Source organism: Nicotiana tabacum, chromosome 5, assembly GCF_000715075.1.
Source record: "Nicotiana tabacum cultivar K326 chromosome 5, ASM71507v2, whole genome shotgun sequence".
Lineage (NCBI taxonomy): Eukaryota > Viridiplantae > Streptophyta > Magnoliopsida > Solanales > Solanaceae > Nicotiana > Nicotiana tabacum.
Window position 1 is genome coordinate 78,459,890 of NC_134084.1, and position 144,179 is coordinate 78,604,068.

General features: G+C 38.0%; 4 protein-coding genes across 6 annotated transcripts; 2 read left to right on the plus strand and 2 right to left on the minus strand.

Moving 5' to 3' along the window:
* Nucleotides 1–37,580: 37,580 nt before the first annotated feature.
* On the plus strand, nucleotides 37,581–44,522 carry LOC107809487 (uncharacterized). Of its 3 annotated transcripts, none has more exons than XM_016634135.2 (4): nucleotides 37,581–37,708; nucleotides 37,920–38,049; nucleotides 38,159–38,274; nucleotides 43,740–44,522. In XM_016634135.2, the coding sequence occupies exons 2-4, from the start codon at nucleotides 37,930–37,932 to the stop codon at nucleotides 44,110–44,112; spliced, it is 609 nt and encodes a 202-aa protein (XP_016489621.1). In that variant the 5' UTR covers nucleotides 37,581–37,708; nucleotides 37,920–37,929; the 3' UTR covers nucleotides 44,113–44,522. The 3 variants fall into 3 exon arrangements, with proteins under 3 accessions (XP_016489621.1, XP_016489620.1, XP_016489619.1); XM_016634134.2 differs by having other exon boundaries at nucleotides 37,628–37,811; XM_016634133.2 differs by having other exon boundaries at nucleotides 37,628–37,807.
* Nucleotides 44,523–48,515: 3,993 nt separating this feature from the next.
* On the minus strand, nucleotides 48,516–79,268 carry LOC107809486 (lon protease homolog 1, mitochondrial). The gene is made up of 21 exons (XM_075253708.1): nucleotides 78,768–79,268; nucleotides 75,239–75,304; nucleotides 74,661–74,852; nucleotides 74,506–74,571; nucleotides 73,136–73,177; nucleotides 72,902–73,024; nucleotides 64,437–64,535; nucleotides 63,724–63,789; nucleotides 63,551–63,637; nucleotides 63,331–63,370; nucleotides 62,142–62,313; nucleotides 61,494–61,618; nucleotides 60,563–60,693; nucleotides 60,367–60,471; nucleotides 60,020–60,133; nucleotides 53,513–53,680; nucleotides 51,396–51,497; nucleotides 50,983–51,225; nucleotides 49,720–50,238; nucleotides 49,057–49,457; nucleotides 48,516–48,934 (listed from the first exon to the last, which is right to left on the minus strand). The coding sequence occupies exons 1-20, from the start codon at nucleotides 79,080–79,082 to the stop codon at nucleotides 49,296–49,298; spliced, it is 2,937 nt and encodes a 978-aa protein (XP_075109809.1). The 5' UTR covers nucleotides 79,083–79,268; the 3' UTR covers nucleotides 48,516–48,934; nucleotides 49,057–49,295.
* Nucleotides 79,269–91,913: 12,645 nt separating this feature from the next.
* Nucleotides 91,914–93,007, plus strand: LOC142180614 (bZIP transcription factor 53-like). Its single transcript, XM_075252674.1, has one exon. The coding sequence runs from the start codon at nucleotides 92,446–92,448 to the stop codon at nucleotides 92,872–92,874; it is 429 nt and encodes a 142-aa protein (XP_075108775.1). The 5' UTR covers nucleotides 91,914–92,445; the 3' UTR covers nucleotides 92,875–93,007.
* A 38,320-nt stretch (nucleotides 93,008–131,327) lies between these two features.
* On the minus strand, nucleotides 131,328–136,027 carry LOC107800601 (meiotic recombination protein SPO11-1-like). The gene is made up of 7 exons (XM_075252911.1): nucleotides 135,408–136,027; nucleotides 135,020–135,093; nucleotides 134,404–134,424; nucleotides 134,172–134,208; nucleotides 133,914–134,081; nucleotides 133,663–133,798; nucleotides 131,328–133,564 (listed from the first exon to the last, which is right to left on the minus strand). Exons 1-7 carry the CDS (start codon nucleotides 135,769–135,771, stop codon nucleotides 133,423–133,425), a joined length of 942 nt encoding a protein of 313 aa, XP_075109012.1. The 5' UTR covers nucleotides 135,772–136,027; the 3' UTR covers nucleotides 131,328–133,422.
* Between the last annotated feature and the right edge of the window lie 8,152 nt (nucleotides 136,028–144,179).

The following is a 144,179-nucleotide window of genomic DNA, read 5'->3' on the forward strand; positions in this document are numbered from 1 at the left end:
TATCTCCGTGTCATGCTATTCTAGACTGTCATGCTAAGATAGTTACTTTGGCTATTCCGGGTGTTCCGAGGATTGAGTGGCATGGTATGACTGATTATGTTCCTAGCAGAGTAATTTCCCTCTTGAAAGCCCAGCGTATGGTTGAGAAGGGTTGCCTATCATATCTAGCTTTTGTGCGAGATATTGGAGCTGAGACTCCTAGTATTGATTCTATCCTAGTTGTGAGGGATTTTCCTGATGTATTTCCTGCAGACCTACCGGGCATGCCACCGGATAGGGATATCGATTTTGGCATTGACTTGGTGCCGAACACCCAGCCCATTTCTATTCTGCCATATCGTATGGCACCAGCAGAGTTGAAAGAATTGAAGGAGCAGCTTCAGGAGCTCCTAGACAAGGGGTTCATTCGGCCTAGTGTGTCACCGTGGTGTGCGCCAGTTCTGTTTGTGAAGAAGAAAGATGGCACAATGAGAATGTGCATTGACTACAGGCAGTTAAATAAGGTAACAGTGAAGAACAAGTATCCTTTACCTCGCATTGATGACTTATTTGATCAACTTCAGGGAGCGAGGGTGTTTTCAAAAATTGATCTCCGTTCGGGCTATCACCAGTTAAAAATCAGGGACTCGGATATTCTTAAGACAACTTTCAGGACTAGATATAGTCACTATGAGTTTCTAGTCATGTCTGTCGGGCTGACCAATGCCCCAGCAGCGTTCATGCATTTGATGAACAGTGTATTTTGGCCTTATCTGGATTATTTTGTTATTGTATTTAGTGATGACATTCTGGTGTACTCGTGTAGCCAGGAGGAGCACGCAAAACATATGCGTGTAGTGTTGCAGAGATTGAGGGAGGAGAAGCTTTATGCTAAATTCTCCAAGTGTGAATTTTGACTAAGTTCTGTGGCATTCTTGGGACACATAATGTCCAGTGAGGGTATTCAGGTTGATCCAAAGAAGATAGAAGCAGTGCAGAGTTGGTCTAGACCGTCCTCAGCCACAGAGATCCGTAGTTTTCTCGGATTAGCAGGTTATTATCGTCGGTTTGTTCAGGGGTTTTCATCCATTGCCTCGCCCTTGACCAAGTTGACTCAGAAAGGTGCTCCATTTGTATGGTCAGACGAGTGTGAGAAGAGCTTTAAGAAGCTCAAGACAGTTTTGACCACAGCTCCAGTATTGGTTTTACCATCAGCTACAGGTTCATATACTGTATATTGTGATGCTTCGAGAGTTGGGATTGGCTGTGTGTTGATGCAGGAGGGTAGAGTTATTGCTTATGCTTCTCGTCAGCTAAAGCCCTATGAGAAGAACTACCTTGTTCATGACTTAGAGTTGGCTGCTATAGTTCATGCCTTAAAAATTTGGAGGCACTATTTATATGGCGTATCTTGCGAGGTATTCACTGATCATCGCAGTCTTCAGCATTTGTTTAAGCAGAAAGACCTTAATTTGAGGCAACGGAGGTGGCTTGAGTTGCTAAAAGATTATGACATCACTATTTTGTATCATCTTGGAAAGGCCAATGTAGTGGCAGATGCCTTGAGCCGAAAGGCAGTCAGTATGGGGAGTTTGGCGTACATTCCAGTTGGGGAGAGGCCCTTTGAGTTGATGTTCAAACCTTGGCTAATCGGTTTGTGAGACTGGACATTTCTGAGCCTAGTCGGGTGTTGGCTTGTGTGGTTTCTTGGTCTTCCTTATATGATCGCATCAGAGAACGCCAGTATGATGATCCGCATTTGCTTGTCCTTAAGGACAGAGTTCAGCATGATGATGCCAGGGATGTGACTATAGATGATGATGGCGTATTGAGGATGCAGGGTCGTATCTGTGTGCCCAATGTAGATGGGCTTAGAGAGTTAATTCTGGAGGAGGCCCACAGCTCGTGGTATTCTATTCATCCGGGTGTCGTGAAGATGTATCAGGACTTGAGACAACACTATTGGTGGATAAGAATGAAGAAATATATTGTAGGTTATGTAGTTCGGTGTCTCAACTGTCAGCAGGTGAAATATGAGCATCAGAGACCGGGTGGTTTGCTTCAGCGGATGATTATCCCAGAATGGAAGTGGGAGAGAGTTACCATGTATTTTGTGAGTGGACTTCCTCGGACTTTGAAGAAATTTTATTCTATTTGGGTGATTGTGGATCGGCTGACCAAGACCGCGCACTTTATTCCGGTGTGTACTACTTATTCTTCGGAGCAGTTGGCAGGGATATTTATCCGAGAGATTGTGCGATTGCATGGTGTTCCGGTTTCTATTATCTCAGATAGAGGTACTCAGTTTACTTCCCAGTTTTGGAGGACTTTTCAGCGAGAGTTGGATACCGAGGTGGAGTTGAGCACAACATTTCATCCTCAGATGGATGGACAGTCTGAGCGTACTATTCAGATATTGGAAGATATGTTGCGTGCCTGTGTGATTGATTTCGGAGGTTCTTGGGATGAGTTTCTGCCGCTTGCAGAGTTTGCCTACAATAACAGCTATCAGTCCAGCATTCAGATGACACCGTATGAGGCTTTGTATGGGAGGTGGTGTAGATCTCCAGTTGGTTGGTTTGAGCCCGGCGAGGCTAGGCTATTAGGGATAGATTTGGTTCACGATGCCTTAGAGAAGGTGAAGGTGATTAAGGAAAGGCTTCGTATAGCGCAGTCGCGTCAGAAGAGTTATGCGGACCGGAAAGTTTGAGATGTGTCCTACATGGTTGGTGAGAAGGTCTTGCTGAAGGTTTCACCCATGAAGGGTGTTATGAGATTTGGAAAGAAAGGAAAGTTGAGTCCACGATTCATTGGACCTTTTGAGGTACTTAGGAGGATTGGGGAGGTGGCCTATATGCTTGCTTTGCCACCCAGCTTGTCGAGTGTGCATCCGGTATTTCATATTTCTATGCTCCGGAAGTATGTTGGGGACCCGTCCCATATTTTGGATTTCAGCACGGTTCAGTTGGATGGTGATTTGACCTTTGATGTGGAGCCAGTGGCTATTTTAGGTCGTCAGGTTCGGAAATTGAGGTCAAATGATATATCTTCTGTAAAAGTGCAGTGGAGAGGTCGTCCCGTGGAGGAAGATACCTGGGAGACCGAGCGGGAGATGCAGAGCAGATATCCTCACTTGTTCGAGGCTCCAGGTATGTTTCTTGACCCGCTCGAGGACGAGCGTTTGTTTTAGTTGGGGAGGATGTGACGACCCGGCCTGTCGTCACGTGAGTTACCGCCCCGTTTCTCCCATTTTATACTTCTTCATGTTTCGTTATCGGTATTCGGTGTGTTAGAGTTAAATCGGATTGGTTTTGATAGGAAATGAGACACTTAGTCTCTTTTAAGGAAGTTTAAGTTGAAAAAGTCAACCGAACATTGACTTATATGTTAGAGGGCTCGGATTTGAATTCCGATGATTCGGTTAGCTTCGGGAGATGATTTGTGACTTAGGAGTGTGATCGGAAGTAATTTTGGAGGTCCGATATTGAATTAGGCTTGAATTGGCGAAGTTAGTATTTTGGCGAATTCCGGTTGATAGGTGAGATTTTGATCTGGGTGTCGGAATGAAATTCCGAGAGTTGTTGTAGCTTCATTGTGTCATTTGGGATATGTGTACAAAATTTCAGGTCATTCGGACATCGTTTGGTCGGGTTTTTGATCGAATGTATGTTTTAGAAGTTTTAAAAGAACTTAGGCTTGAATTCGATATAATTTGATGATTTTGGCGTAAGTTGAGGTGTTTTGACGATTGGAGCAAGTTTGGATAATGTTTTAAGACATGTTGGTGCTTTTAGTTGAGGTCCCGAGGGCCTCATGTGGATTTCGGAAGGTTAACGGAATGGAATTCAGACCCAAAAAGAAAAGAAAAAATTGCTGCAATTTCTGCTGCTAAGCTGTCTTTGGACAGCAAATGTGCAGTCGTGGAGCGTACTTCGGAGGCCTATATCTTTTGATCTACAAGGACTTTTGAGATGATTCAAAAACGAAAGTTGTATCCCTTCGCGTCTAGTTTCAAGAAAGCTAAGTAAATTGTAATTTGGACATCTGTAGAGAAAGTTATGATCGATTGAAGATGACTGGTGGAGCAGTTTCTCCAGAATTTTCTGATTTCATGGAACCGACTTTAGAAGCTCATATCTCGGGATATATAAAGAGTTATATGGTGTACAACCTATCAAATTAAAGATCTTCGAGTCTAGTTTCTATATCTTCAAACAGTTTGTAATTTGGATATTTATACAAGACGTTATGGGTGTTTAAATAGAAGGTGTCCGACAAGGGAAAATTTTAATAGGATGTACAACTTGTATAGCACAAGTGCAAGGTACAACTTGACGAAGCACGGACGGATTCTTTAAACACGGATTTGGCTTATTTCTTTCATTTCTTTCATTTGGCTTGGATGATTTTGGAGAGAATTTCAAGGGGGATTTTATCAAGCATCAAAGGTGAGTTGTTTCTACTTATTTCCAAGTTAAATACAAGATTATATGTGAATTAGAACATGAAAATCAGTAGAAAAGTGGGGTTTTAGGGCTTGTGCTTTTGAGATTTTCTAGGATCAATTTGAAGGCTCAAACGAGCTCCGATTTTTGTGTTCTTTATATGTACGGACTCGTGAGAGGACGAAGAACATTTTGGTATAAAAATTTCTGAGTTTTGAGACGTGGGCCCGGGGCTCGGGTTTCGCCAAATTCGTTAATTTTGATATTTTTTGAGTGTTTTTGATTGGGTATTGTCCCTTTAGCATAATGCGACATATTCGTTGTGATTTTGAGCAGATTCGTCGCACGAGGAGGCTAATTTGAGAGGCAAGGGTATAGCGAGCTAGAGCTTTGGCCGGTTTGAGGTGAGTAATTGATGTAAATGATGTCCTGAGGGTTTGAAATCCCGGAATTTCACATCGTAACGCTATATTGAGGTGACTTGCACGCCGGATAACGGGCGTGGGGTAGAGCACCATTGGGGATTGTGACTTAGTCCGTCCCGAGAGATGTTTTTACCGTGTTTTCTACTTGAACTAAATTGAAAATCATCCTTACTTGGATTTAATTGTTACATTTGGGCTTCTTGCCAATTATTTGAATCCTTCAGGAATTGACATCATTGTTTTCGCATACATGCATATCATTTGATCTCAGTCCAAGGTTTTAAATATTGTTTTGCAAACTCAGCCATCTTTCTAAGATTTGAAAACTTAAATGATATTTCTAAATGATATTTCGGGCTGAGAACTACTGTTTTACAAATGCCCAAGGGGCTTATTATGATTTCTGGACTGAGCATGGATCGGGCTGCGCGCCGCAGCAGTGATTTGAAACAGTGGTAACAATGACACTGTATGATGTGACTTGAAACAGTGGTAACAATGGCACTGTGTGATATAAATTGGTCAGGTAACAATGACTGACCAGGACTTGATTGATGCCACGAGATGGCTTGTTATTGCGCTTGGGCTGTAGGAGCCCCTCCGGAGTCTGTACAAACCCCCAGTGAGCGCCATCGACGATAAATAAATATGGATGGCTCGGGCTGCACGTCGCAGTGGGCACTAGAGAGTACCATCATATGCATTGCATTGCACTCATGCATAGAGTGTACCATCATATGCATTGCATTGCACTCATGCATTTGTTTTTATCTGTTATACATGTCTCAGTATTTGGTACTCTGATTTAATTGACTTGTTGCTTCACTATTTGTTGTTCTAAACTGACAGTTATAGTTTACTTTGTATTTTTCCACGATTTCTTATTCTCAGCCTTTATTTATGTTTATTACTCACTGGGTCGGAGTACTCACATTACTCCCTGCACCTTGCGTGCAGATCCAGGTACACCACAGGCTGAGTGAGGATTTGTTTAGCTGAGCAGCAGTATCCGGGAGTATTGAGGTAGCTACATGGCATTCGCAGCCTTGATCTCTCCCTTCTATCTCTATCTTTTATTCCGTATTTTTCCTAGACAGACTGTAATAGGTGGATATTCTGTATTAGAGGCTCATATTCGTGACACCGGATTCTATTGGGCTATGGTATGGTATTTTAGTTGAATTTCCCCGGGTTTTATTATTAATTATACACTTGAGAGTGATGACTTAGTAAATTCTCTGTGATATTTATCTATAATCTGAATAAGAATTTAGGATAATGTTGTTGAATGGTCGAGCTTGCCTAGCAGTGTGTTGGGCGCCATCATGACCGGGGTTGGGGTCGTGACAGCTTCCCAATTTCTTAACAATTATGATGGATTAACCTGTAAATTCCTAGGAGAAACTGGTTAAGTAAAACCCGAAAACAATTAAGAAGGGTATAAGTGTTTAACCATGGCCGGGGTGAGGTTAAAGAAATAAGAGTTAAGAGAAGTGTTAAAATCTTTAAAAGATTGGGAAGAAGAGATGAATAGAGTGGATTAAAAAAAAGAGTAGTAAAGGGGTAATTTCAGTTCATAATTTACATAATATGGTACCTATACAAGTCTATAGAATAAAAGAGAGAGAGAGTACCGAGTAGGATTTTCACAACATAAGAGTTCAATCGCAAAAAATAATTTTATTGTTAATGTCTAAGAATCGTAATAACTATACAAATCCAGAAAGCTTTGCTAGGAGCCTTACTCAAAGTTAGGAAGAATTTATAATAGACGTAGAAACCGGATTTTATTCAATAGTAGATTTGGCCGTACATTTTGTATATCTACAAGACAATAGTAGTATCTGTTCAGATATATATAGAAAACAATTACATCTGATATTGTTAATATTATCATATCATCAGTCATATCATCTATATCATCTAAGAAGATAATTTTAATATCGACTTAAGACGATTTTAATTTCGAATTTATACTAAGACGATTTTAATTTCGACTTTATAGGAGTGTTTAGGAACTATTTTTTGTCGAAAAACATGAGTTGAACAAGTTAGAACTGACTTAAATACAAGCTGGACTTTTCCACCGCCTAAGTGGGTCCTATAGGGAGCTGCTTGTGCAATCTCGCAAATATACGAATATCTCTATATTCCGATGCCATATTGACGAACGGTTTAATTCATGGAAACTAGACTCATAGATATTTAATTTGACGGGTGGATCACCCCATAAATCCAAGTACATTGGGAGAAAAACTCAGTGACATTAAACCCAAATTTCAGTAGAATTTATGAATGTAACTTGTGATGACTTTTTCTGACTTTTGTTCCACAACTCGCTTGACTTCAAAACGTAACACACGACTATCATACGACTAAAATATCTCATAGCACAACGTCCTTATCATATTGAGCACCCTAGTCTCACCTCTAAAGTACATATTATAACATTCCCAACTTGTTGACTTTCGACGAGATTTATTTTCTTCGATTCGTTTAGCTTCTAAGCCTTCCAACCCTCTCGGTACTTGTTATTCATGATCTTAAATATTTTTAAGCCCCAAGGTAACATGATTAACTTACTTTATGTACTTTTAAATATAATCTCATTTTTGAGTCTACAATTGAAGTACAACATACTCTTACGTACGAAAATATAGGGTGTAGCATCATCCCCCCTTTGGTACATTCGTCCTCGAATGCTGACTGATGCACTTATCCATCTCTTAAGGTATATCTCTTATGAATACTTTAATATTTTCCTTTCCATCTAGGAAATTATTCTATGAATAAATCCAAAGTCCAGGGCATTCCCTCCTTTGGGCCTCTTTCTCACACCACGACTAAGGTCGAAATTCTTCCAATATCGTAATTGTTGCTACCTTCTGTCATGTAGAATATACGTTTCTGACCTTGTATGTGTGCCTATGCGACTCTTCTCTCCTTTTTCCTCCAGCTTTTAGCCATTCTCTAGGCCTCACTTTGTGAACATATATAGAACTATAACAAACTATCCTTTTGGGCATCTATAGGTGTACTGAAATTCTTCGCTTGGTACTATGTCGAACTTACGCCAATTTTTATATCTTGTCTCATAGCCTCGGTTATCTATCCTTATGGCTTTACTGCATTTAGGTAGTTCATACTATACTATAACCCTTACTTCGGTTTATTATTAATGAAGTCTACTACCCAACTCCAGGGTTCTCTCGCTGCTATCCTCATTAATGTTCATTTTAAGGACGACATCTTAATCTCACATCATACTTTGTAACTTTTATCCCTACATTTTTTATTCACCTTAATGTTGATCTGTAATTTACCATTGATAACTTGAAACTTCTTACGTAATACATTGTCATTAAGGCTCACATCTTATTGGGAACATCTGAAGTTATTTGCATGATCCACCTAGGGATGATACTGTACTTCAATTACCGTATTTCATAGCATCCCAACATAATTCATCTTATGGGGGAGGAGGGTATTCTAATCCCATGTGATTCGTGAAATCTCTTCTGTTTGAATCATTACTCAATCAAAGGCCTAAACATCATCCTCTTATCATTTATAACAATTACACCCTTACATTACTACTAGGGCAATATTCCATCTCTTCTAAATGCTCCTAGTTTTAAACTCCTTTGAGTTCATTCAGGTTATACTGAGCTTTCTATAATTTACGAAAACCATCAGCTTTCATGTTTTGATGGGCTTAATTCCGAGGCCTTACCTATTTTTGTCACCTTCTCACTCACGTTTTCTTATCCTTACTCCTATCTACCTAAGAACTTGTCGCTCTACTATATTTTAGCTTGCGACCTATGCATATATATTTATACTACTCGCAATCTTCCTTTAAATTGCTAGCACCATTAATTTTCTTTCGTGCCTTCTCAGTTGTCTTTAAATATAAGCAATTATTTTTCCTGGTCGTTCTGCCACTTTTTGCATGAATACTTGGTTTATCTTAGTGCCCACACAATATTGGAATTCTATGCAACCCATATGATCATGGATATTACTTTTGATTTTACTTCCCGTGCATTAGTCACGATAGGTGCCACTTTCTTATGGAGTCCATACAATGTTGTAGTGAGACTATTGTTACGAGACCATTTCTTCTTTAGGTCACCATGCTTAGGCCGAAGCCTTCTTCCTTATTTCCTCAGCTAGTCTTTCGTTGTAGTACTTAGGGGGGACCATCTGACTCCTATAAAGCTGCATGCTTATTACATTGAATACCCAAATGAATTTTTGATGTTCTTACTGGTCTATAATTATCCTAAGTTACTTTTAAATGTTCTTCTTCTAATGTCCATTCTATTATTGTCGTAATGTGATCTCTGAAATTCACATGATGCCGACTATTATCAAATCCTTCGGTCCCTAATTCATGTTTAGTTTATCTTGTTCACTAGCCAATTTCACAAAATGAGAGTATGACTTCTGGCTTATACTCTTTTATTGTCTCAAGGCCAATCACCTCTTGTCTTTTCCTTCACATGACTATAGATTCTGTCATATTTTGATTTATCGCTATCACTTATTTATCACATCTTACTCATAATGCTTCCTTTACTCTCTTCTTATTCTCCTTCTAGTATTTTCGTCTATCATCGTATTCTGAAAACTTCAACAAAATATTCTTTCGCTTTTAGCTCCCCTTGCACCATCTCAAGAGCTCTTCGGGTCGCCTAACATTCTCTCTTTACTAGGGATGGAAGCCATACAAAGGTAAATATTTATCCCTTCTAGTATTCATATATAACTGTACTATTCTAGAGTGCACCATCTAGGTGTCTCACAAGGAGAGTTATCACCATGTTTGTAATATTCTCCGGAAATGTCAGCTAATGCTAACAATCCATCAACCATTTTGGGTTACTCTAACCTCAGCTGGATCCCAACATCACATCCTTCCCTTAAACTATATTTGTTAGCTCTCATAGGGCATAACTAAGGTGGGTGTGGTCAATTGTACATACCTCTGTTACTGTTGAAGGTAACTCAGAATGCTTATATTTCTCTGCCTGAATTGTAAATACTAATAATCTTCACTAACTGGGTACCTACCCTTCTTCAACTTACTTTTTTTACTTGTTAAAACTTGTATCTACCTTCTGATTCTCTCGTTGATTTTTATCATATGGGTGGATAGATATTCATGCATTAGGGCTCTCTATCAAAAAGCTTACATATCTTAGCAGACACATAAACTGCTGAAGACCTCATATTTACTCATCATAAACATGATGCAAAATCGAGTTCCTCTGACTCAACTCTTCCACATCCACGTTCAATATCTTAGCAAGTGTCTTCCTAGATGTAGGAATCGTTGTATTACGATTAAAATAGAATTTAGGAGTTTGAATTCTTACAACTAAGCTCTAGCACATGATCTAGAGTAAGAAGAAAGAGTGACAGTCCTAAATGCTCTGTAGCCTCCTGCTTATAAGTGTGGTGCACAACATACCCATAAACAAGACTCTACTAGACATGACTTGTAGACTTCCCAGGATAGAGCATCTCTAATACCAAGTTTGTCGCGACCAGAACCGAATGGCTACGATGGGCACCCGGTGCCTTACTCAATCGAGTACTAACATAACGTATCTTTATTATCATATTGTCATTGATAAATAAGCCGGAAAGGACATTATGAGATAACCAGAGTAAAATATAAGGGAATACTCGACATAGGATGACCCAATATGATATAAAAACATATACATGTGACATACATGCCTATAAGGCCGACATAATCATTTGTACACTCAAAACATAGACCGACAAGGCCATACAAGTATCCATATACATGACATCTTTCTATAAGCCTCTAAGATCACATAAACATCATAAAGGTCGGGACAGGGCCCCGCCATACCAATCAATATATGTTCAAAGAATACCGACCAAATAGGCAACTCCGGAGCAAGTGGAGTGCACCAACACTTTCCAATGAGCTGATAGCCTACTAGGAAGACTGTCAACCTATCTATCAAGACCCATGGGCATAAAATGCAGCATCCCCGGTCAAAAAAAACGTTAGTATGAATAAAGTACTGAATGTATAAGGGAGGAAAGTATAAATAAGAACAGTAATGTAAAGAGAGATAGAGAAGATACAATCAGTAATATTTGAATATCTCTGTTAAAAATATATGCTTTTGTGGACATCATCATCATATCGTACCCGACCGTAATAGGCTCGGTAAAAACATACCCGACCATTATAAGGCTTGGTAGAATCGTACTCGTCCATGTGGAGCTCGGTAAAACCCAACTAATCAATGGGATGCACAATAGGTGTCGTACCCAGCGACTATAGAGCGGCTCGGTAGAATAAAATAGATATATATATATATATATATATATATATATATATATATATATATATATATATATATATAGTGTGTGTGTGTAGACTCATGGAATCACGTTCTAAACCTTTAGGAGTGACGTAAGGTCGTTTCACCTTCAAATAATATTACAGACATTCACACCATCAATATGAACCTCAATAGGATTCAAGTATCATATATAGAACAACTTTAAAAGGAATGAACAACATGGATAACCTTAGTTGCTAGGAATATATCTATTATGAAATATTGTATCGTTTACATTCATTTCACATTAGATCGTGCCAAAAGAAAGAAGGAAATGTCTTAACATACCATTGCAATATTTTCTCCAATCGTCAACCAAGCCCAATATAATCTTCTTACATCTCCAATAAGTAAACCGACTTCGTCGTCATCACATACGCGTTGTAACTCTCATATGAACCAATATTCTACAAGAAAATTAACAACACCTCCCTTGTTTGTACTATATCCCATAAGTGACTGAAAGTCACCAAACAGACCAAACAACACCCAGTAGCTATATGGAACACAACCACCACAATAACACGTCAAGCGGAAAGCTCAGTTCATGTCTAATAATACTATATTTGAACCTTTTCCCTCTTATTTATATTCAAAAAAATATTGATAATAACAACACAATATAAGCAGGTTATTTCATAAATTTTCCATCTATAAAATGCTGCAAAAACACCTCCCAAACAGTCCAACAATCAACAACATTAGTAATAAGCCTTTCGATCAATATCTAATAAGTTTTAGCTTCAACGACTTAGTCGTAACTTGGATAAGATTAAATAGATGTGGAGTAAGAGGTTCCTTAGCTTTAAACAGATAGAAAAACTCCAGTTTGTGCTTACTTCACCATGAAATATCTTTCTAACGCCGCCACAAGAACAAGGAAGCGAAACTACCAATCAATTCGGGTTCCTTGGAACTAGAATCACTTTGGAAGACTTGAAATCACCCGGATCAAATAAGATTGATGCATCTCTATGATAAATCGAAATAATACATGTGATGACTAAGTCAGATTCAACTGCCTCCGTCCTAGTAGGAAGATCTTAACATCTGACCTGGCCTCCCTATCTAGGGCGACCTCTACCTACTTGACCTCCATATCTAGCTGGCTGTGCAGGTGGAGTGGCAACTGGTGCGGTAACCACGACCTGAGAAGCCTGAGGACCCTGTGGAATACGTGTAGCCTGAGTAGTCTATGAAGGTGCACCCCTCCTGAGTCTGGGTCAGTCCCTCACCATATGACAAGTGTCACCACACTCAAAATAAGCTCTCGGAGGATGTGGCTGTTGGAACTGACTCGGGCTTGGTCGGCTGGACTGACAGCTAAAAGCGCCCCGTGCAGAAGGTGCACTAGACAGTGGCAGTGCATAATGGGCAAATTGAGACCTGGGAGTGGCCGAAACACCACTGGAAGTTGTGAGTGTTGAATGAACAGGATAGCTCACATAGCCTCTAGGACCTCTACCATGATGGGCAACAACTGGGGCACAAGCACCACTATATGTGCCAGAATCCCGAGGCATCTTGCTTCCCCCCTCCTCTCTCTCCTGATTCAACATGCCCTACAATCTCCTAGAGATCTCCACTACCTGCTGGTATGGGATATCAGTCTCTAACTCTCGAGCCATATTGAATCTAATACCAGGGTTGAGCCCCTCGATAAATTGACAAACTTGCTCTTTGACAGTGGAAACTAATGCAGGTGCATGACTGTACAACTTGTTGAATCGGATTGCATACTCCGATACAGTCATAGCACCCAAGCGCAACTACTTAAACTCTATGCGCCATGCATCCCTAAGACTTTAGGGAACAAACTCCCTCATGAACATCTCTGAAAACTAAGCTTAGGTGATTGAAGCTACCTCGGTCGGGCTACCCAACTCATATACTCGCCACCACAGATAAGCCTCTCCCTTAAGCTGGAACGTAGTGAAAACAACCCCACACGACTCCACAATACCCACAATATGAAGGATACGGTAGCACTCCTCAAGGAAACTATGTGCATCCTCTGAAACTAATCCACTGAAAGTATGAGGGTGGTACTTCTTGTGTCTCTCAAGCTTGAGTTTCTCCCCGTCAGAAGCTGCTGCCCTAACCTCGAGCTGAACTGGGATAATCGGTTGCACTGGTATGACCTCTGGGACCTGGTCAACCTGGACCCGCTGCTCTAGGGTATGGAAGGTAGGAGTCTATGCTCTTCCCCCAACCTCAAATGTGGTAGGAGCAAGTAGAATCAACCTTTCCCGAGCTAGAGTACCAAACATTCTCAAAAACTAAGGCGAGGGTTTCCTGAAGTGCAGGGGCAGTAACAGGCATTTCGGGTGCCTTCCCTCTAACTGGAGCTACTGGTGGCTCCTATGTAGCAGCTCGGGTAGGTGCTCTAGCTGCACCACGTGCCTGTCCTCGGCCTCTTCCACGACCCCGGCCTCTCGCGGCTCTAGCAGGGGGCGCAGGTGTTTGATCATCTGATCCAGCTGTGCATGTCCTCACCATCATGAGAGAATAGAAAGGCAGAGATTTAGAATTTTGAAGTCAACAATTCGCACGATATGGAATCAAAGAAGTGAAGATTTTCCTAACAATTTCATATCCTCCCAAAGTTAAGTACAGACATCTTCGTACCAATCCGCGAGACTCTACTAAACCTGTTTGTGACTCATAACACCTATGAACCTAGAGCTCTGATACCAACTTGTCACGATCCAAATTTCTCTCTATAAGATGTCGTGATGCGCCTAGTCTCTAAGACTAAGTAACCCTAACAAACATGCGAAATATAACTGAAATAATAAATGAACTCTCAAATACTCAACAATTTCAATAAAGAAAACTCCACAACGCAGCATTTACAATTTTCCTAAAACCTGGTGATATCGAGTCACCAGCTCTACAAGAGTGTCATAATCATCCCTATACAACTGTATCGAATAAAATAAGGAAGATATAGAAGTATATAGAGGGTGACTCCAAGGCTTGTGTACGTCAGCAGGTGTACCTTGAAGTCTCTAAGTATGAACTCAACTCACTGGTGCCTGGGCTAATAGGAGGTACCTGAGTCTGCATAAAAGATGTGCAAAATCATAGCATGAGTATACCACAATAGTACCTAGTAAGTGTCAAGCCTAACCTTGGTAGAGTAGTGACGAGGTCAGGTCAAGGCGCTACTGGAATAAATAAGAAACTGAACGAGTAATTAATAGTGTAATAATAATAATAATAATGAAATTGAAAAAAGGAAGAAGTATACTAAGATTGGATACACTAAACAATACAAATAATGTATCACGGAAGAAAACAAGGAATCTTATGGCACAGAACAAGGCAACAAAACACAAGTGAAGTACTAGAAAAGCATCAACAAGAGTCACTAACGAGGTACCGCCTCATAGTGTCAAATCACAAATTATTTCACAAACTTTCCTTATATCACCGTGGAAGCCTTGAATTTAGTTTTGAAAATTATTTTTCCAAAATAGCTTATCGCGTTTTAGCCCACCTTATCACACCATATGGCTTAAAATAGTTTCCCTACTAGCAAAACGCGTATCAAGCCCACCTTATCTCACCGCATGCGTTTCAATCCCAAAACCTTATACCACCGCATGCATATCAATATCACAACGTATCACAATTCGCACCTCAACTGTACTATATCACAACTTGCCAAGAAACCAACAACAGTAATCCTTTCACAACAAGTCGCCCATGGCTCAACCACAATATGCACAAGAGTATCAACAATAACAATCGGAAATGAGTAACTCAACAAGAATAGTATTTCACACTTTATAACCTTGTCTCAGTATGAATCACGACCTTTATAACCCAATACCAATCTCAACAATAAGATATTCCAAAAATGACAACTCCAAATAAAGAATTCACGGTTAAATATTGAATAAGGATTGGAGGAAACAACAACCTCAACTAAACATGTAGAGCAATTAACAAGTAAGAAATAAGACAATTAGCACATGTGAAGATAGACTAATGATGATGAATATAACATGTTAAGGTAACTCAATTAAGTTATGAAAGGAATCTACATAGTTAAAATCGATCAATTTCCACATTTAGCTCGTGTACACACTCGTCACCTTGCGTACACAGCTTTCACGTAGCATAATTAGCACAACCCAACACCAATCCTAAGGGGTAATTTCCCCACACAAAGTTAGGTAAGACACTTACCTCAAAACACGCTAACTCAATCCACTAGTAGGTCTTTCCCTCGATTATCCAACTCTGAACAGTTCAAATCTAGCCAAAATAACTTCATACCATAAATATAAATTATAGGAAACTATTTCGAACAGTAAAATTATGAGCTTTGCGAAGAAATAAAAAGCCAACCCTGGTCCGCGTCTCAAAATCCGACCAAAATTATAAAATGTGAATACCCGTTCGATAACGAGTTCAACCATATAAGAATTTCTTAAATCCGAACTCAAATCACCTTTCAAATCTCCAAAATTTAGCGTAAGGAGTTTCACAAATTTCCAACTCAAAACACTAATTACATGATAAAAACAATAATAGATTCGTGTAATATAGCCAAAACCGAGTTAGAATTTCTTACCCCACTGAATTCCTTGAAAATATCTCGAAAAATCACCACAAACCGAGCTTTCTATGTCCAAAAATAAAAATGAGATCAAACAGTCGAAATTAGGCCTTTTATCTGCAGTCACTCAGTAGCTTCTGCGATGCCGCACCTGCAGAAAAACCATTGCAAGTGCGGTTCCCACTTAAGCCCGGGCTTTCCGCTTCTTCAGTTCAAAACACACTTCTGCACACTCGCTCATGCGGGAAAGGCTCGCTTCTGCGATAATAAGCCAAGCTAGCTCAGTTCGCATATGCGACCCGTCCTCCGCACATACGGACTCGCAGATGCGGATATCTCCTCGTACCTACGGTCCAAAGCCTGGGTTGCCTACTTCACTTCTGCGGATCGAGAGCAGCTCCTGCGGCACCGCACCAATGACCCAAAATGTGCAGGTGCGATTGCACCAGAAGTAGTAGTGCTTCAGCAATGCACCAAGTCCAAATTTGATCCGGATGCAATATGAATCACACCTGGGGTCTCCTAGACCCCGTCTGAATATACCAACAAGTCTTAAAACACATAACGGACCTACTCGAGACCAAAAATCACATCAAACAACATCGATTCTATGAATCGCAACCCAATTTAAGCCTATGAAATTATGAACTTCCGAATTCCAAAATTAATGTTGATTCATGCTAAAACGACTCAGATTGACTTCAAACTTTGTACACAAGTCATAAATGACATGACGGACCTATTTTAACTTCTGAAATCTGAATCTAACCCTGATATCAATAAAGTCAACTCCCAGTCAAACTTTCCAACCTTCCAAACCTTCAACTTCCTAACTTTTGCCAATTTAAGCTAAACCGACTTACGGACCTCCAAATCAACATCCGGTCACGCTCCTAGGTCCAAAATTACCATACAGAGCTATTGAAACCATCAAAACTCTATTCCGAAGTCATCTACATAAAAGTTAAATCACGGTAAACTCTTTCAACTTAAAGTTCCGACTTAGGGACTATATGTTCCATTTCACTGCAAAACTTGCCCGAAACAGAAACCAAACACCCCCGACAAGTCATGTAACCATAAAATATCATAAAGGAGGCAATAATAGGGGAAGTCGGGGTTAAAATACTTAAAACAACTGGTCGGATCGTTACAGTTTAGGTATGCCAGTATCTAGGTGACTCCAAAAGGATCCATGGATGACTAATATTTCCTAAAACAAATTAAAAAAGAGATTAACTAACACAAATTCACATACTAAAGCCGAGCATAAGTCGTCGAGAGAGCTCTTCTTTCTAAGGGATAATGATAATATTATCAGGTTAAAGAATTGTAAATATGATACCAAACTGCAAGGTCATACTTGAGATTCAATAGCATAAAGAATAAAACATTATAATTTAGAAATGCCTTCTTGGTGCCGAGATAGATTAGTTACACGTAAGAGATCCTGGGTATTGTTAATTAAAATATTTAACCCAAGAAAAATATGCCTATTTCATTTGTTGCATGATTAAAGTTACATTTGCCTATCGAAGAGTAAAGAAGAAAGTCAAACGAATGACTATAATATTCGACCAAATGTAAGAAAAGTGAGAGCAAATCAATGTGATAGGAAACAATCGTTATTTTTCTCTTCATATCACTAAAAGCTCTCAAATAGTTACCCGACCTTAAGATCCAAAATAATGTATTCATGCACATAACACATTCTCAGAGGTAAGTAATCCCACATGTTTCATGATCACAAGCTCAATCTATACTAGTACAAGCTTCAACCTAGACGAAAATACCTAATGAGCAAGTGTTTGCACTCTCAATAAGTGATTTAAGAGGTCTACTTATACTTGCACTTGAGCACTTGGACATCTTCAATTCATTGAGTACTTTTATCAGCACAAGCGATATTAATGCTGAAAGTTTTTTAAGATAAATTACTGTACATTCAAACAAGGACAACATAAACCACACCAATTGATCATAGAGACTTACCATTAACAAAATCAATAAGAATTTAGAGTTGTAATCAATAGTAGAAATTAAGTTTTCATCATTCAATGTACATTGCTATGTCAAGAGCTGATTAATTAAGAGAAGAGGTTAACAGACTTGCTAGAACTATCTGAGCTATCTTCATTTAACTAGAGAATTTCATCAAACACATTGATTGCATCAAAACTCTTCCCTTGTTATCATTATTTTATTTTAATGGTTGTGGCCAGTACCAAGCAGAAAATTTTCGAAAAGGCATTTTACTAGGTAGCCACATATATGACAGGATTACAAAGAATGAAGAAAGAGAGAAATAAATTATTAAAAGCAAACACACTTTGCTAAAGAAAAATAAGCATAAACACAAATACAATTTCAGAGGTAAAATGAAGATTGTAAATCACATAATCTAGATTCTAAATCAATAATTTCAAAAAAAAAATAGAATCAAACGTTCACATACACATCAAGAGAGAAGCATAGAAAAACTAAGCACATAGAAAAAATGGCACATACAATAGAGAAGGACACGTAGAGCACACATGTTTATATTTAAGATTGTCGGGTCCCAATAGAGTTGTTCAAAACAAAGCACATTTTTTGTCAATTCAAAAGTGAAAACATAGACAAGGCAGAATGTACAATTTGAAACAGTCGTGTTCGTCCTTCTCTTCCCATTTATATATAGTAGTAATATATTTACTAAGTGGAGTTCAAAATCAATTTAACTATTTATTGGAAAAGATTGGAGGTGAAATTTGTTGAGACCTTCATTATTAGTTTTTCGAGAATTCGAATTAGTTAAAGGTGAATTGAGTCAGATAATTAAGATAAAAATATTAGTTGAGGCTCTTTTTTGTTTTTGAAATTTTTTAGTTTTGATATTTGGGTTTATATATAAAGAAATATTAATGGAATTAGAGGATAAAAATTAGGAGTTTCTAGGAGAAGAGAGAGGCAGTTGAAGAGGGAGAATGAAGAGATAGAATAATAGGAGGAGGGGGAAAACACTTTCTTTTTCTTTTTCTTTATATGTTTGCCTTAAATTTTGACTCTCATTCGCCTCTTTTTATTTTTGCCAGCATCAGCTTTTAAGGTGTTATTAGTTCCACAAAAATAAGGATAAGAGAGTATTAGGTCGTCTTAAAGGTTAAGTATATAATTGACCTTTTTAGACAACTACATGAGACAACTTATGCATTTTCCCAAAATTTGATTTTTAAAACGTTTTATATATATAGTTAAATAATTTTCCTAAATTTAATCTTCTTTTTCTCAACTATAACATTAATTTTTAGCTGGAAAAGTCACCAACCACTTTTTTTATATGAATTAACCTAAATAGTTGTTCACTCAACCGCTTAAACTAAAACTAGCCGATAAATATATAATATATATGTATAATTGTATATAACTATAGTATAATCAATGTATATCAACTAAAAATAAAGGAAAAATAACCTAAATGACACATATACTTATGCCACTTTGTCATGCCGGTCTCCAAACTTAATAACTTTCCAATGGAACACTTGCACTCCTTCAAACCGTGTATAATAAATGCTTATGACAGGAGGTTGTCAATGCGTGTAATACAATCTCCTCCACGTTGGCTGCCACGTCAAAAATTAATAATGTGTAGATGCCATGTCACATGGTAGATTAAAAATAATTAAAATAAAATTCAAACATAAAATCATCTATTCTGACCGATGCTTTTCCCGTTTCCTCTTATCATTACCTCATTGTCTTCCTATTTTATGTTTCTACTCAGATCCGAAACTTTGGCCGGAATTTTCGTAGACAGTGAATCTTATATTGTATTGTACCTCGTCGATTGGGAGGTCGGTCACTTCACAACAGGTGGTGGAGAGGCCGACATCGGCGAGAGTTAGGGTTTTGGAACTGGAGGCGGCGAAGGAAGCCTAGAGGTTTTTTAGGGTTTGGAGGACGACAGAATCGGGTTTTGGCTTGGTTTTGAAAAGGAATCGAAGTCGGAGTCGTGAGCTGCTCGCTGGTGTTTCTTCTTGTCCACCATTGATGATAGAGATTACGGCGGCGTTAGTGGATAAGTCGAGTTGAAAGAAGTGGGAATGATATAGGTCTTTTCTGGCTCATAGACAGGTCTTACTCGATGCAAACAATGATTTACATTTACATTTTTAGGCGGTAATTAAGTTAAAAAATAATAAGAATCTTTTATTTTTTTTCTTGGGGAAGAAGTTTAAGTGTATAAGAAAAACAAGAAAACAAAAAGGGGAGGGGTGGGGGAAGAGGCTAACAGGAAAAAGAAAAATGGGGTGGGGTGCGGGGAATTTTGCTTTTTTACATATTTATTTTATTTTTCATTTTTATTTTAAAATTATTTCTTATTCAAAATTGTATACGGCGAAATCAGAGGAACCAATTTCTCGTTGATAAGGCATCTCGGAAGATCACCTCGAACGCTCGAGACCACGAACCAACCCTCCCTCGAGGTCCATCGACACCCGACCTAGGGATAACGCTGGTTGTGACCCCAACAGATATGGGGAGTTCCCGAAGGGTGCAGCCAGGGCCGACAAAATCTGTCAGGCTAGTCTGAAGCTAGTCTGAGCCTGCATCATAAAGTTGGCCAGTTGTCCCATCCCGATTTCTTTATCATTAATTTATTTTGTACTATGTTGGGATTTCCCCTCCTATATAAAGGGGATCCTTGACACTTTGTAATACTCTGTTGCTCCAGCTGCTCCACAAGAAATATAGAATAACACTCTCTTTGCTCTCTCATATACTCTCTCTTGATATTATTGCTTTCATTTATTATCTCCATATTTGTTCATCATTTGTTGCCTATCATTGGCCATAAAGAGCTTTTATTGATCTTAGTGTAACTGTTAGCCCTACACCGATTATCCTCAATAGCTCGTGGCCGAGCCCCGGAATTGACAAGCCCGAGGTCCCAAGTAACTGGCCTATCGGTTTGGTTATAACTCTCTCCCTAACTTTATTTTGCCTCTAAATCTCATATACATGGCATCAACTGTTTAACAAACTAGCATAAAAATAGATCACGTATTTTTAGAGTCCCATCAATAAATTTAATTGTTATTACCATTTTTACGATAAATAGTTTGGCGCCCACCGTGGGGCTAAAAATAATAGTGATTATTTTTTTGCTAGTTTCGTCACTCAACGCAAGTTATCTTTCATATTTTTTCTTGTCCAAGATCTTCGATTTCAGGTCAATATGTCTAACTCAGTGAATGAAGACGAAAACAACAATCTCGAGGACCATGGGAAAAATGGTGTGGCTGTTCCAGGCATTGTTGTGCCACCACAAAACTTTGGGAATGCACCAGAGCCAGTCCCCGTGGATGCGGTCTCATGCGACGCCCAACAAATAGACATAAGCTCCCACACTGATAGGAGTGTGCGCCAAGGGGATCAACAAGAAGCACAGAAAACCCCAACTAGGGAAGAACGTGAGGTTAGCCTTCATGTTATTTTTGAAATGTTGCAGGCACAAGAGCTGGCTATTGCTCAGCTGCAAAGTCACCAGAAAACTCCTAGCACGGTAGCTCCGGGGACAGCTCCCCCAACCGAACAGGTACCGGAGAGATCGAGCAATAACGGGTCGATGACCGACCCTATTATCGTAAAAATGCTCGAGGACCTCACCAAAAGGATCGAATTAGCCGAGAAAACGATAGAAGCCAATGATAAGAAAGTCGAGACCTACAATTCCAAGGTCAACCAGATTCCGAGCGCACCTCCGGTCCTGAAAGGCGTGGACTCAAAGAAGTTCATACAAAGGCCATTCCCCGAGGCCCCGAAACCCATTCCAAAGAAATTCAGAATGCCGGAACTCCTAAAGTACAACGGGACCTCAGACCCCAATGAACACGTTATTGCCTACACTTGCGCGATAAAGGGCAACGATATAAAGAATGACGAGATCAAGTCTGTATTACTGAAAAAGTTCAGGGAAACACTCTCGAAGGGGGCCATGAAGTGGTATCACAACTTAGCTCTTAATTCCATAGATTCATTCGCCATGCTAGCAGACTCCTTTATAAAGGCACATGCAGGTGCCATCAAAGTAGCAATGAGGAAACTCGACGTTTTCAAAATTAAGTAAAGAGAGAACGAGATGTTGAATTCGTATCTCGCTTTCAAATGAAACAGATGGAGCTACCGTCAGTCTCCGATGACTGGGCAGTGCAGGCTGTCACTCAAGGTCTAAATGAACGAAGCTCAGTGGCTTCAAAACAGTTGAAACAGAATTTGATCGAGTATCCAGCTGTGACCTGGTCGGATGTCCACAACCGGTACTAGTCGAAAATCAGGGCCGAAGATAACCAGTTGGGAGCCCCCTCGGGCTCAATATACCCAAGTAGGCTCCTAGCAAAGGAGCCAAAACCAAATAAAGAAAGATATCAGCCGTACGTCGAAGACAGGAGGAATGCTCCAAGGCGTAACCCACCTCGCAACAATCGACGGATAGACCAAGGACAGGATCCTCGGGGACTCATCAACAGAGCTAGATTCGATAGGAACGCAGGACCAATGGGGGCACCTTACTTGTCAGAATACAACTTCAACGTCGATGTATTGGACATCGTGTTCGCTATCAGTAAAATCAGAGACGCCAAGTGGCCCAGGCCTATACAATTGGATCCTTCATAGAGGAATCATAACTTAGTGTGTGAGTTTCACAACATGCACAGCCACAAGACCGAGGATTGCAACCAACTTCGAGAGGAGGTAGCTCAACTACTTAACAAAGGCCACCTCCGGGAATTCCTTAGCGGCCGAGCCAAAAATCAGTTCCGGGAAAGAGAGGCGGCCAAGAAGAATGAAGCAAATGAGCCACAACATGTCATCCACATGATCTTGGGAGGCGTCGATGCCCCGCAGAAACCCGTAATGAGAAGGACAAAAATATCCATCACTAGAGAAAAGTGAACCCGGGGATATGTTCCCGATGATGCCCTCACATTCAATGAAGAGGGCACCGATACCTTTTCTCAACCTCACAATGACGCACTGGTAATCTCTTTCCTTGTAAATTCTTTTCAAATAAAATGTGTGCTCATGGACCCAGGTAGCTCGGCCAACATTATCAGGTCGAGGGTGATAAAGCAGCTCGGACTGCTTGACCAAATCGTGCCCGTCACTTGAGTCCTCAACGGATTCAATATGGCAAGTGAAACAACAAAAGGAGAAATCACCCTCCCAGTCATCGTGGCCGGCACGACCCAAAACACCAAATTCTATGTCATCTAAGGAGACATGAGGTACAACGCCTTATTCGGACGGCCGTGGATACATTGCATGAGAGCAGTACCATCCACCTTACACCAAATGATGAAATTCCCAACAAAGGATGGGATTAAAACCGTCTATAGGGAACAACATGCGACAAGGGAGATGTTCCCAGTGCACGACGTGGCACCGACATCAGTACCTCCCCTTGCAAAAGAGCTAAAGGGTAATCAAGCCACACCTTCAAATAAATCCGATCAAACAAAGTAAAGGACCGTACCGCATCCTCGTCTCTAGTAACTAGGACGTATCGGTCGTCGAAACGTCGCTGGCACATCCTACACTAAGGTATAACCATCTCCCTTTTCATTTTGTATTTTGTACTAACCCTTATGCAGGCGCCCGATCAAATAAGTCAGAGCATTAACCCAGCTCGAAGACCTTAAGGTTTTAAAACATCCGTTCCACTCTTTTCCTTCGACCGAGTTTTTATCCCGAAAAGCATTTTACCAGCAAGGTTCTTAACGAGGCAACATCTGCATGCTACCTAAGGGAGACTAAACAAGTGTTCGAGGCTTCTTTTGCGATCGACCCCGAGCACTAGGGGGCATTCCTCCGGAGGGTCATGCACTCGGAAAATCTAAGAAGCGCCAAAATGGGGTCCTAGTTGGAAAATGACGTACCAGGCCAAACGGTCAAACGAACTATGTCCGTATAGCCGGAGCCCCCGATGGCTAATACATGTGCACTTTGTACCAAATAATTGAAGAATGTCTTCTATAAAGGCATCTCACACTCCAAAGGAACCTCAACACCTTCATAAAAACGACTCCTCTGCCAAAAACGTCCCGAACACTCGGGGACTGGCGTCAACAATTCAACACCTTAATGACCTCCAGATCGGGATTCCAAGCTCGTAAGCCCTCGATGAGGCAACATGAAAATCACGAAATATCTCCAAGTCCAAAAGCGCCCCGAACACTCGGGGACTGGCGTTGATATCTCCAAAATTGCACAACCCCAGGGTCGGGATCTCCAAACCATAAGCCTTTGATGAGGCAATACAGAGTTTGCAAATAATGGCTCCATAGTCGAGAAACCCTCGATGACTCGGCGACTGCCGTCAAGTGTCATCTCCATTGACTTATCAAAACCCGAGGCTGTAAGACCCCGAGCGGGCAGACTTGGTCCCGTAAGACCTACATAAGGCAACAACTATATCTGTAAGACCTCAACGGCGTGTAAAAACTATAAGACCTCAACGGTATGTAAAACTTATAAGACCTCAACGGCATGTAAAAGCTATAAGACCTCAACGGCATGTAAAACCTGTAAGACCTCAACGACATGTAAAAACTATAAGACCTCAGCGGCATGTAAAACCTGTAAGACCTCAATGACATGTAAAACTGTAAGACCTCAACGGCATGTAAAACCAGTAAGACCTCAATGGCATGTAAAAATGTAAGACCTCAACGGCATGTAAAACTTGTAAGACCTCACTAAAGGCATAGACCCGATCCCAAAGTTTCGGCTATATATCGAACTTGTAAGACCCCTAAATAGGCATACCCTTGATATAGATGCCGAAATTACTTCACTTGGGACTCAAAGGCTCTGGCCAAACACAAGTGACTCTAGTTACACGACTGTACCAGCCGAACTAACGCGACTCGAGGACACCCAACTGTCGCTACAAGGCGTAAGAGCCATTGTCACCAACCCACACATGCCTTCAAATTACTCTGAATCTACTTCAGAAAAAACTAGTTAAACAAGCTACCCTCGTCATAGGCAAAAGAGCTTCGACCATGTCAGCTCCAAATCATAGGCTTCAAGCTACTCAGCCTCTGAGCCAAACCTCCCGAGGTTCTCGAACATCGCCGCAAGTTACTCGAAATCGAGGTTCTTCCTGAACCGATGATGACTCAGGCAAAAATTACTTCAAAAGTCCTTAATGAGAGGAAAATAAAGCCTACATAAATGGTCGCATGGACCAAGCGCGTAAGATCCATTGTCGCCAGCCTAATGAGCCTCAGGGCAATACACACAAAAGGTTGCATTGACCTAAAGCATAAGAGCTATTGTTGCCAGCTTGAAATCTGAAAACTTGAGGGTCAAAATGAGCTCGAGTCGTAACCCTATTCGGAGACCGGACCCAAAACAGTTAACTAAATATGCTTCAGAGCAAGGCGTAAGAGCAATTATCGCCAGCCTACGTACACTAGAAGGTCGCATCGGCCCACGGCGTAAGAGCCATTGTCGCCAGCCCTCATTAAAAGGTCGCATCGACCAAAAGCATAAGAGCCACTGTCACCAGTCTAAAGTTCGGCCATTCGAAGGCCAAATAAGCTCAAGTCGATGCCCGACTCAAGGACTGCGCCCAAAGTAGATGGCCTAATTATGCCTAAGAGTGAAAGTGCGTAAGAGCCTACGGGCCAGTCCAACGAGCCCTAGGGCCATATCATGACTTTAAGGAGTCCTACCAACTCGAAGACCAGTCCGATGTCCAAATTCAAGACAGTAAGAGATACAAAGGAAATAAAGCTACAAGGTTTTCTTTCATACACATGTGCGAAAAAGCGCAATCTCCGTCTACAAACATGCTTCGAAAATGCTACATACATATGGAAAAAGCTATGCCCCCCGGGGGCTACGGCCTGCCGGCCTCATCTTCGCTTTCTTCGGCATCGAGCAAAAGCAACCGAGCATCATGCTCGCCCGCCCTTGCTAGCGCCAATTCCCCCGAGAGGGCAAAGCCCCTAGCGCAGATCTCTTCGAGGGTCTTTCTTTGAGATTTGCAGCGAGCATATTCTTCAACCCTCCCTTCACAGTCGCGAATCCTTCTCTGCTCAACTTGAGCATCGGCAACGTCCTTTGAATAGATCGCCATCTCCCGGTCAACCCTAGTCCGGCTCATTGCAGCTTCTGCCCGAGCATTGACGATCTTAGACTTGACCTTCGAAAGCTCGGACTCAAGCTTCACAATCATGTCTGTCTGAACCAAAGCATTATCACGGGCTAAGCGGAGTTGAGCTTCAAAAGTAGGAACTTTAGCTAGAGTGTCCTTCCCCTCCAAAGCCTAAGCCTCCGCCCGAGCTCTCAGCTTATCATATTCACGTCTGGCCGACCAACTTCATCTCGAAGCCGCTCCAGGGCCTCCGTCTTTTTCTACAACTGAAATAAACTAAGTATTAGCCTTAGGAACCAAGAGGCAGGGTGCACGCTCACCCAGGACAGAAAATTACCTGCTCCTTCAGATGGTTCTCGTAGTTCAAACTTTGACCCACCTCATACTGCAAGTGTCCCAGCTCGACTTCCTTTTCCTCACAAAGGAGCCTAAGGGATATCTCCTCATCTAGAGCTTTCCGTAGCCTGGCTTCACAACGAAGCAGCCCAGACTTAAGCTTGTCGAACGCCTGCAAAATAAAGCCCAATAAGAAAGGAAAGGCGCGAAGCTCAAAAGACCTATACAGAAACTCACCATAAAGTGAAGTTGTTGCACTTCCTCGAAGGCCGAGCGCACACCTGCCAATCTAGTTCCTTCATCCCTAAAAAAGTCGACTCCGGTCGAAGCACGATCGCTCGGTGTACGCGACCCCGAGTTTCTAGTATCTCCCGAAGTATTATCGACGGAAAATAAAGGCGGCAGCGACAGAGAAACCCTCCTTCCAGAACCAGGAACCACGTACAAAACAGGCTCAAACGATGCTTCCACTCTGAAGCCCCGGTCCCATTCTACCTTATTTTGAGCACCATCACCCCGTAAAGGCATCTCTCCCTTATTGTCGTCGTTCTTCAGCCCGGAAGTTGGAAACCTTTCCCCCTCTTCGGAGGAGTGCAGCCTCGCCTCGGACGGCTCTTCAATGCCTACAACAGCAAGCTTAATACACATGGAGGGAAAGCACCTCTCCAAATAAAGGAAGGGAGGGGGAAGTATAGCACATCACTCACCATGATGTTTCGCTCAATCTACCCTTTGATGCAGCTCACCACTTGCGCATGTCAAAAGTCGAGTACGTCGCCAACTTTCGGACCCAATCAGGGACATCGCCCGGCGCCCATGAAATCGCTGCAGGAAAAGAAAAGAAGGCACGATTACGAAACCGGGCTTTCTTCATAGATAGAACCAAGAAAGCACGAGATGTACCACTTACGAGTATAATTCCATTCCTTAGGGAATGACATGAGCTCTATGGGGATAATGTCAGCGGTTCGCACTCGGACGAAGTGACTCATCCACCCCAGATCTCTGTCTTCCTTGTCGTCAACAACAAAGGGCATGGTCGATCAGCATCGCAAGGTCAGCAGACCTCGATGATGGAAGGGCCAGTACAGCCTGATAAGATGACTAAGAGTAAAGTCAAGCCCCGCCTTCTCCGCGAAAAATCTCATCATCAGTACTATTCGCCAAAATGACGGATGGATCTGCGCCAAGGTAACCCGATACTCTAGGCAGAAGTTGAGTACAACCCTATCAAGGGGGCCCAATGTGAAAGGGTACGTGTACACATTCAAAAATCTACCGGCACGATCCATGATGCCCTCACCCAGGGGAAGTATCTGTGGTACTACCTTTTCCCCCTATCCGCAGTCTTTTCTCACTAACCCAAGATGTTCTTCTCCTATCGAAGAAACAACCTTCAAGGCATACTCTCGTTAGTCCTGAATGCCGGAAGCGCAGCTCTCCCCTCCTTGTCGGGCAGACTCCAACATAACAGCCATGGCTATGACAAAATTAGAAAACTAAAGCGGGGATATGTGCAAGTGCTTAGTGCTGGAGCAATGAAAGGCTAGCGCAGAAAAAGAAGGGCAACTGCTTAAAGTGGTGGGATCCCCTAAAAAGCAAAAAAGGTCCATGTATATATATGGAAAAAACGGCGACGATTCGCTTGCCTCAAAACCAGCTAAAAGCACCATCGCTAGTCCCCAGGTGGTACCCGACCTCAAGGACCTCCATCAGGACAAGGCTAGGCTCCAGGAAGCCGATGAAGCCTTTTCCAGCACCAGGGTGGTACCCGACCTCGAGGATCTCCATTAAAAAAAGTTAGGCTCTGAAAGTCCAACAACATCATCGCTAGTCCCGAGGTGGTACCTGACCTCGAGGATCCCCATTAAATAGAAGTTAGGCTTTAAGGAGCCAACGGCATCATCGCCAGTCCCGAGGTGGTACCCGACCTCAAGGACCCCCATCAAATAGAAGTTAGGCTTTAAGGAGCCAACAACATCATCGCCAGTCCCGAGGTAGTACCCAACCTCGAGGACCCCCATCAAATAAAAGTAGGCTTTAAGGAGACAATGATATCATTGCTAGTCCCGAGGTGGTACCCGACCTCGAGGATCTCCATCAAAAGAAAGTGAAGCTCTAGGGAGCCGACAACATCGCTAGTCCCAAGGTGGTACCTAACCTCGAGGACCTCCATCAGGACAAGGCTAGGCTCCAGGAAGCCGAAGACGCATTCGCCAGTCCCGAGGTGGTCCCCGACCTCGAGGATCTCCATCAAAGGAAAGTTAAGTTCCACGGAGCGACAATATCGCCAGTCCCGAGGTGGTACCCAACCTCGAGGACCTCCATCAGGATAAGGCTAGGCTCCAGGAAGCCGATGACGCCTTCGCCAGCACAGAGGTGGTACTCGACCTCGAGGATCTCCATCAAAGGGAAGGTTAGGCTCCAGGAAGCCAATGACATCATTACAAGACTCGAGGTGGTACTCGACCTCGGGGGCTTTTTGTCAAAAGGGAATTAGGCTCCAAGGAAATAAGCATTTAAACTCCACCCGTATGGTCTTGTCCCCGGGGTAACATCCAATATCGAACAAACCCTCTTTCAAGATCTATCTACAGTGCCTTAAGGATATTTACTCTAAGCCCAAAGCAAGTTCCCAAATGGTCCGAATTTGAACAAACCTCCGCTCGGGGACTGTCCTCGAGAGATCAAAGGTAGTTACTATTCACAGGCCTCCGAGCAATTTTCTTCTCAAAGGTTACCACGGAGTTTAAGTAATAAATCATGGTTTCAAGTCCCCAAAACATTACTTTCTACTCGAAGTCAAGGTCCTAGTGACCCGAGTTCATCGGCCGATCCTGGTTCGATCCAAGGGATCACAAAAGGTTCCGCGCAAGGCTATATTAATCGACCAAGGGCCAGAAAGAATACTCATCCCCCGGGTTTGATATTGGCAATAACAAACAGAGTCATGTATTCAGAGTCCGCACAAACGTAAAAGAATATAGTAAGCATCGAAGACAAATTGGGGAAATATCTTTGTTTTCATGAACATTCAATTACAAAAGCCCACGATGGGACCTTACATATGATTATAAAAGCCCACGAGGGGTCCTTATACAAAAACAAAGAAGCGAGAGAGTACATATGTAGTGGAAGCCTAGAACCTAATCTACTCTCGAAGGTTCATCTCCGGTATCAGCATCTCCGAGCACTACCCCCTTGAGTATCATCCTCGACGGTGATACCTTCATCCGCCACCTCCTCTAGGTTCCCAGCTCAATCCTACAGAGTAATATCTCCAAGGGTGAATATGAAGAAGAGGAAAGCGGGAAGGCAAAGAAGAGAAGGTGATATAAAAGAGGCAGAAAAAAGAGACATAGTCCGCCGAAGCCAAAGGTTGAAGAATCGGTGGGCCTCAACCCTACTCGCACGGCCGCTCCGAGTCCACCTTCCACGACATCATGTCGTGCGAGCTTAATGGTTGGTGCACCATTTTATCCCTTGGGAAAAGACCCGAGGGATGAAATGCAGCACCAGGCCAGGGTAGGAGCGTGAGCAGCGGTGTATAATCCAAATATTTCCTCGGGTCGGAGGAAATCGACCCTCTGCTTCGTCGTCCCGAGCCAACGACCACAGCAACAACAACAACAACAACAACAACAACAAAAAAACAGCATAATCTCGCTCGACCAGAAAAGGTCCAGGAGATAGGCCATGGCATGCCTGATAGAAGTACCTTCATACAATCTTGAGGTCATGGGCCTTAAACATGGTAAACGACAAAGAATAAAGATAGCAAGAAAGGAGGAATGGATAGGTACTTGGATAAAAGGCTGATCCCAGTAGGCCCCCATTTATAGAAAGGGGGCAACGTAATCGACGGCGCCATTATCGCCCTCAAAAAACGTAACCACGGGCACATTTAATGTGTCCCTGGGAGTTGAACCGATGGCGATATTATGGCTTGGAGAATGAGAAACCGCAATACGTTGAATGATCTTGGAAAAGCGAAACGATGGACCATTTCGGTAATCATGGAGGCTTGCGTCATCAGTATGACATCATCATGGGAAGTCCGAAGAGTCAGATGTCAAAATCGCTTCTTGTCGCTCCTCTCTAACAAACGCGGGGACTATCTTTATACGGTGAAATCAAAGAAACCAATTTCTCGTTGATAAGGCATATCGGAAGATCACCTCGAAGGCTCGAGACCACGGACCATGTACCCTCCCTTGAGGTCCATCGACACCCTACCCAAGGATAACGCTGGCTGTGACCCTAACAGATATGGGGAGTTCCTGAAGGGTGCAGCCAGGGCCAACAAAATTTGTCAGGCTAGTCTGAAGCTAGTCTGAGCCTGCATCATGAAGTTAGCCAGCTGTCTCATCCCGATTTCTTTATCATTAATTTATTTTGTACTATGTTGGGATTTCCCCTCCTATATAAAGGGGATCCTTGACACTTTGTAATACTCTGTTGCTCCAGCTGCTCCACAAGAAATATAGAATAACACTCTCTTTGCTCTCTCATATACTCTCTCTTGATATTATTGCTTTCATTTATTATCTCCATATTTGTTCATCATTTGTTGCCTATCATTGGCCATAAAGAGCTTTTATTGATCTTAGTGTAATTGTTAGCCCTACACCGATTATCCTCAATAGCTCGTGGCCGAGCCCCAGAATCGACCTCGAGGCCCAGAATCGACAAGCCTGAGGTCCCAAGTAACTGGCCTATCGGTTTGGTTATAGCTCCCTCCCTAACTTTATTTTGTCTCTAAATCTCATATTCATAGCATCAACTGCTTAACAAACTAGCACAAAAATAGATCACATATTTTTAGAGTCCCATCAACAAATTTAATTGTTATTACCATTTTCACGGTAAATAAAAATGTCATATTCACGCTCGTTGTCCGCGTGAACTACACTCGTATTATTCAGCTCAACCATTTTGTTGTCACATGTGCTTAGTCAATGATTAGAGGGGTTTAAAATATAGGTATTGATCAAGTTAAAGTGTTTGGATGAAAATTTGTAGATTATAGGGATTGAGATGACAAACCGAAACAAGTACAAGTGTCTAAGAGACTGTTCTGCCAAAAATAAATAATGAATATAATCAACTATTTATATAAAATATCTCCTTTTAAGGGAAATCTCGTATCTTTTACGGGAAAATATTTGCTTGGATATAATTTACAAATATTTTTGATAAGTTTATTTAAGTTGAAGAATAAATTTGTACAACATATTTGCAAAATAATATTTAAATAATTGATGATTCGACGTAATTCTTTAAAAACAAGAAAAATGAATTTATACACCAAAATTTGATAAGTAATAAATATCTCTTATAAATATATTATATTATGGATGTTCATTTAGTACTCTGTTGTAAATAAGCTTCCTGAAGAAGCTTATCTATATGGGACTCCACCGTAAATATGTTTATCTATTTAAGTACTCTATTGGAAATAAGCTTCATGAAGAAGATTATCACTTCGATACCCGGTTATGGATAAACATTACCCCCGGTAGAAGATTATCCATACCGGGTATAATAAGCTTATCCTTTCAGTACCCAGTTATGGATAAATATTACCCCCGGTAGAAGATTATCCATACTGGGTATAATAAGCTTATCCTTTCAGTACCCAGTTATGGATAAATATTATCCCCGGTAGAAGATTATCCATACCGGGTATAATAAACTTATCCTTTCAGTACCCAGTTATGGATAAACATTATCCCCGATAGAAGATTATCCATATCGGGTATAATAAGCTTATCCTTTCAGTACTCCGTTATGGATAAACATTGCTCTCAGTAGAAGATTATCCATATCTAGTATAGTAGCAGCTTACACAGCAGCTTCTTTTCTTCTATAAATAGAAGAGATTTCAGTTCATTATGTACATCAGTTTGAATTCAAATAATATATCAGTTTCTCTCTATACTTGTCTTTACTTTACAGTCTTTATTTTATAACACGTTATCAGCACGAGACTCTGCCATCTCGAGCAAATATTTTGAGAGTATCTGAGGTAAGAACTTTCTTTTCCTAGATAATGTCAAATCTTTCTAAACTTGAATTTGTAGCCCTGGATATATCGGGCAAAAGCTACATGTCTTGAGTGCTTGATGCTGAAATTCATCTTGATGCGATGGGTCTAGCAGACACCATCAAAGACAAAAATCAGGCATCAAACCAAGACCGTGCCAAAGCAATGATATTCCTACGCCATCACCTTGATGAGGGCCTGAAAATGGAATATCTTACTGTTAAAGATCCAGTCATACTGTGGAATAATTTGAAAGATAGATATGACCACCTGAAGATTGTCGTTCTTCCACAGGCACGATATGATTGGACTCATCTAAGGCTACAAGATTTTAAATCTATCAGTGAGTATAATTCTGCTATCTTCAGAATTATTTTCCAATTGAAATTATGTGGTGATAATATTACTGATCATGATATGTTGGAGAAAACTTTCACCATTTTTCATGCCTCGAATATGCTCCTGCAGCAGCAATATCGAGAGATGGGATTTAAAAAGTATTCTGAACTTATCTCACATCTTCTTATAGCCGAGCAACATAATGGGCTATTAATGAAAAATCATGAAAACCGACCTAATGGTTCTTGTCCATTCCCTGAAGCGAATGAGACGAACTTCCACCAGGCTAAACATGGAAAAGGTCGTGGCCCCAGTCATGGTCATGGTTGTGGTCGGGAAAGAAACTCTAATCATGGTAATAATAATGCACCAAAGAACACTCCTCACCACCAGCAGTGGAAAAGGAAGGAACAAAAGCATGAAGCGGTGCAAGCATCAAATGCAGAAAATGCATGCTATAGATGTGGAGAAAAAGGGCACTGGTCACGTACCTGTCGTACGCCAAAGCACCTGGTTGAGCTTTATCAAGCCTCCCTAAAGAAGACAGAGAAAAATGCTGAAGCAAATTTTATTTCTGAAGATAATTTAGACTTCATGCATTTGGATGTAACTGATTACCTTGCACTCCCAGAAGGAGAAACAAGTCATGTAATCGGTGGTGAATCTGTAGAAATGTAAATATTTTAATTTTTGTTATTTGTAATAGATAATATGGTTATGTAATTGTTGTACATAAAGAAATATTATGATTTGATAATGATGTTTACTATAATATATCTTGTTTATGTCATTTTGAAGAATATGGATAACATTATTAGATCAACTTAAACTCTAGCAGAGTTTGCAAGAAATATACAACCACAAGAAGTGGTTATATTTCATATATATCATTGTAATTATATTTTGTTAACTACCAGAAGTGGTATATGCCTATGATCACCAGAAGTGATAATTTAGGCTTTCTATGGTTACAATTGAAGATAAGCTACATAAATATTCTCTATATTAAATGCACGCCTCGATTTGCTCCTAAAGTAGTAAATATTTTAAAAGAAGTTGAGGCATCACAATTTGATGTGATTAATGCGCATTCAGATAATTATGTTCGATTTCATGAAGGATGAGAACTTTTGATAATATTAATCCATTCCCTGAAGTGAATGTGACAATACTAATAAGTCGAGTAAATATGAACGCGCTTTTGATGTGAATACATTACAATTCACCTCCAGAAGAGTTAATATAATTGAGAGAATATATACTCAATATTTCGTATTTTAAATTTGCTCCTGAAGAAGTAACACAATTGAAATTGCCTCCTGAAGTGGAAAAATATTATGAAGAGGAGTTTTCGTGTGCTTAAATAATTGTTTTACATTGTTTATTTGATTGTGATTTTCTCTCATGACACCAGCAGTGTCTGAGCAATATTTGATAGTACAAAATGTATCAACAACTCCTGAAGAGCTAAATGTTTGCCTAAAGAATACATGACACCAGTAGTGCCAGATAAATATTAGATTGTGGATAATAAATGAAGGCTCTCAAAGAGCTTATATACAAATATATCATTCATATTATATGATTATGGTAAAAACATATGTTGTAGTAAACCTGAAGTTTATTAATACAAATGGCTATCATATTGAGACTACAAATGATTGGAAGATTGATAATCTTCATGTTTCCACAATCATAGGGGGTAAAATAATATGTATGTGAGAAGTTACCCGCCTTATTCTTTAATTTGTACTATATCATGTATCACAGTAAACCAGAATTTTACTAAAGCAAAACTTTATGCCATAGTAAACCAGAAGTTTACTAAGAGATAGCACATGACATGATAAACTTGAAGTTTTCATTTGCCATTTTAAAATGAGCTATTTGAGAATTCAGATAAGCATATACTAAAGAACTAGAAGATTATTCAGGAATTCTCATGTGTTGCTTGTTCTCATAATGAATTGATTATACCAGCTAAAGTTGGGACTAAGACCCCTGATTCTGAAATATATAAAAGGTGAATATGGGCCCGTTCACCTATCATGTGAACCACTTATAGGTGCATATATGAGATGGTTACATGTGTAATTATTGTCAACCTGCAGTTTGGCATTTGGAATTGTTTTTCTCGATTAAGAGCATAATTTTCAGATTATGAAATCAAGACAGTTCATCTTGATAATGTTGGTTTATATCCAAGCTGGTTTAGCATTGAATACCTCCTATTAATTGCTAAACCATTGCTTATGAGAACAAAACTTCATGTGTTGGTCTAAGATTTTCTAAACTGTATATAGCAGCACTTGTATGCATCAGATCAACAATATATGATAAGTACTCCCTTCACAATTGGTTTAGGATCAGAAACCAAATATTTTTACTATCTTTTGTTGCGTGGTATATGATTAATTTCTCTACCTTAATACACAAAGATATGTTTTCCAAAGATGATTGGGGATATATGATAGTTTTTCTAACATTTGGGGGATGGAATAAACAGTTGAAAAATATGCTATATGAATCGAATTATCATGATCCTCACTTAGAAGATAATTCAAGTCAAATGCCAGAAGCATTTGCTGATCCAAAATTAAATATCATATTTCAGCTGCAAATGCTCCTATTAAAATTAAAGTCCCTGAAGGATAGAGTTTACCGTACGCATGAAGCATGGTAGACCAATCGGTTCCAAAGGTAACAATCCTTGAAAAATAGTAGGAGCTAATGATCAAAATGATCATAATGAGGAGGAAATAAGCTCTAGAAGAGCCCACGACATAACATTTCATGAAACTCCCGAAAAAGTTCAGGTACCTGAAAATAAAGAAACTGATGAGATCTCCACAAGTTATGTCGCTTCGGAACTGACACAAAATGATCGTCGACGATATATTTAATACAATATAGTGCACAATATTGTAAAAGATTGTGAGGATCGGACTAGCAGTCCAGACACTTGAAGATGTCATACCATTTAGATACAAGTCTTAACCTATATGACTTATTTGGCTAAATCTATATGAAGATCCTTGAAGGATTGAAAATGCCCGAAGCATATAATTCAAAGTCTTGAGAAATGTACTCGATCAAATTATAAAGATCTTTGTACGGTTTAAAGCAAACTGTGTGCGTGTGGTATAATCGCCTCAGTAAATATTTGCTGAAAGAAAGTTACATAAATTATGTTATTTGTCCATGTATTTTTATAAAGAAAATGTCATCAAAATTTGTTACACTTGCTGTTTATGTTGGTGACATAAATCTTATTGGAACTCCGGAAGAGCTCCAAGAGGATCTTAAAAATACTTTTACATGGACAAAGTGTACCCATTAAGTACACGAATGAATATTCAATCACTTGAAGTGAATAAGGATCCGTTCCAACTTCTAAAAGAGGATGAGGAGCTCCTTGGTCCTGAAATACTCTATCTCGGTGTAGATTGTGCACTTATTTATCTTGCTAATGCTAACAAAAGTGGTGCAGATCGTATTGGTAATGCAGATGCAGGTTATTTATCCGATACTCATAAAGCTCGATTTCAAACCGGCAAGCAGGGAGTGCATATGATTGAGATCAGTGATTCATTCGAGAAACATGTGGGTTGGAATGTGATAAAAGACCCACAATATTATACGGAGATAATTTTTCATGCATAGCACTATTAAAGGGAGGATTTATAAAAGGAGATAGAACGAAGAACATTTCACCAGAATTATTCTACATACATGATCTTCGGGAAAATTGTGATATTGATGTGCATCAAATTAGTTCAAGTGACAATCCAACAGATTGTCTTTACCAACATTAATTTTTGAGAATATGGTATACAAGATTGGAATGTGGAGACTCAAATATTTGAAATAAGGTTTTCTTCAGGGGGAGTAAAATGCGCGCTGTACTCTTTTTCCCTTACTAAGGTTTTCCCACAGGGTTTTCCTTATAAGGTTTTTAATGAGGCAGTCAGCTATGCGTATTACTAAATATGTGTACTCTTTTTCTTTCACTAGGATTTTTTCCCACGTGGTTTTTCCTAGTAAGGTTTTAATGAGACACATTATCTTTTAATGAACATCCAAGGGGGAGTGTTATAAATATATTATATTATGGATGTTCATTTAGTACTCCGTTGTAAATAAGCTTCCTGAAGAAGCTTATCCATATGGGACTCCACCGTAAATATGTTTATCTATTTAAGTACTCTATTGAAAATAAGCTTCCTGAAGAAGCTTATCACTTCGATACCCGGTTATGGATAAATATTACCCCCGGTAGAAGATTATTCATACCGGGTATAATAAGCTTATTCTTTCAGTACCCAGTTATGGATAAACATTACCCCTGGTAGAAGATTATCCATACCGGGTATAATAAGCTTATCCTTTCAGTACCCAGTTATGGATAAATATTATCTCCGGTAGAAGATTATCCATACCGGGTATAATAAGCTTATCCTTTCAGTACCCAGTTATGGATAAACATTACCCCCGGTAGAAGATTATCCATATCAGGTATAATAAGCTTATCATTTCAGTACTCCGTTATGAATAAACATTGCTCTCAGTAAAAGATTATCCATATCTGGTATAGTAGCAGCTTACACAGCAGCTTCCTTTCTTCTATAAATCGAGATTTCAGTTCATTATGTACATCAGTTTGAATTCGAATAATATATCACTTTCTCTCTATACTTGTCTTTACTTTATAGTCTTTATTTTATAACAATATCAAAACTTTTCAAACTTTATATGATTCGTATCGAAAAACTAAACATCTTTATAATTTGTTGCTTAAATTTGGTGTTTCAAAGAATTGTGGTTAAAATTTTCATATACACTATTTGAAATTGAAGTAGAATATTCCTTCAAAATAGTTTCAACTAAACATTTATTTACAATTTTTTTTCAATATTTAAAAATATCATCTATGTCTAAACGGCTTGATAAAGCCAGAAAGTAAGAGGAAGAGAACTTTACCGGAATCGGAGTTCTAGGGCTCAACTGCTAGGTGACAAAAAACAAAGTAAAAACCAGCAACCTTTTGAGACATTTGACGGAGGATAATAATTCTGAAGCTGGCATCAAAAAACCACTTCTTATCTCTCTGTTCATCGATCTTATTGTTCGTAATATATCATTTTTTTCTAATTTGGTTTAATCTATTGGAGTATATATTTTCTGTTAGTGGTATTGGATTATGTATATAGTTAGCTGATTCTGGATAAATTGAACAGGTGATTGAGGATGGAATCATCACCTTCGTCATCGTCAGTGATAACGCCAGAAGATGTAATGGGGACTTTGATGAACGACGGCACAATCGATTCCATGAGGTTGAAAATCATTACTCACCTCAAAGCTAATGTATGTATGTGAGTGAGGATATATCCATTGCGCGTAAACATGTATCATCCCCTTATTTGTTGTCATTACATTCATATTCCTACGTTTTTTTGTGTGTGTGATATTATAGGAAGAGCTCAAAAATACCACCATAAAGATGGTTGAGCAAAGCAGGGTTCTCAACACTCCTGGTGCTGAAAAGCAGACCAAAAGAGAGCTATTTGATGCACTCCGGCAAGAACTTGAGTAAGTTTTTTTTTTTGAGAAGTTTGTTTGTTGTTTTTTCTGTTTTGGCTTCTGCATTATCTCAAGAAGTTCAATTTGACAACACGAACTGAAACTGAAAGAATCATTTTATTAGGACTTTTGGGAATTTGGACTTGTTAAATCTCAATATATTTGTTACGACCCGGCACCTAGGGAGTAAGCCCCAAGCAAGTCTTCTAGGGCTATCCATTCAACACGTAAAATGAATAGTCTCCCCTATTTATAGGGCTATCCGGTATATCAGCTAAGGATATGATTTTCCGACACAACAATCAGAAATATCCTTCTAAAAAAGCACAACATAATTATAGTGTCAAAACCAAAATATCAAACAACATTACTAATGTTATAATGCCTCAAAGGGTCAAAACCATTAAACGGACTACAACCCCAAACTAGGACTTTAGAGTACATGGGGCATAACTCTAGAATCAATCTTTACATAACGCAAATAAACAAAATAATCAAAGAGCCTCCACGAAGCAACATGAGCTCACATAAGGACATCTTCTAAGTGTGCCTGCTAATTCTCAATTGCCTCGTCTATGTCTGTGTCTAAACAAATGAAAAGAAAAAGTAAACGAGAGGGGTGAGTCCACCTGCTTAATTTGTAGTTACCCAATCATTGGATCAGGGATATGCTATTTCAAAAATACAAGTGCACATAATTATGTACAATAGCTATTACAAGTACATTAATGATACTCTCATTAGTGTTCACTCGTAAAACAAAAATATGATTTATTATGGGTCTTTTAATCAAGTAATAACTCCCTTAACCCCTGAGCAGATAGGGTTCCTAGTATGCTGCCAACCCCAACGTTCAGACTGGCTGAATACAAATAAGCTCCACCATACGGATGAGCAAGTCAATCTGTTTATGTTTTAGTTTAGATACGTACTCTTATTTTGTACCACAAGTACGAGCTCAAGCCTTCGCCAAGTACAGAATCTGATACTTTTCAATACATATGGGAAAGTATTGGATTCTGTATCTAGCTAAGACTTGAGCCTGTACTTGTGATACGATGAGTATGTATTTGAATTGTATTGCTCACCCGTGTGGTGGAGCTTATTTGTATCCAACTTCCTAATATGGAAGCTTACCAGGGTCTGCAACTTCTTGGGGATTAGGGAAGCAGTTACTTGGTTAAAAGACACATAACGAGCTATCGTTCTATGCTACCAGTGAGCGTTGAGAGCTTTTTTTTTTCCTTTTCTTTTTGCATAACCTAGAAATGCACGAGGGCTCGTGGTGCATTGTTCAAAACTCGATAGATAATGGGTCATTCCCTCTACTGTTAAATACTAGGTTTTTATTGAGTTGTGGTTCGACCCCGTGACATGTGCATAACCCACCACATCACTTGTTGCACTCTTATCACTAGACTAAAGACCTGGGGACGTGAGCAACAATAAGAGTATTATAAATGTATATGTAATAGCTATAGTACGCAATTATGTGCTTGTATTTTTGAAATAGCATGACCCCAGTCCGGCTTTTGATTGGGTAACTACTCACTTAGTCAGTGGACCCACCCCTCTTTTTTATTTCTTTTATTTTCTCAGCATCTTTCTTACTCTAATGCACAAAACCATCAGTTATCTTTTGGGTACCAACAAAAGGGAAATAAAAGTTTAGATATAATGTTTGTTGATAGCCTGTAGGACTCAATTGGTTTCACTAAAAAGAGCTTCTGCCCCCAGCCCCTTCTGTTTGGGACTTGTGCATTGCTTATAAGCTACTGAAGATGCATTGCTTATAGCTACTGAAGGTGGCTAGCATATAGTTACTCACTGGCTCTCTGCAGCCTTTATCAGCCGAGGAGTCAATGGAAAATTGTCAGATGATCCTTAGTAACTTAACATTTGATTCTGGTTAATAAAAAACTTATCCGATGACTTTAGAACTTCTGACATATGCATGCTTAATTTTCAAAAGAGAAATGGGGGGAGAAAATTCTTATATTGCATTACATGAACAACATATAGGAGTTTAGACTTTAGACTACTTAGAAAGAAAAAAAAAAGAGTTTAGACTATGTGAAATGAGGAGTTACCAAATAAGAAAAATTACCTGAATAGTGAGTTTGTTAATTGTGATACAATTAGAAAAAGAAATCTATCTATTAACTTAACACTTACAAAGAATCTAGAACATTCTATTATATAACTGCATTAATTCTCTTGACTTTTAGTATGCCTCCTAAAATTCAGGCAAGTGAAACAATGTGAGCTTGTAAATTAAAATTAGAAGTCAGTCGAGCATGCGGAAAAAAGTTACTGTTTGATGACCTACTATCGGTGATTGGATAATGATGGAATAGCTGACTGGAAATGGTGTGGTTGTTGATTGCATAGCGAGATGGTGCTTGGTGGATATTGAGGTGCCGCTTGACGGCGATGTGACACTGATTATCAGATATATGTTGTTGGACCGCGAACATCATTGATTGGACAAGTATGGATTGTTGACTTGATATGTCAATAAACTTATACTGGCATACCAATAACTTGATAGGCTAGCAGTAAAATACTGACATGAGATGTTATCTGTTGCACATTGATGTGTCAGTCGGGGACAACATGACGCATCCTATCGAAACAATGACCATAATTGTGAACGGTGATGCCAGAATGAACATTTGGAAAAAGAGTTGTGTCATTTGAATGGTCATCCAAAGACACAAGAGTAGTAAAATTAAGAATGAGAAACTTTGGTCGGACAAGTCATAAAGCCACCTGTTTGCATGCAGAAACTACTTAAGTCTATACCTAGATCACAGAGGTTTTGAGGCCACGCAAAAAGAGAAGTGAGAGAAAATTCTCATATTGATAGCCTGGTTAACCAAGTTTTTGGAAAATTTGAAATGCTTTTATTTAAAATACCTTTGTTTATAACTAAGAAATCCCCTGTGGGTTATTTGGCCGCTCCCTAGTTGGCGCACAGGTTCTGTCCAGGGAGCAGGGGCAGCCCACCCGTTTTGCCCTACTCTCACTTAAACATCAGGCTTTAGTCATCAAGAAGGTTCAAACTCGGGAAGCATACACAAGACATCTCGCTCTGTAACTTCCTTACTGTTGAACCAAAGCCTTGACAGTTGTTTGGCCTTGGAAAAGATAAGTGATAATGAGTAATAGTCGAATATTTTCTACTGCAAGAAGGAAGGAAAAGTATGTAGCTTCTCCTTCAAAGTAGAAAAGTATTTTATTTAGAATAAGAAACCCTTATTAGAAATTTATATTGTTCAAACTATCACTCCTTGAGTTGATTCATCTGTGATAAAATTAAAACAACCTCAACTAAAGTCTCTCCTAATGAATATATAAAGTTGTTACTCCCTCCATTTCAATTTATGTGAACCTGTTTAACTGGGCACAAAATTTAAGAAAAAATGAAGACTTTTGGAATTTGTGGTCCTAAACAAGTCAAAAAGGGGCCCAGAGTATTTGTGTGGTTATAAAAGTTTCTCATTAAGGGTAGAATTGTAAGTTTAAACTAAATTGTTTCCAAATTTAGAAAGGAGTCATTCTTTTTGGAATGGACCAAAAAGGAAATAGGTTCACATAAACTGGAACGGAGAGAGTATTTATTATAATAACAATAATGGTAAAGTGAATCTTTACATGTTCTTTTGTTTGTAAAAAAATTGACATTCAAAAAACTTTTCTGAAAGATTGGCCAAACACAAATTGTTTCTATAATATTGACAAAAGCACTTCTCAGATGATTTGGCTAAATACCAACTGCTATTCTCCTGTAGTATTTCTTCGAAAACTATTTGAAAAGAAGTCATTTAAAAATAAGTAGATTTTGAAAGTTTGACCAAACTGGTCCTAAATTATGAGAGACTCATTATGTAGGAGTTCAGATTGATAATAGGAAAGGTTAGACTACATGAAACAAGGAGAGTTATTATTATATGAAACAAATTATCTAAATAGGAGATTCCTGATTGTGCAAGAAAGTAAGAATGTTCTATACGATTAGTCTTAATAAATAGAAAGATCTCAAAACATTCTGACATTGAATTGCATTGATTCTCGACTTTCAACACGGCCCTGAAATTGAGTTTGTAAACCTAAATTGGAAAGTCAAGTCAGGCATGCTGAAAGAACTTTACCATTAGATGATTTAACAGTTAAACTGATGTTTTTTTTTTTGACTTTCACTACGTTTGTTCACATAAAAACTTGGGGTTTTGACTGACTTGCATAATCTTCTTAGAAGATTGAATTGAAAGATATTCGGGGAAAAATGTTTCTTATTATACTTATAATATGTGGTCCATATAGTAAGTTATGTGTCTGATCAAGTTTCTCCCCTTGTGTCTGGCCGCTTAGTTCCGGATGTGTCCGATTAGGTTTAGAATGAAACCTAGAAATCAATGAGTATTTGTTTTACTTATACTATTTTGGTTGAGACAATCCTTAAGTATGGAGTGTTGAAATATTATGGACCCAAATAGAGCGTTTATGATATTGAGGATTCATAAATCCGAGCCCAACTAGCTTGGAATTGAGGCATACTTTTTTGTTGTACACTATTTTGGCTGAGGGGCAGAAATACCTACATTGGTACATGTAATTGTGGGTTTATTGTGCATTAACTTATAGGAAGAGTAAAAAATGATCAAAACTAAATCTATAGGAAGAGTAAAAAGGCATTTCAAGGAAGTCCCTTGACCTTGTGTTACATCTCAGTTAAGTGTTTGGTCGGTTGTATTTGCGCTGTAGTATTGAAGTTCTTAAATAAAGGGTCTATTGGAAACAACCTCTCTATCCTCACAAGGTAGGGTTAAGGTCTGTGTACACACTATCCTCCCCAAACCCCACGGTGTGGGATAATACTGGGTATGTTGTTGTTGTTGTTGTTGTTGTTGTATTGAAGTTCTTAAATAAATGGATTTGGGATCTTGATATTAGACGTCTGCTGTGGGCTGTTGGAGATTCTGCCGCTTTATAATTAGAGCTTGAAAATTCTATGATCTTAATCAACGTTGTCCATTTTTGCCAGAATATTTGGTACTGGTAGGAAACTGAATCTTGTCCAATATGCAAGTTTGTCAGATTTATTCTGCTTCTATAGTTTTTACCAGGACCTGGAGATGCTCATGCATCCTTCTTAGGATGTGATGATGCTTAAAATTCCTACTTGCTTGCGCTGTTCTGCTTAATTTATTCTAGAATTATGCCCACAACATCTTCCTATGTCATCTCATTTGAGAATTGACCAATTTTCAGCTGCAGAAAATCAGAGCGTCAATGCCTTTTTCCTATGTTAAATGCTTTAGACCTTGCTGAACAAAAGATGGTCACTGTTCTCGTTTGAGTCAATGTTAAGATTAGGATGCAAAGAATAAGTGCTTGTCTTATGAAATTGTCTTTCTTTTTGGTTGCCCTTATTTGGTTTTTTTATCTCTGCTTGCCCTATTTTCCTGTAGGACTTCAGTGCTTGAGAAAGCTTCTAAATCAGTTTGGGAGCTTATTTTGGATAACAATGGGATAGGAAAGGAAATAAGTGAAACGGTTGAACAAGTATTCTGTCGGTTGAGTGGAAGAGAACCACCATTATTTGTATCGGATTTTGGACCTCAACCAGAGAAAGGGAAAGAGAAAAATAGTGTGCAAGACAGGCAGAAAGAGGAAAGCCGAGAAACTGGAAAAGATAATTCTGAATCTGCAGCAAAGAAGAGAAAGATGAATACAGAAGAGGGGATTGATGAAACCGTTAGCAAACCTAGTGACAAATCAACCTCATCAGATGATTCTAGTAAAATGCTGCCACCAAATGCAAAAAGGCAACACACTTCCTGAATCAACTCCATTGTCTTATCCATCTTTTTTCATCTTTTAGTGAGGGATTTCTTTTCTTCATGCCCTCTTTTTTCCTTCATCTGTTTTTGGTTCAGATACCAGGAGAATCTTTGACATCAGTACTTCTACATATTTAACTTGTAACATGGTCTGTTAATACTAAAATTAGAACTGTTCACTAGGCGTTAGGTTCTTTGAAATCTATGTAGCTTATCAGTTCAAAAATTAATTCCTGGGCTTCCAGAATGAGCATTGCTTTACGTTTCAGTTGTGTAGAATATCCAAAACGCTCTTCTTTTGGGTTGGAGTAGAAGGATGTTTGAGTTATGTTCCCCACTAGCTCGACACTCTTCTTTTGTGTTGGAGATTTTTGCACATTATATGTACAAGTTGTCAAAAGCTTTAACTTAGCTCCATGTCTTATTTCAATATTTATTCTTCTTAGATCATAAAGATTCGTCCAATCTCAGGTTAACTGCTCTTTTTGGCACATATAGAGTTGCTTGAATTTCTCAATTTTCACCATTTCAAAAAAACAAAATCTGATATACCTTGACTAGACAAACTCTAGATTATCATTCAACGTCTTTTTTTTTTCTAACATATGTTGCTTCTTGTAACCTCCAAAATTATGCCTTTTGTACATCTCCTGACTTAAGTGCCCGTTTGGACATAAAATTTGATGGAAGATTTTTCCAAAAAAATATTTTACTTTTTTCGAAATCAGCGTTTGTTCATAAAATTTTCAATTTTCACTTGAAGATGCATTTTAGAAATTTTTGAAAATTTGAAAAACTGCAAAAGCTGTTTTTCAAAATTTTCCCTCAAATCACTCACAAAACTTAAAAAACAACCCAAACTGAAATTTATGTCCAAACACAACTCTAATTTCAAATACCATTTTCACTTTGAAATTTTTTTTCACCATTTGTTTGAATTTTACAATTCTTATGTCCAAATGCCTACTTAGTATTTTCCCACTTACCCATTTAAGTTCACATACTTTATCCTTGCATACCTTGGTATGCATCATTAGAAATTGACTTTTATTTGTACCACATTCATCATCTGGGAGGAATTTAAAGTTTCCATGGCCATCTTTTACATATGGCATGCTTCGGCTATCGTCAACTCGTACCCATATATTTCTTGTGTGTCACTTATATCATATAACCAAGTTTTTCTTTTAGCTCTTCACCGCTCTGCTGATACAAATTGAATTTGCTTTTAGCCACACTGTTGACACATTAAAACATGCATGTACTAATTATAGAAAGTCAAATGTCGTTGGCTCTAAGAGAGGTTCTTCACATGTAGTGAAAATTTCTCCGTTGTGCTTCCTCACTAAAGAATGAGAACATAACTGGACAACATTTAAAGAAAATATGCATAATCGTAGCAGCAATAGTTAATTGTCATTCGTTATATTTTATTATGTTTGCAATGACATGGAGAAGTTCAAAAAATATTTCATGTCAAATACACATAAAATATATTTGGATACATCTAAAACACAAATGATACATTAAATATGTATAATACACACATCAAATATGTACATTTATTTATAGGTCATATATTCAATCTCTTAAGTGACTTCTGAACACTAGCTAGCTCTGGACCTATCTATATTAGCCAGAGCGATCACCAAGCGGAGTTGAAGAAAAGAGACTTGACATGCCAAAACTTCGCATGCGAGCTCGTAACGAACGGAGCAAAAGGGATCAAAAGTTCGAAAGTCCTTGTCTTTCTCTGTATCGGTAGTAGCATCAGCCTCATTGCCCGATATGACTTGATAGTGGTATAAGGATTTTCCTATAGGTGGTTCGCTTACTGTGATATTTCAATGCTTCGGGGTAGAAGATGTCGAAGGAACAAAGAGGTGTATATAATATATAAATTTATAAATATAGTTGCATTATATACAAAGAAGAAGTAGACTGAAGACAAAAAAAAATGGGAATAGCAAAAGTAAAGGGACAAAGTATTATGTAGGATTTGAAAAGATTTATGTAGATTAAAAAATTAGCCATCTAAAAATCTCAAGGGGGAATTATTGTCACGATCAAGCACTTTGCCGAGAGTCTATCAGAAATAACCCTCGACTTACTCTCCCAAACTCCACTTTTGTGGAATTTTACTGGGTAGTTGTTGTTGTTGTTTTTGATCAAGCCCATGCCATGTATTGTCCATTTTGGCCCAACAAACCTCACGAATTTGTCGTTTGGGTTACGCTATCATCAAGCCCAAAAGCGCGCGTACCATGTGAACTTTGGTGGTACCTTATAAAGTTTTTCATTTTCTCTCGATGTTAAATTCGCATAAAATGATATTTGCATCCCTTCTTTATAAGCTTGCTAATTTAGAAGTCTGACAATCTTGCTTGACCTGCCCTCTGCCATGCGCATCACAATTATCATGAAATTGTAACTGATACGTTATTTGCAAGCGAGACTACAGCCTACTGCTGACCAAAAACGCGATATAGCATGATACCCGCCTTTGAGTTAATGCTGCTATTTACTTCACTTTGGTATGCATTTAGCTGGTAAAGATGCTATCTTTCTAAAAATTGAGGCCCTTCTGCTGCAAATGGTACTAAAAACCATTACTTTTGTTTATTTTTATTTGGTAAAATACGTTAAATCACCCCTAAACTTGGTTCAGATTATTAGTATCCCCCGAACTATGCCCGATCTTAATTACCCCCCTCAACTTGGTTTTTTGAGGGTCATTACCCCCCAGACGCTGATGTGACAAAAAGTGTGGGTGCACTCGCCTGCCACGTGGATTTTTCTATCTATATGGCATTTTTTTGAAAAATAAAATATATTTTTACCTGTTTAAGAATATTACCTTTTTAGATAAAAAATTTCGAATAAAATTTATAATAAAACTTGGATATAACTACATTATTTAGACTAAATATTTTTATTTGGCCAAAAATAATAAAGTTTTAGTTAATCTTTTCTTGAATTTGATTTGAAAATAAAGATTTATACAATTGAAATAAATAGTCAAGGCATCTAAAAAGTTATAAAAAATATATAATTGAAATAAATAGTCATTGCATCAAAAGAAGAAATAAAAAGAGTGTACAATTGCACTTGTAATTTCTTGCAATTATACACTCTTTTTATTTCTTCTTTTGATGCAATGACTATTTATTTCAACTGTGTATTTTTATCTTTTTAGGTAAAATCTGTAAAAATAAAAAATAAAAAATAAAAAATAGAGCACCATAATTTAGAGCTATACAAAAAATTATAGCCAAAATAATTAATTTCAAACTACATATTTTTTATAACTTTTTAGATGCCTTGATTATCTATTTTAATTGTATAAATCTTTATTTTCAGGTCAAATTCAAAAAAAGATTAACTAAAACTTTATTAGTTTTGGCCAAATAAAAATATTTAGCCTAAATAATGTAGTTCTATCCAAGTTTTATTATAAATTGTATTCGAAAAAAACTATCTAAAAAGTAATATTCTTAAAAAGATAAAGAAATATTTTATTTTTCAAAAAAATGCCAGATAGACAGAAAAATACATGTGGCAGGTGAGTACACCGCACTTTTTGCCACATCAGCATCTAGGGGGGTAATTAAGACCAGGCATAGTTCGAAGAGGATACTAATAATCTGAGCCAAGTTTAGGAGTGGTTTAAGGTATTTTGCCTTTTTATTTTGTTCAACATTTTTTCAGTATTTGCTTCAGTTGAAGTTAGCTAAAGAGAATGAAAGATTTTGAGTCCCGTCTGTACCGAACATCGGCATCGACAAGAGTTGATTCTTTTTCCTTTATTTCATGTTTAAAATGCTTGGATGGAACAAAATATCTTCGATGTTCTTCAATGACCATTACATAACGATCCTCAGCTTCTAAATTATCACCCCGCCATTGCTGTGGGAAATTTTGCAGGATCACGGAACATAGTTTGGACTACATGATGACGGATTTCGTAAGTTGCATTCCGTAAGACAACAGGCTTCGAAGATCTAATGCAAACAAATACTCCCTCCGTTTCAATTTAGATGAGATAGTTTGATTCGGTACGTAATTTAAGAAGAAGAAAAAAAAACTTTTAAAACTTGTGATCTTAAAAGCTTTGTGGGGCCATGATATTTGTGTGATTATAAAAGCTTTTCATTAAAGGTAAAATGAATAAAATAAAGGGTTTAAAGTTGAATTATTTCCAAATTTAGAAATGTGTCATTTATTTTGGAACAGACTAAAAAGGAAAATACCTCATCAAATTGAAACGGAGGGAGTAGTACATTTTAAAGAAAAGGGACCCCCATTAATCAAGAGTTACAAAGTTGTTATCTCTCTTGACAAAGACTAACAAAAAAGGGCAAGTTAGAGCATCTTAACCAAAAGCTGGTTCTCTCTTCACCTATATTGAAAGGAAAGACATTTTTGAATTAGTACCTAGCCAAATCAAGAATTCAGACATTTTTGGGGGTTTGGCTACTCTTAACAGTTCCATTGATACCTGCTTTAAAGATTTTTTTTATTAAGAGGAGTGCAACAGTTGTTTATTTTGTTAATGGAGGCACCAACATGTCCACCTTTCTTTTGTAGGGGAATTTGATTCTCGACACTGCACTCAGCAAGCTAGTATTTTGAAAATATAGGCTAAGACGAAAACTGCCCGTGACTAAGAAAGAGTCCACACACACCAATACTAGCTATGCTTGCACCCTGCTTGCTGATTAGACAGTAAACATTTCCTGGTCATACATTGATGGAAACTGAAATAAGGTCTCTTTGTCTTCTCTGTTTCTTCCTTCCTTTTCCCTTCTTTCGTCTTTCTTTGCCTGTAAGAAAATAAAGATGCCAAGAAGTCATCAATCCATATCCAAGAAACAGTGACGGCCGAGGAGTCTACTATATAGAAGCTAAAGCAAATTTAAGAGACTTCCCTTCCGTCAAATCTTACCTTCCATTCTTGGCAAAAGGGAAAATCCATATGTCCTTGAGATTTATGAATTATATGATACAATGGTGAAAAAATCAAGGCTGCTTGTTCGACATTGATGTGCACATGCAAATATGAAATAAGGAGCAAAACAAAACTACATCTCCGGGCATAAGGTCCAGAATGAATGAGATGGCGAACTCGGCCTACAGGTGGACAATTTGTCACCAAAACAACTTAAATATTCTGTACTCTGGCTATCAAAATGCCAAATCAAATATTTGCTTGTAGTCATCCACAAAGTGTACATCAAGGCCTTCCTTGACATTAGGAGCAAGCTCGTCAAAATCTCTGCGATTGGCTGAAGGGAATATTATAGTTTTCACATCACTTCTTCTCGCTGCTATGGCTTTCTCCTTGACCTATTATTGAACCAAAAGGTAAAGCTTTTGTAAAATCAAGGCACTTCAGAAAAGGAACCCAACACTGGTGGGGTCAAAAAGAAAAGACCACTCTTATTATGCTTACATGCACATGCATGTAAACACATACACACAGAGGAAATAATTAAAGCATAAAGAACATTAAAGGCAAAATCAACAAAAAATAAAAAGAAAACATGATAGACGATCAGACATAAAAGCTGCATGAGATTATAAGGAGGTGTAAGAATTGTTAACATACCCCACCAATAGGAAGAATTTTTCCAGTTAGTGTGACTTCCCCTGTCATTGCCAGGTCCTTTTTAACAGGCTTTTTCATGGCAAGAGACAACAAGGACGTTATCATAGTACAACCAGCACTAGGGCCATCCTTGGGGGTAGCACCTGCAGGAACATGAAGATGAAGCTTACTATTTGCAAAGAATTGGTTATCAGGCTCCTTTTCCAGCAAAATGGTCCTGGCAACCGTATGGGCAATTTGGGCACTTTCTTTCATAACGTCGCCTAGTTGTCCTGTTACATTGAGAGCCCCTTTCCCTTCTCCTTGCTCCACCAGAGATGTTTCTATATAGAGTGTTGAGCCACCCATTGAAGTCCAAGCAAGACCCATCACAACTCCAACTGGTGTCTGATCGTATATGCGCTCCGCATGGAAAACAGGTTTGCCAACATAATCAGCTAGGTTTGGCGAGTCAACAACCACTTTATTTACTGTTTTACTCGCTTCACTTTCTGTTGCTTTCTCAGTTTCCTGAGTATCCTGTTAAGACCACAACCACTCAGAACCAAAATTCAGTTGCAAAGACACAATAGTCATTATATTAAATGCAGATAAATATGTAAACATAAAATCATGCAACGCCAAGGAAATACAAGGACATTATTCATTAGCAATTTAAATTGGTAGAATTCTATATATTTTTCTTTCAGTACAGACCAATATGAGGGTAGAAATAACATCAAACATATCAAAATGTATGTGCGCGCGCTAGATTATAACAAGTGAGTTAACATTTGGCACAACTTCTTAAAACGAATTTGACTATCAAGTCTAATTAGCCAGACTAAAGAAACCCCTCCATCCCAAAGAATTTGATTAACTGATTACAGTGTATGATATAAATGCAAATCATGCATAGATACTTTTTAAGATACAAGGGGGACATAGCATAGAAAATGAATACCAGGCGCTTCCCTTGCTTGTTCTTAGTTAACATTTCAAAAGAAAGTGCTTCCCCTGCTTGTTTGGTGTGATATTGCCAGATAAGTGATTTCTTACGTTTTGTTAACCATATTTAATCCAACATGAGACAGTAAGACAAGTTGTAAAAAGACACTTCTGTGCCTACAAAACTACCTATTACACTGCATCTTGTATTTTTATTTTACGCGTAGATAAAACTTAGAAGCACTAAAATACATTGTAGCATACATAATTACAAATAGCAAGAATTACCTGAAGTACTAAACACTATATTTTTGCTTTTTAATGTTTTTCATTTACCTGTAAACAAGTATCTTCATTAGCAGACTTCTGCGTTTGATTCTCTGCTCCCTGTGCTTCAGCTTCAGCATTATTTTCAGAGGCCTCATCATCATTGCTACCGTTTGCTGACTCAGCTCCAGCTTGAATTTCTTCCTTAGACTTGATTTCGTCTGATAGATGGATAGATTCTGCTTTTACCTCATCTACCTCCGCATTCTGAGGCTCAATCTCTCCATCTTCTCTGACAAGCTTTAGAGCTATCTGAAAAGCAAGAACAGGATGTGCAAAGTATCAGAGCATGAAAACGATTCAAAGTGTTCGTGTTGGATTTCATGAAATAACCATCAGTTTTCATCAAAAGTTGACTAGGCACGAGACTCGGACAATTTCATCATTAGATGTGTTATACAAAAGAGGACAGGTCACAGAACCTTGCGATAAATTTTTTCAATCTGCTTCTGCAGATTGCGTACACCGGCTTCTCTGCAGTAATTTTCTATTAAAGCAAGAAGAGCTGAATCGGTCACTTCAACCTGAAATAAAGAATTCATGAAGCCAAATAAAATTAGCTTATTGCAAGAAACACTTCAAGTGTAACTTGTGAAATATTTTGAAAAACAACATCAAGGCATCAATTGAAAATCTTTCTACAACCACATATACTAACTGCTAGGATAGTTACACGTGTTAAAATATTTAAACCAAACATCAACCATTCAAGGCTTTGAATTGCAATCAATTGCTAATATAAATCATGCACACTTAATTTTCCAGCTTGATATCACATCTTTTTTTTGATAAGGTGAAGATTTTATTAAAAACAGTATCAAGCTGATACTGTAAAAATACAAGGACACTGCTGGCTTAAAAACATTAAAATCCTAAGCGGTCTAGCATGTCCAGCTTGATATCACATCTCTGCATCTGAGAAACAGCCTCAGCATGTTAAAAGCCTGAGAGACAAAGAGATGACATATACATGGACTCAAATGTTGCATCTTTTCAACTAGATTACATATCAACTCGAGTAATTTTACAGGAGCATTAGGGAGCTAGCATTTCCCGAGAAATGGTACCCAAAGCTCTACCCTAGTCCTGTCATATGTTTGCCATTAGATAAGCATAAAGCCACTACTATGTCATCAAAAGTACCAACAGCCTCAAGATACTGAAAAAATTAGAACTGCTCCTATCCGCTCTGGAGGGCCAAAACAAACCAAAGTAGCCATCAGCCCTCCCACATATCAACTTATTAACTTCTGACGCCCATATTTAGGGTGGATTTTTTTTTTTTTTTTGTGGGGGGGGGGGGGTAGGCACAGTAAATGACACCGCAGATATAGATGAGGTCAAATGTGTCATTTTGATGCCCTTAATCAGTAAGTATGCAGCTCCCTTTTCTTCACCAGACATCCATATGGCATGTAACTCAACTGAAGATCACATTAGAGAGCAAAATATAAGATCCACCGAATTCCATTGATCTCATCTTTAAGGCTGTGGGAGAACATATTTACTGCAGTCATCTTATAACTTAAGCTCCCTCAATAGACATTATCAAGTGTTTTTTGGAGTCATCACCACCAATCTTGGCATTGTATGATGATTCCTTGTACAGTAATAAAACATTCACTACTGTGTACTAGTCTAGTTTTTCTTTTACACGATGGTCAAATTGAAGTCAACAACAAAAAAAACAAAACACTTGGCATATTTTAAACATCCATCCTGCTTTAGTCCATGCCACACTCAAATCTGTTAGACAATACCATCCAGCAACCCCAGCCCACCAGGCACATGTATCCCTACCAGTAAGAAACTCATTATACCTCCATCTACCAATAGAGATTGGCGACTACCACGACAGATCCACCTTCAATTGCGTTTATATTCCCAGTAAAGTGTGGCACAGTGGTTGTGTTAATGATGCACGAGCACATTGGCTAGCAAAGGCAGTCACAGTTTGGCTCGGTCAAGCAAACATTCCTCAAGAGAAAGCAGCACTTGAGAGGATGTATACAGCAATGTGGACTCATTCAGTTGTTTATGTGAACCACTTAAATACTTCTTGAAAAGTATAGTGATGGAAGAGTTTGTATTAAACTTTATAATCCATTAGCTTTGGAGGTAAGTATATTCCAAATGTAGAGGCTTAAGATGAAAATGATATCAATACATCAAACAGTATATTTCCTAGGAAATATTAAAGCATATGGCCAAAAACCTATAATGGGATTTACTATATCCGTGCGATTTTTTTCCTTTAGCCATGTTCCATATGGAAGGGTGTAAAGAGCTTGATCCCCTGAACTTTCCAATCATATGTTTTATTCCATAAACTTCTAACTGAATAAAGCTTTTCACATTTTACTTTAAGAAGTTACATTCTTGCCCAATCATGTTTCAAACATTTTCCCAACAGACCAATGTCTGCTTCTGAAATGTCAAAAATTGGGAGCGGAAAAAATACAAAACTATTCACCCGATAATGAATATGCACAGGAGATGATGAAAGAGATGCAACTAGAGACGTTTCTATAAGACATACCTGCTCGGGCTTGATCCCACATGTTTCACGAGTAGCTTTCTCCAAATAATCCCTGGCTATGTGCACTTTCTCATCCGTAATGTAACCAGCAATTGAAATTACTTCCATTCTATCCAAAAGAGGATTAGGTATCATTTCTACAACATTGGCTGTGCAGACAAACAAAACCTACAGCCGCAAAAAGGAAAATGATCTACCTCAAATTATGCACTCAAAAAATGGATAATGTGCAGATGTCATTCTCATATAAAGTACAGTGGAATAGGTAATTGTATTAAGCAAAGAGGATAGAAAACACTGAAGGTGTCAAAGCTCCTTTTTTTCAAATTTTGGAAGTACATTAAAACCTAGAGGTTGGATTTTATAATTTCTTCAGGTTCATATATAACTCAACATCCATAACAAGGTTTTGATATAGCCTCCCTCCCCATAACCAAGCCAGACCCAAAATGCTACTAAAATAATCGAAAGATGCCATCTTCTTTCGACAGAGCCCTTTGGAAATATAACACAAATATTTACCATTATGAAAAAGACATAGTAACACACAGTAAATTATCACATTAAAGGACAAAACAAATGAAATTGTATGCGAATATACCCATCATCCTTCTCTCTCTAGCCATGTTGTTGATTTGCTGATGTTTGATATAATAAAATGAAATAGTACCGGTAACTGCAAAGTCGTCATATTTGAATTATGGGCCAAATTCTTTAATCAATAGGTAAACTAACGCTCAACACTCAAAGTCTATCGCATAATTGTAAAGTCGTCATATTTGATTTATGGGCCAAATTCTTTAATCAATAGGCAAACTAACGCTCAACACTCAAAGTCTATCGCTCCAATTATCGGCAACTTCAAGAGGAATAAAACCATATCCCTCATCAGTAAAGCCATCAAAGATAATATGAACAGACAGTAGGAAATCTCAATGCATCAACCTTTTTCCTATTGAATGATCACCAAAACCAATGCCAATGAAACCTAGTTTTTCTCAAGTGTTAGATATAGAAATGTAGTTGTCCCACATTGGAATAGGTGTAGTATGCCTTTGTATAGAGTAGCTATAAATAAGCCCATCTTGTATTGCATTAGACACACAATATCAATATATCATATTTTCTCCCGTGTCTTCTCACATGGTATCAAAGCAATCGTGAGAGATTTATCGTTGTGCATAAATTCCAGCGACTCCGGGAAGGAAAATCAGTTGACCGGAAGCCTTTTCCGGCAGGTCTGCCGCAAGTAAAAAAAAAGCCACTTCGTCAGTGTTGTGCAAAAAAACCAACACCACCACGAAGTAGATCGGGCTCTGGCAACCAACCCATAAAAAAATCTCCGTCAGAATACCCTCCACGCGCCGTCACTTGCTACCGGAAGAAAATTTTCCGGCGAAGTTCCGACGTCGCGTGGGCCACCTTCCAGCCATTTTTTGGCGACGACTCTTCAGGACAAATTATTCCCCTTGCAATTCCGAGCCTACCCATCCAGGTTACACCAAATTCCAGACAACTTATATATTTTTTCCAGCATGCATAGTGATTTCAAAAGTGGACTTCCGGCAATTTTTTGAAAACGTTTCTTCAGAACAGTTGGGTCATCTGGTAATTCCGATCCTACCCCTACTGTTTTTATTTCATTCCGACCACTTTGAATTTTCCCGGCAGCTACAGTACTATTCCGACTGCTACAGTAATATTCCGATAGCTACAGTATTTCCTTATTCTGTTTCACTGTTCCTTACTCTGTTTTAGTGGATTAAATTTGATTATTTCTATAATTTGGTAATAATTTGCAACGATGTCTATGGGAATTGATGCTTTTGGGTCTAAAAACATGAGTTCTGGAAGCTCTAGTGTTATGATTACTTCAAAACCTTTAATGTGAGGTTCAAACTACTTAGCTTGGGCTTCATCTGTCGAGTTGTGGTGTAAAGGTGAAGGTGTTCAAGATCATCTAATTAAACAGTCTAGCGAAGGAGATGAAAAGGCGATAGCGCTTTGGGCAAAGATTGATGCTCAATTATGTAGCATCTTGTGCCGTTCTATTGATTCCAAGTTGATGCCTTTGTTTCGTCCATTCCAGACATGTTATTTGGTTTGGGCAAAGGCTCGTACCTTATACACTAATGACATATCTCGCTTCTATAATGTGATATCACGGATGACAAACTTAAAGAAGCAAGAATTAGATATGTCTACTTAATTGGGTCAAGTACAAGCAATCATGGAGGAATTTGAGACATTAATGCCAGTTTCTGCTAGTGTGGCAAAACAACAAGAGCAGCGACAAAAGATGTTCTAGTTCTTACACTCGCTAGACTTCCTAATGATCTTGATTCAGTGCGAGACCAGATTTTGGCTAGTCCGACTGTTCCCACAGTTGATGAATTATTCTCTCGATTACTCCGCCTTGCCGCACCACCAAGTCACCTAGTGATCTCATCACAAATACTTGATTCCTCTCTCACATCGCAGACGGTGGATGTTCGGGCGTCTCAAACTATGAAGAACAGAGGAGGACGAGGTCGTTTTGGGAGATCTAGACCCAAGTGTTCTTATTGTCACAAACTTGGATACACTCGTGAAATGTGCTATTCCTTACATGGTCGTCCACCCAAAAATCTTACGTTGCTCAGACTGAGACTACATGTAACCAAGGTTTTTCTGTATCTAAAGAAGAATATAATGAGCTCCTTCAGTATCGAGCAAGTAAGCAGACATCTCCACAAGTAGCCTCAATTGCCCAGACTGATACTCCAGTTGTTGGTAATTCTTTTGCTTGTGTTTCCCAGTCTAGTACTCTTGGACCATGGGTCATGGACTCAGGCGCTTCTGATCACATCTCTGGTAATAAATCACTTTTGTCGAATATTGTATATTCACAGTCTCTTCCCACTGTTACTTTAGCCAATGGATGTCAAACTAAGGCACAAGGAGTTGGACAAGCTAACCCATTGTCTTCTATCACCCTAGATTCCGTTCTTTATGTCCTTGGTTGTCCTTTTAGTCGTGCATCTGTTAGTCGTTTGACTTGTGCCCTCCATTGTGGTATATATTTATTAATGATTCTTTTATTATGCAGGACCGCAGTACGGGACAGACAATTGGTACAGGACGTGAATCAGAAGGCCTTTACTACCTTAATTCACTCAGTCCTTCCACAACATGTCTAGTTACTGATCCTCCGGACCTAATCCACTGTCGTTTAGGACACCCAAGTTTATCCAAACTTCAGAAGATGGTGCCTCTTTTAGGACACCCAAGTTTATCCAAACTTCACAGTCTACATTAGATTGTAAGTCGTGTCAGCTTGGGAAACATACCTGAGCTTCCTTTCCGCGTAGTGTTGAGAGTCATGTAGAGTCTGTTTTCTCCTTGGTTCATTCTGATATATGGGGTCCTAGTAGAGTCAGTTCAACCTTGGGATTTCGTTATTTTGTTAGTTTCATTGATGATTACTCAAGATGTACTTGGCTTTTCTTAATGAAAGATCGTTCTGAGTTATTCTCTATATTCTAGAATTTTTGTGCTGAAATAAAAAATAAATTTAGTGTCTCTATTTGCATTTTTCGTAGTGATAATGCCTTAGAATATGTATCTTCTCAGTTTCAGCAATTTATGACTTCTCATGGAATTATTCATCAGACATCTTGCCTTATACCCCTCAGCAAAATGGGGTTGCAGAGAGAAAGAATAGGCACCTTATTGAGACTGCTCGTACACTTCTAATTGAATCTCGTGTTCCGTTGTGTTTTTGCGGCGATGTAGTTCTCACAGCTTGTTATTTGATTAATAGGATGCCTTCATCTCCCATCAAGGATCAGATTCCGCTTTCAGTATTGTTTCCCCAGTCAGCCTTATACCCTCTTCCACCTCGTGTTTTTGGGAGCACATATTTTGTTCATAACTTAGCCCCTAGGAAAGATAAGTTAGCTCCTCGTACTCTCAAGTGTATCTTCCTTGGCTATTCTCGTGTTCAGAAGGGATATCGTTGTTATTCACTTGATCTCCGTAGGTATCTTATGTCAGCTGACGTCACATTTTTTGAGTCTAAACCTTTCTTTGCTTCTGCTGACCACCATGATATATCTGAGGTCTTACCTATACCGACCTTTGAGGAGTTTCCTATAGCTCCTCCTCCACCTTCGAACACAGAGGTTTCACCCATACTAACCATTGAGGAGTCTAGTGTTGTTCCTCCTAGTTCCCCAGTCACAGGAACATCACTCTTGACTTATCATCGTCGTCTGCGCCCTACATCAGGCCCAACTGGTTCTCGTCCTGCACCTAACCCTGCTCCTACTGCGGACCCTGCTCCTAGGACACTGATTGCACTTCGAAAAGGTATACGGACCACACTTAACCCTAATCCTCATTATGTTGGTTTGAGTTATCATCGTCTGTCATCTCCCCATTATGTTTTTATATCTTCTTTGTCCTCGGTTTCCATCTCTAAGTCTATCTCATCCAGGATGGCGACAGGCTAGGAGTGATGAGATGTCTGTTTTACATACAAGTGGTACTTGGGAGCTTGTTCCTCTTCCTTCGGGTAAATCTACTGTTGGCTGTCGTTGGGTTTATGCGGTCAAAGTTGGTCCCGATGGCCAGATTGATCGACTTAAGGCCCATCTTGTTGCCAAAGGATATACTTAGATATTTGGGCTCGATTACAGTGATACCTTCTCTCTTGTGGCTAAAGTGGCATCAGTCCGCCTTTTTCTATCCATGGCTGCGGTTCGTCATTGGCCCCTCTATCAGCTGGACATTAAGAATGTCTTTTTTCACGGTGATCTTGAGGATAAGGTTTATATGGAGCAACCACCTGGTTTTGTTGCTCAGGGGGAGTCTCGTGGCCTTGTATGTCGCTTGCGTCGGTCACTTTATGGTCTTAAGCAATCTCCTCGAGCCTGGTTTGGTAAGTTCAGCACGGTTATCCAGGAGTTTGGCATGACTCGTAGTGAAGCTGATCACTCTGTATTTTATCGGCACCCTGCTTCAAGTCTATGTATTTATCAGGTAGTCTATGTTGATGATATTGTTATTACTCGCAATGATCAGGATGGTATTACTAATCTGAAGAAGCATCTCTTCCAGCATTTTCAAACTAAGGATCTAGGCAGATTGAAGTACTTTCTAGGTATTGAGGTTGCTCAATCTAGCTCAGGTATTGTTATTTCTCAAAGGAAATATGCTTTAGACATTCTTGAGAAGATAGGGATGATAGGTTGCAGACCTGTTGATACTCCAATGGATCCGAATTCTAAACTTCTGCCAGGACAGGGGGAGCCGCTTAGCGATCCTGCAAGCTATAGGCGGTTGGTTGGTAAATAAAATTATTTCACAGTGACTAGACCCGACATTTCTTATCCTGTGAATGTTGTAAGTCAGTTTATAAATTCTCCCTATGATAGTCATTGGGATGCAGTCGTCCGCATTATCCGGTATATAGAATCGGCTCCAGGCAAAGGATTACTGTTTGAGGATCGAGGTCATGAGCAGATCGTTGGGTACTCAAATGCTGATTGGGCAGGATCACCTTCTGATAGACGTTCTACGTCTGGATGTTGTGTTTTAGTAGGAGGAAATTTGGTGTCCTGGAAAAGCAAGAAACAGAATGTAGTTGCTCGGTCTAGTGCAGAAGCAGAATATCGAGCAATGGCTATGGTAACATGTGAACTAGTCTGGACCAAACAATTGCTCAAGGAGTTGAAATTTGGTGAAATCGGTTAGATGGAACTTGTGGAACTTGTGTGCGATAATCAAGATGCCCTTCATATTGCATCAAATCTGGTGTTTCATGAGAGAACTAAACACATTGAGATTGATTGTCACTTCGTAAGAGAGAAGATACTTTCAGGAGATATTACTACGAAGTTTGTGAGGTCGAATGATCAACTTGCAGATATTTTCATCAAGTCCTTCACCGATCCTTGCATTGGTTATATATGTAACAAGCTCGGTACATATGATTTGTATGCTCCGGCTTGAGGGGGAGTGTTAGATATAGATATGTAGTTGCCCCACATTGGAATAGGTGTAGTATGCCCTTTGTATAGAGTAGCTATAAATAAGCTCATCTTGTATTGCATTAGACACACAATATCAATATATCATATTTTCTCCCGTGCCTTCTCACATCAAGTATCAAGAGAACAACATTCTACTTACGCTAATCTTATTACAGTCATAAAGACAGAGACAAAGGTAACACAGACGTGAAATAAAATACTTCCAGATAACCTTTCATTATGGACAATAAAAGAAACATGTTCAGTCACGAAACTTTTTCCAAACTTAATTAAGGTAAGAGACGAAAGAAAACATCAATCAGTAAAGAAAAAGAAGGGGAAATTAAAAGGTGAAAAAGCAAAATGATATTAGATATTTGCAAGATTTTTAATATCACATTAGTCCCCACTCATCAAATGATGGTAGAGGGCATTTCATAAGGGCCAATCAACAGCCACAACAATTCGATAAGTGCTCCAGGAAACAACTAACCTTTGATAAATCAATAGGAACATCAAGATAATGATCTAAGAAATTTGCATTCTGTTCTGGATCAAGAAGCTCCAACATAGCACTTGCTGGATCACCAGCATGTCCTCTTCCCAACTGCCATAGAAGAAAAAATACAAAGCTATTATTACATTTGATCGATAATTATACACATTCTTTAAACATTTAGATTGCAGAAGAAATCCAAGCAAAAACATAATATGTTAATGCCCAAGATTCTTCCGGTGGTCATACACAGAAAAGCAAGATTTAAATAGTGGAAAAGAAGTTACACTTCACTCATAGTCAAAGCATATAATTGAAGTATGAACTCACAAACCATAAAATACCTTGTCAATTTCATCGATCAAAACAAGAGGATTAGCGGTTCCCACACTTTTTAAACATTGCACCATCTTCCCCGGCATGGCACCAATATAAGTTCGTCGATGTCCCTTGAAGTGTATCCCAAAGTTAGTCATGAAAGTTCAAGATTATGTGCACAACAAAACAACTCTGTTTTAGCTGGTTAGATATTTCTGTTACCTTTATTTCAGCAACATCAGACAGCCCTCCAACAGAAAATCGGTAAAATTTGCGGTTCAATGCACGTGCAATTGAACGACCTATACTGGTTTTGCCCACCCCAGGAGGGCCAGAGAGGCATATGATTTTCCCTGTTCAAACAAAAATAAGCAATGAGTTTGTTTAGTTCCTGACTCAGATTCACAAATTAAACTGAGATAAATCAGATAAAGCCGCACATATGAAAGACAGTGCCAGTGTATAATTGCGATTAATATCATCACTTGAATCTAACATTGTCCTAGCTATGGTGCAATTCACATTTTTCTAGAGTTGCCCTTTGTCTGTTTTTTCCTCAACACTTCATAGTTTTCAAAGATTTTCCTCAACAAACAACTACATCTCAAGTTCAAATGTCCCAAAGATATACAAGTACAACTGGCAGTGAAAGTAAGTTATCAATAAAATACCATAGAGCGAGTGCCCAATCATGGACAACACAATATCAGAATTTAAGAAGAACACCAACAAAGTATGGCCCAAGGTGCAGCTATTTAACTCACATTAATTGCTTTTCAAGGGAAGAAATTAAGCTCAAGATATATTTCTTTACTCCACAGATAATCACAAGAAAACATTGGAGGAACTCTCGACTGTCACAAAAAGTATTACCTAAGTTTGACCAATAAATATTTCTCAAATGCCCTAAAATGTTCACTTCTTCCAATTTACTCGTTCCAATTTGATGTCAATATAGTATGTGGGAACCATAAATCCCATGTTCTATGGATATATTTTCCATTGGTATATTATAATGTTATGAAAATGGACGGTAAGGAGATGGCTGGATCATTTTCCGTTCTTTTAATATGATTATAGCTGAACCTTATAAAACTGAGGATTTTATTAAAAATGAGGGTCATTATTTTTAAAAAATAAGGCATTTACCAACCTTGTGAGGTTCCTCTGAGTTTTCCCACAGCTATAAATTCCAAGATCCTTTCCTTAACATCGGTTAACCCATAGTGGTCTTCATCAAGAATTTGTTCTGCCCGTAGTACATCAAAGTTTTCATCACTGCATTTTGGATCATAAAAGAAGAAAAGTTCAGGAACCAATGCAATACACCCAGGCAGAGATCAAAACTATAAAGCCAACACCACCACCATCAGCAGCAAACAACACGAACTATGACAAATCAAGCCCCCATCTTAACCTACATAAGGAGCTCATCATAAGTACAATCCTAGTTTTGCTGCTCTCATGAGATCCTGGTCTAAACTGATACATTGGGATGTCAAGGAAGCATCCTCAAAGCCAGAAGCATGACATGTAAGAACCCAAAATAAGGAACAGGAGGAGAAAGAAAAGTTAAAGACAAATGGATATTACTCGATAGAAATTTAGGCAAGTCACATCACTAGGCAGTAAGGTTAACTTGGAAGCCTAGCAAATTTCAGACAATAACAATTTTATTTCTCATAACTGTTTAGCCAGCTTCTAACAAACAGATTCCTCTAGTACAGCTAACCAAGGATAAGGTTAACATCAGTTGGATTGAACCCAAGACAATGTAAGGTAGAATAGATAGACAACAAACCTGTAACTACCCCATGGCAAGGCAGTCAACCAATCAAGATAATTACGTGTCACGTTAAATTCACTGGAACTAGCTTCCAACAGTTGCAGTTTTGTCAGTTCTTCTTCAATAACTTGCATAACATGTACTGGTATTTTTTCTTTATTAGGCTCCAATCTTTCCCTGAACTTTGCTGCAGTAATAAACAAATATAGTGTCACACCATTAGATGTAATTAAAAAGGGAACAAAAAACTGCAGGTTTCCCTTAGTATTGACCAGAAAAATCCAAGCCCTTAAAGCGAACCTAATCATTAGGCAGTTTCTTCTCTCAATTTCAACACCAAAACCAGGTCTACCAAAACAATGCTACAATGCGGAGCTCAACTTTATCTTTGTGAAAATTATAGAGAAAAAATAATGAGAACCGCATTTTAGGGTTTGCAGTAACGTCTATTATCACCAAAACCTGGAAGAAGCACCTTCTTAAGCATCACACTCCTCAACAGGAGCAAAGGAGAGAAGAAAGAGCACATAACAGAAAAAGCAAGTAGGCTTCTAATTAGGAAGTGCACTGAAGGGAAACAGGACAGAATTCATGAGAAAAAGAAGACATTGGAGGAGGAAGATAATCTGAATCATGAGCAGTCCATAACATGAATAAACAACAATGCAGTGCTAAAACGGAAAATGTGGCCTTCCAGTAAATCCATGTTGAATTTGTGCCACATTACCAAATATGGTAGACAGTAACCTTTCGGAATTGAAGTTGAAGGATTCCAGTATTGTCTTATTAAGTGCTTTCGTGAAAACACAAAACAGCCCCCTATAGGTACAATGTATTCTAATCTGTCAAAAGTTTGGAATGTCTCAAATAGTTTTAGAAAGCATGTCAATAAAGTTGGTTGGACTGTGTACAAAGAAAATTCAACCTTCAATTTCCTATATGTAAAGCCAATTATCGCTTGAATGCTATTCATGCTTCTAGTGAAGATTTTCAATGGTAAACAGGAGATCAATCAGCCACCATAAAACTTTTACAACAGAAAGGGCAAAACATATTGCAAATGGCCTTTTCTATGCTACTGCTAAATGGAACTTTACCAGGGACAACATAAGATGTTTCACTGGCCAGATGGGAAAACACGTCTGGCCATAATAAATCCAAAAAGAACATTATCCATTTCAATAATAATTAAGAGACAACTAACCAGAAAGAGCTGTCTTGTCATCAGTCTCCAAACCTAGTTCCTGCATTAAGCCAATCAAAACCACGTCATAAGTACTTTTTTTTCAAATCAACTCTTTGTTTAAACTGTGAATCAAACATAAGAACCAGAAGCTTAACATATATATTATCTAGGAATAAACATATGTAAGTACTAAGTTTAAGGATGATAACACAAAAAAAGCTGCACATAATCCACATGCCTTCTTTATGGCCTTTAATTGTTCATTCAACAAATAACGGCGTTGCTCTCCGCTTATTTTTTCTTCAATTGCTCTTGCTATTGATTCCTGCAGAAAACAAAGACGACGTAAAATGCTAAATGCATGCATAACAACTATTCAAAGTTCTGGTATGCGTCTTGACGTGCATTTACCTGAATCTTACTAATCTCCATTTCTTTCTTCACTAGCTCCAGGGTAAGCTGTAGCCGCTTATGCACCTGATGCAGGTATTATGACGTTAGCTATGAAACAACAAGCGGGAAACATTCATTTTATCTCATGCACACACTGTATTCTGATCTCTCAGCAGACAAAAGGCTCAGTTCGAAGAAAATCATGAAATAACCATTGCAATGCGAGTTTATGATTCTTATGAGTAAATACAAAAAATTGCTAGCTGTTCTAAACTGAATATTTTTCCTTTCTAATTTCCCAAAATAAGTAGCTCCACTTGAACAAAGAGACAATTTCTTTTTATGAAGTAAATGAAGAACAAACTGATAACTTTTTTAGGTTCTTAACTTTTCGAGCAAAGAGTACCAATGAGAAGCGATTTTACCCATCAGCAAGAAATGAAGCTTTACTGCTAAGCTATACGCTTTGATCCTCCTTTTTTCTTTAACTTTCAACCATTATCCTTTTCAGAGCAGGGGCGCACTGACCAAACATATATTTTTATGTAGTTACAATAGGAAGCAAATGGCAAGGAAAAATTCTTAGATCTACCTCCTAGTAATAAAACCTCGCTCTCTTCCAGAGTGGTTAGAACTCACAATACTTGTAGACCTCTCTCTTTGGGGTTGGTATTGAAAAAAGCACACATACAGAAATATTATGTATCTAACTTCTTGAACCACAAACTTACATCTAGCTCTTCAAGCACTTGCTGGCATTGTAGCTTGTTGGCTCCAGATATTGCTGCTCCAAAATCTGCTAACCTTGCATAATTGAAATCACCAATATGCTGCAGCTTCAAAAAGTTAGAATGTTGAATGATGACAGACAGTTATGCGCATGCAATAAATAAAGACGCACAGATATATCGATCTATATCAAGAAGACAAAGATCTATTAGTTGAGTCATTATATAGGCAAGATCAATGAAGAACTTTTAAACATTTTTTTTTCTTGAGGAAGGAAAACAGTGCTATTATATATCTCCAGCACTAAGGCTGTGCTGGGAACCAACATATCACAATTCAAAAGAGCAAAACCAAAAATAATCCTTGTTCTTCTTACAAGGATTCTATAATATCTAGTTGTTAGATATGTACATAATGTAGTCTTGTCCCACATCCAGCATCACCCAGGTGATTCACGTCCTGCATCAGGTTCTGCACCTACTGCGGACTTGTCTCCTCTTAGTCAACCAATTGCACTCCGCAAAGGTGTACGGTCCACACTTAATCCTAATCCCCACTATGTTGGTCTAAGTTATCATCGTCTATCGTCACCTCATTATGCTTTTATATCTTCTTTGTCCACTGTTTCTATTCCTAAGTCTACAAGTGAGGCACTATCTCATCCTGGATGGCGACAGGCTATGATTGACGAGATGTCTGTTTTACATGCGAGTGGCACTTGGGAGCTTGTTCTTCTTCCTGCAGGTAAGTCTACTGTTGGTTGTCGTTGGGTTTATGCAGTCAAAGTCGGTCTGGATGGCCAGGTTGATCGGCTTAAGGCTCGTCTTGTTGCAAAAGGATATACTCAGATTTTTGGGCTTGATTATAGTGATACTTTCTCTCCTGTGGCTAAAGTAGCATCTCTTCGTCTTTTTTTGTCCATGGCTGTTGTACGTCATTGGCCTCTTTATCAGTTAGACATTAAGAATGTTTTTCTCCACGGTGATCTTGTCGAGGAAGTTTATAAGGAGCAACCACCTGGTTTTGTTGCTCAGGGGGAGTTTAGTGGTTGTGTATGCAGATTGCGCAGGTCACTATATGGTTTGAAACAGTCTTCTCGAGCCTGGTTTGGTAAGTTCAGCACAATTATTCAGGAGTTCGGCATGACTCGTAATGAGGCTGATCACTCTGTGTTTTATCGGCATTCTGCTCCGAATCTATGTATTTATCTGGTGGTTTATGTTGATAATATTGTTATTACTGGCAACGATCAGGATGGTATTACTAATCTGAAGAAACATCTCTTTGAGCACTTCCAAACTAAGGATCTGGGCAGTCTGAAGTATTTTCTAGGTATTGAGGTTGCTCAGTCTAGCTCAGGTATTGTTATTTCACAACGGAAGTATGCCTTAGACATTCTTGAGGTTGCTCAGTCTAGCTCAGGTATTGTTATTTCACAGCGGAAGTATGCCTTAGACATTCTTGAGGAGACTGGAATGATGGGTTGCAGACCTATTGACTCTCATATGGATTCGAATGCTAAGCTTATGTCTGGACAGGGGGAGCCTCTTAGAGACCCTACGAGATATAGGAGGTTGGTTGGAAAATTGAATTACCTCACAGTGACTAGACCTGACATTTCTTTTCCGGTGAGTGTTGTAAGTCAGTTTATGGATTTTCCCTGTGATAGTCACTGGGATACAGTTGTTCGTATTCTTCGGTATATAAAGTTAGCTCTAGGCAAAGGATTACTATTCGAAGATCGAGGCCACGAGCAGATTGTTAGGTACACTGATGCTGATTGGGCAGGATTGCCTTTTGATAGACGATCTACATCTGGATATTGCGTTCTAGTAGGAGGTAATTTGGTCTCGTGGAAGAGCAAGAAACAGAATGTAGTTGCTCGATCTAGCGCCGAAGCCGAATATCGGGCCATGGCTATGGCAACGTGTGAGTTAGTTTGGGTCAAGCATTTGCTCAAGGAGTTAAAGTTCGGAGAAATCAGCAGGATGGAACTAATGTGTGATAACCAAGTTGCTCTTCATATTGCGTCAAATCCGGTGTTCCATGAGAGGACTAAACACATTGAGATCGACTGCCACTTTATCAGAGAAAAAATACTTTCAGGAGATATTGTTACAAAGTTTGTAAAGTCGAATGATCAACTAGCAGATATTTTCACTAAGTCTCTTATTGATTCTCGTATTAGTTACATGTGTAACAAGCTCGGTACATATGATGTGTATGCACCGGCTTGAGGGGAGTGTTAGATATGTACATAATGTAGTCTTGTCCCACATTGGAATAGGAGTCAGTTAGACATTAAGAATGCTTTTCTCCACGGTGAACTTGACGAGGAAGTTTATATGGAGCAACCACCTGGTTTTGTTGCTCAGGGGGAGTTTAGTGGTTGTGTTGTCTTCTTACAAGGATTCTATAATATCTAGTAAAAAGTCAGTCTTCTAGGAGTTCTTTACACCACAACTGAAATTAAAGAAGACAATTCATCTTGAGTACAGCTGCTTCTTAGCTCTTTCATCAAGACATCTTGAATTTCTTTCCTTCCATATTGTCCACCAGACACACACAGGAATTGTTCACCACCATCTCTTCTGCCTCACAGTCCCTCCCATGTGGTTCCAGCATACCAGCAATTCTCCGGTAGACTTTAGCATAACGTGATTCCTTTCATGCTTAGAAATAGTTGACATAGCTAATCAGTGACTTCACAGTGTATAAAGATGCTAATGCTCTCTGATTCCTTTTCACATAAATGGCATTTTGAGCACAGTTGCGTTCCTCAAATTATCTTGAGTTAAACATGCATCTTTAACACCCAACCAAGAGAAAGAAGCTACCTTATATGGGCATTTAACTTTCCAAATATGCTTCTTAGGCCAAATGATCTGTTGCCCAGTATCATTGAAAGCTATATAAATAGACTTACTCTGTTGATGCCTTTACTGCGATGCTTCCAAACTATTCTGTCTTCACTTGCTATAGTTCCTTGAAATTGTTCCAGAACCTTGAAGTGTTCAGCTATCCTACTTTAGAAATCTTCTGAAATTGAGATTCCACCCCTGTTGTCCCCAAACCTCATGAATGCATCAGGTGCCTGTGCCTCAGTAAGACTGAATAGGAAAGGAAAAAACTCATTTAAAGGCTGAGAACCAACCCAGATGTCATACCAGAAAGATACTTTCATCCAATTCCAACTTTATAGCTAATATTGTTTGCAAAAGAAGGCCAAAATCTCCTGATTGATCTCAAGACACTAACACCAAAAGGTGTAGTTACTTTTTACAGCACCACTGACACTCTTGCTCATACTTCGCACTAATACCCAGTATCATTGAAGGCTATATAAACAGACTTACTCTGTTGATGCCTTTACTGCGATGCTTCCAAACTATTCTGTCTTCATTTGCTATAGTTCCTTGAAATTGTTCCAGAACCTTGAAGCGTTCAGCTATCCTACTTTAGAAATCTTCTGAAGTTGAGATTCCACCCCTGTTGTCCCCAAACCTCATGAATGCATCAGGTGCATGTGCCTCAGTAAGACTGAATAGGAAAGGAAAAAACTCATTTAAAGGCTGAGAACCAACCCAGATGTCATACCAGAAAGATACTTTCATCCCATTTCCAACTTTATAGCTAATATTGTTTGCAAAAGAAGGCCAAAATCTCCTGATTGATCTCAAGACACTAACACCAAAAGGTGTAGTTACTTTTTACAGCACCACTGACACTCTTGCTCATACTTCGCACTAATACCCCCCCCCCCCACACACACACACACACACAAAGCTTTTTACCCACAACTAAATCTTCATAATCTTTTCATAAGCAAACACTATTATGCGACCTCAAATATCTTATGCCTAATCCCTCCTGCCTTTTGCTGTTAATCACAATACTCCACTTGATAATATGATGACGTCTCCTTTATCTATTGCCTTGCCAGATGAAATTTCTTCTTAGTGAATCTATTCTCTTTTCCATTTAAGAGGTAGTGGAAATAAAGACATCATATATGGAAGCAATGAACCGAGAACAATGTTTACCAGAATCATTCGACCTCTCAAAGATAAGTACTGAGTACTGCCAATCTTTTTTCAAATTTCCTCACAACCCCATTCCAAATATCAAGTATTTTGTTTTTTGCTCCCAGAGGCATCCCTATATAACTTGTTGGGAGAGAACCCACCACACATCCAAGTATCCCTGCAAGTAGCTGAACTTCTAGCACTTCATTCACCAAAAATAAAACTCTTCCTCCAATTAACGAGTAGAGCTGAGACAGCTTCAAAATACGTTAGAATTAGTTTTAGATGTTTGATTTGTTTTACTTTAGCATCAAAAGAATCAAAAGTAATTTGCACATTAAAGATGAGAGATTTCCATGTTGCTTCTGTTATTAGAGATTCTGAAGCCCTTTAGTCATCCTTTATGCTTAGCCAGCTTTACCATATTATTAAGCCTTCCATAGCAACGATGAAGGAAAATACAAGGGATCTCCCCTCGTGTTCGACTCCAATGAGAAGAGGAAAAAACTTCAGGTGAACCATTTATCATGAGAAAATCTCACTGTAATGATGCAAAAAGACATCCATTCGATCCATTCCTAAGCTGATAGGTCTAAAATATTACTTCCCTTACTCCATTCTTCTTTGGAATTAAGGCCGCAAAAGTGCATTGTGAATTTTCCCAAAATACTCATGAGAATGAAAATTCCCCGGAGTCTTCATAATATCCACCATGAGAATATCCTAGTAAGAATGGAAGAAACCCGTAGAATATCCATCTGGCCTTGGAGCTTTATCAATTGCACATAACCTAATACAATCAAGCACCTCATGTTCTTCAAAAGTTCTCTGCAATCATATTGCTTCTTCATCTGTAATCTTAGGGCATTTCTGATAAGTGAACTCAAGCATCCATTGCTCAAATTCAGTATATAATTGCAAGTCGAATGAAATGATCTCCACGCTAATGATCACAAGATCATCCTCTAATTCTCCATTAATATCCAGCTTATCAATTGTGTTGAATCTTCTGTGGGCATTTGCCAACCTTTCAAAAAACATGCTGTTTTTTCCCGTGTTTTAACCACAAAACTCTAGACCTTTGTCTCCAAGCTATCTCTTCATTTTTGGCAATCTCTGTATCTTCATAAATAAGGTGGCCTTCAAAAGTAGCTCTTCTTCATTAAGAGATCTATATTCCCTGAATGTTGTCCAACTCTAAAAGTTGAGTTAGTTAGACTGTCTTTTATTTTCCAGACTACCATGGTCTGAAGATTCCCAAATCCCAACCCCACAGCTTTGTATCAACAACTTCAGTTGGCTTGAAAGAATGGAATCTAGACTACCCTGTACTTCAAAAGAGTTCCACAGCTTTTCACCATTTCATTGAATCCCTCAACACCCAAACACCAGCTTTCAAACTTGAAGTAAGATTTTAAACTTCCCCATCTCCGCATTGTAAAGAAATGGGAGTACAGTCAGAAAATACCCTTGGGAGTACCGCTTGCCTTTTGTTCTTGAATTCCTCAGCCTATTTAGCCGAAAAAAGAAATCTATCCAATCTTGAAGAGTTTTCCTGATTATTACCCTTTGTCCATGTAAGAGGATCCTCATTGAGATGAGAATCTACAAGCTTCTAATGATCTATAAAATGAGAGAAGTCCATCATAGTCCTAGTGAGTCTATTGTTGTTCTTTCTTTTTGCTATGAATCTATTAGTGTTAAAATCTCTATACACCACCCAAGGCCCTGCACAAATGCCTTAGATGCTATTATTTCCCACTAGCGTTCTTGTTTCTCCAACTTGCAGTGTGATTCATACACCCCTGTGAGGTGCCAGGAGAAATTAAGTGATAATGAGGAAATTTTGCGAGTGATAGTATACATCCCTTGTTGATAGTTTCTCTTTGTCCAAACATTTTTTCCCACATCACCAATATTTTCCCTTTCCTGTGGTTGGATCCAAACAACACTTGAGATGGGTCTGACCACATTTGTTTAACTAGTATTTCCACATCCCCTTCTAAGTTCGTCTTTGAAAGCAATAAATGTTTGCCTTCCATTTATGGATTAACTTTTTATCAACTTTATCTTTTCCCTGTCATTCAACCCCCTAACATCCAAGTGAGAATATTCAGCTTCATGGGTACCTAGTGTTTGTGATCCCCCTTCCCCTCCTTGATCCTCCCTCCCCATAATTCACATTAAAACCCAGTTTTTGGAGTTCCTTTATACCTATCACTTTTGGAATTGCGAATCTAGACACGGTAGCTTCATTTCTCTTATGCCTTCTCTTGTCAAGCTTCGTGAACAACACTAGACCCTCCATTTCACATTCACAAAAATTCAATCCATATTGTTTGCTCATCTTTGTAACACTATTATGAAGCCATAAGAAAGCTTGAGTAGCCTCTTCGATAAGCCATGGTTTAGTTTTCTCAAATTCAAAAAACTATCTGATTTTGGTCACCCTCTTTCGATTGTAGGAAGAAAGAGTTTTCTCAATCTTGAATAACAACTTTTGCGTCATCAGCTGCATCTGAGTTCTGCAAAATTTGTGGCAGACTAGGGCTTTCCTGCTCTTTCATCTATTTGTCGATCATGGTGCTGTGAAAGGAGTCTAGAATGTATCGTGTTTCAGACAAACTAATGACATTAATCCACTAAAAGATGATCAAAACTGAGACCCAAAAGGTTCATGGCTAGAAGACCAAGCCCCCTAATTGAAAGTAAAGGTTGAATCATCTGAGCCTATATCTATTCTTTTTGACGACCCAAAAGTCATGTTAAGCTTCCAAACATCATGACATAAGTCGCCCAATTCTGGAGCCCGTTTCTTTACTACTGACCCATTCCCCTTAAGACCTTTCATGTGCCACTCCCACATCTGTCCCCACTTTTTTTAGAATCTGAAATACAGTCACCAACCCCCACATGGACGATCTTTTCTACGGTAGCAGGCCTATCTCAAACTTCATCATAGGACCTAGCAAGTCCATCTTCTTCTCCATTTCATCGATTGGAGATAATTGTTACCAACGCTACACTCCGAACATGTAATTTATAAAGAAAACCCTTCTTCACCACTTTTAGGGTTTTCAAAATCTTCTCCATCTGCCTCCTCACCTTGATTGAAGCCCATCTAGGATGATTTCTTAGAGTTGCCTCTTTTTCAATTTCCAGCCAACCCCCACAAATATCACCTAAAGCTTTGAAGACTTGGTAACCCCTCTGAAATTGGTCGAAAGGAGTAATGTCTCTTACTCCAAATACAAATGTATTTTCCGGTGCATTCGGACAGAGAAAGTCTGTAGGTTTATTGTCGACTTGAAGGAGAAAGAGTAAAGAAATCGCAAGCCCTAATTTTTTGTTTTAACAGATCGCTGCTACTGCCTTCTTCTTTTTTTTGCAAAAAGCGACACTACAGGTCGCCTCACGCTACAGGTCGCCACACGCTACAAAGGCAGAGGCGCTCGCCTTTTTGAAAACGCTACGCCACACTGTAAAATAGCGATGGCAGCTCGCCTCGCCTCACGCTATTAGCGCTGAGGCGAGCGCTATTTACAACACTGAGAGAAACAAGAGATGTTTTGATGGAAACTCAACTCCTATAGGTTCTTTAAAGGCTCTCTGTATTGCCAATTTGTTTTGCTGGTCTAGACTGTACCCTATCAACAATATTGATCAGCTTTTGGATTTCATTAGTTCCTTAGCTCTGACTTAGCCAATTATGTATAGGAGCCGGAATATTGTTTGTAAGCTCAAATGCCAAATCATGTACTTCTTCCATCTTCCTGATGCCATCTATTGAAATCACTTACTTTATCAAAAATAAATAAAAAATTGGAGGGACGCAAATGCTTCCCTTAGAAGTAATCAATAAGTCCCTATCCCTTTATCCCTCCACTCCCACTTCTTCAGCAAAACATGCCACAATATTATCTTTTGATTTTGACACACTTCATAACAATCAGTAGCATCTCTTTAGAAATTCAGCAGAGAGAGGATTTCCAGATAAATATGTATAAACTTCCTAGCTCCCAATACATCTTATACAGTTGTTCAGTTGTATAAATTTCCGTGTCTCTTTAGAAATATGTATAACAATATGTATACAGTTGGTTCAGAGAACATTTATGACCTTCCATTTCCTCGCCGTCTTGCATCTTTTAATTAGTCTCCTCTTTCAGTATGGCATCAACTATAAGGCAGAGAATCTAGTCATGGATTTGATTACCACCAACACGAACATAGGATTTCCCATTACAAAGAATGGCATGAAATGCCCAACTTAGGGCATGATCTAAGTTTAACACAATCTACCATCATTGTGGAGTTTCACACAATACTGTGGGCTAGAATATCAAAAGGCAATGCATTTTGAGAGAGTAAAATTTTTTTTATTGGAGTTATCACCAAATCAAGCAATTAGGACTTAACATTTAGCAAGAAATGACTAACACCTGGATATAAGTTTGAACGTGATCCTTCCAGAGAGAACTTGTCTTCAAAACATCCCTTAGGGTTGATAGAACTTCAAAAGATGTCGCCTTTATAACATCGTCATCCTTGTTGTACGGCTGTTCCTGCAACATAATTAAGAAAGCAAATTTTAGAAACAATTTCAAAACTGAACATCAAGCTTTATGAGTTTATCATTGCTGGGTAGAAAGAATGCACAAAAAACTGAGGCATGCCTTGAGATGATCAACTTTCACTGTAAGGGGTTCTTCACTGACCTGCAAATGAATGCCACTGTTTCAGTCCTCAAAGTGTTACTCTTGTACATATCACAAAATGGGCTATCGAGACGGGAAAAAACAACATGGTGAATAAAGTAAGGAAATCTGACAGTGAACATTCAAGTGTGACAAATCTACTGCATAGTCATCAAATTGTTACACTAGTATATTGAAGAAAATTTTTATTGAAACAAAAGAAATAACTACATAAGGGAATCTGACTGCAAACATCCAACAATAAATAAACCCAGTGTAATCCCACATGTGGGGGTCCAAGGAGGGTAGTGTGTGCGCAAACCTTACCCTACCTTGTGAAGGTAGAGAGGTAAACATCCAACAGTATGTATAATCTAATAGGAGAATTATTAATAAGGAGCTCAGGGGTTGAGAGATTTAAGTCCAATAGAAGAGGATAAGAGGTCCTCAATCACAAAATAAAACGAAAAAATAAGAAGACATAAGACCCTCCAATGGCTAAGTAAGCCCATAAATGGCTGACCATGCTTGAGTACTCCAGCTTTACAGCTAAAGCCAAGAATACGACTCTATACCAAATTAGAGCTCAAACAAATAGGATTCTATTCAATCTTTTATGTGTTTTATATATGTTTAAGCCCCAGGGCTTTGGTCTAGTGGTAAGAGTACAGCCCGTGATATGTAGGTTGGGTGCACATCACAGTTCGTGCTCTGGCGCAAACAAAAGCCTAGTATTTAGGTAGACAATGGTAGAATGGCGAGCCCATTATCCACCGAGTTTGAAACCATGAGCCACTTACCCTCAGATTTCTCGGTTATCAAAAGTCTAGGATTTCATTCAAACCAAATGCATCGGCAATCAAACAGATGCTAAACTAGCACATCATAGAAGAAACTCAATAGCTTTTCTCTTCTACAACCCCGAAGTGCAATAAGAAAGACATTCCTATGACTTTGCAGGAAACCAGTTGTCCAAAATTATTACAAAGTGCTACTTTCTGTTGCAAACAAGCAATCAAGAATAACTAAAAGAGTGTTTCATTCTATTGGTAACACATCATACACAACTGGGAAAAACAGCTCATTTAGCCTCAAATTGCAACAGACCTCTATCGCTTGACAACGCAGCTGCTCAGTTATATGAAGCCAAAAGGAGAAAGACTGGGTGTTGGGACACAAAAGGTAGGAAAGAGAGAAAAGTATACAAGTGCAATGAACCCAAGATGTCAAATCGGCAGTCTCAAAATCAGGAGATGATGGATATGTAGATGAAAAATACAACTAAATAGGACACAAAGAAAACATATGGAGCTACTTATAACCAAAAAATAACGCAGACATTTACTTACCACCTCTGTCATACGTATCCGCCTGTGACCAATAAGAATAACCTGGTCGTCTTTAATACTTGTTATCTGGCTCATCATAAGTTGCATCAACCTTGATCAGAAACTTCTTCAATAACTTAAAGCAACAGAATAACACAAGGAACAACAAGATGTACCTGAGCAAGTGTACCAACTTCATGAAGACGGTTCAACATGTCTTTTCCTTTAAGCTCATAGATGTTTTTTTCTGTATCTGAGGCAGACACAACATTAGGATCAGTCCCTTGCTCGTCTTTCATAAGGAAAGCGCCAGCATAAGGTGCTTGCCTTTTTCGACTTTCCAGCAAGGCTGCTAATACCTTGGGATCCTGCAGTTAAATTTACGGATTATGTGGAGCCTCAGATCAATTTGTTGCATGCCATTACAGTATAATTTATCTTTTTCTGGAAACTAACAAATGAGGCTAAAGAATATTACAATTGAGCAAAGACGCTCTCCGAATTGAAGGTTTTAGCTTTTCAAGCTTACAACTTCAGCCAAGAACTTTCCATCAATTAAAGTAGAGCATTCTTAAAGCTGAATGCTGGTTACAGACTTAAGAGGAAATAGGGTCCAAAACACTAGCTGAAACAGTACAACTCTCAGAAAGTTGACAGTAATTATACACTTAATGTTTAAAGCTTATATCTATTTTATTTTGAAAATTACGAAGACTAAGACATGGTTTAACCCATCCTAGACAAGGTACCATACCTTCACATAAATATGCATATAAAACCCTGGAAATAACGGTCTGTGTGGAAGTGGCAGTGCTAGAACCTGCACCAAGAAAACAACATGCATCATTATAAATTATAAAGAATTAAAAAAGTACAGCCCACACAGACTTTATTTATTTTTAGTATAATAAATGACATAAAGCCCTTAATTGCAAGTCTTACAGGTAAATCTTATCCAAAGATAAAACCATAACCAACCAAGAAGGCAAGAAATGGGTCGCATCCATTAAATTTACAAACAGATGAATTATGAGCAAACAAGAAGCCTCCAAGAAACAGTGTTTTCTTTGCATTCGTTCAGTATCTCTCTTTTTTAGGGAAGGTTGATAAATACCATTTTTACACTGATCTTGCAACAACTAGCAAAAACTGAAATACACATATGAATCTTCCTTTCAAAGAAAAACGAGATAGTAGGGCAACCTATTACTTTATCCTCACATGTACTTTCCAATGCTTTACTTCTTAAATAACCTAGAAGCTGTTGATTAAATTGAAACTAAAGCATGAAGTAACCCTCTCTAGGCCTCCAAATATAGGATGAAATGTTAAAAATTAACATCCATCAAGGTGCCTTCTGTACGGCCAGAAGTCAGAGGCATGAGGCATAACTGGTCGAATGTTGACTCTGAAAAGAGCATATGGGAAGGAGAGTATTCTAATTACAATGGACAAGCAAACAAAAAAAAATTCTTTTGCTGAACAATGTGAATCACCAGCTTCTTGCAGGTGAGAAATCATTCAAAATCATTAGGAACTTTCTGAAGCTTCAGTCTTGACATAGAGCTGATCAATTTGCCTCTACAAGGTGGGAGTTACACATGGTCCAGAGAGAGACAAGGCAGGAAGTACTCAAGGATCGACGGGTTTCTAATATCAGGAGATTTCAAAGAAACAATCTCAACCAATACGGATGGTTCAACTGACAATGTGCTCAAAACAAATCAATCTTCTTGATTATGGGATTCTCTGTAAAAAAAATAAGCCATTTAAATCTGAAAATTGTGAGACAATAGAAGAAGCAGATGAAAAGATAAGTTGATGAATACTTATTACATAATACATGACACTTAATTTTCAGGTGTGAAAAGAACAATAATCTTTGATGTTGGACTAACTTAACATTAACATTCTACTAACTAACATTGCCATTGTATTATGTGTCCTCGAACTCAAGGTAAGAAGAAGTGAAGAACACCTTGAATTTGCTTTTCTGGAAAACACGGAATAGTGAACAATAGTCGTAATAGACTAATAGTAAAGCATCACCTAGAAAGTGAACAGTTCAAATCGTGATCAGTCACCAGAACACCATAATGGATTTTTTCGCTGAAAGTCACGAAAATAGCCCAGCTAAAGAAATCATTAATATTCAGCATAGACTAAGGGAACCGACTCTCAATGACCAGAGAGAACGCGATACCAGGAATCTCAAAACCAACCTTGGTGTGGCGTAAGGTGGCAGCTAATGTGGCTCGAATTGGCGGCTAAACAGTGACTAGAATAGCAATGAAATAGCATCCAAAATAGATATCTGGAACAATAATCATAATACTGGCCTGAAAGATGGTAGAAAACTCATTGGAAGAATGGCCAAAATAGTTCTTTTACACTGTAAATGGGACATGGTTGGGATGGTGGCAGAAACTCAATGGAAGAATGGTCAAAAAGGAGGAATTTTACAGCTAAAAAGATGACTGAGAAAGAGGCATGATACAGTCAAATGGTCTACAGAAATAGGTATGAGGTTAACGATCACCAAAAGTGGAAAGAATAGTAAAAAAGTTGACCAATCGGGTAGCATAGGCTGCCCCTTATTAAGATCACCAATGGTATGTGATACGATCTGAGAAAATAAGAAAGAGGATGAATTGGTAACTTGATGAAAATTGGAATACAAGACACATCTATTTGTACCTAACAATCAAATAGAAAAGACACATCTATGTGTAGGTGAGAAATACATTAACTTTATGATATCTTTCCAATGTGAGACTAATTTAACACTACTAAGATAACACACATTAACATTTGAACAAGAACAAGTGGGTGCTACAAGATGGTCAAGGGATGACAAGAATAATATCACATTGCCGAAAATCCAAGCTGTGTGATTGGAAAAAAACTTGAAATTACTTACAGATGATCTTAGAAGATGAAAATAGAGAGGTATATGCTTGAGCGGAGATGGAGATGAAAGAATTGTTGGAAAAATTGAAACCTTTAGAAATCATTAGGTGAAGCAAAAGAGATGATTGCAAATGAATTACCCCTAATGGAAGACTTGATTAAGGAGTTGGCAGACTGTGCCTTAGTGGAGGAGGTATCAAGGAAGCAAAAATCAATAACATTGTGGTTGAAGGAGGGGTACAGAAATACCACATTCTTTCTTCCTCCTCTTCTTTTTTTTTTTTTTGGAAGAAAGTGGAATACCACATTCTTTCATTGAAAGGGTAATGCTAATTCAAGCTACAATAGCATTAAAAAAGTTGCTCACTGATGAGAGGCTCTCTGACGATCCTAAGAAGATTCAGGACAAGAAATCTTTAAAAAGACGACTAGATTTTAAAAATTTGTCAATTGTCATTTCATTAAAATACTAATGCTAATTGAAGCTACAATAACATTAAAAGTGTCGGTCATCGATGTGAGGTTGTCTGAGGATCTTAAGAAGATTGATATCAAGATTCTTTACCACTACAGCCTGATTTAAAAAAGTCTACACTACTATTCTTTCGTCTCAAACGGAATGGCTGGGTTCAAAATATGAGAATCAAAGCATCTGATAATAAAACCGTTCTTTTTGAGACAAAGAGGGTATCAAAAGCTGTTCTTTGGAAAATAAAATGTTGAAGACCTTCACAGCATTATATCACGTCAAGGTTGGGAAGGCCTTTTACTAAAGAATAATTGAGTGTACAAGTCTACGAGAAATATAATCTTGGCGATCCACCTTTTATATCCTAGAAAGTTAACTTCTTAGCCAACCATCCCTTTTGATTGCCGGCAGAGTGTTGCAACCAAAGTTAAAAATATTTTCTATATCAAATTGATCCCAATTCTGCGTCAATGCCAACCACAAAGATTAGAAATTTCATCATCAGCGTCCATGTTTGCATCCATATGTACAAATTTGTATAATAATGAATAAAATCATATCACAACTACCCAAAGAAGACATAAAACCAGCACTAACAACAGAAGGAACTCACTTAATATCTTCTCTTTTGGTGCACAATCTGACATGGCCACGCCGTTATAACAAAAAGTTGACATCTTTTCTTAAGGAGTCATTTTACCAGCCATCAAATATTGGAATAAAATGTACTTATATAATGATGGAGCAGGAAAATACTTAATTATGCGCCAAATTATATTAGTTAATAACAATGAAGTGATAAATTGAACTGAGAATGTACATTAGTTAACAAAAGTCATAAAATTTATTTTAAAGAGACGTGTAATTCTATTGGTGCGGGTGCAAGAAATTATTATGAACTAACCGTAAGGCAATCTTCAGGCTTAAAAACAGTAGGAACAATAGCAGCGGAAGCCTTAGAATCAGCATCTCCGCCTTTCTCGGCCGGCTTGGCTTCGGATGCAGCAGCTTCGGAATTCGATTCGGACCCATCAGTAGAATCCGAACAAAAGAATCGTCGAGACAAATAAGGGCCCCTGCGATTCGAACTTCTTAGCGAACCTAAAACCCGAAGCAAGGGCGTATTCGAGTCAGTGCCACGGCGAACTTGAGGGGTAAATGCCGTTGTGACGGCGTGGAAACGATTCTGCAGACATGAGGATGTGAGAGCCTTCAACATTATTGCAAAAATTGATGGGAAAACGAGGGTTGGCTGACTAAATGGTGTACTAGTTTCGCCTAGTTAAAGTAGGGGAGGCTCAGAACCGCCATTGATGAGCTTACTGGAGGAAGCCGTTTTCTGTGACTTTCATAGTTAAAACCCTCCCTAAACCCTCTAAGTTAATCAAATTACCGACATAGCCCTTCAGTTTTAAGTCTATATTTTTCTTTCTTTCTAGTGGAGTAATAAAGTTTTTGAAAAATCAAAAGAAAAAAATCAATTTGGAACCAAACCTAAAATGATCTTTTCTTTTCTTTTTTCGGTCCAGAAGAAATATATAGTGGAAGCACATTATCAGCTTGATATTGCTTCTATTTAATAAACTAGCTTTAGTGTACGTGTGTAGTTTGCGTCAATCAGTATGAAATATATTAAAAAGTAAATTAGTTGCATACAATGAAACAATAGCTCAATTTAGTATCTTCCAAACATGCAAAGATGATGAATTTAGTTGAATTAATTATATAATATTTGTAATTATAAATATTTTATTATACTTATGAGATATAAATATGTTTTGTTGTTGTATCTCGCCTAATATCTCTTTAGAATACAAATAATACAAATTTGGACTACTAATTTGACCAATGACATTATTAGTTTGTATGGCCAAAACTTTTAAAATCAGCTTATTTTGAAAAATGCTTTTCGCAAAAAGTGCTTTTCATAAAGTACTTTTTGTGAGAAACAACTTATGTTTGACTAAATAATTAAAAAAAAATATTTTTGAGTGGTAATTGATGTTTGGCTCAACTTTTAGGAAATGCTTGTAAGTGTATTTTTCTCAAAGGTATTTTTCGAGAAAATACTTTAGGGAGAAGTTATTTTTTCTGATTTTCAAAATTTCTTCTGCTTATACTCTAAGATGACCCAAAAGGCCATCTTATGTTTAGGACTCGATCCCGTATTCTGAGGCCTTCAAAGCCTCATTTTATTCGTGCTCGATTTGTGTGCGCAGTCCGGACGTGTTTCCGAAAAGCTTTTATGTTGAAAGTTAACAAAAATAAAAATTTTTGCCTTTAAAAGTGGATTTAGTTAACTTCGGTCAACGTTTTGAGTAAACAGACCCGGACTTGTACTTTGACAGTCCCGGTGGGTCCGTATTGAAATATGGGACCTAGGTGTATACCCGGAATCGAATTCCGAGGTCCCTAGCCCGAGAAATGAATTTTTGATGAAAATTATAAGACTGAAAATCTAATGATTTAAAAAAATTGATTAATGTTTGATCTTATTGGTATCGGGCCCGTATTTTAGTTTCGGAGCCCGTACATGTTTAATATAATATTTAAGTCATGTATGTGAAATATGGTGAAAATCGTAGTTGATTTGACGTGATTCGGGCATCCGGTTGAGAAAATAGGAATTTCAAAGTGTTATTAAGAATTTCATGTGTTTTAGTGCTAAATTCGTAGTTCTAGATGCTATTTTGGCGATTTGATCGCACGAGCAAGTTCGTATGATGTTTTAAGACTTGTGTGCATGTTTGGTTTAGAGCACCGAGGGCTCGGGTGTGTTTCAGATAGGCTATGGAGTGATTTGAACTTAAGAAAATTTGTTGGTATGCTTCATGTCTGCAGATATTGCATTTGTGAGGTCTGGCTCGCAAATGCGAGCCTCACATTTGCGAAGAATGTTTGCATATGCGAGCATAGGAGGGGACTGGGTAGCAAGAATAGGTCCGCATTTGCGGAAGTCAGGGATCGCATTTGCGACAAGCTGTTCGCATTTGTGATGGCTGCAGAAATGCGAGGAGGTCACATTTGTGATACTCTTCTCGCATTTGCGAGCTTCGCAAATGCGAATCTCAGGTCGCAAATACGACATCTGCAGCTGATAAGTCTTTACTTAGACAGGATTTTTCATACATTCTCTCATTTTTCAAAACCTAGAACACAAGAGGCAATTTTTCAAAGACTTTTTCTTCCCCAAATCATAAGCAAGTGATTCTTAACTAGTTTCTTTCAATCTTTTACATCTTTTTATAAGATTTCATCCTAGAATCTAGGATTTTCATGGTGAAATTGGGGATTTTTGGGCAAAAGCTAGTGATTTCGAAATTTGGAGATTTAGACCTCAAATTGAGGTCGTATTTCAGAACTAATTGTATATTCGGGCTCGGGTTGAATGGGTAATCGGGTTTTGGTCTGAATTTTGGGTTTGGACCAAGCGGGCCCGGGTGTTGACTTTTTCAAAAATGGTCTAAATTGAATTCGTTGCTATCATAGGTAGTTCCTAAGGCTTAAATTGAATTGTTTGTTAGGTAATTTGTTAGATTCTATTGGTTCAGAGGCTTGTGTGAAGGGAAAAGCGGTGATTGAGCTTTGAGTTTGGCCGTAGGAGCGAGGTAAGTTTCATGGCTAACCTTAGCTTGAGGGATTAGGTGTTATTTGCTTACTTGTTACGTGTTTGGATGTTGAGTACAACGTACAGGTAAGGTGACGAGTATCTATACGTTGTTGTTGAATCATAGCATGTGAGTGAGTCTTATTCTTGTAAATGTTGTATTTTGATTATATTGATCATGTTTAGACTAGCTATTCGACGTGTTGAGCAATTTCTTATCATGTTTTAATGATTTTGGTATTGATGGGGCTTTTACTCAAAGTTGAGATTGGGATTGTGGAAATAAATGTTGGTGTAAGACTTGTTGTTGTCATTTCTATCTCCCTATTATTGTTGTCTCTTATTTTGGTGAGGTAAAGTGATAAAGCACGAAGAGTGATATCGTGCACGTTTCTATTACTTATATGGTAAGGTAGAGTGATAAAGCACGAAGGGTGATGTCGTGCACATTTCTATCATTCGTATGGTGAAGTTGAGTGATAAAGCACGAAGGGTGATGTCGTGTATGTTTCTATTATTGATTATCTGGTGAGGTTGAGAGTAAAAGTACGAAGGGTGATGCCGTGCATTTTCCGTTTGATGTGTTTATTTGTTATTACCGGTTCAAAGTGTACTAGCTGTTTAAATACCTCAACTACTGTGATTCTTTATTTTGGTACCCCATTAGCATGTTTCCCCCTCTCGTTAATTTTTGCTTAGCTTCTATTAGTTGTTATTCTGCTAGCATATTGTTTAACTGCACAGGTTTATATACGTATCTTATCCTAGCCTCGTCACTACTTTGCGAGATTAGGCTCGGTACTTACCAGTACATGGGGTCGGTTGTACTGATACTGCACTCTGCACTTTCTGTGCAGATTTCGGTATGGGACCGTGTTGATCCAAGTTGAGTTGCTGCCTTCAATTCTACAGGAGACCCAAGGTAGATCTACCGGCATTCGCAGACCCTGGAGTCCCCTTCCAGTTATTCCAGTTTACTGTTTCTTTTAATTCAAAGACAGTTGTATTTTCTTTCAGCCAATATTTATAGTAACTCTTAGAAGTTAGTGAATTGTGATACCAGTTTTCGGGTAGTTGTGTATAAGTACTTGGGTTATTATGAAGTTTTGTACTCTTTTAATCTGTTTTGGCTTAATTGTTGTTATTTACTAATTTGCTCAAGGGTTAGTGTATTAAGTCTTTAACCGTTGGCTTGCCTAGCATCTGAAAAGTTAGGTGCCATCACGGTCCCGACGGTGAAAAATCCGGGTCGTGACAAGTTGGTATCAGAGCACTAGGTTGCCTAGGTCTCATAATTCACGAACAAGCTAGGTAGAGTCTGAGGGACCGGTATGAAGACGTTTGTGCTTATCCCCAGAGGCTACAGAGTTTAGGAACAGTTTCACTTCTATTTTTCTCTGTCGTGCGATTTGATCTCTCAATGCTAATTGAACTCTCTACTCTTATTTTCGCAAATGGCGAGAACGTGTACCGCTTCTTCAATTGAGCAGCAGCCAGAGCCCCCAGTGGCAGCTCCTACGAAGGGCAGAGGTCGAGGCCGTGCCAGAGGCCGAGGCAAGGGTAGGGCTCAGCCAAGAGCTCGAGCAGCAGCACCAGCGACAGAGCCTCAAGTAGAGTTTGATGAAGAGGCTCCAGCCCAGACCGTTCCAGTAGGGCCAGCTCAGGTTCCAGAGGGGTTTATCGCTACCCCGGTACTTCAGAATGCTTTGGTCCTTTTAGTGGGCCTTATGGAGAGTATTACCCAGACTGGTACATTTCCTGTAGCACCAGCTGTCTCCTAGGCTGGGGGAGGAGCTCAGATTCCCGCTACTCATAGTCCGAAGCAGATGGCTCCCCAGTTTCAGACTCCAATAGCTCAGTCAGTTGGGGTAGTTCTGCCGGGTGTTGCAGCACAGACCGACGATGGATCATCTATGTCTTCTGAGGCTTTGTGGAGATTGGATAGGTTTACCAAGCTTTTCACCGCTCACTATAGAGGTACATCTTCAGAGGATCCCTAAGACTATCTGGACAGTTGTGTCGAGGTATTACGGAACATGGGGATAGTGGAGACCAATAGGGTGGACTTTGCTGCCTTTCGTCTGTCAGATTCCGCCAAAAATGGTGGAGGGATTTTTGTTTGACCAGACCAGCTGGGTTGCCTGCTTTGACTTGGGACCAGTTCTCTCAACTATTTCTCGAGAAGTTCCTTCCTGTTACACTAAGAGAGGACTATCACAGGCAGTTTGAGTGTCTCTAGCAGGACAACATGTCCGTTACTTAGTACGAGACCCGTTTTATTGATTTGGCCTGTCATGATCTTCTTATACTTCCTACTAAGAGAGAGAGAGAGGGTGAGGAGGTTTATTGAGGGACTTGCTCAGCCTATCAGATTGCAGATGACTAAGGAGATGAGGAACGAGATTTCTTTCCAAGATGCAGCTAATGTGGCTAGACGAGTTGAGATGGTTTTAGCTCAAGGGCGTGGTCATGGGTCTAACAAGGGGTTCGTCACTCCGGCGAATTTAGTGGGGCCTTATCTGGAGGCCGAGGTACTTTTGGCAGAGGCCATCCTCCCAGGTCATTTCATTCAGCATTTCAGGCTTCTCATGGTGCTTCAGGTGGTCGTGGCTCTCATATGCAGTATTCTGATAAGCTAGCCCACAGTTCTCGATTGTGGACTAGTGTTATTCATTGCAATCTTTTTTATCTTGGTTTTAAATGATGCAAATATATGTGGTTTAACCACCGTAGAAAATCTAACCAATTAATTATGGAACGTTTAGATAGAATTTTTGTAAATGCTAAATGGATGAGTATGTTCCCTAAGGCTGTTGTTCTCCACCGTCTAAAAACCCACTCCGACCATAACCCCTCATTACTCTAACTGTTCCCAAACAATACTTACCACAATGGAAAACCCTTTAGACTTGAATCTATTTGGTATAGACATCCCGACTTTGTTAACATAGTTCGGGCTAGTTGGCAAACAAATGATCTTCCTAAAGCTCAAAAGATTTTTAAAGAAAAAGTTATTCCTTGGAAAAATTATACATTTGGTGATATTTTTAAGAAAAAGAAAAGACTTCTGGCACGTCTAGATGGGATTCAAAATTCGCCAAAGTATCAAACTAGTTCTTTCCTAATGAATCTGGAAATTACTCTCCAACAAGAGTATAATGCCCTCCTAAAAATGAAAGAAAACTTCTGGAAGCTCCATTAAAGATTAACTTGATGCAACAAAGGAGATGTTAATACTCGCTTCTTTCATATAATGGCTACTAATAAGAAATGTATTAACTCTATTATGTATTTTATAGGATGTAGAAGGTAATTGGATTACTGATGCTAAATCCATTCTAGAACATACTCTCAACTATTTTGAAAATTCCTACAAGACAAACTGTTAGTAAGATGGCTACTTTTAAAAATCATGCCAATTATTTCCTAACTAATGATTTACTCACCCTTAGGAGCACTATTGAGGGTCCCCTCAATATTTCTGATCTTAACCTCTCCTTAGGCAACCTTTATAAGGGAAAAGTTTGGGACATTAGTAAAATTAGCTTTGAGCTACCTCCCGATATTATCAATAGTGTTTACCTTACACCCACTCCCTCAAAATATTCCATGGTTGATGACCTCAGTTGGAAACTAAACTCCATGGGTGTTTTCTCCACAAAATCTTGCTATCAACTTCTTAATGAAGCCTCCACTTCTTCCAATAGTTATAAATGGATTTGGGATCTCCTTTGCCCCAACAAGATTAAAATATTTCTTTGGAAATGTAGCCACAACCGTATCCCTTGTAGAGCTTATCTTAGTAAAATTGGCATAAACATAGATGCAACTTGCACTACGTGTAGAATGGGCATTGAAGATACTCATCATATTTTTCTACACTGCACATCTTCCCTTAGATTCTGGAAGGCCATGGGCATTAGTTTTCAAATCAATACGGGTGACATAAACTGGCTCTCAAAGCTTAGAGACGCCTTTATTAGTCAAAACTCCCACTTGATAAATTGGAAAACTCTTTTTCCTTTTTGCATCTGGGAAATTTGGAAGAACAGAAATAATAATAATATAAGCAACCTTCATGGTCACCTCTCTATAAAAACTCTCATACACTTTGCATAGGAGTATCATTTCTTCACGGAAAGACACCCCTTTAAAAACAAGATAATAGTCGTTGAAACTAGATGGCATAAACCTCCAATAAATACTATCAAACTTAACTGTGACGGTACTTTCTTTTCTACTAACAATGCTGCAGGTCTTGGTGGATATTTTCGTAATAGCAATGGTGACTGGATCTTGGGTTACCAAAAAAGAACTCATGCAGCCTCCCCAATCCATGCAGAACTCATAGCCCTCCTGGAAGGACTAAAAATTGCACTAGACTTTAGAGACACAAACATAGAAATTGAAACGGATAGCACCGATGTTATCAAACTACTACATGAAGAAGACACTAACTTTCAAAATGTCATTCTTGAATGCAGGTGGTTAATGCACCGGCTGAAGCTCCCAGTACTGAGGCACAACTTTAGGGAAGAAAATGAAGCAACTCATAGACTGGCTAAGGAAGCTTTTAAGAAACCTGTTAGTGACAAATGTTTTCACCTTGGTCGTCCACCTCCTTTTGTGCAAGAAGAAATACCAAAGAATAAGCAAGACTCTTGTAATAGCTTAAGAACTATCTCTACTAATGTTTGTAATTTCCTAGCAACTTTGGGCAATAGTAATGCCCTCAAATCTATGTCTAACTCGCGTAACTCTTTTGTTAAGTAATATAATTACCGTGCTTTTATGTTCAAAAAAAAAAGTTTTACTCACCCTTGATAAACCTCTTACTAAGGAAGAATTTAGAAAAGCTATTTTTTTTAAACACTTTAAGGCCCCTGGCCCGGATGGTATTCACCCATTCTTTTACCAAAGATACTGAAATATAGTTGGTGATTCTATTATAAAATTTTGTCAAGAGGCTTTTGAATCACAATCCCTTCCTGTGGTCACTAATGACGCGCTTGTGCCTTATCCCCAAAATTGTCAATGCTACAGATCTAAAAAACTTTAGACCAATCGGGCTTTGTAATACGGTTTATAAAATAATTACCAAAATAATTGCTAATCGACTGAAACAATTCCTTCTAGCCATCATTAGCCCAACTCAATCTAGTTTCTTAAAAAATAGGAGAGCTAGCGATAATGCAATTGTTATTCAAGAGATTATCAACAATATGTGCACCTCTAATAGCTCTAAATATGATATGTTATTAAAAATTGACCTTGAGAAGGCATTTGACAAGTTAGAATGAGATTTTATTCATAAAACTCTTTCATTTTTTAACTTTCCTCCAAAAATCTCTAAACTCATTATGCATTGCATTTGCACTAGTCAAATTGAAATTCTTGTTAATGGAACAAAGTCCAAATACTTCAACCCTAGTAGAGGAATTCACCAAGGTAATCCTATGTCTCCATACATATTTATACTATGTATGGAACTTATGTCTAGGCTAATAGATAATCAAGTAGACACAATGATGTGGGATCCGATTAGAATTAACCTAGGAGTCCTTATTTTTCTCACTTATTTTTTGCGGACGATTTGACCCTAATTAATAAATCCAACCAAAAGACAGGTAATTGTATTAATCATTGCCTTAATTTGTTTATGGAAGAAACATGCTTGTCTATCAATTATTCAAAATCCAGGATTGTGTTCTCCAAAAAATGTCCTCGAGACATTACTACCCATTTTGCAAACTTATTCAATATGAAGTCTAGTGTTGAGTTTGGGAACTACCTTGATTTTCCAATTCTAAACCTCAAACCCAAGCCCAAGGACTTTCAATTTATCATTGATAAAATGCTAGCAAAACTCTCTCTTTGGAAAACTAATCTTCTGAATATCGCGGGAAGAACCACCTTAGCATCTTCCACTCTTAATACTATACCCTCTCATGTAATGCAATATACTATGCTCCCTACAAAAGTCTTAAGCCGAATAAATAAAATACAAAGAGATTTCATATGGCGCACCACTAACACTAAGAAAAAACTACACTTAGTGAATTGGAAGACTATCACCAAGGAAAAATCAGAAGGTGGTCTAGGAATTCGCTCAGCGTCCCAAAAAAATACTGTGCTCCTTACTAGCTTCAGTTGGAGACTTATCAATCATCCTAAAAGTCCTTGGGCACAACTAATTGTCAATAAATATGCCCAAAAAAATCATCCACAAATTGTTCCTTTATCTTGGCAGCTCTAGTGAAAGGCTATAAAATCTTAATGAAAGGAACCTTGTGACATCCAAGTAAAAATTCTAACATTAATATTTGGACCTCTAGATGGATCCATAATGCACCTAGCCTTAGAAGTAGTATAGAAGGACCTCTCCAAAAATCAGACCACTCCATCTCTTTTCAACATCTTATAAATGATGATCACTGGGATGTTTATAAAATATCATTTGATCTTCCTGGAAACCTAATCCAAAATATCAACGCTACTCCTATGCCTTTATGCTCAGTTGGTAAGGATCACATGACCTGGGACATGAATAGTAACAGTGTGTTTACCTCCAATTCTTGCTACAAGCTTCTAGAGGATTAATATATGTCCAATCCGGATAAAAAGCCTAATTATAATTGGATTTGGAATCTTCAATGTCCCAACAAAATTAAATTCTTTATTTGGCAATGCATGCACAATAAAATTCCATGTAGAGCCTACCTCCATAATATTGGTATTAATATTTATCCCAGCGGCCCTATGTGCAAAGAAGGGCTTGAAGATGCCTCTCACATCTTCATTAAGTGCTCCATAGCTGCCCGTTTTTGGTCAAGCATTGGTCTAATTGTGAGTCAAAGTGATGTTCCAACCCACTGGTTAACATTTAACAATCCTAAAGAACTCTAATCTGCAAGGCAGTGATCACCGCTATAAATGGGAAAATATTCTCCCATTTGCGATTTGGAATCTATGGAAAAATAGAAATAACAACAATGTGAATAATCTGGACCTGGATATTAATCCTAACCAGGTTCTCCATCAATTATGGGAATATCTTTTCTTCACTGAAAAAAATTTCCTACAACAATCAAAAATCAAAATAAGAATCCATGGGCCAAAACCCCCTCCAAACACTATCAAACTTAACATTGATGGGGCTTTCTTAAAAGAAAAGCTTCATGCAGATATAGGAGGGGTCTTCCGAAATAGCACTGGTAATTGGATCATGAGATATTTCAAATCTTGCTATGCAACATGCTCTTAGCAGGCAGAACTTCTAGCACTGGAGAAAGGCCTCAAGTTAGATATGGAGATGTCACTAGCTGCTCTAGAAATTGAATCAGATTCAACAAATATAATAAAAATAACGGATAAGGGTCTGATCTGTCCCTCTATTATGGTAAATTGTTTAAAAATTTTCCCGTTATGCTATTAGGCCATAAAAGTCCCTGCCGTCTTACTATCCTAACAAATCTGCCCTTAGTTAGATGGAGGTGCCATGTGACATCTCCTCATTAAACGACCCACCCCAAATTTAAAAAAAACCATCCAATACTTACCCACCCAAGTTAAGACCCGTAACCTAAAGGCAAAAAGAGAGACATAACTTAAATATCTGGAAAACCAACATTGTTCTTCATCTTTATTGATATTTGCTCAAAATTTCCAATCCAACTTCTTTGAATCTTCACCAAATTTGTTATAATTTGAGATTTAAGCTTCCCAAGAGATCCCTAACAAAACATAATAACACCAACTAGAAATAGTTCACATTTTCGAAAACCCAATTTTCGAGCTAAGCTTCAGAGCTTTCATCAATGGAGTTTTTAACTCTTGCTTCACGTACCAACTTTCTAACAATGTTCTAAAAAATACTTTCAACAAGAAACATAGACAGATCAGCTCTTCCAAAATTTTAAATCCAGTGTCTAATTGATACATCATCATTCCCATCCTCTTCTTCTCTTTACTTTTCATCACCATATTCCCAAGAAATTATTATATTGTGCGGAAGAAAATGGTTCGTCTGTATCTGTTTTTCCATCCATTATAAAATAAAGGAAGATTAGAAATTAGATGCCAATAAAAAATATTTAATTAAAATTTAAGAGAAATGATAAGAAGTGTAGAAGGAGCCATTAGAAATCAAAGGCAGATTTGTTAGGTGGGTTTGGTAGGTTTGGTGGAGCGACTCGTCTCATATGCGCCCAGATGTAAAAAGGGCACGGATGGATACCACGTGGCACTTCCGTATAACTATTTGTTAGGATAGTAAGACGGCAAGGACTTTTATGGCCCAATAGTATAACAAGGGATAATTTTGAACAATTTACCATAGTAGAGGGATAGATCAAACCCTTTTCCGTAAAAATAATTATGGATGAGATGCCACTACTAACAACTGTTTAGTCAATTGCAGATTATTGATGCACAAACTGAAATCCCCAGTGATTAGACACAATTTTAGGGAGGGAAATGCAGTAGCAGATCGTTTAGCTAAGGAAGCAGTCAAGAACTTCAAGCCTGATAAATGCTATCACCTTGCACGCCCACCTCTTTTTGTTGATTCTGTTTTGGAAAAAGACATGCAAGGTCTTTGTTTTGGAGTTAAGCAACTAAGTATCAGTGTTTGTAATAGTCTAGTAACTTTAAACAATAGTAATGTCCTACGGGACTATGTAACTTCTGTGTAAGTTTTTTTCTAATATTAATATATATGCTTCCTTATCGTTTAAAAAAAAAGGAGATCATTGTCAGATTGTAAACTCAAAATCTCTTTCTCACTCGTCGGCCCAGATTACTGTTCCCAATTTCCGAATGCGAGGACATTGTCCTCTCCTCTTTTCTACTCTCCTTTCGGTTAATTATCCTGGAAAAATGCATAGATAGTCCATTTTTAGCACTCAGAAAGGATAATTAACATTTATTAATCTCATACCTTTCATTTAACACAGTAATACCATATAGAAAAACAAAATATCACTCTTATCGATCTTTTCGCGCCACTCCTCTTGTCCAAAATAAAACGATTGACATTATTTTCAACCACTTGGATTGTGCAACCAATTTTTTACCAGAATAATCTGTTTTGAGATACTTCATACTTGTGATTATGAAACGACGATTTTAAGATCTTATCATACTACCTCTGTTTAAATATGTTTGACATAATTTGACTAGACATGAAGTTTAAGAAAGAAATAATTTTTTTAAAAATTTATAGCAATTTTTTTTTAAAAATTTTTGTATATATATATATATATATTACTAATAAGAATATAGTGCAAAACCAAGTGGAATGGATGAAGTTCATTTTGAACATTTACACAAATTTACGCTCAAGTTTGTTGGAATTCTTCTGCCTATTGCCAATGTATGCTTTGTGCTTCCGTTCAAATTCTTTTTAACGTGTTATTTGTATATCATGGACTTTTATAATTTTAAATTTAAAAAATTTTGTAAAAGTAATTTTTTCATGTGTAAAAAAAGAGGTAGGATCATAAAACTAATAACAAGGCTGAAATGTGACATGTCAGAGCTCGAGCCCGGGTTATATCGAACCAATGCACGAAGTTAAATCGTTGAGCTCGTGACTCCAGGACTGAACAAGATCGAGGGAACTTTGTCGAGCCAAATAACGAAAAGCCGAAATATCCGGGATCGGTTGGAGGTCACGGTGGAAATCTCGGCACGTATCAAGGAGAGACCGATTAATTAGCAAATCATGAGATTAGTTACCTTTTATAGAATTGTATCACGACTCTCCTGCTATATAAATGGAGGTTTGATCATCTGTAAAAGACATTGTAATACACACCAAAAAGCGATACACTGTTATTTATAGTTCTTATTATCTTGTTATTCTGTTCTAACATCAGTTGCGACATTTTTTGGCTCGAGGGTGATCAAACTCAAAAGTTAAGGCTGTTCAATTTGTGTGGTTTGTATTTATTTTTTATTATTAATTTCAATATTAATCTGTTTTCTTAATTTGTATCAAGTTACATCACATATCCTTAAAACCTCGTATAAATTCAATTGTTATCCGATTTCAAGGGTAAACAATACTAGTAATAACAATACTGTATATACACATGAATTACGCAAGTTCTTTTTGGTCAAAACACCACAATTCGGAGGATTGGTTCCCTCCTTGGAAAGAAGAAAAGAAAGTTTATCTTTTCAACTTTTTTCTCCTTTACTATTTTCCTTCTAGAGGTTTCATTATCGTATTTCAAATTCTAAGGTTTGCTTTGGAAGTTGGATAGCTAGGTGTCATTAAATAGAAAATAAATTAATACTATTAGTAATGGCATGATGCACTAATTAGTTAAGAGTTCTGATAATGAGATTTTGAAGGTATAAAAATTAGTATTGGTAGTAGCATCATTTAGTACATACAATTGTCATCCCAAACACTCTTCTCGGACTCTTGCACTTCCTTTTTAAAGTTTTGAGTACGTGCCTTTTTCTCCTCATTAATAAAACTTTTCTGGTTTCTCCTTCCTTGTCTCTTCCACAAGAGCCTCTGATTTCAGAATTTTCTTCTTCATCATTATTTTGCTTATTGATTTCTTTGGTTATTTTTCTGGTTCCTTTACACTTTACTCTGCTTTCTTTTTTGGCCCAAGTAGGACTGCCTTTCTGTAACAATCCCATTTCTTGAAATCACATTTTCAAGACTTGTTTTTGTATTGTTCAGAAAGACTATATACTCCTTGGGTATGTGTTTGATTATATTTTTAATAATGAATTTGGGGTTTCTCTAGCAAGAATCAATCTATGATCTCTGTGGTTTTCATCACCCTTTTGGGCATTTCTCTTCTTCAATCTTTCTCTGTATTGTTTCTCTACCATTTCTATGTCATTTCATGAACGCCCTTTTCCCTTTAACTGCTCTTTCTTTTATTCTTGAGTCCCAATTTTTCATTGAAACCAAAACAACATAAGAATACTGAAGGAAACAGAGAAAAAAATGTCAGCTTTAAGACAGAGTGGTAGTAGTTCTGCATCAGAAGGAGATCAAAGATATGCATGCATGGATGAAAAGAAAAGGAAAAGAATGATTTCAAATAGGGAATCTGCAAGGCGATCTAGGATGAGAAAACAAAATCTTGTGCAAGAATTGACAAAGGAAGTCAGCAAATTACAAGCTGCCAACAGAACCATTGTGGCTAAAATTGAAGAGACTACAGAGAGGTTGACATTTTGCACTGCTCAGAATAATGTGTTGAGGGCACAGGAAATAGAGTTAACAGATTGGTTGAAGTCTCTGAACGATTTGATTAATCATAGTGGTTTGGTTACTGATGTTACTAATGTTGCTGACTGTTTGCTAAAGCCATGGCAGATCACTTGTTCAATGCAGCAAATCTCTGCATCTTCAGGCTTATTCCAATATTGAAATAAGTTGGTTGTCTTTGTGGCTTATTGGATCCCTTTGCTTCACTTGTCCATATTTGTTTGTTTAGTGTTCAATGCAACTAATACCTAAGGTTTATTTAAATTTTGATATCAATTGGTTGTCTTTATGCCTACTTGAATCATCTTGCTTTCCGTTAGTTCATAGCTTATAGCCTGTTTGGGCAAGCTTCTCCAAGTTGAGAAACATTTATTTTTTTCAAAATTGAAGATTTTGTCCAAGCTTTTAGTAGGAAAAAATGCTTTTGAGTAGAAACAGAATCAATTTTAGAGAAGTAGAAAAATGTAGTTTTTTTCCCAAAAAATACTTTTTCGAGAAATACTTTTGAAAAAGATACACTTAGATGCACTTTTTAAAAGCTTGGCCAAACACAAATTGTTGCTTAGAAGTGTTTTTCAAATTAATTAGTCAAACACAAACTGCTTTTCACCAAAAGTACTTTTGAAAAAAGCGCTTTTGGAAAAAAAATATTTTTTAAAATAAGCTAATTTTTTCAGCTTGGCCAAACAAGTTATTAGTAGTTGGGAAAAGGGCCAGATATACTCCTCTACTATTAAAAATTGTCCACATACGTCATCCGTTATACTATAGGTCTAAATCTACCCCTCCCGTTAGCAAAGTAATAAAAAACCCTTATTTTTAACGGTGCTCCACCGTGACAATCCAAATCCTACGTGGTCTGACATTTGGGTGAGGTGGATGCCACGTGTCATGTCACCTCACTATCTTCTTCCCCTTCCATTTCTTCTTCCCCTCGTACCTTGAAATGGAGGTTCCATATTTTTTTTCTTTCAAATCTGGGCAAAATTACTATTAATCTCCGGATCTAACAAGAGTTGGCTTTTAGAATTGTAAGTAACTGCTTTTCGAAGCAATGCATCAAGTGATTCCCTTGTGCCATGGCTTTTCTCGAGTTGTGTTGCTTTAAGCCAGATGCTTTTCTTAGTTCTAAATACAGTAAAAGCATGTGCATAAATGTTGGAACCCCTTTTCTTGCACTCCTCAACATCAACAACCCAGGTCCTCTTCCTATCTTCTTCCTCAACACCAATTCCAACAGTGTTATTTATTATAGCCTAGCAAGTCCCAAGAGAACCGACTCTTTCACATCCTTCGGCCTCCTTCATCCAAGGCTCCTTGTCAATCTCCAAATCTCTGCAAAGCCAACTCTTGTTAGATTCAGAGATTAACAATAATTTTGTCCAGATTTAAAAGGAAAAAAATTTGGAACCTCCAGCGGAAGAAGAAATGGAAGGGGAAGAAGATGGTGAGGTGGCATGACACGTGACATCCACCTCACCCAAATGTCAGACCATGTAGGATTTGGATTGCCACGGTGGAGCATCGATAAAAATAAGGGTATTTTTGATTACTTTGCTAATGAGAGGGGTAGATTTAGACCTAAAGTATAACGGAGGACATATGTGGACAATTTTTAATAGTAGAGAGATATATCTGGTCCTTTTCCCAGTTGGTAGTTTCTTTAAAGGTAATGGGTGGTTTGTTAGGCTTTGTGGGTTAAGACCTTAACTTTCAGATTATTGCTTCAAAATCATTTAGCTTTTAGTTTATTGCATCAAAGTCATAAATTAAATCGAAGAATAAGGGATACTGAATTAACTTTTTATGGCTAATTGTGTGCAGGCATATAAAATTTATTGTGTTTAGTCCATACAAAATTTGGATTAAAGTCAATTGGGCCAAATAGTTAATTTGGACTTTACATGAAATAAGTGTATTTTATTATTTTCAAGCCGGCCTAGGCTAATGTCATGTGTTAAGTGACATGGCATGTCCAGTCAAATTCAAGGCTAATAAGATAATGCTACGTATTAAAATAATATGGCATTCCCAGTCAAAAAGCAATGACAAAGTGTCGACACATCTTTCCCAATCACACGCAACCTTATCACCTAGCTTGTGTGATAAGTTTGATGACACACATGAGCTAATTAGAATCACGTAAAAAGTTTCATATATAACTGGAATATCTAACCTCTAAAACTATACATAGAGGGGTTACATAACCCTCTAGAGGACATTTAGAATTGCAGAAGAGCATTTCGTAATTGGTGAAGGTATCCTCATACAGAGAGATCAATTAACAATCGCAAAGTTGTTCAACATGAACAAAGTGGTCAACAGAGTTCTTCCCGAAAATCAACCCAAAATGGCGAAGTGCTACCCAACATTCTTGATGATTCAAGAAACACATCTCTCAAATCCTCAAATTTTGGAGAAATTTAGAGAGAAGAATCAAAGAAATATGTAGAATAGTACTAATAGATTTTAATCAATAAAATCTCTTTTTCATGTTTACTTTTGTTGTAGAATATTTTACTTTTGTTGTAGAATATTTTTCATACTATTAAATTTATTGCAGACAAATTTTGGCACGTTCGATGGGATAAGTTTTGCCCTTTATCTCTTCCTCTTGCAAGCTGAAAACTGCGAATCTCCAAATCAATTACTGCAATGGTCTTTCGCAGGTGCAATAATGTTCCACGCAAGGACTGTCACGACCCAAAATTGCAATCAAAGGATCGTGATGATGACTAACACTACTTGCTAGGCAAGCCAACACTTAACCATAATAAGAGTTGCAAAACTAACATATATCAACACGATGTAATAAATGAGAGTAAAAGCTTTGCAATACATAACGAATCTAAACCAAAATAATTGTCAAATAACCACCGAAGACTGGTGTCACTAAATACATGAGCTTCTAAAGAATTACTAAATACAATATCTCAAATAAAAAATAACATTGTCTGATATAATAAATAATAAGAAAGATAGGGAAGGTGACTCCATAGTTTGCGAACGAGAGTGTAGCGGTACCTCGAGTCTTTTCAGAAGTCCAAGATAGTCACCCCTCGGGACACTACTAGGAGGACCAATGCCAGAATCTTCACAAGAAGTGCAGAAGTGTAATATGAGTACAACTAACCCGATGTACTTAGTAAGAATTGAGCCTAACCCCGACGAGGTAGTGATGAAGCTATGACAAGGCACTCACTATATAATCCTGTGTAGTTAAATAACAAGAGTTATAACAAGTAATATAACAAGTGAAATAGAAAGTAAGATAACAAAAGAGATAATGAGAGAGATAACAAGAGTAATAGCAAGAATAAGAATTGTGAGGAATAGTGAAAGAAAAAACTAAGGGAAATGGTGACCATATTTTCTAAAATAAAACAACCAAGCCTTTCACAACAACTCAAATATAGGAGAATGACAAGACAACCACAAAACAACATAGCAAAGTCCTCAATCCGCATAGTAAAAGCAAGGAATAAAAGATATCATATCAAATAGTACGACAACATCCTCTGTGCATTTTCTCTCATCCTCACAAGCACTGAAACAACCTTCATGCATAATCACTCATCCTCACAAGTAATAAAATATCCCTCGTGCAATAGTAATAACATAAAGAAGCACGAAAATACTCTTCGTGCATAATTTCTCTTCTTCACAAGCATGGAAATTCTCTTAGTGCAATTCACTCTTCTCTACCAAACATATATACAAAATAATACCAAGCAAGGTAAAAAGTATGAATAACATGAAGAAGAGTGATTAAGTATAATACGCCACATAAAAGATAACCATTATGTTTACACCAATAGCCGAACCACAATTTAAGAACCATAATGTCCAAATGTCTCAACAAACCAAAAGATAGCTATTAGTATTGTTAAGAATAACCAAGAAGTTTCATAAACTATTTTGAGCATAGAAAAATAATACGTGAAGCAACAAGTCATGAATAAGGCTAATTTTACTCGTATGTTTAACCTATGGCAAACGCATATGCATTCGCCACCTATATATATATATAACACTAAGAAAATAGAGCCAATTACAATCTAATTCCCTCAATTAAGGCTAATCAAGATACTTACCTCTTTTTGGAACAAATCAACCCTCTAATACCTCTTTACCTTTAGAACAGGCCTATAAACAACAAATCTCTAAAATAATACTCAAATAAGTCAAAATAAGTTTTTGAAACTACCCTAGTATAAAAAAAGGTTTAATCTTTAACCTATTTTGAAAAGTCAACAAAAAATCAACTCGAGCCCACTTGGTCGATTTCCGACAAGACCAAATCTCGATTATCATTTATTCCTAAGTTCAAATATGCACTAAGTTTTGAGATCCAACTCACATCTATATCTAAATCTCTAAAAATACAAAATCATAAGTTCTACCCAAAAATTCTATTTCTACTCTACGAAATCCTAGATTTAGGGATGAAAATCCATGGAAAATAATGAAAATTAATCAAAAATAAGTTAAAGTTACTAACCCTTGAAGTTAGGAAGAAACTCCCCGAACTCCTAACAAAGTATAGGTCTCAAAAATAGAGTAAAATGAGCTAATCTCGGAACCTTTCCCTTGTTATCCAATTGTAGATGTCACAATTATAAACAATTGTTCGCAATTGTGCAGCTCACAACTGTGAACTAGTGGTGGAAAATTGTAACGATCCGACTGGTCATTTTGAGAATTAGCATTTTTCAGTGGCTTAAGGTCTCGAACAGCTCCATATTCTGTATCATGACTTGCATGTGTGGTGGGGTTCAATTTTCGGATGATTCTGGATCGATTTGGAAGAATGATTCTTGTTTTAGAAGCTTAAGTGGGAAGAGTTGACCGAAGTTTGTTTTTTATGTAGACGAATCCAGAATGGTATTTTGATGATTCCAATAGCTTTGTATGATGATTTTACACTTGGGCATATGCCCAGATTTTCATTTGGATGCTTCTAGAAGGTTACCGCACTATTTGGCGAAAGTTGGCAATTTGAAGGTTTGGAAAGCTCATAGGTTTGATCAGGAGTTGACTTCGATGTTATCAAGTTTAGATTATTGTTCTGAGAGTTGGACAAGGTTAATATATCATTTGGAACTTGTATGTAAAATTTGGGTTCATTCCGGATTGGTTAGGCTTGAATTGGACCCTTGGTTCAAAATTTGAAGTTTATGAACTTAAGAGATTGATCTTGATCGATGATTCGTGGTTTTGATATCATTATGTGGGATTTAAGGCCTTGAATAGGTCTGTACTATATTTTGGTACTTATTGGTATGTTTGGATGGGGTCCGAGGGGCTCGGGTGAGTTTCAGATAGGTTTTGGGTTGTGTTACGCTCGTTTTTGATGTTTGGACGTTATTTCTTCAAGCATAAATGGTACCATATTAAGCAAATAAGCATTAGATCCGTATCATAATTACGGAGCCATAACAAAAATAATCGTCAAATTTGGATATTGTATGAGGGAGTTATGCTCATTTTAGTGTCGGAGAAGAAAGCTGGTGATGGTGCTTCGCAGATGCGAAGTTGGGTCCGCATCTATGACACCGCAGGTGCGAAATGATTTTTTGCAAAAGTGGAAACGACAGCTGGAAATGCGAAGGTGTGGTTTTTGGGCGCAAAAGCGGAAATGCATTTGTATAAATAAATCAAATTGCGTTCTTTTGGTATTTTGAGTATATCTTGAGTTCTAGAGCTTCGATTGAGGTAATTTTTGCGGCGTTCTTCTTGTATTTTCATGGGTGTCAATATATAATCTCAATTGTTGTATTTTAAAAAGATTAAAATAGTTCATTTATGAATTAATTTATATTTTAATTGGAGAATTGTGGGCTTTTATCAAAAACTTTTCTAAAGAGAATAATTGGGTTTTGGACATGTGGCTATCGACAAGATAAGGGTGGCAATGTTAGGGGTGATGTGCGATGGCCTGGGGGTAGTATGTTGACGATATTCATATTTTAGTATGATTCTACTCGTGTATGTTACACACCTTAAGTGACTTGTTGTGTTGCTTTAAATGAGCTACTCGACGTCTTTGATATTACGTGTTGACTTGAGATGTATTAGTACAATCGCACAAGCATACACCGTAGCGTGCCACTTATACTAGTTTACGGGTACAAAATGTAACATTTATTGATCATTCCCACTCTTCTATTATATGCGTTCATGTGATATTGAGCATGTGACGATGACAGGTGGATTATGATAGTGAACTTATGACCACGTCAGGCGGATTCTGATTGTGAGCCTGTGATCATGTTAGGTGGATTGAGATGTTGGCATGTGAGTTGTTCGTACGATTGTGATTAGAAATGTGGTCACCAGGTGCCGTGAGCATATGATTTATGGGTTGAGACTTGTGAATTGTTATTATGAGATGAGGTATCTCGGAGAAATTTTTGTTGCAAAACTTGTGTTAGAACGACTTGATTAATTGGTTGTTATTGGTTTTCCTATTTGGTTTCAATTGTACTTTCACGATGTTCTTATTATTTTACTATTTATATCAGATGTTGATCCTTGTTGCCATTTACTGATTTCTGCTTTCATTATTAGCTTTATACTTCTATATTGCACATGTTTATTTGACTAGTAGGTGTCTTGACTTGTACCTCATTACTATTCCACCAAAGTTAGTCTTGATACTTACTAGGTACCGACCGTGGCGTACTCATACTAACTTTTGCATATTTTTGTGCAGATCCAGGTACTGGAGATATCAGACTCAAGCAGAGTTAGCTTATTGATCACGAAGATTCAAGGTAGAGCTGATTGGTCATCGCAGTCCCTTGGAGTCTTTTCCTTTCATTATACCATCAGGGTGTTATTTGAACAATATTGTATTTTGATATTTGAGATCTTTCCATATTTTGAGCTAGGGTTCGTGACTCTGTATTACCTAGTCTTAGGAGGTTGTGATGATTATGGCCGTGCAAGTTTATTTTGGTTTTGTTTCGGTGTTCATATTAAACTCTATTAAAATTATCATTGTTAAAATAACTTAATTGTTGTAAGTAATCGGCTTACCTAGTCTTAGAGATTTGGTGCCATCACGGCGCCTATGGTGGGATTTTGGGTTGGGACAAGTTGTTATCAGAGCTCTAGATTCATATGTTCTACGAGTCACGATTAAGTTTAGTAGAGTCTTGCAGATCGGTATGGAGACGTCTGTACTTATCTTCGAGAGGCTACAGAACTATTAGGAAAACTTCATTTCATTCATTCTTGTCATGTGGATTAGTTGATTTCGATGTTTGAGCATGTGTATCTCTATTCTTTCACAGATGGTGAAGACACACACTATCGGATCAGCCGAGCAGACATACATGCCCCTTTCTAGAGCCGCGAGAGGCCGGGGCAGAGGTAAAGGCCGAGGAGGGGCATGTGTCGCAGCTAGAGCACCTACTAGTGCAGCAGTTGAGGAGCCGCCAGTAGCTATGGTTGTGGGACATGTACTGTCACACCTCCTTTTTTACCATCCGAGAGGATATAAGGGAGTTTTTCCAATTAAAGTGACATAAATCGAAATAGGATTATTTTATTTAAATTTTCAGAGTCGCCACTTGGAATAGTTTATTATGGTGTCCCAAGTCACCGTTTATTTTTATATCCCAAATCAAGGAAAATCGACTTTATTTAAAAGTCTGCGAACCAGAAATTCTAGATAAGGAATTCTATTAACCCAGGAAAAGGTGTTAGGCACTTCCCGATTCCGTGGTTCTAGCACGGTCGCTTAGCGATTTATACTTGGCTTAAATTGTTCAACTACTCATTTTAGAGCCTATGTGCGTTTATCTTTTTATCTCTTTTAATCACTTGATTTATTCGTAATGAAAGAATTGAGTTACGCGTACGTATACTCATTTCCTTGGGCGTGTAAAAAATCATGTCACGCGTACGTGTCCACAATTAACCACACTTTATTAATTATTAAGAAAGTTTGACTGAAGTTGCGCGAACGCATACCTCGATTTTTTTATTTTTTTGGTATCGTAACTATGTCACGCGTACGTGTGCGTAATCACGATAATTTATTTATTAATATGTGCCTATAGTATACTAGCACATTTGAATTTTTTCCTAATCTTTGAGATTGTTGTGATACCAAATTTACGAACAAGACATTTATTGGGGAGCAAGTAGGCTAGCTAACATGATTTATTACTTGGCCATATTTCTTATGGTCCAAGGCCTACCTTATGGCCCATTCTTATTCCTTGCCAAGAAAGAAACAACCCCGATTTTTTCATCCACCCGATTAAAAGCATTTATTCAAGAACCAAGACTACATACATAACAATCGAATTAAAAACTAATTAAAATAATTTAATATGAAAACTAAGACATACTATTCAAACAACGTAGAATCACAAATCAACCAACACACACACCAAGCTATCATAACACAATAAAATGAGAATGAAAATTATGAAATGGACCTTTTATTGATGAACAAAGCTGAAAATTGCAAGTCAATCGGGCTAAACAAAGCAACAATCCTTGGACTGAAATGCCGGAATCGCAAACTGGAACCTCGAATCGGCACCGAAATAAACTCGGCTCAAAATTCGATCTAGAACATGATAGTTTTGTGGCTTTGAGCTGCTGTGTTTTTATTGTTCATTTCTCGTTTTATGTGATTGTTCTTGAGAAAGATTATACCGGGCTTCCTTACAATTGCAAATACTGTTGCTATTATGTAGTATAACTTCGTATGAAATTTTGTTCTAGTAAATCGCGTTGCTCTCGTCTAATCTTGTATGAATTTCGTGGCTTCTTGTTGCTTGTCTTGGACATACGTTTGCTGAAAAAAATCATGTTGCCATCTAAGCCTTATAAAGGATTCATATGAATTCCTTCTTTGACAAATCCCATACTTTACTTTGTAGTAGGCATCTCAATGTTGTAGTTTAGAGAAGCTTTGTATATTAGTGGGTGTGGGCCCCACTTTTGGGGATTATTTTATCCAAAAATTCTCCTAACATGCCACCAATTTATAAAGACTAATGAGTCATTTGGTTGAATAGCCCATGCTTCCACGTTTGGGGTTCAAACTTATCCAAAATATCTTAATTAATTGCTAATCTTTCCCCAAAAATCCACAATTAACAAAATATCCACATAACTAAAAATTATCTCAAATTACTTAAAATACTACTCACTTTTAACATGCTTTATACATATTGCTATCATGGTCATGTGGTACCTTGTATGGCATTAGTTCATAAATACGGGGTATTATAGCTTGGACCGTACTTTATCCCAAATTGTCAAACTTCGACGAAACTTATTTTCTTCGATTTGCTTACCCTCTCACAATCACGAATTTACTCATCACGTGTTTGAAGTAACATAATGCTTATAATCTCAAAATAATCTCATTCCTGAATTTACGTCGATTAACTTATGACCAAACTTTAACGTACGAAAATGCGGGAAGTAACATCTCATTTTCCGAGCTTCCATCAATTTACTTTTGGCGTACTTTCATGTACGAAAACATGGGGTGTAACACTTGGTATTAGAGCCTAAGGTTTCAAAGTGCCTTGGGATGTCTCGGAGTCGTGTCTAGCAGAGCCCTTCTTATCGGTGTGTTGTCGACCACATCTATAATTTGGGGGCTACTTGGACATTTAGGAACAATACCCTTCTTTGATATTCTGGTTCGTGCAATGAAATTGATTGTGAAACTGCTCCTCCTCTAACTCGTGCATTCCTTTAACATTCAGTATATGGCACCTAAGAAGAGAGCAAGAATAGGCCAATGAGCCAATGCCACCCCAGAGGTGGCTGATGATTCTTTACATGATGATGCGGGTGAGCACCCGAGGGGAGAGGATAATCCCCCGACTACTGCACTGCCTGATTCCACTACACCTATATAGACTGTACCAGTTCCTACATTTATTGAGGGTGCCACAATTCCTCCCACTAATATTCCGGTTCCACCTCCAACCCCAGCTTCCGGTTCTGGTATTTCTGATGGGGATCTTAGGGGAGCTATTCAGATGTTGGCTCAAATAGTGGCTTCCCAGGCTAAGAGATCTAATGCTGCCCCCTACTTCTTCTAGCCAACAAGGGGATTCTACAGTTCTAGGGTAAACATGTTCCTCCAGTTAGATTCTCCAGTGTCCATGGGTGCTAATCCCGATGAGGACCTCCAGGATTTTATTGATAAGATGCACAAGACTCTCAGAGTTATGCATGCAAAGATATAGAGGGAGTGGAGTTGGCTGCTTACCACCTGAAGGGGTGGCTTATTCTTGGTTTGAGTTATGGGATGACTCCCGTGAGGAGCGGAGCCCTCCAACGAGGTGGAGTGAGTTTGCTGGCACCTTTATGGATCATTTCCTGCCTACTGAGACAAAGGCAGCCCATGCAACAGAGTTTGAAAATCTGAAGCAAGGTAACCGAAGTGTGTGGGAGTACCACATGGAGTTTGCTCGCCTATCCAAGTATTCCATTCATATGTTGCCCATAATAGAGGCCAGGGTGCGCCAGTTTGTTCAGGGCCTTAATTCTTTGACTATTAATGAGGCTTTTATAGCTGCATTAAATTTTGATATGAATTATGGGAAGATGGTAGCATTTGCTCAGGCCACAGAGAACCGTAAGTTGAAGAACATGATGGAGAGAGAGGGTAATAGGACGGCCTGGTCCGCGGGCAACTTCAGGGAGTCATTTGGCGGGGGAAGATCAGCTTTTAGGGGAGGGTCATTAGGGCCATCCCAGTCCTTTGCTCAGTCTTCAGCTAGTGCACCGCCGTTAGGGCCCATTCACCAACAGCTATGGAGTTATTTCAGGCCCATTCATGGCAATATGGGACCCACATGTAGGGTCGATCAAGAGGGAGATCCCAGCTGCAGCAGGGCCCCCATGCCCCAGTTGTGGGATAATGCACTTGGGGATTTGGTACATGGACTTACCCATATGCTAGGAGTGCAGATTGAGGGGCCATATCTAGAGAGAGTGTCGTTCATCCCGCCAAGGTACGGGCATGGGCACAACACAACCATCCAGTCCTGTAACTGCTACATCCTCAGCACCCTCTCTAGCTCGAGGCACTCCAACACTAGTAGGGCATGGTACAACTAGAGGTGGTGTGTAGAGTTCGGGAGGACCTAGCCATTTTTATGCTATGAGTGGTCGCCAGAGTGCAGTGGCTTCTCCAGATGTTGTCACAGGTTTACTAACTATCCAATCTTGTGATGTGTATGCCCTTATTGATCCCGGTTTCACATTGTCCTATGTCACTCCATATGTTACTATGGAATTTGGGATAGAACTAGAATAGTTTCATGAGTCGTTCTCTGTATCTAATCCAGTTGGTGAGTCTATTATGGCTGCTAGGGTTTATAGAGGTTGTGTTGTCACTGTGTGTGGTCGGGATACCATAGCCGACCTCATTGAATTGGGGATGGTTGATTTTTATATAATAATGGGAATGGATTGGCTTTATTCATGTTTTGCCAAGCTCGATTGCCGAACTAGAACTATGAGGCTCGAATTTCCAAATGAGCCAATTGTTTAATAGAAGGGGGATAATATGGTGCCAAATGGCAGGTTTATTTCTTATCTTAAGGCCACAAAGATGATCAAAAAGGGGTGTATTTATCATTTGGTCCGGGTTACAGACAACGATGCTGAGGCATCTACACTTGAGTATGTGCCAGTTGTGAAAGAATTTCCAGATGTCTTTCCAGATGAGCTCCCTGGGATTCCACTAGACAGAGAGATTGATTTTGGGATCGATCTGATGCCAAGCACGCAACCTATATCTATTCCACCTTACAAAATGGCACCGACATAATTGATGGAGCTCAAGGGACAACTGAAGGATTTGTTAGAGAAAGGCTTCATCCAACCGAGTGTGTCGCCTTAGGGTGCATCGGTCCTTTTTGTAAGAAAGAAAGATAGTTCACTACGGATATTAACTACCAGCAACTCAACAAAGTCACCATAAAAAATAAGTACCCTCTTGCAAGAATAGATGATTTGTTTGATCAACTACAAGGTGCTAGGTACTTCTCCAAAATAGATCTACGCTCAGGGTATCACCAATTGAAGATCAGGGAGCAGGATATTCGGAAAACAACTTTCAGGACCTGATATGGGCACTTTGAGTTTCTAGTAATGTCTTTTGGGCTCAGAAATTCCCTAACAACTTTCATGGATCTTATGAATCGAGTCTTCAAGCCTTTTCTTGACTCCTTTGTGATAGTGCTCATTGACGACATTCTTGTATATTCACGAACTCTAGAGGACCATGCCGATCATCTCATGGCAGTTCTGCAGAATCTCAGGGCAGTTCTGTAGACTCTTTATTAGCACCAATTGTATGTGAAGTTCTCAAAATGTGAATTTTGGCTTGAATCTATTACATTCTTGGGTCACGTCGTCTTTAGAGAAGGAATTAAGGTTGATCCTCAAAAGAATGCAGCGGTGAAGAATTGACCTAGACCTATAACTCCAATAGAGATTCGTAGTTTCTTGGGCTTAGTAGGGTATTATAGGAAGTTTGTGGAGGGGTTCTATACTCTTGCCTCTCCGTTTACTAAATTGACGCAGAAAACGGTTAAGTTCCAATGGTTTGATGCCTGTGAAAGGAGCTTCCTAGAATTGAACTCAAGATTGACTACGATGCCGTGTTGACCCAGCAGAGGGCACTGATGGGTTTGTGATATATTGCGATACTTCAAGAATTGGGCTTGGGTGTGTATTAAAGCAACATGACAATTTTATAGCTTATGCTTCTAGGCAACTCAAGAATCATGAAAAGAACTATCCAACATATGACATAGTGCTTGCGGTGGTAGTTTTTGCATTGAAGATTTGGCGTCATTATTTGTATGGGGTCCATGTGTATGTACTTATGGGCCACAAGAGCCTTCAATATATTTTCAAAGAGAAAGAATTAACTTTGAGGTAGAGAAGATGGCTGGAGTTACTAAAGGACTACAACATCGATATTCTATATCACTCGGGAAAAGCCAATGTTGTGGAAGATGCTCTTAGATGGAGTCTATGGGTTGTTTGGCTCACCTGAAGGCATGGCTAACGCCGTTGGCCAGGGAGGTTCACCAGTTGGCTAGTTTGGGAGTTCGTCTTGCGGACTCTAATGAAGGAGGGGTAATTGTGCAGAATAGAGCTGAATCATCTCTTGTGGCGGAAGTCAAGGAGAAGCAATAAAATGATCCATTGTTGGTACAGCTGAAGGAGGGAATTCATGAACACAAGACCACAACTTTTTCTCTAGGCATGAATGATGGTACACTAAGGTACCAAGGGTGGCTATGTGTTCCGAATGTGGAGTGTCTCTACGAAAAGATCATGACAGGGGCTCACACTTTTAGGTTTTCCGTGCACCCAGGTTCTACAAAAATGTATCATGATCGAAAGGAAGTCTATTGGTGGAATGAGATGAAGAGGAATGTGGCGGACTTTATGGAAAATTGTCCAAACTGTCATCAAGTGAAGGCCAATCATCAAATGCCCCATGGGTTGGCACAAAACATAAAAATTCCAATGTGGAAATGGGAAATGATTAATATGGATTTGGTGGTAGGGTTATTGTGCACCCCGTGCAAGTTTGACTCAATTTGGGTGACCGTGGACCGACTCACGAAATCAACACCCTTCTTTCCAGTTAAAACTAGTGACACCGCGGAATAGTGTGCTTAGTTGTATATCAACGAAAAAGTCAGGCTTCATGGAACTCTAGTTTCCATCATTTCCGATCGAGGGGCTCACTTTACAACCAATTTTTGGAAGAAATTTCAGCAAGGTTGGGTACTCAGGTAAATCTTGGCACAACCTTCCATCCACAGACTGACGGGCAGAGCGGACTATTCAGACGCTTGAGGATATGTGGCATGCTTGTGTTCTTGATTTCAAGGGTAGTTGGGATGATCATTTGCCACTCATAGAGTTTGCTTATAACAACAGCTTTCATGCTAGTATTCAGATGGAACCATTTGAGGAATTGTATGGTAGGAGATGTAGATCTCCTATTGGGTGGTTCGATATTGGGGAAGCTAAACTGATAGGGCCAAACCTCATGCATCAGGCCATGGAGAACATTAAGATCATAAAGGAGCAGTTGAAAACTGCTCAGAGTCATCAAAAATCCTATTTAGATATTCATCGCAGAGACTTGGAGTTCAAAGAAGATGATTGGATATTCTTGAAGGTTCCCCCATGAAGGGTATTATGCGGTTTGGGAGAAAAAGGAAATTGAGTCCGAGGTATGTCGGTCCGTACAAAATCATTCAGAGAATTGGTCAGGTGGCGTACAAGCTTGAGCTACCACCTGAGATGTCATTAGTGCACCCAGTATTTCATGTGTCTATGTTGAAGAAAGTAATCGGGGATCCGTCGCTTATCGTGCCAATTGAGACATTGAGTTTAATGAAGAATTGTCATATGAAGAAATTCTGGTTGCCAATCTTTATAGGCATGTACGAAAGTTGTGGAATAAAGAAATTGCTTCCGTGAAAGTGTTATGGTGAAACCGGCAGGTTGAAAAGTCCACTTGGGAAGCCGGGGAAGAAATAAAGAAGAAATATCCTTACTTGTTTGACTAGCTGTGTAATCCTTTCTTTTTATGAACTTTTCAACTATGAATTTTGTGTCACTTGTTCAGTTAATGTAAAGGTGTTCCTTTTGATTATATGTTGCTTATGAGGCCACAGTTGGTGTTGTTATAAGTTTTGTTACATCGTTAGGTCGTGCATATATTTGGAAAATGTGTTTCTTAGGCTCTCTAACAGGTGGATATGCCTAGTTACAAAGGGAACTCTGGCGAAATTTTTGGAAATCTAAGGAGTTAGTTAAATTTGGGACTGATGGTGTGTGGTATGAAAACCGAGCTGCATAAGTTGCTAATAATGGACATTGATCCTCATTAGAGGATGAATGATCTTAAGTGAGAGAGGATGTAAGGCCCCGTAAATTTTTCCTAAAAACTCAGATTTTGTGATACCGAAGTGGGCGTAGAGGTTAATAATAGTAGGCATTTTTGCAGAAGTAGGCATTTCTACAGCCCATTTTAAGGTCACTTTCGCGGCCAATTATGTGACCGCATAACCATTTCGCGAGCCGCACTTTGATTGCATTATCGTCCTTAGACTTTTGCGGACGGAGATTCTGCGGTGCATTGTGGGATCGTAGAACAGGTCTGCAGGCCGCATAACGGCTGCAAAGTGAAGCAGACCAGCCCAATTCTTAGTGCCACTTTTCGTGGTTATTTTGCAAAACGCATAACCATTATGCGGTCGTATATGCGACATGATAACCTATTAGCATCATTTTTGGGGTTCTAAAACCCGACCCAACTTCATTAAAATAGATGTAAGGGGTCATTTTAAGCTAATTTTCTGATATCTTTAGAGAGAGAAAGCGAGTATTAGAGAAATAAAGTGATCTTCATCAAATTTGCTCTTTAATTCTTGCTTAACACCTTGAAGATTATCAAGAGAGGCTCATAAGTCTTCTTCCTAAGAGGTAAGAATCTATCACCCAACCTCTTAATTTCAAAATGTAACTAGAATGGGCCATTAGTAAGGTAATTCATGGGGATAGGAGTGATCACCTTGCATGCATGTGATCCTAATATATGTGGAGAGGCTATGAGTTAAAGATAGAAAAGAATGGGGTATGGTTGGTGAAGTCTCTCATGAAAATGGCCATGAAACCTTAATACACACAATGTGTTTGATAGAATGCTCAAGTGAGCTAAAATTATGATCGTTTTCAAAAATTTGGGTTCAATTTTGATGTATTGCTAAAATAGATTGAACTTGCTAATTTCGGAACATCTTTGAGTTTTAAGAGGCTCAATTAAGGTATGTAAGGCTAAAACCCTCTCTTCTTAGAATTGAACCCTTTGGTGTTCATGCAATCGGTGTAAGTCCCAAATCGATCGGTATAGAAATTGCTATTCTGAATGTACTTGCTCTGAAAGATATATGTGCAATATGTTTTCCCGTTCTTTCATCATGTTATCTTATCATTTGACGATGTGTTAAAATATGGAATATGTGCTACAAATTCCTAGACTTCGAGTCAAATGCAAATAAAGATTGTTATTCCAAATTTGTGAAAAGCCTCTATGTTCCTTAGATTATGAATTGTTCACATGTGAAATCTAAATCTTGAATGAAAGGCCTTGTTGCTGTTGATGTGATATAACAATTGTGGCCCCTAGTGCCGATTAACTAAAAGAAGTGAAAAAAGTATGAAATGAGATGATTGATAGAAAATGGTAATGTCTCGGGCGAGACGGCCTTACCGATCGGGGCGTGATCGGCCACCATGCCGCAAACATGGTAGTAATGTGCTGGAAATTGAAACTGGAATTTGAGAATGGAATTATGATTATGGTTGATGTCTAAAATGAGACGACCTAGCCGATCGGATCAGACTCCGCGTAAGATTGTGGTGATATTGTGGATGATGGTGTATCAGTATTAAAGATGTCCCAACCTAAAGCTATAGAAATCTACTTGAAAGCTTGTGTGATTCTTAATTTGATATTGTGGTGTTTTTAAGGCTTTTATTGATTTTATGATTACTTTCTTCCTGTATTTTGTTCATTCTAATGAGTTGGTGTTTAGTTATACATACTAGTACTATTCGACAGTAACGTCCTTTTTGCCGGTGGCGCTACATTTTTAAGTGGATGTAGGTGGTTCCATAACGAACAGTGTTGATCACAGCTAGTGATGCATCCTCTTCCCAGCAGACTCTGTGAGCCGCATTTCATCCTGGGGGTCATGTACTGTATCTTTTGTTCATATTTTTACCATATTTTGAGGTATAGACGAGGCCTTATTTCTTGCATTATCATAACTCTCTTTTGTATCTTTAGAGGCTCCGTAGACATTATATGGGTTGTGTATGGGTGCTAGAAAGGTCAAACGAATTATGTTGTGTTTTGGACTCTTGTTCCACTAAATCGTAAAGTGTTTCTTTTTTGGGAACTTAACAATGATGTAGCAAAAATGAAACGAACTAGTAATGCTTATATATATGCTCCTTCTGCTGTTTAACTAATGGAAACACGCCTTCTCTTGATCATAAGCGAGTTGTGTAGAAAGTGTCTAACATGCTTGCTCGACCGGGTCCACTCGGTTGAGCGTCGGTCGTGCTCCCCGAGGTTGGGGTGTGACTTTCTTTTGCATATCATATCTCAGCATTTGTTCATCATTCATTATTACATCACAAGTTATTATTGTGTTTTATTTGTGGAGTTGTTGGAATGAGTGGCATGAGATTGTGAGCCCTTGAGAATTGAGAGGTTGATGACTGACGTGGGCCTTAGAGCCGTGGTGAGAGTATTGTTATGGATCGGGCTGCACAATGTAGCATACCATATTGATTTTATTATTATTATTATTATTATTATTATTATTATTATTATTATTATTATTATTATTATAGATAGGCCGCACGACACAGTAGGCCTTATTGACTTTATTATTATTGTGGATCGGGCTGCAAACCACATCAGGCCTTATTTGCTTTTTATTAGTGCTTGGGCAGGATCCGCCACTCCGGAGTTTGACATACCAGCAGTGAGCGCATGCATAGTGATATATACACGTGCTTTGGTGAGGGGAATTAATGCCAGGCACCCGTACAATGTTGAATGATTGTGTGTGTGTGTGTGATGAAGTGGGCATTTGATTCAGACAACTTGAGTATGTTGAGGGTGAGGGTTCTTAGGGATATCACCGTGAAATCATTCATTTGACATGCATACTTGGTATGTAGGCATAGAGATGAATTTTTTTCACACTAAATGGTGATATGACATTTATGACTTTACACGTGCAATTGACATGTAGGCATAGAGATGTATATTCCTCATGCCAGTCGATATATGATAATTGATGACTTGACATGTATATTGACACGTGGGCATAAGATGTACTTTCCTCATGCTATTGGTAAACAGAAAGTCCTATCTGGTGTTGAGAACTGGGAATATAACTCTTTTTATAAACTCATGTCTAGTTATTTTTAAGTGGTGAGATTTGGAATTTTTTGTTTTACTTGAAAAACATGCCTATTTTTCTGTAACAATGTAGAAGCTGAGCATATATCTCTTGAGTTATTTACCATTACTGCTCTCATTATATTATTAAGAGTTGTTATTGGTTATTGGTGTTGGACTCTGACCTTTCTCTAAGCTCATTATTGCTTTCAACTTAAGGTTAGATTTGTTACTTATTGAGTACATGGGGTTGGTTCTACTCATACTACACTTTTGCACCTTACATTCAGATCCCAGAGCTAATGTTGATGTGTATGGTGGGAGCTGGCAATGAAGATGTACCTATGTTTCAGTTCTAGCTACCACTTGTCCTTGGTAGATTTAGTGTTTGCTGATGTGTTTACGTATATTTCGAACAGATGATGCTATTATTTTGTACCAGCTTTGTATACTCTAAGTCTTAAAAGCTCATGATTTGCATTACCAATACTTGGGATTTTGTATAGAAGTTCAGTTATTTTATTCATTGACTCCTATATTTCTTATTTGAGTTTGAGCGTTATTTGTCTTACCTAGCAATTTGGGTTAGGTGTCGTCATGACTAGCTGGATTTTTGGTAATGACAAGTTGGTATCAGAGCTCTAGGTTTTTAGGCTCTATGGGTCATAAGCAAGTGTCTATTAGAGTCTTGTGTATTTGTATGATAATGTCCATACCTATCTTCGAGAGGCTACAGGGCATTTAGAATAAACTTCCCATCTTTCTCTTCTTATCATGCGTCATTGATTCAACTTGAAGCGTATCTCTTTGGATTTCTTCCACTCACTCGTATGTTATGTGAGCGCTCGATATCAGTTGTGCATCGACGGCTTGTGATTCCATGGATGAGACATGAGATGTGGTTTCTATGTTTTGGTGATGGACCAGTTTGGAAGACTTGAGGCCAGGTTTGGACCGTAGCTTGGGCTCGATAGTTTCAGTTGTGTAAGCATGTGCTTTTGGACTTATATGTCCGGTAGTGTCCCTAGGAGTGGTAATTATGTCTTGGTGAGTGGTTGGATGGCTATATGATAGTATAATACGACTGCGGGATGTGTTCAGATGGTTTGGATGTGACGAGAATAGTCTTCTTAAGATGTGAAAAGGATTATTGGGTGCTTTATTTCTATCTTGGTGTGTTGTACAGTCTCGACTAATAAGCGTGTTGAGGGATCTTTCAAGTTATTCATTCATGGGATGAAGTACATTCTTATGTTTTGTTCATGAGCTTAGATTCATGAACATTTAGTGAATGCATAGTGATTGTGACTATGGTAGGGCGTAAAGAGATGCCACTTTGAGGCTAAGTAGGTGTGTTATCTCCCGCCGGATGTTCTGACGTTGTGTGATCCCTATTATTTTTTGTTGGGGAGTTTTCTCTTACCAGTGGGGTACAAGTGTTGCAATTTGAGTTTAGATCGCTTGAGGAAGTTTGTTTGACTATCACAAGAAGGAATGTGTGCATAGCAGATCATTTGAAGTATTTATATGACTAGTGCTACGTGGGTTAATGAAGGATTTTGTTGAATTACAGTAAGAGATTATGGTAGTTATGGAATAAGGGTATTGTGGGTTATCAGATATTATGCCATAAGGCTTCGAGCCAAGTGGGGGAGAATGTTATCAACGATCAAATTTGCATGGTTATGTGTTGTATTAGTCTCGCTATGAGGCATGTTTAAGGATCAGTTATGACTTGCAGATGTTGATGTTGAGGTTGACTCGGGTAAGGAAATTTCTAGATGCATGATGTATTATACTTTTTGGACATACTGGAAATCTTGGAATGATTTGGGTTGCTAATTGTGGTGGATGTAATGTGCTAAGTAAAGGGACTCGCTCGGTTACTTAGAGAAGTGGATTACTTTTTGGATGTTTGTATGTTAACGGAGCACATGTCATTTGGCTCGTTAAGCAGTGCATTGAGATTTGGATAGGGTGGATAACTTTGGAGAAGATTCTTGTGAGTTCAAGGTTCATATGTGGTATTTGAGGAATTTTCGAATTTGTCAATGGCTAAGATTTTAGATTTGCATTAAATGGTGTTGGACTCGCGATATTTCTGTATCATTATTGGATTCTACATTTTAGTATCATAGAGGTTAAGAAAACAACTTCAGGTTGACAGAAGGTCTCTTGGAGGGATATTTTGAATGCGGTATTTTGGGTGCTTAAGAGGGAACACAATGGCTTACGGACTTTAAGACGATGTTAGTTTCATGCTAAGATTTTTTATGGTGAACTTTGGTTATGGGTCGTAGTGTAATAGCAAGGAGAAGTGTTAACTCAAGGAAAGTCGAAAGGAACTTGAAGAGTTATGATGGTTTGGCAGTAGGTTGGATCAGTATTATGATGGTATAATCAGTTCGTTTCGTTCTTGTGATGTGGTGAGTCTTTATCGATATTTTGTGGCAATACTCTTGGGTTTTGCAACCTGCGTGACTAGGTTAAGTTAGAGGCTTCTATTCTGATGGCTGGGTCTTGTGCTAACGGGTTTCGAAGAGTTATCAACAATTTATACCACGGCTTGATATAGGTGTCGTCTATAGACATGAGGAGTATGTTGCATGTTGTCATTATCTCCAGATAGAATAAAGTGGAAGGTTTTGGTTGGTGTGATGTCTATCCTAATTGTGAATTCTGAGTTGAGAACAAGATCTTCGTGTATTTATATGATGTGGTGATAGAGGAGGTGCGATGAATGGGATGGAAATTTTCATGTACAAGTTTACATTACAGTTTCAAAGGAAAGATCATGAGTTCTAGACATCATCGACGGTTTATGGCATTTAAAAGAATGCTTGAACTATTTTGGTATCACTTGAGAATAGTGTTTATTTCAAAAGGGTGCACTGTATTTTGACTTGCGGATGTTTGATGGGTATTACGGTAATTGCCTGGTTGATCGACTATTGATGTTCATATTTTTTTTATGTTGCACAAAAGAATTATAGAAATATTTCCAGTGAGATGATTGTGTATGAAGGATATGTTAGTCTCTTGAGCAGTCGAGTTTGGATCAAATATAGTGAGACTGGGAGTTCTCAGAAGCAGATTGTTTCATGGTTGTGGAATGTGAAGATGTGGCTAAAGTTAGCCAGATAGTAGTATGTGTTATGGTTAGGTCATTGTGGACTTTTAGAGGGTTATTTATCCATTTAAGGATGACCGGAGTTGATATGGGCGGGCTAATGATAGACCTGATGAGGACGTGTAATCTACACCGAGTTGGATCTATTAACTCAACATTGTTATTGTTAAGAGATGTGTCATTCGGTTAGAGTTAGGCCTATTCGTCTTTTGATATGTTCTATGCGTTAATCCTCTATGCTACGATGGGTTGTGATCTGTTGGTTATTTGCATACATGATGCACTTCTATTTGGGCCTTATGGTAGAATTCGAGCGAGTTGATTTTTTGGGTGTTGAATGGTTTATTACGCCTTGGTTATGTCCTCTTTGTGGTATTTTGTGTTACCATTTCTCCATGGCTATGGTCATGCACTTCGTCTATTTGTTGTTGATTTGTGTATGGTTGCTGATTTTGAGCATTGCTAAGGTATTTCATATGGATTGGTGTTTAGATGGGTCACGCGTTGCAGTGGAGTTATGTTGGGATATCATCCTTTGTGTTAGATTCATGTGTCTTGGTTCTACTATGTGTGATGGGTTCATAGCATTGCGTTTGTGGTGGTACCTATAGAGCTTGCGAGACAGTTCTCTCATTTGATTCACATTCCATTTTGGGTACATTTGAGTTGTTGCTTATTTGGGTGCGTGTATTGACGACATGTGGATATAGATGGTATTTGGTGTGTCATGTCAGTAGAGTAGTTTGTATTGAATGAGATGAGGTCGTTGGACCCGGAACGAGTGCCATCATATTTGATTATGGTACATTGGAAGAATAATATCGGAAGCCAGGTTACAATTTGGCAATAGTTTTTATCTGGAGAGAGAGATCTACGACTTGTTGAGTGTATGGGTGGTTATGAGTCTCTGCATCTTTCTTTCATCATTGGTAGTGTAAGAAGAGATAGAACGAAGTTTTATTAGATATGAGTTTTGTTACCAGTACCAGATTCGCTATTGAGCGGCTAATATGGCCGAAAGTTACTGCAATGAGTATTTGAGTTATGTGGTATATCATGCGATTACATCTTGGGTTATGGTTTTGTCTTTGATACAAACTTTTTTAAACTTAAATAGGATATGTATGTGAGAATCGGGTCTTGTAATGGATTTCAGATGTTAGAAATTGGGTTCCAAGGTTAATGGACTAAGGTTGAAGAACATTCGATTATGTTTGTTTGATAGACTTATATGGATTAGGATGACGTGGGATCACCCCCCTATATGTGCATGGTGAGTTCACCCAGTGATTTGATGGCTTTGGAATGACTCTTGGTGCATTCGAGGACGAACGTATGTTCAAGTGGGGGAGAATGCAACGACCCAACCGGCCGTTTTGAGCATTTGCATTCTGTTATGCTGTTTGAAATCTTGAGTAGCCTCATATGATGTATTACGACTTGTATGAATCGTTGGTGTTAGTTTTCAGGTGATTGAGGATTTGATTTGGAAGAGTGGTTCTCAACTAGGAAGCTTTAAGTTGGAAGAGTTGAAAAACTTTGACTTTTATGGATTTGACCTCGGATCGGAGTTTTGATGGTTTCGTTAGGTCTGATTAGTGATATTTGGACTTGGCGTATGTCCAAATTTTCATTTGAATGTCTCTAGAAGGTTTCGGCATTATTTGACAAAAGTTGGAAATTTAAAGGTTTGAAATGTTCATAAGTTTAACCAGGAGTTGACTTTGACGATACTAGGTTCGGATGGTGATTCTAAGATTTGGAATAGCTTTGTTATGTCATTTGGAACTGGTGTGAAAAATTTGAGGTCATTCCGAGTTGATTTGATATGGTTCGACATAAGATTTGGAAGTTGAAAATTCAAAAGTTCATTAAGTACGATTTGAGGTGTGATTCATGCTTTGGATCTTGTTATGCATGATTTGAGGCCTCGAGTAAGACCGTGTTATGTTATGGTACTTGTTGGTATGTTCGTACATGATCCAGAAGGGCTCGGGTGTGTTTCATATTGAATTCTGACATTTTCGAGTATGCATGCATTGCTGGTTTTCTGTTGTTAACTGATGCCTCTGGTGTTCTTCATGACCGCAAAGGTCCAGCTACGATCACGAAGAGTGTTTTGGTCTGCTAGTTGATTTGTTCATCGCGGACGCAATATGTGGAATGTGTTCGCTAGGTTGAGTTTATTGCTATTTGCGTTCGCGACTTGTGTCTTGCGTTCGCGTAGAAGAGCTGGGAGTTAGAGGTTAGTCTTTGCATTCGCGTGGTCGACTCCGCGTTTGCGAATGTTTGTTTCAGTTGTGCATCACCTTCGCGATGACTGTTCCATGAACGTGAAGGACAATTTTTTGGTCGGCTAAGTTTCTACTTCGCGAACGCGAGGCTTCCTCCGCGTTCGCGAAGGGTACCCCTGGAGCAGTGTAAAAAGTACTCTATTTCGAAGGTTTTGGTCATTTTTCATATTCTGTGATATGGAGCTCGGATTTGGACGATATTGGGGGCAATTTTCACCACATGGATTGGGGTAAGTATTTTCTACTCGGTTTTGATTATATTTCATGATTCCATCTTCGATTTTGGCATTTTATTGATGATTTCAAAAGGGAAATTGGGGGTTTTGTCTAAATTTCTCCGAAGTGAATATTTGAGATTTGAACATCGATTCAAAGTCAGATTTGAGTGAAATTAGTATAGTTGGACTCGTAATTGCATGAGTTGTCGGATTTTGTGAGTCTTGTTGGGTTCCGAGGTGTGGGTCCGGGTTTGATTTTTTGGTTGGCTTTGAGTAATTGAGTAAAAATTCAAACTTTATCGTTTGGGTTTGTTTCCTATTGTATTATTTGATGTTTTGAGTTTCTTTTAACTAGTTTCGAGGTTTTTGGGGGTTGCTTTGCGCGAGATGGCATTTCTAGAGTGTTGTTTGGCTTGCCCGGTATTGTATTTGGCTTGTACAAGGTAAGTAACATTTCTAATCTTAGAATTGAGGGTAATTATCCTTGGAATTGAGGGTAATTATCCCTAGGAACCATGTTATTGTTATGTGTTAAGGTGACACACATGCCAGGTGACGGGCGTGTGAGCGTGCACTGGGATACTCATGATTCAAGTTGACTTTTAGACTAGTACCAGACTTGTTCTTATCATATCCAATTATATCTGTGTTTCCCCTACTTGTTGATTACTTGAGTTGTGGTTCATGTTAGAAATCATTTTTAGTCTATGTGCTTATTCGGTTGAGACCTAAGGAGGCTATTTCTATTGTCTTGAGTTATCTAAATTAACTGTAATTATACACCGAGTTATGATTCTTCATTTGCATATTATATCTCAGTCTTTGTTCATCATTCATTGTTACATCACATGTTATCATTGTGTTTCCATATGTGGAGTTGTTGGGCTGAGTGGTATGAGATTGTGAGCCTTTGAGACAAGAGAGGTTGATGACTGAGGTGGGCCTTAGAGCCGTGTTGAGAGTGTTGTTGTGGATCAGACTGCAAGCCGCAACAGGCCTTATTGGCTTTATTATTATTGTGATTGGGTTGCACGCTACAACAAGACTAATTAGATTTTGATTAGTGCTTGGGCAGGATCCGCCCCTCCGGAATCTTACATACTAGCGGTGAACACAGGCACACTAATATATACACGGGCTTTGTTGAGGGGCTTATGAGCCAGGCATAGGTACAATGCTAAATGATTATGTGTGTATGAGTCAGAGGGCATTTGATTCAAATAGCTTGAGTTTGTTGAGGGTAAGAGTACCTGTGGATATCACTGTGAAATCATTTGACATGCATACATGGCATGTAGGCATAGAGATGCATTTTTCTCACACTAGACGGTAATGTGACATTTATGATTTGACATGTATAATTTACATGTAGGCATAAAGATGTATATTTCTCATGCCAGACGGTATATGATAATTGATGACTTGACATGTATATTGACATGTGGGCATATATATGTACTTTCCTCATGCTAAGTGGTAAATGAAACTTCTTATATGGTGTTGTGAATTGGGAATATAGCTCTTTTCATAAAGTGATGTCTAGTTGTTTTTCAGTGGTGAGATTTGGAATTTTCAGTTTTACTTGAAAAGCATACCTATTTGCCCATAACTACGTAGAAGCTGAGCATACATCTCTTGAGTTATTTACCTTTACTGCCCTTATTATATTATTACGAGTTGTTATTTGCTATTGACGAGCGCAAAAACACACTTAAATATGATCTCTAGTCGAATGTAGTAAATATTATATCGTATCCACAAGGATTGAAGTTAAACAGTATTATCTTAGTTCGTAGTTAGATTGCTATCCAAGATGATCAACAATTGAGATTTGTGTGATTAATACTAAATTTAACTAAGAGTCTAAACTATTGGCTAATGACAGTAGGCGCAAATAATGAGCAAAGAAAGCTATCAATTGGGAAAAGATAGGGTTTTGATAGGATAGGTGCAAGATAATTGTTTGATATCTAACTCCAGTTAATTCACTTCTAATGTTCAAGTGAGTCTCTCGAATTCACTTGATTATTAGTTCAAACTTTTAGTCGAAACCCCTCTCTCGATTAAGTCTTAACCTCACAAGATGAACCAATTTAAGCTCGGTGAAGATCTGCAAGAATTCGTAATGGATTGGTCTTTTGAAGAACCTCTCTCGATTATCCTCCTAACTAGGTTTAATCAAAAATTCAACTAGCCTCTTCCGATTACTAAGAAGAATTAATGAATTCAACCAACAAAATAGAATGCCAAAATATCAGTAGTTATGCCTCTCTCGATCACATAAACAAGTGAATATAGATGCAATGATTAATACGTCCAAAATGTTTCAATACATAAAACTAGAGTTAATATCAACAAACAATCATCAATACACCAAATCCATCAAATCCTATAGAGAACTACTCCATAGATATGGAGTAATTCATCATAAATATGTTTAAATTAAAGGAAAACATAAAATGTACAAGCTCTTGTCTTGATTAAGGATTGAATGATGAAATCATTGTGCTTTTGCTTCTCCACCTCCTCCTTAGCTTCCTTAGGTCTTAGATGTGTCAAAAGTCCCAAAAATAATATTTTTACATGTATTTATACTAAGTAGGGTCGGGCCCAAACGAAACCACCTTCTCCTAGCCGAAATAGGATTGTGACTCTGTAAAAAATACACATGCATGCTGCATGGGGGGACACGCCACATGGGGTGCTTTTGGATTTTATCAGGGAGCATCACAATTGATAGTAGCAGAAAAATGTGCAACCACGACGCTCCACGCGCCTCTCCATGCGACGCGGTTGTGGAAGATTCTCAAAGTCCGACTTTTTCTTGACTTTTTAATATCCAGATGTGGTACTCGACCCCCTAACGTGATCCCAACTTAATACCTTGGGCTTTTACTCAGACTTCAAAGCTCCAACTTGCTCAATTCGCTCTGTAACATCTAAATCACTCGAAATCACCCCTACAAGGCATAAAACATACGATTAGTAAAGAACATTAGCGATTAAAGCTCAAATTCAAATAAAGTGCAATAAATTAGAGTGCAATACGAGAATAAACATGTAATTATAGCCTACCATCAGCTATTGGTGTTGGACTCTAACCGTTCTCCGAGCTCATCACTACTTTCAACCTGAGGTTAAGTTTGTTACTTATTGAGTACATGCGTTCGGTTGTACTAATACTACACATATGCACCTTACGTGCATATCTCAAAGCTGATGTTGTTGTGTATGACGAGAGCTGGAAATGAAGATGTACTTGCGTTCCGGTTCTAGCTGCCACTTGCCCTTGGTAGCTTTAGAGTTTGCAAATCTATTTATGTATATTTCGAACAGATGATGTAATTATTTCGTACCAGCTTTGTAAACTCTAAGTCTTAAAAGTTCATGATTTGTATTATCAATCCTTGGGATTTTATATAGAATTTTAGTTATTTTATTTATTAAATCCTATATTTTTTATTTGAGTTGTGTTGAGCGTTATTTGTCTTATATAGCGGGTTGGGTTAGGTGCCATCATGACTAGCCGAATTTTGGGTCATGACAAAACTTTAGAATCTACTAGCATTGCCTGCTGCAATTAAGTTTTCCAGGCTTTATAGTCATTACTGTGGACAAATATGTTGATTTCTCAAGACAAGGAAGGATGTAGGGTGCTTGAACAAACTTGAGTTGAGCCCGACACCAAGTAAGAAAATTCCTAGATGTAAAATCATGCAGTATCATTAGCCAATCTATATAGAATTCAAACTGTATAAATGGTTGAGGTAAGGTGTGCTCAAATTTGTGAAATTTGCTGCTCCTGATGATTCTTTAGTTGCGTGGTAAATTTATGTATGTGAATCTATGTTTTAATTGCAAAAAATAAATTCTAATAGGATGATTGTGTAAGACTAACCCTGAGATAAATGTCATGGTTTTCCTTTATGGAGAAAAGTAAGTAGCTCTTTAGCTTAGAGTTCTGATTGGAGAATCGATGTGATCTCCTAAGTCGGCTTCTTGAGAGAGTTTTTGATGGTAAGGTTTCACTTATCTATTCTTTATATTCTAAACAACAAACAAACAGTTATGCCTCCATACGCCTGTGCAAAGCACAGACACATCCCATCTAGTATAAATGCGAACAATATGAAAAAGTCAAAGTCTTATACTTTTAGCTAGGGTATACTTAAATTAGGTTGGTTTGGATTTTACAATTATTTAACCAAATCAATTTTGTCGGGTTTATAAATTTATAAACCATCAAACCAACAAAAGTTAGATTTTTCAATCTCGGGTTTTCTTGGCTTTCTCAATTATTATTTTTATTTTTGATTTTGTTCTGATAAAATCTTCATAGCACAAAACATATAACTTGTACTCCAAATATTTCTTTAGTCCTAGTATGATACAACTATATAAAGTGTTACCGTAGAAAATAACACGAACTAATGTGAGACGGGTCTTGTCATTATACTAAAATATTCAACATAAAGATAATGAAACTACTTAAAATAAATATTGCTAATTAATAAGCCACAATAAAATGAACATAATTTAAAAGTTTTAAGTCATGCTAAAATAAGTACGACTAGTAAGTATTAAGTATTAATTAAATGTCTAAATAATAAAAAAAATAAGTTATGCATTTTTCAGTCTAATCTAATGCAAAACTAATAAAATAGATATCTTATTATCACAAACCCAAACTCCCACCTTTGGATGTCGTAATGGAATCTAGTCTATAAGACTAGATAAGCCTAATAAACAAGAGAAATATGACAGAAATAACGACTAAAAATATGGTATTGTAACGACCCGGCCGATCGTTTTGAGAATTAATGCTCCGATCTCCTATTAACTGCTTTCCCCGTATTTATTTCTGCTATTGTGATTTGCCGGGAAGATTTATTTTGAGTTTCGGAGTGTTTTGGGACACTTAACTCCTAAATGAGAGCTTAAGCTTTAGAATTTAGACAGTAGTTGGAACAATATGAAGACGACTTCAGAATAGAATTTTCTCGTTTCGGTTAGCTCCATCGAGTGATTTCGGGCTTAAGTGCGTGTCCAGATTGTGTTTTGGAGGTCCGTAACTTATTTAGGCTCGAAATGTTGAAAGTGAAATTTTTGAAGTTTCCGGATCGATAGTGACATTTTGATATCGGGGTCGAAATCCGATTTTGAAATTTGGAATAGTTCCGTAGTATTGAATTTGACTTGTGTGAAAAATTTGGGGTCAATCGGACATTGTTTGGTTGGTTTCGGCATCGGTTGTATGATTCTTGAGATTTCAAATTCATTAGGCTCGGATTGGAGGGTGATTCGTGGTTTTAGCGTTGTTTGATGTGATTTGAGGGCTCGACTGAGTCTGTATGATGTTTTAGAATTGGTTGGTATGTTTGATTGAGGTCCCGGGGGCCTCGGGTGAGTTTCGGATGCATTACAGAAGTTGAATTGGACTTGGGCAATTTCTGAACTTGCTGAACCTGTTGGTTTCACACTTGCGGAGCTTGGACCGCAGGTGCAGCACCGCAGAAGTGGGTTGGTAACCGTAGATACGGTCTGAGGCTTGAAGATCAGAGGTCGCAGATGCGGCTCAAGGACCGCAGAAGCAGAACAACATCTGCGATTAAAGGGGTGCAGGTGCGGAAATCTGGTCGTTTAATGAAATTTCGCAGGTGCGGAGTAGGAGCCGCAGGAGCAGCACCGCAGGTGCGGTGGACGCCTCGCAGAAGCAGAATTCGCTGGGCAGAAAAAGAGAAATCGAGGGTTTGAAATTCATAACTTCTAAAATCGAATTGGAGCTCAGTGGAGGGCGATTTCTGGAGAGATTTTGAATGAGAAAGATTGGGTAATGAATTCTAACTCTAATTTGGTTCTAATACACTAATCTATTGTTATTTTCCTCATTTAATCTAAGAATTTGAGTGGAAGGATGGGGATTTGGGGGAAAAGTTCCACAACCAAGTTTTTTGGGTTTTGATTGGGTTTTAGTTTTCGGAATTGAGTGATTTTGGACGAGTGGTCTTGTGAGTGAATGGATGTTCTAAATTGGTAACTTTTACCCGATTCCGAGACGTGGGCCTGGGGAGGTTTTTGGGCATTTTTCTAATTTCTCGCCGTAGCTTTGAATTCATTAGTTAAATTAGTTGCTTGTAGTTTTATTTACGTTATATAATTATTTTATTAGATTTGGGCCACCCGGAGTTGGATACTCGTGGCAAGAGCGTGATATCAGATTGATTTTTGAGCTTGGTTCGAGGTAAGTGGCTTGCCTAACCTTGAGTGGGGGAACTCCCCTTAGGATTTTTGTACTGTTGTTATATGAATGCTCTGTATGTGAGGTGACGAGTGCGTACATGTGCTAATTGTTGAAAAACTCCATTTTCATTAAGTAAATATTTATGTTTTCTTTTAACTGAGAAACACTAGTATATGAAGCCTCCTGTTTAGGTTAGGAAAACATGCTTATATGACTTAACTGTCTTACCTGCTTTAATTGCTTACTTGGATTTTGTGTAGCATGTTTAGGGTAGAAATTTCCTATTTTCCTGATATGAACTTGAATTGAATTGTAGGATACTTTCTTGAGACTGTTGTGTATTTACTTTGGGACTACGTATCAATATTCCGGGAGATCCCCCTGACTTTGGGATTACGGATCGGTATTCCGGGAGATCCCCCTGCACATTTATAATTGGGACTACGGGATGATATCCCGGGAGATCCCCCTGAACTGGATATTTAGTTTTGGACGATGGGACAGCATCCCGGGAGATCCTCTACACATTTACGTTTGGGACTACATGACGATATCCTGGGAGATCCCCGGTTGCTATCTCTGTGTATTGAGTTATTTCTTTCTTTGATTTCATCTTTATTGATTGTTAGCATTCAATTATACTGTCTCATTTCACATAATTTTACCTAGTTGTAGATATAACCAGTAGGGCCCTGATCTGATCTCGTCATTACTCAACCGATGTTACCCTTGGCACTTATTGGATACTGTTGTGGTGTACTCATGCCCTTTCCTGCACATGTTTTTCATGTGCAGATCTAGGTTCTTCTGCTCAACTATATTATTCGTTGGGCGGAGCGATTCAGAGACTTCAAGGTATATCTGCCACGTCCGCAGACCTAGAAGTCCCTCTCTATTCTCCCTTCAGTTATAGGCTTTTTCCCTGTATTTCCTTTGCTATTAGACTTCTGGAGTTAGAAACCATATGTATTTTTCTTTAGCTTGTGATTCATGAGATTTCGGGTTTTGGGAGCATTATTATTGGTCGAGAGTGTTATTATTCAATATGCCGAGCGACATCTTAAACACTTTATCTATATATAATACCTGTTAGATGGTTAGTTTGTACCTGTAGGCTTACCTAGTTGTAGAGACTAGGTACCGTCACGATAGTTCACGAAGGGCGAACTGGGATCATGACAAGTTGGTATCATAGCTCTAGGTTCATAGGAGTCATGAATCACAAGCCAATTTATTAGAGTCTCGCAGATCGGTACGGAGACGTCTGTACTTATGTTCGAGAGGCTATGTAACTGTTAGGAAAATTTCACTTCATTTGATTCCTTTCGTGCGAGATTAGTGATTTCGAAATTTGAAACCTCTGTCTTCTATTCTCTCACAGATGGTGAGAACACGTGCTACTGGGGATGATCAAACATCCGCTCCCCTTGATAGAGTCGCTAGAGGTCGGGGTTGGGTAGAGGCCTAGGACGCGCACGTGGTGTAGCCAGAGCACCCGCGCGAGCTACCACAAAGGAGCCACCAGCAGCTTCAACTGGAGCCTAGGCACCTGATACGCCTACTGCTACTACTACTCCAGCTCTCCAGGAGACCCTTACATAGTTCATGAGCATGTACACCACTTTAGCTCAGGCAGGGTTGATTCACCTTACTGTAGCCATATCTTAGGCGGGGGGAGGAGTACAGACTCTCACCGCCCGCACTCCAGAGTAGCGGGTTCAGGTTGATCATGTCCTAGAGGTTATACCGGTACTGCCTATAGCCTCAGTCCAGCTCGAGGATGGGGAAGCAACTTTAGAGGATGAGCAGCGGAGGCTTGAGAGGTTCAAGAAGTACAAGCCTCCTACATTGAGTGGTCTAGCCTCAGAGGATGCTCTAGGATTTCTAGACGAGTGCTACTGTATCCTCCGCACTCTGGGTATATTAGGATCGAGTGGGGTTTGTTTCACTGCCTTCCAGCTTCGAGGAGCAACCTATCAGTGCTGGCGTACTTTTGAGTTGGATAGTCCATCTGAGGCAGATTCCCTTACATAGATCCAATTTTCAGATATGTTTTTGAAGGAGTATGTTCCTTAAAGCCTCAGGGACGCATGGCGCACAAAGTTTGAGCATTTGCGCCAGGGTACTATGACAGTTTCAGAGTATGCTGTCCATTTCATTGACTTGGCTAGGCATGCACCGGCCTTGGTTTCTATAATTCGTGAGAGAGTTCTCCAGTTTATTGAGAGGCTCATTCCCCATCAGGTCTAGCATGGATCGGGAGTTGGAGATGGATATTTCTTATTAGCAGGTGGTGAGCATTACTAGGAGAATAGAGGACATGCTTGCTCGGGATAAGAGGAGAGGGAGGTCAAGAGGTCTCGAGAGTCGGGCCATTATTCTGGTGCCCGTGCCCTAGCTACTGTTCATCATGGTAGGGGTTATATGAATCGCCTCGTTCATTCAGCTCTTCCAGCATCCCGTAGTATTCCAGCTCCTCCTAGACCTCAGGAGCCTTATTATGCACCTCCAGTATCTAGTGCGCCTCCTGTACGGGGTACTTTCAGTGGTCAGTCCAGCAGACTTGGCCCAAGCCAGTCACAACCGCCACGTCCTCCCATAGCTTGTTTTGAGTGTGGCAACACACTCCATATGACATCACTATATTGTACTACCTGGGGAAGGCCAATGTGGTGGCCGATGCTTTGAGTCACCGGGCAGAGAGTTTGGCTTATCTACCAGCAGCAGAGAGGCCCATGGCGATAGATGTTCAGGACCTAGCCAGCCAGTTTGTGAGGTTGGATATTTCGGAGCCCAATCGGGTTCTAGCTTGTGTGAGTTCTCGGTCTTCCTTGTTTGATCGTATCAGAGAGCGTCAATATGATGATCCTCATTTGCTTGTCCTCAAAGACAAGGTTCTGTATGGTGATGCCAGAGATGTGACCATTGGTGATGACGGGGTATTGAGGATGCAGGTTCGGATATGTGTACCCAATGTTGATGGGCTTCGAGAGTTGATTCTAGAGGAGGCCCACAGTTCACGGTATTCCATCCATCCAGGTACCACGAAGATGTACCAGGATATAAGACAACACTATTGGTGGAAGCGGATGAAGAAAGATATTGTTGGGTTCATAGCTCGGTGCCTCAATTGTCAGTAGGTAAAGTATGAACACCAGAGACTAGGAGGCTTGCTTCAGCAGATAGAGATTCCGTAGTGGAAGTGGGAGCAGATCACTATGGACTTCGTAGTTGGACTCTCATGGACTTTGAGAAAGTTCGATGCCATTTGGGTGATTGTGGATCGGCTGACCAAGTCCGCACACTTCATTCCTTGTGTACTACCTATTCTTCAGAGCGGTTGACTGAGATTTATATCGGGGAGATTGTTTGACTGCATGGTATTCCCGTTTCCATCATTTCAGATAGAGGTACTCAGTTCATATCACGGTTCTGAAAGGCCATACAGTATAAACTGGGTACTCGGGTGGAGTTGAGCATAGCATTTCATCCCCAGACGGATGGACTATCCGAGCACACTATTCATATTCTTGAGGATATGCTCCGTGCGTGTGTGATGGAGTTTGGAGGTTCTTGGGATAAGTTCTTGCCACTTGCGGAGTTTTCCTACAACAACAGTTATCAGTCCAGCATTCAGATGGCACCGTATGAGGCTCTGTATGGTGGGTGGTGTAGGTCCCCGGTGGGTTGCTTCGAGGCGGGCAAGCCAGATTATTGGGCACAGACTTGGTTCAGGACGCCTTGAAGAAGGTTAAGGTGATTCAGGATAGACTTCGTATAGCCCAGCCCAGACAGAATAGTTATGCGGACCGGAAGGTTCGTGATGTTTCCTATATGATTGGAGAGCGTGTCTTGCTTCAAGTTTCGCCTATAAATGGTGTAATGAGATTTAGGAAGAAGGGAAAATTGAGCCCAAGGTTTATTGGACCCTTTGAGGTGTTGCGACATGTTGGGGAGGTTGCTTATGAGCTTGACTTACCTACCAGCTTGGCAGGAGTTCATTCGGTCTTTCATGTTTCGATGATCCGAAAGTATCAAGGTGATCCATCGCACGTGTTGGATTTCAGTTCAGTCCAGCTGGACAAGGATCTATCTTATGTTGAGGAGCTAGTGGCTATATTGGACAGGCAGGTTCGAAAGCTGAGGTCAAAGAGTATTGCATTAGTAAAGGTTCAGTGGCGGGGTCAGCCGACCGATGAGGTGACTTGGGACACCGAGTAGGATATGCGCAGCTGTTACCCTCACTACCAGAAAATCTTCCTATGACAACGGGTCTATGATCGTTGCTGTAGGCAGCAAAATCGTTGCAATAGACATACTGCAACGGTTAATGGTCCGTCCCATCAGGTCGCATGCCAATAGATCTACAACAACGGTTTTTGCAACAGTTAAAGAACCGTACCAATAGAACTATCTATTGTAACGGTTCAGAACTGTTCCCCTAGCCACCTCTATCGCAATGGTCATTGTACCAAATGGAACGGTTCAAACGCGTTACAAAATCATCTTCTGTAACGGTATTTGAGGATATTGCAACGCTTTTTTATTCTATAGCAACGATTATTAGAGGTTATTGCAACGATTAAGGGGATCTATTGCAACGATTATTAGAGGCTATTGCAACAATTCACAAAAGCTATTGCAACGGTTATTATAACCTATTGCGACGGTTTTCCTAGTTGCTGCAGCGGCTTGGTGGTCTATTACAATAATTAGTTACCTATATAATAAAACATAATACACTGTAATCTGTATAAATCATGAAAGAGACTATTGAACTACAAAATCATTCAATTTATCCAACTAATATTATCCATACATAAAGCAAAGTATACAGTAATGTTTGACAAATTCAAAAGTAAGCATACATAATTTGTACAAACTCCTAAAAGAAAAGGTTCCTAGAACATCTAAAGTCCTTGCATCAATCAATCAATACTGTTAAGTGAGGTCTCCACTGCTTTTGTTTACCTCCTGTTCATTAATTTTACCTACAAAACCATCAAAAACCCAAACTATATCAGATTTGGTTATATAGCAACTAATTATAAAAGACTCACATGGAAAGGAATGCAATATAAACAAGCTTAATCTAGAATTTGATTTGATCAATCTAACAATCTAGTATAAAGCCAGAAGATAGGGATATAGCTAGGGACTACTATACAATAATCCAAATAAGTTTGATTTAAGTAGTATAAGTTGCTTGTGACACTAGTTACTATGGAGGAAAAGTATCATAAGAAAAAGTCTGTCACTTCATCATTTAGAAACACCAGTCATAAATAACACCAACTTCATAAGGCAACAACTTCATATTTTACTCCGATCAAACACACAAAGCACCAACAGGCATTAAGGCAGCTTTCAACTAACATGCACAAGCGAACATTACTTAAAAAGCATATTCAACAACTTCAAGTAATACAAATAGAAACTACTGAATGTAGAAAGACGAAATTAACTGCCCACGCCTTCCAATTATTTCATCAAGCACACAATATTTTTCTACTTTCAAGACCCAACAGTTTAAAGCTAACTCAAATGTTTAATTCAAATTGCTTATTCATTTGAGACCAAATATCTCCGGTTCATTGTCAAATAAATAAAACTTCATAGTAATTAGTAGATTGACTCAGAAATCTATATCTATATTATTATAAAAGCATGAATAAAATGTTGAATTACAAAAATAACCTTTTATTATTAAACATAATAACTCACAACAAAAGGACATAATCGAAATTCTAAACATTAACCTTAATCCTATTGGTTTTAGAACATAATACTACGTTAGGAATCCTACATGAGAGCTTCCACGTGGGCAAATTATTGCGATTGTTAAGTTACTCAAGTTGCCTTTAAAAAAAAAGTTACTCAAGCTTCGAACATTAGAAAAGTGAGAATTGATCTCAACTGACATGATGGTAATGGCAGTTATTGTTCTTTTGCTGAACTCTAATGCGGCAAGCACTAGCCAATCAATTCATTAGACAAATTATAGATATTTTTGTATTATAAATCATCTCATTAAGAGTAAAATAATAAGTTTATAATTAAATATTTTTAAATATAAAATATGTCGTTCCTTTTTTTTTGTAACGAACTAAAAAATGTGCAATATAAAACGGATCAGAGCAAGTATATTATTCTAAAAATATGAATGTGAAAAAGACATTTAGATACAATTCAATTTTCATATTTACGTACTCAATATTACATACTCAAAATCTAGAAATAAGAACACTCTAACACAAGTATCCAAATTAAAATATTTACAATATTTAACTCGAAATATAAGTGCTTATTGACTTAAATAAATAGTTAGGGCTACACGTGCGAGGCACGTGAAATAGAGACTAGTTATTATAAAGGCATGAATAAAATGTTGGATTACAAAAATAACCTTTTAATATTAAGCATATTAACTCACAGTAAAAGGACATAATCTAAATTCTAGATATTAAACTTGCAATCCTATTAGTTTTAGGACATAATACTAAACGTTAGGAATCCTACACGATTACCTTTAAGAATCCTATTAGTATAATTATTTTCGGGCATTAGATATATAATACTAGATGTTAGAATGTAAACATAATACCTTTAGGAACATGTTAGATTTTCTATTAGTTCACAAAAGGAGACAAAAATATTTTATGTTAGTATTTATAATCACAATAATTATGAAATATATAGACTATTTCGGTAAACAGAAGAAAATTAGAGTTCTAAATAGATTCTACCTTTGTATTTTGGTTTCAAAATAAAGAGCGGCTACATGTTATTATTTGTTTTGGAGTTGGTTGCATTAAACATTGTTACAACCCCAATTAAATTGTCTACGTATTTTTTGACACTAATTACAACCTTTTGCATTAGTTTCATTTGTTTCTTCAGTTAACTGAATTTCTTAAAGCAAAAGTTTTGATTAATCTACAATCTAAAAACTCTCTGAATAGAGTGATGGCGAGATAATGTGAATAGTTTTGACCTAAAATATTATTTTCGAGTATGTTTGTAATCCATACATATATGGTAAGGTAATTGTTGTTAAAAGTCCTAAAAAAGGTTCCATAATCGAAGCTATATGTTCATATATACCGGAAGAATTCATGAAGAGGTGCAAATCGATAGAGTATGGAAGTAGTTATATAAAAGTGAGGTATATCATATATGGATGCTGTATATTGAAGTGAGAGCACATATTACTTAATTGTATTAAATAATAAATATATGTATAAATCACATAATTCTTGTATTCATTTGTTAGATACGAAATATCGAGTTCTAATAAATCTTTAAAAAAATATTCTAACGTTAAAAGTTTGCAAGTCGTATTAGCTCGATATCTTTCCAACAAAAAGTTTCTTTAGATGTTAGGATATTATTCGGAAGGATTCTCTTGTATATTAAATAATATTATACAAAAAAAATATTTCAGGAGATAGCTAGGAGATGATACCTCGAAAATCATAGCTTTCTTTAGTCGAAAGATTTGGAAAGGCATAATCCTGAAATTCATTAAATTTTGGACTCTTTAAAAAAATTAAATGATTCTTTCAAACAAGTAATTCATATCGGATAAAAATAGTGATTCACAATTTAATTTGTTGAAACTTCGACTATAAATCAAGCTCAAAGGTGTACTGATTACTATCTCATATACTAATATTAGGACTTTAAAACAAAATTAGTAACTTACTTTACTTATACAAGAATTTCTTATGGGATCAATAATGAAGTTTTGAAATTTTAAAAGCAAATCACTAAATCAATGTTTAAACTAAAAACTTAAAACACAAATTATCAACACTCAAATAGTTTTAACAATAATCAATCACTAACTTTTGAAAAAAACTATGATGTTCTAGGTGTGTTTTTGGTGAAGAAAAACAATTGCGTCACATATAACTCAAGAAGACTATTTTCGCAATAAAGTAAACGAATGGATAATATCTAAAGGCTAATCCCTTAAGGGAACAATCGATGCCATAAAACCATCGAATTCACAAGAGTCCTATTTTATGATATTTATGCTACGGCGAGCTGTTTGGACGAACTCATCAAAGTCATTAGGTGCAAGAATCAACAAAAGCAAATTGCTATATGGATCTGTAAGTTACTATCAATTCTATATGCTTTCCTCTTTATTTTAGATTGTTGTTAGAGATTTTTGGATTTCATGAAAGCCAAATCTACAGGACATATATGTTTTTAATAAGATTTTACTCTCTCTTTTTTTTTTTTTTTTAAAAAAAAATGTTCTTCTCAGTCTATAATTCGCAACTATATAATTGGTGATGCATAATATGGAAGATTATTTGTAATAAGGTTTGAAGTAAGTGTAAATTAAAAAGTGCTAGGTCATTCAAATTTCATAAACTAATTAATTAACTCACGGAGTTTAGCATTAGGGGGCTACTTTGTAACTACTATGTTATCTCAAAATCGAAGTGAGATTAGTTTGTAAAATAAGTCCATACATGAAGGATGAACAATGTAAGAGTTACCATCCTCCAGTATGTAGTAACAAATCAATGTAACGAAATGATGGACACTATTTATAGGAGAAGAAATGATAGGAAAATTACAATTTTCCTTAGCATGATAATGAATAACCAAATGAGTTAGAGCCATATAATCTTTCTTTACTAACTAGATATAATTGCAACTTTAATGTAGAAACTTGCTCCGGGAGTATACATATAGTAAAGTATCTATTCAATTTATACAAAGGTCATGATAGTTGTATTCTTTATATCATGTTAGATGAGGAAAAAGTCAGTTTAAATAATCGTACAAAGATAGTATGCAAAGATTTTAACAACATATGTGCATATTGAACCAATATGGCTCCAAACATGTGATTCCAAGAATTCAACTTTCTCCTCTACAAAGTGGATATCCTTTTATATTTATTTAAAAATAAGTATATTTATTTTTTCAACAACAAATGCTCATACGATTCTCAATGTTGTACTATAATTACGGCAACATGTTTTCTATCCGGATTACTTTATGTTGCATTTTCAAGAGGTATATCAATATTGAGAATAGAGTATTAAACATGACACAGTAACTACAACAACATAAGCATCTAACTAACTTAATTAATTTGATTATTTTTGCAAGTTCAAACATTATTTAATCATTTCAAATATAGGTATTACGTTGACTAAAGATATACGTGCAACACACGTACATAGAAACTAGTTATATATAAAAATGATCATCATATATTTTCTCTGGGCTGGGCAGCCGAATGCAACATTCAAAAGATAACAACATGAAAGAATTCAACACACTTTCATACAAACAGGTGCATATACACAAGAGAGAAGAATAGAGGGACTTAAGTCCATAAGTAAGACTACTGAGAAAGAACCACCATGGCAAAACCAACCTTTCAATTGCCAAAAGTTGAAATTCAGAAAGTTTGAAAACAAGGTGAATCCTAAAAATTAATCTAACTTTTAAAAATTTCAATATCTACATATCAGATAAGTGACAAGAAAAGTTGCAGTGTAACTTTTATATTCACTTCTTGCATAAATGAAGCATACATGTTTGGATCAAGAAGACTAGATTGAGCATCTCATATATACAAACTGCAAAGCTACTACTTGGTTACAACACCAGGTATGCACACTTGTTTTTTTCCTCTTGAACACAATGTCACTTCATTTCTTTAGTTAAAAAAACGTAAATATCTAGTAGAGTTAAGATCCTTACACAAATCCTACTCCTTAGGGCAGATGACTAACCAAAAAGAATAAAAAGTTGGAAATAACTCTTGCAGACTATACAATATCCAGTTAAAGAAACCCAAAAGTTCAATGTTTACACATAGTTTTTCTATTTTTAGATTTTCTTAATACATCATATCTTAAACTGCTCATCACCATCTCTCTTCGGTCATAACTTAATAAGCAATAACCTAGTGTTATTTCAGAAAATACAATAATCAACTAAGGTAAAGAATGTGAAAGAACTTTAATAAAACAACAAAAAATCTAGGTAGTGAAATTAAAAACTTCAGGGCATAAAAAATTGACTAAGAAAAAGGGATCTTGTGTAGTCAGGTTGTACTCATTTTTTTCTACAAAACAAACATTTGAATAAACAAATCAGAACCACTTAAATTGCTAAACAAGCCATGTTTTACCAATACGACACTCTAAGTCTGCTATGATATTAAGATAAATTTTTCTCTGGTATGACTTTAAAATTAATAACTAGTTTTGGTCATGAGTCACTCTATCCCCCCATTCTTAGACTATAGTCCACAACACCAGATACATATATGTCATTTTGTATAGAATACAACAATCAAACCTGAAAAGATTACTAAATAACTCACTAAAATATTATTCCACATTAGACTCCATATGATTGGTATGCCAAATCACTTAACCAGATTAGAATGCAGCAATTCATTTAGTGAAGTTACAAATCATGACTATTGAGTGAATATGGCAGCATAAAATAAGGGTAAGAACCGAAAACACTCTTCAATCAAAGGAACTCTGCGCAAAAGCAATTTTTATGAGCTTAACAAAAATCCATGGGTTACAGGAAAGGATTCTATGACATGTCAAAACCATTATCTCCATGTGTTGGTTCGAAAAGCAACTTAAATGCCTTCAAGAAACTGAGATAACTTTTCACTCACCTGTTTTTTAGTCTGCGGTGAGTGTAGTACCATGTAAAGAATGTACCAGATTTTTCTTTTAGATAAGTGAAAATTTGGACTAATTAACAAAATGAAAGTGCAGTAGTATAAAAGTGAAAAGGAGGAAAATATAGCAACTTGTTCACATCATAATAACACCACAATGAATAATCCTCACCAAAGAACCGAATTTGTATGTAGTTAAGATGTCAAAGCCATATGGATCACAATCTACCAGGCAATACACAGGCAAATGCAGCTTGTCAACGAGGAGACGCAGAAACCTACCACAGGCAAGCGACATGAGAAGGCAGAAATATGGTTAATTGAAGTAGGATAACAACTGCAACAAGTCTGACAAAGTGAGCAACGTGGGTCTAACCTCCTTGTAGGAACATCAGGATAACCCCTTCCCTGGTTAAAAAAAGAGATTATGGATCCAAATATGCGTGGAAATTCACAAAACAAAAGACGCATATTGTTATCACAATGCAATGGTTCCTCTTGCCAAACTGATCATTTGCAAGTTGCTGGAACACTGCATGATGAACAACAAATAGTTGCCTCATTTATGAGCTAGGAATACCTTTCATGACTTTGTTATATCCTTGACCCGCTTATGAAAAGTTATACCTGATTCCTTTTCCACAACTAAAACGTATTGAGCAACACTAATAATATCTTGTTCAAGCATTAAGGGAGTAACAATCCACAACCATAGTCTGAGTAAGCAATCCACAAAGTAAAATAACAGGAGATACTCAATAACAAACATCCATTCAACTATACATTTACCTATAACTGGATGCGCATGTATGGAGTCCACAAACTCGTAGATCATATTTAACCATGTTGCATTCATAATTCAAACACTTATACTTGTAAGGATACCATCAACCTCTTCCACATGGACTGGAATCGGGTATGCCTGCAGGAAGCATCATAATTACATTGTTACATAAACTACAGAAACCCATCTTAACTTCTAATTATCATTCTTACAGTGTTAGGATTGCAAACGTGATATGTCGAGTATGAAAAAAGACCATTGCATATAATGAACCCCAGCTGTACGTGTCTGGAATCATGCTGCTTCATAGCAAGATTAACTGTATAGAGGTACGCATCCGTTTCCGACAGATACCTGCAGAAGGCAAGGATCAAAAGAGTATATGGTCGAGTTTCGTACACAAATTAGCGATACAAGGAGAAAAAGACTAATCATTTGAATATTGGGTTTACCCTAGTCAAGCTATATCCATCATTCTCTGAAGTCAATATTCGAGCTCTACACAACAAACAGTAGCCACATCCTTCTAATCAACTACATTATTGAACCCCTCCACCAGTCCCCATGTTATGGAGAGGGCAGGGTCATGTGATAGAAAAATCAAATAAAATTTTCCTCCCAAAGAAAGAAATGTTATATGCTTATCGCTGAGGTACTTGAGGATCTACCGTTTCGCATGTTAGAAGTTTCTAAAAAGTAAATCAGAACGACCATTTCCACTATTAATCAAAATTCTGAACCCTCATTGAATCCTCCACAGTGAAAAATGAGCATATAAATAAAAACAAACAGAAGTGACAGTGAACACACCCTATGGATAGTTTCCCAACTTAAAACAGTGGACGTCCTAAAAACCTATATATACTATATGTCTACATAAGTATATATATGTGGATATATATTGATATTGAGTCTGTTTTGATACAGAAAGAAAAGTAAATCGGTATACCACATTAAGGTTATGCCGACTGCACTGCAAGAGGATGCAAATGTCATTAATTGCCCGATCGACAACAGATGGTTCTGCATTATAGAGTGCAAAAGAGAATGATGAGCATATAAGGATGCCTTTTGACTATATATAGTTTGAACTTGAGATCTAAACCATGGCACGTTAGCAACTGAGAAAGCAGAACTACCATAGTACATAAGAGCACTTGCCTTGGAAGAAAAACTTTGTAACCAATCACAAGAATATTTCAAAATAAATTCTACAAATAAATAATGTCTCACCATTGTCTGTGAAATTAATTGGCAGTAACTACACTTGAACACCAAGAACCAGTCCAGATTTGTCTTTTGAAAACATCAGTCACTGAGCAGTCAATCCAGATTACCTTTAAAAACAGCAGGATGCATGTAATATATGTCTCTCTTTGATCCATGCCTGCTTTCTTGCAGAAGTTGCTGAATTATCAGAAGGACTCTCAACAAGACATCTGCAATGAGAACCATATAGAGATAAGTAACCCAGCTAAGTTCCAGGATGTTACGGAAATTGGAGAGTAATAAGGCCTTCAAGTTTGTTCGACCAAACAGAAGAGAAAATTGAGCAAGAAACCTCAGACTACCTCCCATTGCACATCCTATTAACATCAAGGAAGGGACAGGCCATAAATGGAAGTTTGGAAAGAAGTCAACAAAAGGAGGAAACAGCTCCCCAAAAAAAGGCTGGAGTCGGCTATATGAATCTATAATCATTCCACTCTATAGGGTCCAAATTATTCTGATACTACTTTGTTATGCCATTCATAAACATTCCTATCCATACCCAAATTATGTAGATGTTACTTTGCTCATAAACAGTTATTTTTCTAATTAATGGTTCCGGAAAGCAAGGTTCTCTAAATTTCACACTGATCACTGCATATACATAACACATAGATATCACGAAAGATATCACCAAAACCACCATATTATGAACTTCACTTTCAAATGAAACAGAAAGCACAAACCCTTATTACCTGGAACAGTTTATCCTTTAGATTAGTGGTTCTTTAAAACAAGGTTCTCTAATTTCCACACTGACTACTGCATATGGATAATACACATATATTACAAAAGTAATGACTAAAAGCACCAAATTACGAATCACCATTCACCATCAAACCAATCAACGAGTAAAAAATGATGGCTTTTATTAATTTCTTCACGATTACTAACCCAGAATTTTAAACAAAAACCGGAAATTTAAGCCTTCAACCCAGAAATTTAAACAAAAACAAATTTAAAAAACCAACCCAGATTGCTATTGTACAATCTTTTCATACTTGGTGGATGTTCTGATATTCCTAAGAAAGTGTAGAACTTATTTCTGATGATTTTTGGGATCAAAGAAGAAACCATTTATGGAAGGATGGTGTAATGTATTAAGTACTAGTAACAATTGTTTGGTGTATTTGCCTACAGATTACAAAGGAGAAGAGTATGTATTATCTTTGTGCTTGAGGCAAGCAGCCAGTAAGGTTTCAACAGAGGCGATTCCATCGCGTACATCAATTCCTAAAGAGGAATATTTTCAAACTTTCTTATCGATGGATTCCAAACACACGGATCCTGATCAGAATCACAAGAAATACAGAAACCAAAATTCTATAGCTTTTACTGAATGGCTATTCACAAGCAAAATCAAGCTCAATAGGGATATGGGCAGATTCGTGATACATAGTTGCGTAACGAGAGAAAGTTTAAGAAATCAACCGATTTTCATGAAGAGTTGCTGAAAGCCTGAAACGCTGAGAATGGTGTCAACCTTATGAGTTGTGCGTGGCGCCTATATGGCACCACTTAAAGTTTAGTCGTCAGCGATGCCTTTTTTCGTGTACAACATTGTTGAATACTTATACGACTACATGCACTAATTCAATAGATACATGACATATGATTGTTCATAAAGTTCTAGCATTTAACCTTGGTTAATTAAAATATATTTGACTGGGCACGAAGTTTAAGAAAAAATAAACACTTTTAGAATTTGTGATTCTAAACAAGTCAAAAAGGGGCTCAGAGCATTTGTGTGGTTATAAAAACTTCTCATCAAAGATAGAATTGTAAGCTTAAGCTAATTGTTTCTAAATTTAGAAAGGGGTCATTTTTTTTGGAACGGATCAAAAAGGAAATAGGTTCACATATACTGGAACAGAGGGAGTAGCATTTAACCATGATTAATTAAAATATATTCTCACCTAATTAAATCACTTTTAAACATAGGACTACAATATTAATTAAACACCGAACCCAAAAGACTACAACATGAATTAAGAAGCTTTTTGCCAAGAACTAAAAAACACAGTAAAAAGGTATAGAATTGGTAACAAAAACAGTAAAAATGACCAAAAGAATTAAGAAAATTACCATGCTATGGTGATTTTGGGCTTCTCTGATTCGAGCACAAATCTGATTAAGAATTTGGGGATTTGGGGAAGGAGTGCCGAAGAAGTGCCGGAGAAGCAACTGTCCTTGAAGAAGTGCCGGAAAGACCGACGGAAGTGTCTTTTAGATTTTTCGGGAAGTTCCCGACTATCCTCACGATTTGGGCTTTGGGAACTTGTTGCGACCAAAACACTCACGCAAGTGTACGCGATCGATAAGTAATATAGTAGTGAGTAGAGTATCGTTCCCACGAGGAATTGTGATCAACTTCTCGACTGATATAGACTCAAACAATTATCAATTCAAGCTAAATTATCACAAAATATATAAAGAACCAATTTACAATTTACTTAGTAATTAAACAATAATTCAATACAAAATTACTACACCAATTTTACAATATTTTGATAACAATTTGAGTAAAGATATTCCAGGGTCATGGACTTACTAGAGATCATGCTACTATTTTAGCTTAAGATTGATTTATTGAATTATCCAGGTTATTGATTATAGGGTTAATAATATTCATAAGAATCTTTCGAGTTCTTATGCATCTATTCAAGTTAAATTAATACCTATATGTCTATGGTATTAATATTAACTCAAATGCATTTACAAATCCTATTTCTCAACCAAGCAAGACAATTAAGTATAGTTCTATCTTAATTGCGAATCTTTCACCCGATGCCCAGGATCCGGATCTTGCTCTATTTGATTCTATATGCAACCAAGAATTTCCTTTTTCAAGTTTAATTCAAGATTCGTAAATAATATTTCACTGTTAGCTACGCAGTAAAATAATTAGAAGCAGAATCAAATAAACAACCCATAACAATAAATTCAAGATCTTCAATCTAAGCTTCAAATAACATAATTATCTAACATCCATGACCCAAGAATACTAGAGTTTTTAGCTACTCATAATTATACAAAAATCAACAATAAAAGTTTTAAACATAATATAAACAAGCAACAAGAAGAAAGTTTGAAAGAACTCTTTAAACTCTTGATCCAAAATGATATTTTTTTTTCTCTTTCTTAGCTCCAAGCTTGATCTTCAATGGCTTTTCTCTCAAGGATTAATAGTATTTTTCTACTTACTCCCCTCCAAATCTGATCTACCTAATAATGGAGCTCTTGCTTTATGTAAGTTGAGTGGGATTAAGAAGGAATTCCAATTTTACCCCTAAATAAAGTCTCTCCGGATAGGACACGCGCGAACTATCGCGCGAAGTTTGAAAGTTCGCGCGATACTTCGCGCGCTTCTCTTGGCTTCTAGGCAGAAACGTTCGCGAACTATTGCGCGAAGTTTGGAACTTCGCGCAGTAGTTCGCGCGCTTCAGTAGCTCGATTTTGTCCATTTTTCTGTCTCGTCCTTGCGCACACTCGACTCCTAGAGGTTGTTCTTGCTCATAAATCATTTCAATCTCCTCTTGAAAGCATCATTTAGGCTCCTCATCCTGCAATATATACAGATCACAATTAGAGCCTATTTTTCATCAATTAACCATAATATGCCATCAGAATATAATAAAGCGGAAGCATAAACAATAGCTAAATCACCTAGATTTCGCCTATTATCAGAACTCTAGGGTTTGATGATTATGGAGGTCTAATGCAGATGTATTTGATCAAACTCGGCTATTTATCTTAAACTCGGCAAAGATGCAAAAAGAAAAGAGATCAGAGAGAGGATTTTTGGTGTATCGACGAGGGGATTTTGGGTGTTCGCCAATGGGAGTTTGGATACAGTACTGGGGAGTAGTTTTGGGTGTATCGATGCGCGGAGGGGTTTTTGTATTAAATTAGTTAAAAAATATAAAATACAGGTCACTTAATTAATTAACTTGGCGGGCCAGTAAATTTTTAGCGGGAAAAATGAGCGGAATAAATAACCATTCCCATATCAATTTTTTTCCCAAACCCGTTGCCATATACATGTCTATTGGGACGGTTTACAAATCCGTTGCGAAACAAAACTCTATGGCAACAGTTTTTTTACATTTGCAATGGTTTGATGTCAATTTTGTGCTGATAGCACCCAAATTCTATTGAAACAGTTTCAACCGCTACTATATCTGATCTATGGCAACGGTTTGTGAACCGTTACCGAAATAACTGTTCCCATAGGCCCATTTTCTAGTAGTGCCTCATCTTTTTACCACTTCGGGTATGTCTCTATGCTCATTCGAGGATGAACAAATGTTTTAAGAGTGTGAGGATGTAACGACCCGACCGGTCTTTTTGAGAATTAATGCTCTGATCCCCTATTAATTTCTTTCCCTGTGTTTATTGGTGCTATTTTGATTTGCCGGGAAGATTCGTTTTGAGTTTCCGAGTATTTTGGGACACTTAGATGAGAGCTTAAGCTTTAGAATTTGGACTGTAGTTGAAATAGTATGAAGACGGCTTCAGAATGGAATTCCTTCAATTCCATTAGCTCTTTTGGGTGATTTCGGGCTTAGGTGCGTGTCGGGATTGTGTTTTGGAGGTCCGTAACTTATTTAGGCTTGAAATGCCGAAAGTGAATTTTTTAATAATTCCGGATTGATAGTGAGATTTTGGTATCGAGTTCGAAATCCGATTCTGAAATTTGGAATAGTTTCGTAGTGTTGAATGTGACTTATGTGCAAAATTTGGGGTCAATCGAACATGGTTCGGTTGGTTTCGGCATCAGTTGTAGAATTTTTGAGATTTCAAGTTTATTAGGCGTGGATTTGAGGGTGATTCGTGGTTTTAGAGTTGTTTGATGTGATTTGAGGACTCGACTAAGTTCGTATGATGTTTCAGGATTGGTTGGTATGTTTGGTTGAGGTCCCGGGGGGCCTCCGACGAGTTTCGGATGCTTAACGGAAGTTGAATTGGACTTGAGCAATTTTTGAACTTGTTGAACCTATTGGTTTTGCACTTGCGGAGTTTGGACCGCAGGTGCGGAGCCGCAAAAGTGAGTTTGAACTTGTTTATTTTTCAAAACTTTGACGAAAAGCCGCAGATTTCCTCTTTGATTCTCGTAAATTTGATGTTAAGTTGAAGTTATAATCATGAAATATAGTTGGAAATTGATTAGAATCACTTACATGATGTTTGTAGATGGAAATCACTTCCTACCGAGTCTCGAGTTCTAAAATATGAAAAATGATACTAAAATCTCGACTTGTAGCCCTTTTGTTCAACTACAGATATCGCAATTGTGACACTTAGTTCGCAATTGCGAAGAAAGTCTCACAATTGCGGCTGCTGACAGCCTAAGTGGATGCAACATAGGCTTCGCAACTCCCATTGCAAATACGACTAAAATGTCACAAATGCAAACCTACCTAGAGCAACATACACTTCGCAATTGCGATCCAGGCATCACAATTGCGACACCGGAGACCCCCTGCTATGATTGTAAATGCGATGCTGGTGTTCATAATTACGATATCAGAGACACCAGCACACTATTTCTCACAAACACACCTGCAAGTATACATGATCGTACAAGTAATATGAGATTGTAAGTCTAGTTATCGTATCCACAGGAGACTTGTGATTAACTATTTACTAAAATAACTAAGAGAATTAATCTATTCAAGCGATTTTCTAAAGTAAGAATATTTAAGTAAAACTAATCTAGAATATTAAACTATGAAATTAAAGGAAACAAGTTTGCAATCTTAGAGATGAATTCAATGGGAGAAAATATTCCAGAGCTATGGTTTAGCTAACAATCCCGTTGAATTTTTCACTTAAATCATCTAATTAATTTATCTGGTTTATTAATTGACATGGTGAATATTGCTTGTAGTATTCTCCCGACTCACCTATTCAAAATATCTAACCTAACGCCTATTCCTATGGAATTAGGAATAATAGGAACACATTAATAATTCATGTATAGTAACAGAGCAACGCGATTAGGAATATCCCTATCCTAACCGCAAATCCGTTCCCGATGCTCGAGTTCAAGATCTTGCTCTACTCAATCTTATATGAAAACTAGAACTCCATATCCTGAGTTCAATCCTATATCTGTAGATAGTATTCAATTGGTGATCAACCAATCAAATAATTAAGTGCCAGATTGAATAAATAAAACAATATGATAAAATAATAAGAATAATCCAAGTTTCAAACTACAACGTTCATGTAACAACCAAAACTCTAGAACTAATAAATTATAAGATTAAAGGAAGAGATATGAAGAAAAACTGAGAATCCTTACTCCCGAGTATTCCGTGCTTGTGTTTTCCTCTCAAAGTGGCGTCTCCTCCCAAAACTATAAGTGCGCGTCGCACTGGCCCTGGTGCTGAAACCGGTAAGTTTGCCACCTAACTTTTGCTTTCCAACATTTGATTCAAGCTTCGCGTTTTTTCTCGTCCAGGTAATCAATCCGTACTTTATTTATTTTATCTTCATCTTTCTTTCCTTATTTTTGTTTTGTTTCATCTCATCATTATGCCATGATTTTCCAATCATTAGATACTCACGAGCTAATTATTGTAGCGTAGAAAATACACTTCAAAATATTTATTTTGCTCACAATTTCATCTCCAAAATACCTACACATAAAATAAACTCAATTAAGAACAAATATAATACAATTTAATATTAAAAACCAAAATGTAAGGTAAGTAATACTCTAAAAAATATAATTATAGCCAAACATCCAACAACCTGATTTCAGTCCAAACCTTCTGAAACATGTATGAAACTCACCCGATCCCTCGGGGCTCCAAACTAAATATCTACACAAGTCTAAAAATATCATACGAACTCGCTCGCACGATCAAAATACAAAAATAATATCTATCCTACAAATCAGACATCAAAACGCATGAATTTCAAAGAAAAGTTCAAGAAACTCTAGAATTGTAACAAAGCGTCTGAATCCTATCAAATCAACTCCAAATAACACCAAATTTTATAGGCAAGTTTAAAATAGCATAACGGACCTATTCCAAGTCCCAAAAGCAAATTCCAAACCTGATAGCCAAAGATCACCCTACGGTCAAACTTGCAAAATCTTCTAAACCTCAAATTGCCAACTTTCGGCAAAATAAGTCAGATCAACCTAGGGACCTTCAAATTAGATTCCGAACATATACCCAAGTTTAAAATCACGATACGAACCTATAGGAGCCATCAAAATACCGTTACGGGGTCATTTTTAATAAATCTAAACTTTGGTCAACATTTCTAACTTATGCTTCTAAGCCAAGACTTAAAGGGTCCAAGTCAACCCTAAACTTTCTCGGAATGAAATTAACAAATCCCCAAGTCATAAAACTATAAATACACATGTGTGAAGCATTAAAAGAGAAAATGGTGTGCAAATACACAAAATGACCGGTCAGATCATTAGACTTATACTATTATCATTCCTAGTATTTAATTAATTTTTTTTTGTTAGTATTAATATTGATTTGGCTTTGATTTGGGATTTATTTGGGTAATTAACATTTATAGGCTGTATAATATAGTGGATCATTCAAAAAATCTAAGTCTATGCTTGAAATAATACGTTTGACACGACCCAAACCGATGGGCCGCGACGGGCACCCAGTACCTTACTCAACTGAGTACCAACATAACGTATCCTTCATATCATTCCATCATAGGTAAAAGAACTGGAGTAAAGAATGAGGAAATACAAACTTATGCATATGAAATACGGGCCTAAAGGGCCAGCATAATTTTGTATATACTCGAAGCATAGGCTGACAAGGTCATACAAGTATCCGTATACATGACATCTGTCTACAAGCCTCTAAGAATACATAATATCATAAAGGTCGAGATAGGATCCTGCCATACCAATCAATACATGTACTAATCATACTGACCAAAGAAGCAACTCCGAAGCAAATGGAGAGCACCAACACCTTCCGTTGAGTTGATAGCCTATTTGGATGACTCTCGACTTGTCTATCAAGACCTGTGGGCATGAAACACAGTGTCCCCAGGCAAAAAGGATATTAGTACAAACAATGTACCGAGTATGTAAGGAATAAAAATCAGTAACTAGTAGACATGAGAGAAACATGGAGTAAAAGACTCAACATGTATATCCGAATAACTCTGTAAATCATTTAATATTATAATGTTGTGCATATGCGTATAAATTTCATACCATGCATGGTTATATGCATTCATAACATCATCAAGCCTTTGAGGGAATCCCGTCATATCATCTCAGCTACTGTGGGCAAATCATAAACGTATACCAGCTGATCAGGTGGTGGTGCGTATATAATGCCATAACCTTTTCCCATATCCCATATACATATATATATACATATATACGCATATATAACATCATCTGGTCATGGGTCAATGTACATAAATGCAATGCATAAGAAGTACGCCCATAAAATCACTTGGAATATCATAAGACCATTATGCCTTTGAGTAATATCATGAAGTTAACATTTTTTTAACTTACGCATTTTTCTGAGACTCATGAATAGATGATAGAATAATATGACACATGAAAATTAAAGAACATAGACACCTCTAATACTTCTATGAATAGAGTCATTTATGGAAGTTGTGCATTTTCTCGTTTCGTTTGTGTCATAAGGATCATGCCAAAAGAAAGAAGGGATAGCCTTAACATACCTGGAGTAGGGAAAACTCCATATGATATTCTTGGAAAAGGTTGTACCATATTCCTTTAGAATCACAAAATCTCACGTTGCTACGATGCTAAGAAATCTTGTTGGAATTGTTTTGTTTCAAGATTAATATCCGTTCTT

Bases quoted from the DNA above. Each gene is read 5' to 3' on its own strand.
- LOC142180614 (XM_075252674.1), top strand. From the start codon at position 92,446: ATGTCAGCTTTAAGACAGAGTGGTAGTAGTTCTGCATCAGAAGGAGAT.
- LOC107809487 (XM_016634135.2), top strand. From the start codon at position 37,930: ATGGAATCATCACCTTCGTCATCGTCAGTGATAACGCCAGAAGATGTA. The intron at 38,050-38,158 runs GTATGTATGTGA...GTGATATTATAG, and splicing joins TTACTCACCTCAAAGCTAAT to GAAGAGCTCAAAAATACCAC. The intron at 38,275-43,739 runs GTAAGTTTTTTT...ATTTTCCTGTAG, and splicing joins GCACTCCGGCAAGAACTTGA to GACTTCAGTGCTTGAGAAAG.
- LOC107809486 (XM_075253708.1), bottom strand. From the start codon at position 79,082: ATGTTGAAGGCTCTCACATCCTCATGTCTGCAGAATCGTTTCCACGCC. The intron at 62,314-63,330 runs GTTAGTTGTCTC...TTATTACTGCAG, and splicing joins TGACAAGACAGCTCTTTCTG to CAAAGTTCAGGGAAAGATTG. The intron at 60,134-60,366 runs GTATTTTATGGT...CTTCTATGGCAG, and splicing joins TGATCGATGAAATTGACAAG to TTGGGAAGAGGACATGCTGG.
- LOC107800601 (XM_075252911.1), bottom strand. From the start codon at position 135,771: ATGATTATAGATTCATATAGCCGACTCCAGCCTTTTTTTGGGGAGCTG. The intron at 135,094-135,407 runs GTAATCTGGATT...TCTATAATGCAG, and splicing joins GCATCCTGCTGTTTTTAAAG to AACCATCTGTTGTCGATCGG. The intron at 134,425-135,019 runs GTATACCGATTT...TGCCTTCTGCAG, and splicing joins GTCGGCATAACCTTAATGTG to GTATCTGTCGGAAACGGATG.